Source organism: Symphalangus syndactylus, chromosome 5, assembly GCF_028878055.3.
Source record: "Symphalangus syndactylus isolate Jambi chromosome 5, NHGRI_mSymSyn1-v2.1_pri, whole genome shotgun sequence".
Lineage (NCBI taxonomy): Eukaryota > Metazoa > Chordata > Mammalia > Primates > Hylobatidae > Symphalangus > Symphalangus syndactylus.
This window is the reverse complement of record NC_072427.2, coordinates 120773131-120896253: the sequence shown is the minus strand read 5'-3', so window position 1 is coordinate 120896253 and position 123123 is coordinate 120773131. Positions and strand designations below refer to the sequence as shown.

Genomic DNA, 123123 nt, shown 5'->3' with positions numbered 1-123123 from the left:
GGCTTTCTGTATCCTAGGTTCTTGCCTTGGTGTGCTGGAAGAATTGGATCACACGTGGGCTTGGAGAATGACTGCAAACTTCTATTGAGTGGAAGTAGCTCTCCACAAATGGGGGAGCCAGAGGGAGATGGTTTTCCCTTGGAGTTCTGGCTGCTCGGCCGGCTCCCCTCGGACTGCCCTGGCCAAACTCCGCCTCATCCCACTGGTGGATGGCCGCATGGCCTGCCAAGTGCATCTGTCAGTGTATTCTTCCACCGATGTGCTCTCCTCAGTGGCCTAGCTACAGCCAGCTGCCTGTGTCTTCTTCCACCGACCCTCTCCTAAGTCCAGCCGCCTGTGTCTCCGCCTTGCCAGTGTCTCAGGTTTTTATAGGCCCAGGATGGGGGCGTGGCGGGCCAGGGTGGTCTTGGGAAATGCAACATTTGGGCGGGAAGGCAGGAGTGGCTGTCCTCACCTAGGTCCGTGGGGGTGGAGCCCTAGCCAGAGACCACACCACCCTCTGCCCAGCGCTTCCCTAATCCTGTTCCGTATCATTTAAAGGGACTACACTCTTCCCTTCCCAGCACTCCTGTATCACATGGATATTAACGCCAACAAAGTTCTCCATTTTATGCCAACAATATCAAGAATTTAAACAGGATTGAGTGCATCTTACTCATTTTTAAATTTCTCCTGGCCATTCCCTTCTAGGACACAGGCCCTCCCCCATCACTCCAAGAACTGAATACAAATAAGAGAACTGATGCAGGCGTTACTCCTGACCCACCTTCTCATTAGCTCAGCACTTGTGATTTCCCTCATGTTTCCCTTGTTTAGGCTTGCTCTGCCTTGTGGGTATCCTCTTTTGGATTTGCCCATTTGGCTTCTGGAGCGACTCCTGGAATGGACTAAACTCCCCAGTAAAAACACATACTATCTTTTTATTGGGCTGAATAACATTTTTAAAAAAGACTGACTGATCTGTTGCATACAGGTAAGGCTTTACCTTTAAAGATACACATAGGCTGAAAATGAAGGGATGGAAAAAGATATTTCATGCTAATGGAAACCAAAAAAGAACAGAAGTCACTATACTTATATCAGACAAAATAGAGTTCATGACAAAACTGTAAGAAGAGACAAAGAAGGTCATTATATAATGATAAAGGGGTCAATTCAGCAAGAGGATATAACAATTTTAAATACATGTGCCCCCAATACTGGAGCATCCAGATATATAAAGCAAATATTATTAGAACTAAAGAGAAAGAGAGAGAGAGAGATCTCAATGCAATAATAGCTGGGGACTTCAACACCCCACTTTCAGCATTGGACCCATCTTCCAGACAGAAAATCAACAAAGAAACATTGGACTTAATCTACAAACAAAGAAACATTGGACTTAAACTATAGGCCACATGGACCTAAGAGATATTTACAGAACGTTTTATCCAAGAACTGCAGAATACACATTCTTGGCAGCATATGGATCATTCTCAGGTATAGACGCTTTGTCACAAAACAAGTCTTAATATATTTTTTAAAATTGTGATAATATCAGGCATCTTCTCTGACCACAATGGAATAAAACTTAAAATCAATAGCAAGAGGAATTTTAGAAACTATACGAATACACGGAAGTTAAACAATATGCTGCTGAATGACCAGTGGGTCAATAAAGAAATCAGAAAGAAAATTGAAAAATTTTCTTGAAACAAATGATGATGGAAACAGAACATACCAAAACCTATGGGATACAGTGAAAGCATTACCATGAAGGAAGTTTATAGTGTCTACATCAAAACAAAGAAGAAAAACTTCAAATAAATAATGAGGCATCTTAAAGGACTAGAAAAGCAAGAGCAAGCCAAACCCAAAATTAGTAGAAGAAAAGAAATAATAAAGATCAGAGCACAAATAAATGAAACTGAAATGAAGAAAATAACATAAAAGATCAATGAAACAAAAAGTCGGTGTTTTGAAAAGATTAGGAAAATTGACAAACCATTACCCAGACTAAGAAAAAAAAAAAAAGACCCAAATAAAATCAGAAATGGAAAGGGAGACGATACAACTTATACTACAAAAATTCAAAGCATCATTAGTAGCTACTATGAGCAACTATATGCAAATAAATTGGGAACCTAGAGGAAATGAATAAATTCCTAGACACATAAACCTATCAAGATTGTATCATGAAGAAATCCAAAGTGTGACCAGACCAATAACAAGTAACAAGATTGAAGACATAATAAAAAGTCTCCCAGTAAAGAAAAGCCCAAGAGGCCGGGCACAGTGGCTCAAGCCTGTAATCCCAGCACTTTGGGAGGCCAAGGTGGGCGGATCATGAGGTCAGGAGTTCGAGACCATCCTAGCCAACATAGTGAAACCCTGTCTCTACTAAAAATACAAAAAAAATTAGCAGGGCATGGTGGCGGGCGCCTGTAGTCCCAGCTACTCGGGAGGCTGAGGCAGGAGAATCGCGTGAACCCAGGAGGCGGAGCTTGCAGTGAGCCGAGATGGTGCCACTGCACTCCAGCCAGACTGGGGGGACAGAGCCAGGCTCTGTCTCAAAAAAAAAAAAAAAAAAAAAAGAAAAGCCCAAGACCTGATGGCTTCACTGCTGAATTCCACCAAACATTCAAAGAAGAACTAATACCAATTCTACTCAAACTACTCCAAAAAAAATAGAAGAGAAGGGAATACAAACTCATTCTACAAGTCCAGTATTACCCTGAGACCAAAACTAGACAAAGACACATCAAAAAAAGAAAATTACAGACCAATGTCTCTGAAGAATATTGGTGCAAAAATCCTCAACAAATACTAGCAAACTGCATTCAACAAGACATTTAAAAATCATTCTTCATGACCAAGTAGAATTTATCCCTGGAATGCAAGGATGGTTCAACATACACAAATCAGGCCAAGAGTGGTGGCTCACGCCTGTAATCCCAGCACTTTGGGAGCCTGGGCAACAAGGTGAAACCCTGTCTCTACCAAAAAACAAAAAATTAGCCAGGTATGGTTGTGTGCACCCGTGGTCTCAGCTATTAAGAAGGCTGAGGTGAAAGAATCGCTTGAGCCTAGGAGGTAGAAGTTCCAATGAGCCAAGATTGTAGTACTGCATTCCAACCTGGGTGACTGAGCAAGAACCTTACTCAAACAAAAAAACAACCAAAAAAAACCCACCAGAAATCAATCAATGTGACACACCATATCAACAAAGTGAAGGACATAAACCATACGATCATTTCAATTGATGCTAAAAAAAAATTGATAAAATTCAATGTCCCTCCATAATAAAAACCCTCAAAAAACTGGGTATGCTTTGGGAGGCCGAGGTGGGCGGATCACAAGGTCAGGAGATTGAGACCATCCTGGCTAACACAGTGAAACCCCATCTCTACTAAAAAATACAAAAAAATTAGGTGTGGTGGCAGGCACCTGTAGTCCCAGCTACTCGGGAGGCTGAGACAGGAGAATGGTGTGAACCTGGGAGGCGGAGCTTGCAGTGAGCTGAGATTGCACCACTGTACTCCAGCCTGGGTGACAGAGCAAGACTCCATCTCAAAAAAAAACAAAACTGGGTATAAAAGGAACATACCTCAACATAATAAAAACCATATGCGACAGACCCACAGATAGTTTCATACTGAATGGGAAAAAATTAACTCTTTCCTCTAAGATCTGGAACAAGACAAGGATGCCCACTTTCACCACTGTTATTCAACATAGTACTGGAAGTTCTAGCTAGAGCAATCAGACAAGAGAAATAAATAAAGAGCATCCAAATTAGAATAGAAGAAATCAAATTATCCTTGTTTGCAGATGACATAATCTTACATTTGGAAACACCTATAGATGCCATCAAACAACTATTAGAACTGATAAAAAAAATTCCGTAAAGTTGCAGGAAACAAAGTCAACATATAAAAATCAGTAGCATTTCTATATGCCAACAATGAACAACCTGAAAAAGAAATTTAAAAAGTAATCCCCGATGGTGCTTTTCATGTTCTAGTAATGCACACATTTTGGCCCTGGCTCCCGATACCACAAGTTTCTTTTGTGTACTTAGGCTCACTTATGGATGCATCACTTTAAAAGCCAGGAATTTGGGAAAGGTTCGTAACATTTTTATAGAACCTTAAACTTTTTGAAGGGTAAACAGTTGTAAAACTTCTCTAAAGAACTGGTCGGGTGCGATGGCTCAAATATGTAATCCTAGCACTTTGGGAGGTCATGGTGGGCGGATCACTTGAAGTCAGTAGTTTGAGATCAGCCTGACCAACATGGTGAAACCCTGTGTCTACTAAAAATACAAAAAAATTAGCTGGGAGTGGTGGTGCACGCCTGTAGTCCCAGCTACTCAGGAGGCTGAGGCAGGAGAATCACTTGAACCCAGGAGGCGGAGGTTGCAGTGAGTCAAGATCGCGCCACTGCACTCTAGCCTGGGCAACAGAGTGAGATTTCATCTAAAAACAAACAAACAAAAAAAAAAAGTTAAAAACTTAAGGAGGGTAAAAATGAAGAGAGTTTAGCTAATGGGTACAAAAATACACTTGTTATAAGTTTTAGTGGTTCAACAGCACAGTAGGGTGTCTGTAGTTGTCAGTAATGTATTGCATATTTCAAAATAGCTGGAAGAGATTTGAAATGTTCTCAACACAAAGAAATAATCAATGTTTGAGATGATGACCAATTACCCTGATTTGATTATTACACATTGTATCATGTATCAAAATATCACATGTACTCCCATGCATATGTACAATTATAATGTATCAATAAGAATTTAGTAAAAGACAAAAAGAAACAATTATTTAAGACTTTTAAGCAAATAGGAAAATAAGCTGACAATTACTACAAATATCAAGAAGGAATCCATTGGCTAGATAACTTAGAAAAAACAATATATTGTTTTTGAGCCAATAAATGTTTATAAAAAATTTAAATAATACAAGGAGGTCAGGTGCAGTGGCTCACACCTGTAATCCCAGCACTTTGGGAGGCTGAGGCTGGAGGATCACTTGAGGTCAGGAGTTTGAGATCAGCCTGGCCAACATGGTGAAACCCTGTCTCTACTAAAAATACAAAAATAAGTCAGGTGTGGTGGTGCATGTCTGTAGTCCCAGCTACTCAGGAGGCTGAGGCAGGAGAATCGCTTGAACCCAGGAGGTGGAGGTTGCAGTGAGCTGAGATCGTGCCATTGCACTCCAGCCTGGGCGACAGAGTGAGAGTCTGTCTCAAAAACAAATAATAATAATAAATAAAAACAAGGAAAAGTAAGCAGAAGTTACATCATATCACAACTCCGGTCTTGGTAGAAGGGTTTGGGGTATCTAGCATTTATCATTTGAAGACCTGAAGTTAATTCTTATTTAATTCCATTTATGACATGGATCATATTCATTCACTCACCTGAGCTGAAATTTGGTTTTCTGTTGTGACTGTAGGAGAGTCTAACAATGGACAGCACTGGGAAATTATTGCTTCTATAGTAAATGTTAAACTGAACAGTTTTAGCACTAACATTTTTAATATTATTAAAATAATATTAAAATTGGGGGATAATATTTTAGGTTTATGTGTACATCCCAGAAGTTTATTCTTTAATAATGATGTTTGTCATCAATTTCGGCTTCAGCTGAAGAGTGACTTATTTTTTGGCCCTTTTGGCATTTGGCTGAAATGTGTATTCAGTGCACTTCTAATGCAGGCATAATGGGGTATGAAAATATGGGAAAGGCAAAATTAATTCCAGCTGGTGGCATTAGTGAAGGTTGAGTGGGGAACAGACATTTGAGATGGACAATGAAACATGAGGAGGCTTCTAACAGGCAGAGATGGGTGATAGAAAAAGGGCATTTGAGACCAAAAAGTGTGCTTGAATCTTTCCTGTAAAACTGTATGCACACAGGCGTGGTGGCTCATGCCTGTAATCCCAGCACTTTGGGAGGTCAAGGTAGGCAGATCACCTGAGGTCACAAGTTTGAGGCCAGCCTGGCCAACATGGTGATACCCCGTCTCTCCTAAAAATAAAAAAATTAGCCAGGCATGGTTGTGCACACCTGGAATCCCAGCTACTCGGGAGGCTGAGGCAGGAGAATGGTGTGAACCCGGGAGGCGGAGCTTGCAGTGAGCCAAGATCACGCCACTGCACTCCAGCCTGGGTGACAGAGAGAGACTCCATCTCAGAAAAAAAAAAAAAAAAACAGTATGCACCCAGCCATGATATTTGTCTTCTGTGATTCCTACCTCCCACTGCTTCCATAGGATTCCTACCTCCAAGCTTCCATAATGAAATCCTTACCTTTTCGTTTCAAATTTATGTTTTAGTTTTTCTCAGCTCTCCTATAAATACACGTTTTTACATACACACAAAATATGCTTACATATACCAAAGTAACTATTTCCTAAAGGAACTCTTTGATAACAAGAAAAGTGCTGCTGTTATTAATTAGCATGTGATGATTCAGTGTGACATGCTTTCTGAGTTACTCTGGCTGGAAGTTTAGAGATAACACTAATTAGAGCTTGTAATATTAACATGTAAAGTAGAGTTGGAGTGTCATTTTATCAATCACTTTCACTCTAAGCAAACCCTGAACACTAATGGGAACCAAACTCTGTCCCTTGTTCAAATATTTTACCCGAAGGCCTCAGATTTGTTCTCTGTAGTGTGTTAGCGTGTTGAACTTCAACTGTTTTCCATTACTTGAAGTGGATTAAATGCAGAAGGTTGGGGGTGCCACTTCTAGTTCAGATCATTATGTTTCTCTGATTAGGCACTGTAGTAGTCAGCTTTTGCTAAGTAAGTCTATAGTAACAAACGAACCTAAACCTCAGTTTCCTCTTCGCTCACATTGTATGTTATGTCAGCTAGCGGCTGAGGCTCTGATCCATGTAATTTCTTATTCTAGAACCCAGGCAGAAGGACCAGCCTCTATTCAGAACTTGCCTTTCTCTTGGTGGAGGGAAAGAGCAGGCACACTAGTAGAGAAAGGCAGTGACTCTTAAAGCTTCCACCCAGAACTGTCGGATTGTCCCTTCCAATTATATTTTATTGACCAAAGCAAGATTCATGTTTGCAAACTTTGTGATTACAGTATGACATTTAACCGAAGAGAGGAGGAAAATCCCATCATGAGATCATAGCCAAGCCTGAATGCCTTCGGGGCAGCACTGGAAGTCACATAGTAGTGGGCAAGCCTGTCTATTCCTCTAAAGGAGAGCAAACATTTGGGAACGATATTTCAATCTACCACAGGCATTTAGTGGACTTACCTTTTCACTTATTTATGTGAATATAATTTTCATGTTTTTCCGGTTTGTTTTCCTCCAAGAATTATGTTTCCAACTCTAAGGGAATAGTGGTAACCCTAAATTATGGCCTTTTTAAAAGAGAGCTCTGTCTCTATTTCAGGACTTTCACAGGACCTTATTCTCCTGTGTCGTCAACCCTCTTGCAGCTGGTGTTTACGTCCGAATCAGGTCACTGGCTGGCATTTACAGGTGAACCTTCTGGTTCTGTGTCCCAAGAGGAGAGTAGGAGAGAGAGGGGGAAGAACCCAACATTCATTTATTTACAAATATTTATTGAATACTTGCTGTGTGCAGGCAGTATTGTAGATGCTAGGGATGGAGGAGTAAACAAAGCAAAGCTTGTTGAGCTTCCACTAAGGAAACAAGCAATATAATGCTATGTGGCAAAAGTGCTATGACGACAAGTAAAGAAAGGAGAGAATGACAGGGTAAGGTGATAAGAGGAAGACTTTCAGAGGTAACATTTGAGCAGAACCTTCATTAAAATGAGGGCATGAGCTAGAAGCATCTGGGAGGAAAATCATTCTCCTGCATAGCATAAAGACTCTGAGATAGGGAGAAACTTGGCAGGATTAAGAAACCTCAGGGAGGCCAGTATGACTAGAGCAGTGTCAGAGAGAATATCTGGTAGGAAACAAAACAATCATATACAGATTTGTAGAGGTGTTAATTTTGGATTTTATTCTAACTGTGATGGAAGCCATGAATGGTTTGGAGCAAGATGGTGATATGATCTGATTTGTTTTTAAAAGATCATTCTGGGCTGGGAGTGGTGGCTCACGTGTGTAATCCCAGCACTTTGGGAGACCAAAGTGGGCAGATCACCTGAGGTCAAGAGTTCAAGACCAGCCTAGCCAACATGGCGAAACCCCGTCTCTACTAAAAAAATACAAAAATTAGCCGGGTGTGGTGGGGTGGGGGGCCTGTAATCTCAGCTACTAGGGAGGCTGAGGCACGTAGAAATGCTTGAACCCCGGAGGCAGAGGTTGCAGTGAGCAGAGATCACGCCACTGCACTCCAGCCTGGGCGACAGACAGAGACTCTGTCTCAAAAAAAAAAGTCATTCTGGCTGCTAATATAGAGAATGTGTTATAGCAAAGGGGTGGAAGAAGTGAGGAAGGTTCTACCTCTTCAGTGCTATCCAATACTAAGGTATTATTCTTAACATCTCTGGCCCCATATGTGGCATTTAATGTACATGGATTTAAGAGATTCATGTTTATAAGCTTTGTGATTAAAATATGATAATGTATGCCTGAAGAAAGGAAAAAATCCACCATCAAATTGCATTATTTTAGAAAAAGGAACTAAAATAAGATTTATACATTCGTTAGGAAAAATTTGAAATGAATAGCGAAAATATATTTAATATTTGCCTAACAGCCCATATTGGAAGGTGAGAGAGGAAAACTGTAATAGATTAAGTCAGTCAGACACTGAATTAAAAAATCTCTGTGACCAAAGCAAAAGAAGCCATATTGCAGAGGAAAGTCCTTCTTAAAATAAACCATATCAGCTGGGTATGGTGTTGCATGTCTATAATTTCAGTACTTTGGGAGGCCATGGTGGGAGGGTCCGTTGAGCCCAGGAGTTCAAGACTAGCCTGGGCAACATAGAGATACCTTGTCTCTACAAAAAATAAATTTAAAAAAATTAGCTGGGTGTGGTGGCATACGCTTGTAGTCCCAGCTGCTCAGGCTACTCAGGAGGCTGAGGTTGGAGGATTGCTTGAGCCCAGGAGGTCAAGGCTGCAGCGAGCCATGATAGTGCCACTTCACTACAGCCTGGGTGACAGAATGAGATTGTCTCAAAAAAAAAATTGATGAGATTTAGGAGACACATCAATCTGATCAGCAGTGGAAAGCACATTAGAACTTGACTCAAGAGAACTGTGTCTCATCTCTGGATCTCCAATTACTGGCTGGGGGACCTTGTACAAATTACTTAACTTTTCTGAGTCTTCATTTTCTTATCTATAGAAATGGAGGATACCAGTTTATTCTTTATAGAGTTTTGAAGACTAGATTAGTTTTGAGGATTAGATGAGATATTACAAATGAAGTGCTGGCCCAGTGGTTGGTATGTATTATAAGTATAAACATTCTTATGAACCTGAATTCTGTAGGAAATTGCTCTCAGAAAGCTGTGATCTCCAAGAGATTGACCCAAAGATGGTATAGAAAATAAAATGCAATGGCCACAAGATTGTTGACTGTCCTCTAAGTATTTGCAATTGAGAAGGGTTTTTTCCTGGCCAGGCACAGTGGCTCACGCCTGTAATCCCAGCACTTTGGGAGGCCAAGGTGGGCAGATCACGAGGTCAAGAGTTCAAGACCAGAATGGCCAACATGGTGAAAACCCATCTCTACTAGGAATACAAAAATTAGCCAGGTGTGGTGGCACATGCCTGTAATCCCAGCTACTCGGGAGGCTGAGACAAGAGAATCACTGAAACCCGGGAGGCAGAGGTTGCAGTGAGCCGAGATCACACCACTACACTTTGGCCTGGGTGACAGAACAAGACTCTGTCTTGGAAAAAAAAAAAAAAAAAAAGAAGGGTTTTTTTCCCTTAAAAACCCAAACCATCAGTGATCTCCATTGCTGAAATTAGTGGGTGCCAGTTGCATGAAATTCTAGGATGTTTATCTAACCTAGGGTGCTCCTTCCTCTGAGGGGAAGAAGTAGATGCCAGGAGAGGTTTAAACCATTAAGTGGCTTGCACACTGGGTGTAGCTGGAATGTACCTCAAGCAGGCACGTCAGTCTACTTCTTTGGCTGCATTTTTGAAAGGTGTGTCAAAGTTTAGCATTACTCCTGGGGATGGTCTACTCCTGAAGAGCAGGCCAGGAAAATTCCCAGTAAGTGACTAAATGAATAAACGGAAAAATGTCGCAGTTCCCTCTCCTCAGAGCCTCGCACAAAAGGTAGCCATTACATAGGCCACTGTCAAACAGTCCTCTGAGAGATTCCCACACTCTTCCTCTTCCCTCTAGACTACCCATCTGCCCCAATCCCCACCTTGAGCAGCCTCTTCTGTTTTTTCTCCCACTACAGCAGCCAGCCCCACCGCCTGGTGCAGAGCTTGAAGATGGAATGGGAAGATAGGATGGGCAGAAACTGCCCTGCAGTAGCTATATCATCCCTGGTTGCATACCTAAGAAAACCACTAAGGTCACCACACCCTGGAGGTGACATTCGCATGATTTATGCCTCTCTTGGGCTTTAGATTTGATTCCTTTACTTTGCTATAACTCTGTCATGACCAGTTTAAAGGCCCCAATGTCATGTCCTCGCATTAACAACCAAGGCTACAACGCAAGCCCTGCCGTGTGCGCTTCTTTACAAAAGGTCAAAGTAAAAAGGAAATCTATACCAAAGAGCCTCTGGATACTATTTCCAGCTTCGGGGAAGTCCATAGTAGGTACTTCCACGAGTAGAGAACATTGTCTTAGACTGGGATAAGGGTTGGTATTCGCAGTCCCCTTCCTGTGTTTTGCCCATTGTAAAGATCAGGGTCAGCGTTGAGCCTCGCCCTCCTTGCTAGAACTACAACTCCCAGGATGCACCGCGGCACGGGAGTGCGCACGCGCGTCGGAGGCGAAGGAGGAACGCGCCGCATCGACAGGGCGGTCGAGTGAGGGAGCTGCTGGCGGGTGGGTCAGGCAACTCCTTGGGAGGCCAACGCGGGCGGACCGGCGAGTGCTGGGAACCGAGCCTCGGCTGGCGGCCGGCAGTTTCCGTGGGTCTGTGAAGAGGTCAGCGGCCCCTGCGGGCGCCATTCAGGTAAGCCCAGCCCGGTGCTTTCCAGGAAGTCCGTCTGCGGGCGCGGGTAGGGAGTCGCACCGGCCATGGTGGCTGAGGAGGGAGAGGTTGCTGCCCGCCGGCCGCCCGACTCCGGGCTCCTTCCCGACGGGTCCGTCTCGGGGAGCAGGGGCGCGCGGGGGCTGCTTCTGCGCGAACGGCCCGGGCAGGGGAGGTGGGGCGCGCTGGGCGTCGCCCGCCGGTCGAGGCGCGCGAACCCGGCGTTCCCGGTGAATCACCCGCGGCCCGGGCGCCGGGGTTCGGGACCGGCCCCCTCCCCTCCGGCTGAGCCGCGGCCGAGCTGGCTCCCTGCGCCCCACCCGGCATCGCCGGGATACGATCGCCCCGAGATGGCACCGAGCCTCCTTCAAAGGCTTCGGCTTGTTGAAAGTTGGGCGGCGGAGTGGGGGAGCCAATACTTAGGGCACACCCTTTTTGTGATTGAAATGTGGCTGCCCTTGCGTTCACCGGTTTGATCTGTCTGCTGTTAGAATTAAGCTCCTAGCTCCCAGGCAGCACAGCTGGATCCGGCTGGGAAGTTTGTGTGTTAGTTTGTTTTTGAGGACGTGACTGGGTCGTTATATTTTTGCTTGCGGGGGGTGGTGTGTTTCCTCCGCAAGCCTGCATTCTGATTACAAACAGAAATGGGAAACAGCCAGTTTCTTTCTTTCTTTTTAATGTTTAGTTAAGAATCGCATTTCCAACTTGCCCTTGGCCTCTGTTAAAACCAAAAGTCATCTGGCAATGAACACTGCGGTAAAACTTACCCCAGGAGGCCATACTTCAACAGGAAATAAGCCTGTGGAGATTTAAGTTAGTTATGTGCAGCCTCCCTTGGTTTGTAACATTTTCATGCAGCTCATGTCTCCTCTCCTTTTCTGAGAAACCTTCAGATTAATTTTTTTGGCAGATTAAATTGATTAATTGGCCCGCCAAAAATATATTAGGCTTGGAAAAATAGCTTTGCCAAGGCTCATTTACTCTTGCTAGTTTCTTCTTCCTAGGCACCTGTTCACCTTTAAGAGTCAGCAATCATAATAGTTACAGTCCCCTTTCTTACACATTCCTATGAAAGGAACAAAACGAATTAAAATGTCCCAATATATTTTAATTCTTTGAGCTTTCTTTGCTTTTGCAACTCTGAGAAATTGTAGTTTGCTAATCTTTAAAATTAGATTGTTGGACCAGATGACCCCCAAGATTATTCCGCCCCTAAATCTCTGGTTTTTAAAAGTTCATTTATTTTGCTCATTCAGGAAACACTGGCGATATGAATTCCAAGTCCTGTGCTAGACATGAGAAAGAGCAAACATGAGTTCTTGAGAATGCTGTAGACCTACTGCTCAATTTTATTTATTTATTTATTTCTTTGAGACGGAGTCTCGCTCTGTCGCCCAGGCTGGAGTGCAGTGGCGCAATCTCGGCTCACTGCAAGCTCCGCCTCCCAGGTTCACGCCATTCTCCTGCCTCAGCCTCTCCGAGTAGCTGCGACTACAGGCGCCCGCCACCACGCCCGGCTAATTTTTTGTATTTTTAGTAGAGGCGGGGTTTCACCGTGGTCTGGATCTCCTGACCTCGTGATTCGCCCGCCTTGGCCTCCCAAGTGCTGGGATTACAAGCGTGAGCCACCGCGCCCGGCTTCAATTTTATTTAATCATATTTTTTATGACTAATTCCTAAATTTTGTGGTATATCCAATATGCCAACCTACATTGTGATTAATAACTTCATCTGAAGTTAAATAGGTACAGGTCAAATCCCAAAGAGTTTTCATGTCTTAATTACTGGCCCGTTGAAACAAAACAGGTTTGGTACAACAGAAAGGCCCTGAATGGTGGAGGGCAGTCTTTTCAAACTTTAGCATGCATAATTCATTCAGGATATTGTAGGTTTGAAGTAGAGTCCAAAGTCTATATGTCTGATAGGTGGTGCTGTCGGAGACCACACTTTGAATGTCAAGTGTGGGGAGGTAATTGTAGAGATATTTTCAGGTGTTTTTAATGGCAATTTAAATACTGATACTGATAACTGATATTAGATACATAATTGATGGCTTTTTCAACTCTCAGTTTTTTTAAATACTGTAATCCTATTAACTCTAACAAGAACAATTGTCTTCATAAGTTTTTCTCTTTCTTTCCTTTTCCTTTCTCTTTGCTAGTTTTTCTTTTTTCTCTTTGCTTTTTTTTCTCTCCTCCTCTTCCTTCCTTAACTGTTTTCATTCACATTAATTTGGCAATTCATGAATTCAAGTATGTGTCTTACCCCATTCTGTACAAAGCAGTGTTTCAGGCTCCTGGTGAATATGTATAAGACATGAGGCCAGGGCCGGGCCTGGTGGCTCACACCTGTAATCCTAGCACTTTGGGAGGCCAAGGTAGGAGGATTGCTTGAACCCAGGTGTTTGAAATCAGCCTGGGCAACATAGCAAGACCCTGTCTCTACACAATAAAATAAATTAGCCAGGTGTAGTGGTGATGCCTGTAGTCCTAGCTACTCGGGAGGCTGAGGCAGGAGGATTGCTTGAGCCCAGGAGTTTGAGGTTACAGTGAGAGACAATGATTGTGCCACTGCATTCCAGCCTGCGTGACAGAGTAAGACCCTGTCTCTCTAAAAAAAGAAAAAAAAATTTATATATAAATGACATGGTTCCTGTCTAGGACCTTATTCTCTTTGGGATTAGGCAGATGTATGTATAGTCCACAGCACTTGTAAGAGCCACCTGTAGGGAATAAAAACGTGGTAGATATTCAGGAGAGATCTTTTCCAGTTGCAGGAGTGGGGAACAACTAAAGTCAGTATTTTTTTCCATTCACTGGTCATCTCTTTCCCCAGGCTATACTGTCTATACTGTTGGAGTGTATGTGACATATCTACATAGAGTATAGTGCAATTCTGTACATTTATTTTATTTGGAACCTGAGATGAGCCAGATACGTGAACATAATTAGAACCGGATGTGGTGGCATGCTTCTGTAGTACCAGCCACTTGGGAGGCTGAGGCAGGAGTATCACTTGAGCCCAAAAGTTCCAGGACAGCCTGGGCAACATAGCAAGACCCTGTCTCAAAAACTAAAACAAAAGAAAAAATCAGTTATATCTGAGCAATATCATAGGGAGGATGAGAGGCTGTGGGGATAAAAATATACCTGGATAGAGGGAGGGAGAAAGATAAAGAGGATCCAGTAAACAGTAGAGGAAAAAAAGGCTTTTAGTAAGGTTTTCTGGTATCAGTCTGATGTATACTGATATTTAGGCTGTATTGTAGCCAGCAAACTATTCTTCACACTTTTCAGTTGCTCTTAAATTTAATATGCATGTTGTAGCTGGCAGACTATTCTTCATGCTTTTCAGTTGCTCTTAAATTTAATGTGCATGAGCTCTCTCAATTAGAATAGATGAGGAGGGCATTATTCTTCAGGCCGTATGGCTAAAGCACTATCATCCCTTGGTCATTGATAGTCCTTGCTGACATTCGATTTACATGCAGTTTTATGTCAGATCCTTTAAAATCACAAATATATGGAGAGAAAAATGGTATAGACAATAGAAAATTCTACTGGGCCTATAACTGGTCCATTAAGTGCTTATTTAAATTGTAAACAATCAAATTTAATTTGGTGTTTATAAAAAATTATGTATGTGAACATACATTCTTGTATCTATATGTGTCTGTAATCCATTAGCTTATTTACAATGATCAAAGAATGGAAGTGTGAATAAATCAGAATGGCACATGATTGAAAATGCTGTGTAACTGAACATGCATTTGTGTAGTCTTGAGGAATTTCATTTGAAACAAAATTGTTAGTCTATATCTTGAGGCACAATGCTACTTTGTATTTTTATTGATGTATAATTAACATTCAATAAAATGCACATAATATCCAGTTCAGGGAGTTCTGACAATTGTATGCACTGTAACTTCTACCAAAGCTTGTAATCCCAGCACTTTGGGAGGCCGAGGCAGGTGGATCACGAGGTCAGGAGATCGAGACCACGGTGAAACCCCGTCTCTACTAAAAATACAAAAAATTAGCCGGGCGTGGTGGCGGGCGCCTGTAGTCCCAGCTACTCGGAGAGGCTGAGGCAGGAGAATGGCGTGAACCCGGGAGGCGGAGCTTGCAGTGAGCGGAGAGCGCGCCACTGCACTCCAGCCTGGGCGAGAGAGCGAGACTCCGTCTCAAAAAAAAAAAAAAAAAAAAAAATCAGATAGAAAACATTTTTTTTAAGTCACCCTAGAAACTTCCCTCACCTACCTTCCTCCAAAGGCAATCACTTCCTGACTCCATAGATTTCTGACACCACAGAGTTTTTTTGACTGGTCTTGGACTTCACATAAATGGAGTCATACAGCATGTGCTTTTTTTGTGTTTGGCTTCTTTCATATAAGAAAGATTCATCTATGTTGTTGGCAAGTATCAGTGGTTTGTCCATTTAAGTTGTTGAATAGTATTCCATTGTACGAATATACCCCGATTTATATTTTCTCCTTGATGGATATTTGGAGTAAGGTTGTTATGAACATTCTTTTACAAGTTTCTTGATAAATACCTAGGAGCAGAGTTACTGAGTCATAGGGTATGTGTATGTTTAACTTTATTAAAAATCTGCCAAACAGTTCTCCAAAGTGGTTTATACTGAGTTCTACTTGCACCATATTTTTAGTATTGCCAATGTTTAGTGTTGTCAGCCTTTTCAATTTTAGTCACACTACAGGATGTACAGTTGTACCTCATTATGGTTTTAATTTACATTTTTCTGATGATTAAGAATGTTGAGTGCTTTATCATATGTTAATTGGCAATACAGTATCTTTTTTTGTGAATTGTTTCTTCAGGTCTTACCTAGTGTTTCATTGGGTCATCATCTTTTTATTGTTTGTAGGAGCTCTTTATATATTCAAGGTACAAGTTCTTTGTCACATATATAGATAGATGTGTTGACAGTTTTTTTTACACAGTCTATCCCTTGTCTACTTTCTCAATGATATTGTGATGAGCAGAAATTTTTAATTTTTATAAAGTCTGTTTTATCAATTTTTTGTATTATGGCTATTGTTTTTTGTCCCGACCAGTAAATTTTTACCAGTGCCCAGGATTACGAAGAAAGCTTTTTCTTCTAGAAACTTTATTTTTCTAAGTTTTTCATTTGGGTCTGTGATTGATCTCAAAGTAATTATTATTGTGTTATGATATAAGATAGGGGTTTGGGTTCATTTCCCCCCTATATAGATATCTAGTTGTTCCAGCAACATAGGTTTAAGAAAAACTTTCCTTTCTCGGCCAGGCACAGTGGCTCACACCTGTAATCCTAGCACTTTGGGAGACCAAGGCACGCAGATCATTTGAGCCCAGGAGTTTGAGACCAGTCTGGTCAACATGACAAAACCCCATTTCTACTAAAAATACAAAAATTAGCCGGAAGTACTGGCATGCACCTATAGTCCCAGCTACCTGGGGGCTGAGGCAGGAGGATCATCTGAGGGAGGTGGAGGCGCAGTGAGCTGTTATCGTGCCGCTGCACTCCAGCCTAAGTGACAGAGTAAGACCCTGTCTCAAGACAAAACAAAACACACCTCTTTTTTGTTTCTTTGTTTTTTTCCATAAGATTGACTTGGCATCTTAGCTGTCAGCTGAGCTACTTTGCATTTTAGTTGTGCTTATATTGTCAGTTTCTTAAGCACGGACCCTGACCTTAAAAATAAAATGTTTATGCTCCTCTTCCAGATTGGGACTTGACTGAGATTGATCCAGGGCTAGTTACCATGTATTTCCTGATGGAAGAATGTTAAGTATGAATTTGAATTTTAAATGGCTTTTCTGTGGGTCGAGTTAATGGAGACAACCTCATTTTAGAAGCAATTGCATCTTCCTTATAAAATAGGCAGATGTTTAGAATGAAGGAGATGTAAGCCCGGAGAGATCACCTAGGACTCGAACATAGCAAGCTATAGGGAGCTTAATATTTTCTTGTTTATTGGCTTGATCTAAATAGATGCAATTATATATAAGCCATGTGTTTTACTTTCCATCTTTTTCTGTTTTGTTTTGTTTTGAGACAAGGTCTCAATTTGTCACCCAGTTTGGAGTGCAGTAGTGTGATCTCGGCTCACTGCAGCCTCGACCTCCTGGGCTCAAGCAATCTATCAGCCTCAGCCTCCCAAGTATTAATAGCTGGGACTACAGGCATGCACCACCATACCTGGCTAATTTTTGTATATTTAGTAGAGATGGAGTTTCATCATGTTTCCCAGGCTGTCCTTGAACTCCAGAGCTCAAGCAGTCTGCTCACCTTGGCCTCCCAAAGTGCTGGGATTACAGGTGTGAGCCACCACACCCAGCCCTAGTTTCCATGTTTCTACTCCATTGTCTGTTCCAATCCTTTGTGATGCAATTTCTGAATTTGCCTTGGAACAATTTTTAGGGAGACAGTTTGGTTATTTTTTTCTTCTAAGTTTATGTGCTGATAATACAATAAGTTGATAACATTATTTTACAAACAATGTCACCCCAACCTCATTATTCTTATATAGCTATTTTTACTTTTCCTCATTTCTTTCCAGGCCTTATTCATCCTCATACATATTTTTATATGATGGTAATCATAGTGTGCATGTTGTTTTTTGTTCAGAGATTGAGTTATAACTAGTGAATGCTGTCTCCCTTAGGTAGATCACCCTTGTTAATAAAGACAAAGATTAGAGGTGGAGAGAAGACAACTGGGGACTTACCAGTGAGGAGTCTTGAATCCTAAAGCTTGACTAAAATAGAAGTAGAAAAAAGCTAAAATTTTCAAAGACAGGATTACCTTTCTGTGGAAATGCAGGACAACTTTGGTTTCTTTATTTATTCCTTCCCCCTTTCTGTAATATATAAGAGCTTTAGTGAGATATAATTCACACGCCATACAATTCACCCATTTAAAGTGTACAATTCAGTGGATTTTGGTACATTCAGAATTGCAGAACCATCACCACCATTTTAGAACACTTTCATCACACCAGAAATAAACCCCTTACCATTAGCAGTTACTACCTAATTCCTCCCAATTCCCCCCGGTCTCCCTCACCCAGCCCTAGGCAACCACTAATCTACTCTCTTAAGATTTGCCTATTCTGGACATCTCATATAAATTGAATCATATAATATGTCATATTTTGTGACTGGCTTCTTTCACCCTTATACCACTCTTAAGAGTTTGTTTTCACGCTTATAATCCCAGCACTTTGGGAGGCTGAGGCAGGTGGATCACGAGGTCAGGAGATCGAGACCATCCTGGCCAACATGGTGAAACCCCATTTCTACTAAAAATACAAAAATTAGCCAGGCATGTTGGCGCACACCTGTAGTCCCAGCTACCCGGGAGGCTGAGGCAGGAGAATCGCTTGAATCTGGGAGGTGGAGGTTGCAGTGAGCCGAGATCACGCCACTGCACTCCAGCCTGGTGACAGAGTGAGACTCTGTCTCAAAAAAAAAGAAAGAAAAATACTGAAATACAGTCAAGGTTCCTCCTCAGATGTGCACCCTTTTTGAGCTATAAAGATATCCACTCCCTCAGGTATATATGTTCAACACCTGCACCCACTCACTAAGGAAGGAACACAAACACATTAAGACAAACTTACAAACTAAGGCAACATATACAGTGATGATAACCCACTACAAATAAACAGTTTCATATCTGGGCATAACTAAGCATGAACATCATTATGAGTACATACAAGTGAACACAGTTCCTGAAGTGTCTGTGAGAAAGTGAATAAAAATATGGTAAACTAGAAGAAAATGAGGGCTGGGTGTTACATATATATATATATAGAGAGAGAGAGAGAGAGAGAGAGAGACTTGTAGATAAGAAGATTGTTGTATTTCCTTAACCATAGCATAGCAATTCTTTTGAGCAGGATATTATTAGTCATACTTATACAGTAGGGGATTTCCATCCATGTGGAAAATTACAACCAACAAAATATTTTCATTCCCTGGGTGTGGTGTTAAAACTTTGATGAGGAGTTAAGGAATATTCAGAGGAAGCCCCTCAAATGTATGAGTCTGGCTTATAGTCAGGCAGCCCTTACCCTGAGGCAAACATGACAAGACATGATACAACCGCCAAGATTTATTTTCATTCATGGTGGGCTATAATTAACCCAGGTAATACTCTTAGGGAACTATTCTTTTTTTTTTTTTTTTTTCTTTTTTCCTCTTTAATATGCCCACTTGAGTGCTAGACCAGCTGAGGAGTTGGGGGTCTAATTTCACTGGAAATACCAATAAATATGTGATGATTTCAAAGTCACGCCCACCCCCCTTTTGTTCTTCTCCTGTTGTCCCTAAGATTTACAGTTTCTTGGCGAAAAATTACAGAACCCTACACAGAAATGGACCAAGGCAGATGTGTAGGATTTCACCTCTGCAAGGCCTTCTGGGCAGGTGGGCTCTTCTGTTAGTCCTCAGCACACCCTCTATGCTTGCCTTTCCTCTGCCACTTTTCTTGAACCCCCATTATTATTCCTTGTCAACTCATCTCACTTTCTGCTTTCCTTAGACATTGGCCAGCATTCCAAGTGATACGGTGTGCCCTCCACCAGAGAATAGCTGGCACTGCTTTAAGCCCCTTAGCCTTCCCTCCTACCTCAGAAGAAACTGTTTCCTCTTTTCTTCTCCCACTGCCTGAATCTGGTCTAGCCCACAAGGGGAGCCTCTGCAGAAATGTTATTTGAACTGGCCCCTGAAAGATGTGAAAGGATTTGAACATGAGAAAGAGTGCAAAAGGACATTTCCTGTGTAATGAACGGTGTGATGTAAGGGCTGCAGGCAGAAGAGCGTGGAGGCGTACTTCTGTGTAACACAGAGTGTGTGAAGATCACTCCTTTCCCTTTACTTTTCTTCTTCTTGCCCTGGCTTCCCTCCCAGCTCCAACCTTTTTCAGCCTGTGCTTTGATCTCCTTGCTTAGTATATACTTCTCCACCCCTCTCTGTCTAGCTAATTCTGTCCCTCCCTGACTACCCACAGTGATCTCTGAATTTCTGTACACTAATAGCCAGTACCATTCTTTTGGCAGTTAATTATATATTTTCTTGAAAAAAAAAAAAAGCACTTTGTGTGCATGTCTGATTTTCCCAAATACAGTATATTAGTCAAGGTGTTTAGGTCTCAGGGAACACAAACCCACTTAAGCTATCTTGCTAGATGGTATGGTGGCAGAGCTGGGAGTTGTACTGCATTACTATTGTAAGGGCACTGAGGTCCCTGAAATGACCTACAGCTGGAACCCAGAGCAGACACTTTGAAAGTCTCTGTCCTCTCTCTGCTTGTAGGGCTCTCTTTGGCTTCTTTCTGTGCCTCTGCTCCATTTTAGGACATTAATTTTGATCATTACTGTGTAATTTATCTTGATTGCTGAGCTTTTTTGCACCCTATTAAATCTTGTGCCTGAGGCAGGTGCCTCCTTTCCTTCTTCCCTCTAGCCCCAGCCCTGCTTCATTCTCTTCCCTACAGACTGACCTTCTGTGCTTTCCCCTTGGCTTCAGCTTCAAGGTGACTGGCTTGTTATGATAGTGCCTCCAGACTTGGTGATACCTTATGTCTCAACTTGAGTTTTGTCTCCCAGCTTTCCAGATTTCTGGAGAAGAATTGAATTTGATCCGTCCTGGTTAGATTGAGAGTGGTGACCCCTGTACCAAACAGCTGTGAAAGATGGGGCATTGTTATGTTGTTTCTTTGGCTGTATATTTCACAGGGACTGGGGTAAGGGGTGGGTCCCCCCACACAAGGAGGTTTGGGGTTGTTCATCTCAAAACATGCTTATTTTGATGTCAGAAGGAAGTGACCATGCCTTCTCTTTTTTGGTATGTTTCCTGCATCTGGCAGATTGACAGCTAAGAAATAAGTGTATCTCTTTTTTTTTTTTTATTTTGTTTGAGACTGGGTCTCACTCTATTGTCTAGGCTGGAGTGCAGGTGCGATCATAGCTCCCTGCAACCTCCGCCTCCCAGGTTCAAGCAATCCTCCCACCTTAGCTCCCCAAGTAGCTGGAACTAAAGGCACGTGCCACCATGCCTGGCTGATTTTTTGTAGGTTTTTATAGAGATGGGGTCTCTTTATGTTGCCCAGACTAGTCTCACACTCCTGGGCTCAAGCAATCCTCCTGCCTCGGCCTCCCAAATTGCTGGGATTACAGAGGTGAGCCACCACACTCAGTCTTCTCTTATTTAGTGTCTGTTTATTCCTATGACTTACCATTTGACCATTAGGATTAACGTTTAGGTATAATAGTCAATTCAGAGCAATTTTTTTTTTCCGAGACAGGCTTTCGCTGTCATCCAGGCTGGAGTGCAGGTGTGATCATAGCTCACTGCAGCCTTGAACTCCTGAGCTCAAACGATCCTCCTGCCTTAGTCTCCCAAGTAGCTGGGACTACAATTTGTACACCAGCACACCTGGCTAATTTTTCTAGTGAGCAATATTTTTAATACTTAAAATGAATTACTAAAATTTGTGTTATCATTTGGAAATTTTCTAATTTTATAGCAGATTAAATATTTTTTAAACATTGCTTTTTGAAATTTGTTTCTCAGTTCAGAAAGAAAAGGGGAGTAGAATATTGATAATCAAAGAGTGACAATACAGTACAACTTTACTGACTCTGCTCCCAGCCCCATTAGGATATGATAAAACCAAGTTGTCACATCATTGATCTCAATGCTTACTGAGTCCCCTTATATTACTTTATTTTATGTTAACTTAGTGTCTACCATGTTGCAGGCATCATATTAGGAGCTGATAATGTAAAAATAGGTCCTTGCCCTCAAAGTGCTCACAGTCTATGGTGGAGATAGATGGTGGTCCGTCTCTGTCAAAGACATGGAGACTGATTATGGTCTGGTGAGATAAATGTTGATAAAAGTGTGGGCAAAGATAGAGGTGGCCAGCACCTCTCTTCTATTATTTTCTTTGTGTACATAGATCTCTCACTCTTCTATATTCTCTTTAGTCTCCAACTCTCTCATTCAGTCTCTGCACTTAATTGCTTATATTATGTGGATCAGAGTATGGTATGAATAATATCTCATTTACTTAACGTGAACTAATGAAGTGTTCCTTAAAAATGAAGACAATATTTAATGAAGATAATGACTATTAGCTAACATTGATCACATGCTCTGTATTAGGTACGTTCTAAGTGATGTATATATGTTATCCTCATTTAACAAATTAACGTATCAATCCCAGGAGATACTTACTCTTTTTTTTTTTTTTTTTTTTTTTTTTGAGATGGAGTCTCGCTCTGTCGCCCAGGCTGGAGTGCAGTGGTGCGATCTCGGCTTACTGCAAGGTCCACCTCCCAGGTTCATGCCATTCTCCTGCCTCAGCCTCCTGAGTAGCTGGGACTACAGGCACCTGCCACCACGCCCGGCTAATTTTTTGTATTTTTAGTAGAGACGGGGTTTCACCGTGGTCTCGAACTCCTGACCTCGTGATCTGCCCGCCTCGGCCTCCCAAAGTGCTGGGATTACAGGCGTGAGCCACCGTGCCCAGCTGAGATACTTACTCTTATTATTCTCATTTTACGGATGAGAAAACAGAGGGACAAAACAGTAGTTCAATATCTTGCCCAAGGTTATAAAGTTAGCAAGAAGTTGAAATCTTTTTTGTAAGTTATTTTAAATGTCATTTTTAAAATAAGATGTATTATAGTAATTGGAATCCCTGATGCTTAATTTAGCCAAAATGATGTGGGAAATATTGACTTTAGAATTCATTTTTTTGCATCATTTATTGTACCGTGCTATGGAATTGCCTTCTGAGATCGTTGACGTTTATAGGCTCTTAGAAACTGCATTAAATTGTCCCACACTTTTGTGTTTTGGTTACTTGGTAGCTTTTCCTTTTCTTTTATCTCCAGCTGTGGCTTTTTGCTATCACCTAATATCACTTAATTTGCTTCTGTTAATGTGTAGTGTCTAGTATTATAAAACTAAAAACATGGCAAAAATTGAGTATTTTTTAGAGGAAGTGTGATATTGTGTAAAACGTATGGCTTTTAGGGTCAGGTTCAAATCTCACATCCACTACTGAAAAGTATATACCCTTGAGCAGGCTCTTAGCCTTTCTGAGCTTCAGTTTCTTCATCTGTAAATTGGAGATAGAGCTATTTTGCAAGGTTATTATGAGGGGATGTGTATGATAAAGTGCCTGGCATATAACAGGTATACAAACAAAAATTGATTCCTTTCTTTTTCACTTCATTATAATATGATATGGGACATGATCCCTTTATTCTGAGAGACTAAAGTAAAAAATGAAAGAAATGTTTTGGTGGGTGGAGCCAAGATGGCCGAATAGGAACAGCTCCCGTCTCCAGCTCCCAGCCCCAGCGACACAGAAGACGGGTGATTTCTGCAATTCTGCTTGAGGTACCAGTTTCATTTCACTAGGGAGTGCCTAACAGTGGGTGCAGGACAGTCGGTGAAGCGCACTGTGCGCGAGCCGAAGCAGGGCGAGGCATTGCCTCACTCGGGAAGCGCAAGGGGTCAGGGAGTTCCCTTTCCTAGTCAAAGAAAGGGGAAACAGACGGCACCTGGAATATCGGGTCAGTCCCATCCTAATACTGCGCTTTTCCAACGGGCCTGGAAAACGGCACACTAGGAGATTGTGTCCCGCACCTGGCTCGGAGGGTCCTATGCCCACGGAGTCTCGCTGATTGCTAGCACAGCAGTCTGAGATCAAGCTGCAAGGCGGCAGCGAGGCTGGGGGAGGGGCGCCTGCCATTGCCCAGGCTTGCTTAGGTAAACAAAGCAGCCAGGAAGCTCGAACTGGGTGGAGCCCACCACAGCTCAAGGAGGCCTGCCTGCCTCTGTAGGCTCCACCTCTGGGGGCAGGGCACAGACAAACAAAAACTCAGCAAGAACCTCCACAGACTTAAATGTCCCTGTTTGACTGACAGCTTTGAAGAGAGTAGTGGTTCCCCCAGCATGCAGCTGGAGATCTGAGAACGGACAGACTGCCTCCTAAAGTGGGTCCCTCACCCCTGAGCAGCCTAACTGGGAGGCACCCCCCCAGTAGGGACAGACTGACACCTCATTCAACCGGGTACTCCTCTGAGACAAAACTTTCAGAGGAACTATCAGACAGCTGAATTTGTGGTCTCACGAAAATCCGCTGCTTTGCAGCCACCGCTGCTGACACCCAGCCAAACAGGGTCTGGAGTGGACCTCTAGTAAACTCCAACAGACCTGCAGCTGAGGGTCCTGTCTGGTAGAAGGAAAACTAACAAACAGAAAGGACATCCACACCAAAAACCCATCTGTACATCACCATCATCAAAGACAAAAAGTAGATAAAACCACAAAGATGGGGAAAAAACAGAGCACAAAAACTGGAAACTCTAAAAAACAGAGCACCTCTCGTCCTCCAAAAGAACGCAGTTCCTCACCAGCAACGGAACAAAGCTGGATGGAGGATGACTTTGATGAGTTGAGAGAAGAAGGCTTCAGACGATCAAACTACTCTGAGCTACGAGAGGAAATTCAAAACAATAGCAAAGAAGTTAAAAACTTTGAAAAAAAATTAGAAGAATGGATAACTAGAATAACCAATGGAGAGAAGGGCTTCAAGGAGCTGATGGAGCTGCAAGCCAAGTTTCGAGAACTACGCGAAGATTGCAGAAGCCTCAGTAGCAGATGCGATCAACTGGAAGAAAGGGTATCGCTGATGGAAGATGAAATGAATGAAATGAAGAGAGAAGGGAAGTTTAGAGAAAAAAGAATAAAAAGAAATGAACAAAGCCTCCAAGAAATTTGGGACTATGTGAAAAGACCAAACCTACGTCTGATTGGTGTACCTGAAAATGATGGGGAGAATGGAACCAAGTTGGAAAACACTCTGCAAGATATTATCCAGGAGAACTTCCCCAATCTAGCAAGGCAGGCCAGCATTCAGATTCAGGAAATACAGAGAACGCCACAAAGATACTCCTCGAGAAGGGCAACTCCAAGACACATAATTGTCAGATTCACCAAAGTTGAAATGAAGGAAAAAATGTTAAGGGCAGCCAGAGAGAAAGGTCGGGTTACCCACAAAGGGAAGCCCATCAGACTAACAGCTGATCTCTCAGCAGAAACTCTACAAGCCAGAAGAGAGTGGGGGCCGATATTCACCATTCTTAAAGAAAAGAATTTTCAACCCAGAATCTCCTATCCCGCCAAACTAAGCTTCATAAGTGAAGGAGAAATAAAATACTTTACAGACAAGCAAACGCTGAGTGATTTTGTTACCACCAGGCCTGCCCTAAAAGAGCTCCTGAAGGAAGCACTAAACATGGAAAGGAACAACCGGTACCAGCCACTGCAAAAACATGCTAAATTGGAAAGACCATCAAGGCTAGGAAGAAACTATAGCAACTAACGAGCAAAATAACCAACTAACATCATAATGACAGGATCAGATTCACACATAACAATATTAACGTTAAATGTAAATGGGCTAAATGCTCCAATCAAAAGACACAGACTGGCAAACTGGATAAGGAGTCAGGACCCATCAGTGTGCTGTATTCAGGAAACCCATCTCACGTGCAGAGACACACATAGACTCAAAATAAAGGGATGGAGGAAGATCTATCAAGCAACTGGAAATCAAAAAAAGGCAGGGGTTGCAATCCTAGTCTCTGATAAAATAGACTTTAAACCAACAAAGATCAAAAGAGACAAAGAAGGCCATTACATAATGGTAAAGGGATCAATTCAACAAGAAGAGCTAACTATCCTAAATATATATGCACCCAACACAGGAGCACCCAGATTCATAAAGCAAGTCCTCAGTGACCTACAAAGGGACTTAAACCCCACACAATAATAATGGGAGATTTTAACACCCCACTGTCAGCATTAGACAGATCAACGAGACAGAAAGTTAACAAGGATATCCAGGAATTGAACTCAGCTCTACATAAAGTGGACCTAATAGACATCTACAGAACTCTCCACCCCAAGTCAACAGAATATACATTTTTTTCAGCACCACACCACACCTATTCCAAAATTGACCACATAGTTGGAAGTAAAGCTCTCCTCAGGAAATGTAAAAGAACAGAAATTATAACAAACTCTCTCTCAGACCACAGTGCAATCAAACGAGAACTCAGGATTAAGAAACTCACTCAAAACCGCTCATCTACATGGAAACTGAACAACCTGCTCCTGAATGACTATTGGGTACATAATGAAATGAAGGCAGAAATAAAGATGTTCTTTGAAACCAACGAGAACAAAGACACAACATACCAGAATCTCTGGGACACGTTCAAAGCAGTGTGTAGAGGGAAACTGATAGCACTAAATGCCCACAAGAGAAAGCAGGAAAGATCCAAAATTGACACCCTAACATCACAATTAAAAGAACTAGAAAAGCAAGAGCAAACACATTCAAAAGCTAGCAGAAGGCTAGAAATAACTAAAATCAGAACAGAACTGAAGGAAATAGAGACACAAAAAACCCTTCAAAAAATTAATGAATCCAGGAGCTGGTTTTTTGAAAAGATCAACAAAATTGATGGACCGCTAGCAAGACTAATAAAGAAGAAAAGAGAGAAGAATCAAATAGATGCAATAAAAAACGAAAAAGGGGATATCACCACCGATCCCACAGAAATACAATCTACCATCAGAGAATACTACAAACACCTCTATGCAAATAAACTAGAAAATCTAGAAGAAATGGATAAATTCCTCGACAAATACACCCTCCCAAGACTAAACCAGGAAGAAGTTGAATCTCTGAATAGACCAATAACAGGTTCTGAAATTGTGGCAATAATCAATAGCTTACCAACCAAAAAGAGTCCAGGACCTGATGGATTCACAGCTGAATTCTACCAGAGGTACAAGGAGGAACTGGTACCATTCCTTCTGAAACTATTCCAATCGATAGAAAAAGAGGGAATCCTCCCTAACACATTTTACGAAGCCAGCATCGTCCTGATACCAAAACCTGGCAGAGACATAACCAAAAAAGAGAATTTCAGACCAATATCCTTGATGAACATTGATGCAAAAATCCTCAATAAAATACTGGCAAACCGAATCCAGCAACACATCAAAAAGCTTATCCACCATGATCAAGTGGGCTTCATCCCTGGGATGCAAGGCTGGTTCAACATACGCAAATCAATAAATGTAATCCAGCATATAAACAGAACCAAAGACAAAAACCACATGATTATCTCAATAGATGCAGAAAAGGCCTTTGACAAAATTCAACAACCCTTCATGCTAAAAACTCTCAATAAATTAGGTATTGATGGGACGTATCTCAAAATAATAAGAGCTATCTACAACAAACCCACAGCCAATATCATACTGAATGGGCAAAAACTGGAAGCATTCCCTCTGAAAACTGGCACAAGACAGGGATGCCCTCTCTCACCGCTACTATTCAACATAGTGCTGGAAGTTCTGGCCAGAGCAATCAGGCAGGAGAAGGAAATAAAGGGTATTCAATTAGGAAAAGAGGAAGTCAAATTGTCCCTGTTTGCAGATGACATGATTGTATATCTAGAAAACCCCATTGTCTCAGCCCAAAATCTCCTTAAGCTGATTAGCAACTTCAGCAAAGTTTCAGGATACAAAATTAATGTACAAAAATCACAAGTATTCTTGTACACCAATAACAAACAGAGAGCCAAATCATGAGTGAACTCCCATTCACAATTGCTTCAAAGAGAATAAAATACCTAGGAATCCAACTTACAAGGGATGTGAAAGACCTCTTCAAGGAGAACTACAAACCACTGCTCAATGAAATAAAAGAGGATACAAACAAATGGAAGAACATTCCATGCTCATGGGTTAGAAGAATCAATATCGTGAAAATGGCCATACTGCCCAAGGTAATTTATAGATTCAATGCCATCCCCATCAAGCTACCAATGACTTTCTTCACAGAATTGGAAAAAACTACTTTAAAGTTCATATGGAACCAAAAAAGAGCCCGCATCGCCAAGTCAATCCTAAGCCAAAAGAACAAAGCTGGAGGCATCACTCTACCTGACTTTAAACTCTACTACAAGGCTACAGTAACCAAAACAGCATGGTACTGGTACCACAACAGAGACATAGATCAATGGAACAGAACAGAGCCCTCAGAAATGATGCCGCATAGCTACAACTATCTGATCTTTGACAAACCTGACAAAAACAAGAAATGGGGAAAGGATTCCCTATTTAATAAATGGTGCTGGGAAAACTGGCTAGCCATATGTAGAAAGCTGCAACTGGATCCCTTCCTTACACCTTATACAAAAATTAATTCAAGATGGATTAAAGACTTATATGTTAGACCTAAAACCATTAAAATCCTACAAGAAAACCTAGGCAATACCATTCAGGACATAGGCGTGGGCAAGGACTTCATGTCTAAAACACCAAAAGCAATGGCAACAAAAGCCAAAATCGACAAATGGGATCTCATTAAACTAAAGAGCTTCTGCACAGCAAAAGAAACTATCATCAGAGTGAACAGGCAACCTACACAATGGGAGAAAATTTTTGCAACCTACTCATCTGACAAAGGGCTAATATCCAGAATCTACAATGAACTCAAACAAATTTACAAGAAAAAAACAACCCCATCAAAAAGTGGGCAGAGGACATGAACAGACACTTCTCAAAAGAAGACATTTATGCAGCCAAAAAACACATGAAGAAATGCTCATCATCACTGGCCATCAGAGAAATGCAAATGAAAACCACAGTAAGATACCATCTCACACCAGTTAGAATGGCCATCATTAAAAAATCAGGAAACAACAGGTGCTGGAGAGGATGTGGAGAAATAGGAACACTTTTACACTGTTGGTGGGACTGTAAACTAGTTCAACCATTGTGGAAGGCAGTGTGGCGATTCCTCAGGGATCTCGAACTAGAAATACCATTTGACCCAGCCATCCCATTACTGGGTATATACCCAAAGGACTATAAATCATGCTGCTATAAAGACACATGCACACGTATGTTTATTGCGGCACTATTCACAATAGCAAAGAGTTGGAACCAACCCAAATGTCCAACAACGATAGACTGGATTAAGAAAATGTGGCACATATACACCATGGAATACTATGCAGCCATAAAAAATGATGAGTTCGTGTCCTTTGTAGGGACATGGATGAAACTGGAAACCATCATTCTCAGTAAACTATCGCAAGGACAAAAAACCAAACACCGCATGTTCTCACTCATAGGTGGGAATTGAACAATGAGAACTCATGGACACAGGAAGGGGAACATCACACTCCGGGGACTGTTGTGGGGTGGGGGGAGGGGGAGGGACAGCATTAGGAGATACACCTAATGCTAAATGACGAGTTAATGGGTACAGGAAATCAACATGGCACATGGATACATATGTAACAAACCTGCACATTGTGCACATGTACCCTAAAACCCTAAAGTATAATTAAAAAAAAATAAAATAAAATAAAAAAATTAAAAAAAAAGAAAAAAAGAAATGTTTTCCTATGATGTAATTAAGATATAACCAGTTTTATTCTATCACTAAAGATAATAATTGATAGTTATTGTCATAAGTGTTAATTTTAGATATATTATCCTGAACTCCTGTTTTGGGTCCTTCTAAGCTCTCAGCAACCTCCTCTCTTTTCCTGCATTACTTTCTTTTACTTGTATGAGGCTCCCTTGATTTCCGTCATTTGATATTAAAGGAAAAGTGTCCTTTAGCCCCCTTCTAAAGAACCTATCCCAAAGCAGACCCTCTGTCCTGGAGACTGTGAACCAAGCTTCTTGGCCAATAGCAATGATTTCTAAGACTTCCCTTCTTTCTCAGTTCTGCTTTCTTCAGTTATCAGCAGTCTTAAGTATTAATTTGTTTTTCTTTCTGCCTCCACCCCCTCCCATTTCTCCTTTCTCTGAAACTGTCCCCAATCCCCACTAGCTGTATGGTTCTCATTATTTCAGTAGTTTTTTATGGTTTGGAGTTTTTTAAATTATTATTTTGAGATGGAGTCTTGTTCTATCACACAGGCTGGAGTGCGGTGGCACGATCTTGGCTCACTGCAACCTCCACCTCCCGTGTTCAAGCGATTCTCCTACCCCAGCCTCCCGAGTTGCTGGGATTACAGGCATGGGCCACCACGCCTGGCTAATTTTTTTGTGTGTACTTGTAGTAGAGACGGGGTTTCACCATGTTGGCCAGGCCGGTCTCGAACTCCTGACCTCAAGTGATCCACCCACCTTGGCCTCCCAAAGTGCTGGGATTACAGGCGTGAGTCACTATGCCCGGCCTGATTTGGCTTTTTATTATATGTTTGTGTGTATTTTTCAAAGGCTATATTGTGGTAGTTCTTATCATTTATAGTGAACTCTCCTATCTTAACATCATGAGGCATTTCTGCTTCTGTGCCAGAGGTTTTGTGCCTTCTATCTTGAAACTGCCAATGAAAACCTAGTGAATACCCCTCTCCCCTCACTTTACTGGACTGCATGCTGCTTCTCCGTAGCTTATGTCACCAGATTACTTTTTTAAAAAACAATTTTATCAAGGCATAATGTATATATCATCAACCTTACGTATACAGCTTGATGATACCAAATTACTTTTCCTAGCAAGCCCTCTTCAGTGCTGTCTGTGTTGTGTAAGTCATCTTGCCCTTTCTCTTTGTGTTCCAAAAATTGCTTATGGTGGGTTGTGTGGATGTTGATTGTGGCTGCTGTGTGGTTACTTACAAGTGCCCTGTGTGTTCGTTATTTTTCAGCTATTCATTCTGAATATCATAGTACTTCATTAGGCATGAGGTTTTCTACATTTAGGGCCTAAGGTCAAGGTAGTGGGGCAGTGTCATTTTCTTGAAGAATTAACTCTCTGTTGCACTACTATTGACTGAGTTCATGCTTTTATCCCACCTCATGAGAATTATACCCTAACTCCAAGAGTTACCAAATCTCTTTCTGAGTGGTATTATATTCCCCACCTCCCTCATGAAGTACAAAATACATTATGCAAATTTTAGCCTTGTGCCTCTTGAAAAACCTATTGTAACTACTACTCCCTTTCAATCTGAAAATTAATTGTGATAATAAAGCTTGATGTATCTCTAGGCCCCTGAAGTTGATTAGAATAATACCAGTGGTATCTCTAAGTCAGAAGTGTGCCGTGTCTCTGAAGGTGCATATGAATGCCTTCACCATGTAAGAGTGAGGCATGCTCCATTGAGGGGCATTCATTCTTACCAGCTGGGGCACCGTACTCATGACTCAGTGGTGAGCAATGGGGCTAGATGGTATGCCACACCTGGAGCACTGCTGACCTTGAGAGGAGGAAAAAGAGTAGTCAGAGTTGGAAGAGCTAGAAAGGCTTTGGAGAGGACAGACTTCAGCTAGTCTTTGAATTGTGCAGCATGTGGATAAGATAGAGAGGTGAAATTCGGGCCTGGGGTAAAAAGGATTGTTTAAGAAGAGTGACACCATTGTGGGAAAGAAATGAGGCGGCCAGCTGAAGATGAACTTTGGATATCTGTGAGGCCCTGAGGAATCTAGCCTGATTAAAGCAGAGGATTCCTAGTGATTCTTAGAGCAAGTAGGAAGGGGGGTTTTATCAAAATCACCTGAGAAACTGTCAAACTACAAACACCTAACAAGAAACATTTCTAAATAAAGGAGTAAAGTGTTAAAAGCAGTGTTTTAGGTGACTATAGGCAAGATGCAGATGTTAGAGCAGGAAAACAGGAGCTTAGAGTCAGTTTGCTTGTCTAGAGCCTGGTCTGACAGAGGGCTTAGTAAAGCAGTATTTTTTACTTCCTCTCTTTATGAGGTTCCAGAAATTTCTCTAGGTCCTAGAACCTTTCCTGGGAAGGGGCAGGGCTCAAAGACATAGGGCTTTGAAGAGCCTGCATAGGACTTTAGAAAGTTGTTTCTCTTGATGTTTCCTTAGGGAGAAGGTTTTGAGAAAACATACCCCAAAACTGGCCTCAATCCCAGTTTCAGGATTTCAATTAAATAGGGCCTTTGGTCCAAAGCTGTGGAACTTGGGGGAATATATAATTACATATTTCTTAAAATGAGCTTTGCTATTGGTTTCGCAGATTGCTAGTTTTTTTTTTTTTAATAGCATTCTGAAATTCTAATAAGACTGTATGATGGCCGATGGTTATTTTGTTTTTTCTACCAAAGCACTCCTTGCTGTTGTTACCTGAGTGTGGCATGCATAATTCTGAAGTCAGGAATAATATTTGTTATTTTTTCATGCACAGCATCAAAATGCAACAAATTATTGAATTGTCCTTTAAATCAAAAATAAAATTAATAAATGCACATGGTACAAAACTCCTGGGGTCCTCCTGCATATATAGCAAACACCGAGTGAACCCTCTCCTTTGTATCCTCAGCTAACTAGTTTGTCTCTGGTTCTTGTAGATCCTTCCAGAGTTATTCTCAAGCACTTATTTTTAAAAGTTGATTGTTTAGATTTGGAAGGACCTTGGAGCTCTTTTGTTAACCAGTAGACTTTCTTGAGGTACTAGAAAAAAGTGGGTCACATTTGAGGAATAGATGTAAATGAATGATGGGGGGAGGAGAACCCTCTGAAACTCCTTAAAATATCACCTTCTGCGGTTAAAGCCTTTATGAAACCTGTTTCCCAAAGGCCTCTTTCCTAAATTCCAAGTCCATTTTTCTAACCTATTTTTTCTTATTCTGAAGTCTTTTTTCTAATATCTTTCAGTACTATTCTCCTCTTGAGAGTCTTGGTTATAAAATTTAATGAAAATAAAGAGAGGCAGTAGTTAAATACTTTTAAATTTATTTTAATAAGAGAAAAGGAAATAAAGACTAAGGCAGAAATGAATGTACTACTTTAGTATTCTTACTACATTGACAGAATGTATATTTAATTTTGTGATTGAAACTTCTTTGCATTAATTCCTATGATTTATGATTTGTAGGGAATTCATGTTTTCATGGAAACATGTCTAACTTTATTATGGAAATCAATGTGAAAATAGAAAATTAGCTGTATAAGTTTGCTTTATTTGGTGAGTTTTCAGGAAAGCATTTATTAATATGGTCATACTACTGTAACTTTTTTTTCCCCTCTACTACTTAACAACATTGGCTCATGCTTGACTTCATTATTTACTTTGTTCATGTTTTAAGTCTGTCTGGTTCTGGTTTTTCAAGTCACTTTCCTGAAGTATTTCAGCTTTTGTATGTGCATATCTAGCATGATTCAGCTTTCATATTTTTCCTTTTTACTTATACATTGTTCACCTTGGCAGTGATGAGGGCAAGTCGGTATTTTTTCCCCCAAGATTGGGTTAAATGGTGTTTCCTTAAAATCATAGACAATTAGAATTAGAAGAGACCTGAGTCCATCAGTCTCAGGGATGAAATGACTAGGTTTCAACCTTTGCCAAGTCTCATCTACTGGTGGTAGCTGCCTAAGGACTGAGGGAGGATCTGTGCTCAGAGAAGAAAAATGCTGTTTGATTTGCTGTGTTTGTCATGGACGTGGAAGAGTCACCTGTCAGAACTAGGACTATATTTTAGCTATTCTTCATCTAGCCCAGGAAACTAAGAAGAGATTAAAGTCAGAACCCCTAAATCCATAGATCTGCTCACCCTCAGTCTGATGCTGGGAGCTAACTAAGTGCAAGACTTTTTCTCCTGAAGAATTTTGGTTCCAGCCAGGCACTGTGGCTCAGATGTGTAATTCCGTACTTTGGGAGGCTGAGGTGGGAGCATCGCTTGAGCTCAGGATTTTAGACCAGCCTGGGCAACATAGTGAGACCTCATCTCTACAAAAAATTTAAAAATTAGCTGGGCATGGTTGGCACACACTTGTTGTCCCAGCTACTCAGTAAGCTAAGGTGGGAGAATCGCTTGAGCCCAGAAGGTCAAGGCTGCAGTGAGCTGTCATCACTCCAGCCTGGGTGACAGTGGGAGACTCTGTCTCAAAAAATAAAACAAGAAAAGAATTTTGGTTTCCTCTGGGTTTTGTTTGTTTTTCCTCCTCTGGTGATAATTGAATCCTATTAATTACATAGGTTTGTCACAGTTTGTTATAGAGCTTGGAGAAGGACTTCAGAGTAATCAATCAAGGAGTCAGAAGGTACAGAAAATTCTCCTTATTCTAGCAAAGAAAGGGAGCTTGAGTTATGTAATCTAGCTAAAATTAAAAACTTTTAAAAATCTATTTTTATGACTGAAGATTTTTCCATTAAAATTTAAAAGTGCACTACTGGCTGAGCACAGTGGCTCACACCTGTAATCCCAGCACTTTGGGAGGCCAAGGCAGATGGATTACTTGAGCCCAGGAGTTTGAGACCAGCCTGGGCAACATGGTAAAACCCCGTTTCTACAAAAAAAAAAAAATACAAAAATAAAAATTAGCCAGACATAGTGGCACGCACCTGTTGTCCTAGCTACTCGAGAGGCTGAAGTGGGAGGATTGCTTGAGCCTGGGAGTTTGAGGCTGCCGTGAGCCATGATCGTGCCACTACACTTTAGCCTGGGTAACAGAGTGAGACCTTGTCTCAGAAAAAAAAAACAAATCTAGTTTGAAGCCCAGGAAATTTTGAAGGATTGAAACTGAGGAAAAATAATACCTTTTGTTCACTGCGTAACATTCAACTTGCTCTCAGCATGATTTCTTTTAGACCTGGCCTAGTTTATTTTAGGTTTTATGTGTTCTTCAATGCTTACTAACTTGGTGGATTAAGAAAATTCTTGCAAGAGGAAGAATGAGTCATGCTGATACTTCCCGTTGGGGGAGAGAAAGAAAACTCTCAGATTAATCTCACCATTATGCACTTGGCATGGATTCAGCATTTTGATTGATGGCTGAGCATTGATAAATCTTTCCCTGTAAGCCACTTCATATCATATTTGGTTTTGTTCACAGTAGGACTGGTAGAAGTCTCTTTTTCAGTTAACCAGCAGAGATAAAGAACTCTGTAACCTTATTACCGTCAGAGACTTGTTCGTGTGATGTCATTTCTTTTTAAAGATATTTTGAGTTTGCAACAACTGGGAAAAAACATTTCCCAGTCTACCCAGTCTATTAAACAAACAAACCAAAAAAATTAAAAACTGAAAAACATTTGGTACTGGGAAACTGGGTATGCTAAGGGTGTGGCTATTTTGGCATCCGTCTGGTATGCACAGAGTGGGTTCCTCTTTGACCTTGCCCTGTGTCTCTGATGCTGCAGCTCCACTAAGAAGAGAAAGGGGGAGTGGGACAGAACTGGGAGCTGGTTTGCTGCTATTCGTCAGAAAAGGAAGTGGGGCACCTACAAGAGTGCCACAAAGTCTCTCAGCAGGGTCTTATTGAAAGATTGTTTTTGAAGTGGTATGAATAACCTGTCAAGTATTTTCTTGTAATAATCATGGAACTGATCTGGCTACTTTCTGCTTTAAGGTAGTCCTCCGTGTTGTGCTTCTAATTACATCTCTTCTTTATTCTAGCCCTAACAAGTTTTTCTGCACTGCCTTCAGATTTCAAACTATTTTCTCTGCGATCTATAAATTTCATTTTTTAAAATGCAAGATGGCATTAGTAGCAATGGCAGGAAAGACAGGGCTACGTAGTTGATTAGTTTCCATGGGACTTTTACACAGAATAATCAACCACTATTTTTTCAAACTACTGTGTGCAAAGCAGCTATCTCACTGAGCTGTGCTAATATATGAGTCAACAAACCGTAGCCTCCCCAAAACGCCACAAAAATCATTAAAATACTGTCTTTTAGGCTTCATTGTATAGGGGAGTCAGTGAACCAAACAAAAGGATAAATTTAGCATCCAGTGTATTTCCTTTAAAAAAGTCTTAGCCAGGCATGGTGGCTCATGTTTATAATTCCAGCACTTTGAGGATCTGAAGCAGGAGGATCACTTGAAGCCAAGAGACCATTTACTATCAAAGTAATATACGTTATATACAACTAAAATAAAATGGGCATTTTTTAGAAGGTAAATATGTGTGCCAATACAGTGCTTTGAACGTGGTGGGCGCTGCTACGGTTTGAATGTCTGTACCTTCCTAAAATTCATATGCTGAAACCTAATCACCAATATGATGGTATTAGGAGGTGGGGCCTTTGAGAGGTGAGTAGGTCATGAGGACAGAGCCTTCATGAGTAGGATTCATGCCTTTATAAAAGAGGCCCTAGAGAGCTGCCTTGCATTTCCATCATTTCAGAACACAGCTGGAAGGCTCCATCTGTGAATCAGAAAGTGGGCTCGCACCTGACTCTGAATCTGCTGGCATCTTACTGGACTTCTCAGCCTCTGGAAATTGTGAGAAATAGATTGCTGTGGTTTACAAGCTACCCAGTTTATGGTATTTTGTTAGAGCAGCCCAAATGGGCTAAGACAGACACTGAATATATTCTGTTTATAATTAGTGTTGTTTAGAATTATAAGCTATAAAAAGGAAATGACCTTATGAGAGTCTTGAAACTCCCTTGCCTTTGAGGCATCTGCCACGTTGTCCCTGACAGATACTCATACTCAGCCTCAACAATCCCAAGAATACATAGGTGACTGTCTTTACCTCAGCCTTCTCCATCAAAGAGAATGTTCCTCAAACCAGCAGAGGTGAAACTCAACCTTAACATTAAATAGAAGAGTATTTTGATGTTTTGAATGTTAAAATCTCCAGCCAGAGATAACTTATTGTTACATTATTTCCAGATTAATTTTGAACCATGTCCAAACAAAAAAGAAAAGGGAATGTGAATTCGAATTTTTTTAATTGAAGTAAATTGAAGCAGATACTTGGGAAATTGTTGGCTAGTGAACCGTACCTACTTCAAAAGATTACATGGATATTCATCCAAAGGGAAATTTTGATCCGAACTAGTATTATCTAATATGTGTCAACACTGAAATAGTTTTATTTAAAAGTAAACATATATAATCACCAAAAGTTTTCTTCAGCATGAAAGGATATGACTGCCAGTCAATATCTGAAACAAAGGCAAAGCTGAATTTAATGCTTACTATAATAAGGGAGAGCAATGCTGGCTAGACACAGTTTCTCTAAGAAGAGCAGGCCAATTTCTTATTTTGGGGAATTGTGGAATTCAGGGATTGGCAAACTTTCTGAGGCCATAGTGGGTTAACATAATCTGTAGAAGTATGACTATGATTGGCTGGCACCCAGAGGAGTGTTTATTGGAGTATGTTCCCAATCAGATGCTTTCAGAAGTTGGGAAGCTATTGCAATAGCCCAGATAAGAGGAGATAATGGCTTGGACCAGAGTGGAAGGAAGCAGTGGAGATGGTAAAGACATGACTTTTAAAGGTAAAACCAGCAAGATTTGCTGGGTGGATCATATGTGGAGTGTGAGAGAAATCAAAGTTGACTCCAAGATTTTTGGCCTGAGCAACTAAAGAATGGTGTTGCTGTTTATTACATGGGGAAAGCATGGCAAGAGCAGGTATGGGGGAGAAAACTAGGAGTCTGTTTTGTATGTTTACATTTGAGAACTACCTGTTAGCCATCCAAGTGGAGATTTTACATGGATAGTTATTTGCAAGTATGGAATTCAGGAGAGAGGTCCAGATTGGAGATATCAATTTAAAATGTGTCAGTGTATGAAATCACCAAGGCAGTGAGTATAGAAAGAGAAGCTGTCCAAGGAACTAAGTACTGGGGGCACTCCAACATTTGAAGATGAGGAAGTTGAGGAGGAACCAACAGAGGAGAATGAGATGGGGCAGTCAGGGAGGAAGGACCAAGAAAAAATGATGTCCCCAAAGTCAAGTGAGGAAAGTGTTTTATGGCCAGATACGGTGTCTAATAGGTCTCGTAAGATGTGGACTAAGGTGGCTCCTGCCTGTAATCCCAGCACTTTGGGAGATCAAGGCAAGTGGATCACCTGAGGTCAGGAGTTCAAGGACAGCCTGGCCAACATGGTGAAACCTCATCTCTTCTAAAAATACAAAAAAAATTAGCCAGGCATGGTGGCTTACACCTGTAATCCCAGCTACTCAGGAAGCTGAAGAAGGAAAATCGCTTGAACTCAGGAGGCAGAGGTTGCAGTGAGCCGAGATCACACCACTGCATGTTAGCCTGGGTGACAAAACGAGAGTCTGTCTCAAAAAAAAAAAAAAAAAAAAAAAAAAGATGAGAACTAAAAATTGATAGTTGGATTTAGCACTGTGCTGGCAAGATCAGTTTGGGTGGAGTGAGTGGTGGAGATGAAAGCCAGATGGGAGAATATTTGAGACAATAAGAGGGAGAGGACTCGGGGTACCAAATATAAGTTTGGCTGTAAAGTGGAGCCAAGAAGTAGGGTAGTGTCTGGAGAGGGATGTGAAGTAGAAGGAGAGTTTATATGTTTTTTATTTGAGGTATGTATTACAGTCTGTGTGCTAATGGGCATGGTCCAGTAGAAAAAGAGCACAATTACTGGATAATTGTGCTCTTGTATAAATGTATACTGGAACCCTTGTATAAATGAGCAGGAATGGGATCTGGTTCCAAGAGGCAGGATTGGCCTTAGGTAAGAGACTGGACAGTTTATCCATAACAGCAAGAGGGAAGGCAGAGTGTATGGGTACAGGTGTGGTAGGTTTGTCGATATGATGGGAACTCAGATGTCATTTTATGATTGCTTCTATATTCTCAGTGAAATATTAAGGTCATCAGAGAGTGAGGAGTAGGCAGTATTGAAGGTTTGAGAAAAAAGAAGTAGAAAAAAGTCATCTAAGAGAGTAGGAGAGTGACTGGACTAGGATTTGAAATACTAGAATATTAGAATTATTAGGCAGTACTCTTTGACATTAGTGGTGATACATTTTAAATGTAGCCAGTCAGTTCATGTGTTTTTTCTCCAGCTTCATCTGCCACCCTAGTGCTGGTGAGGAGTAGGAAGAGTTAGGTTTTTTGTTTGTTTGTTTGTTTGTTTGAGACGGAGTATCGCTCTGTCACCCAGGCTGGAGTGCAGTGGTGCGATCTCAGCTCACTGTAACCTCTGCCTCCTGGGTTCAAGCGATTCTCCTGCCTCAGCCTCCTCAGCTGGGATTATAGGCATGCGCCACCACGCTCAGCTAATTTTTGTATTTTTAGGAGAGACAGGGGTTTCACCATGTTGGTCAAGCTGGTCTCGAACTCTTGGCCTCGTAATTCGCCAACCTTGGCCTCCCAAAGTACTGGGATTACAGGCATGAGCCACTGCACCCGGCCAGAAGAGTTAGTTTTAACCAGATGTGGAGTTTTGCCAGAGGAGTTCCAGAGAGACAGGGTCAAAGATGTTGAGAGTTATGGAGGGGCACACTTATTGGTAAGGATAAGGACTGCTGGGGGGTGATGTGGAGCTGAGGTAAGCTGAGGACTGGGCTGTGAGAAGAAAGAAGGTCAGGGAACTCAGAGTAAGGGGATCATCACTACAGTTCCTGGGTGCCAGATTCATGACTTCAGCAGTTTGACCAGTAAGCATTGAAAATATTGGAAAGAAAATAAGAAACAGCAATTGCGTAAAAATTTTTTTAAGGCATGACAGGTTATTTGCTTGTTTCACTTTTTAGACTCAATCTTTTGCAAAAAATGATACCAGAAATGGCATTAACAAAAAGACATGTTCTTTGGTTTAGACTGTGAATATGTTTAAGGACAGCCAGCAAATGTTTTATTTCGTAACTTTTGATTGGTTGATTTTGTTTAGTTAGTTGATTATCATTATTATGGGTTTGTTCATAAACTGTCATATTAGGACCATTCACAATGTGGATCTCAAAACAGACTACGATGAAAATATCAACCAAGAAACTCTTTTTTAAAGCAGGCTTAGAAATATAGGTGGCATAGGGCAATGTTCAGCTCCTCAGGAAAAAAAAAACAGGTGTGGAATAAGAAATATTATTAAATACTAACTGAAATTGACTTAGAAGTCATCCTTCGTGCAGCTCTGTTTTTATCCCCTACAGCCAACCGCTGTGTTTCCAAAACATACCATGTTTATCTACTTCTCTCCATCTCCACAGCCACAACTCTAGGCAAAGCTGCCATCATTTGTCACCTAGATTGCAGCTATTAGCATAGTCCTAGGCTGAGAGAGCTGCTTAGAGAATGTAGGTCCTAGCTCAAAAGTCATCTTTCAGAACAGTCTCTCTGAACCACTTAAGTTAGCCTTCCTGATCCTCCCCACCTCCTTTGCTTTAAGTTTTCTTCCTTATAGTACTTATTGCTGTCTCATATTACCTTCTTCCTTTATTAATTGGTTTTTGTCTGTGTGCCACCTTTAAAATAGGGCGGGGAACTTGTCTGTCTTGTATACTGCTTATGCCGGTTGTCTAGAACAAGTAATTCATGGCGTAGGAAATGTTCAAAAATATATGTCAAAAGAACAGTAAGTATATTGAAAAACAAATATTCATCTGGGAATCTTGAGATCAAAAAAATTCTCTGAACTGGTGGGTTGTGGAGATTCAGCACCCAGGGGTCCTAGGAGAAGCCAGTGAGGAAAAGACAACATAACAGTCTTAAGCCTAGCGCAACTGAAGAGAAGGCCTCCAGCATCTGAAGTGGAGTTAACCTGAGGCCTGGTGTCTCCTGAAGATGAAACTCATTTGGTTACCTAAAAAAAAAAAAAAAATCAAATTTTCATTTAATTTCAGAGGTGACTGATGATCAGATATTTTTATTTTGTTTTCAACTGGGGGAGATTAGACAGCAGAGAACTCTGAATACTAAGCTCAAATGAGTTGATAGGGAAGAAAAGGTGAAGAAGGGGCTGCAAAGGATCAACAGAAGTATCAAAAACTCATTTTCAGCCCCCCCTTTAGTTGTGTTAAGGGGATTAGAGTTTGGGAGCGAGAGGATACTAGGTAGCTGGAGGAGGAAGAGGGAACTACCAAAGAAGGGAAAGCAGAGATTGTTGTGTGATCCAAGTATATCAAATTTGTGTTAGCTATGTACTGTACCTGGCGATGGCAACCCAGTGAGGAATGAGATCTGGGAGAGATTCTCTGCCCTTCAAGAGCTTTACAGTGTCTAGTGAGAGAGACAGGTGAAAAACTAACTCCAATACAGTATAATTGTTGGTTTGATGTAAGTTTGAGGGGTGTCTTTATGGAGTAGCTGGCCAGCCAGCTCTGGAATAGGATTTCAGGTGATGGTCCACAGCTTTATCTTTACAGAGACACAATTTCAGTGAACTGATAGGTGTCTAATCTCTTAAAAACTGGCCTGTAGCAACCATACTCATAAAAAAGACTTATACGTAAGCCAAAATATCAATTTATTAATATCTAGTGAGGAAAGCTACATGAATAGCTGAATTTTAATTAGAAGATACCTTGGTGAACATTGAGAAGAATAAGAGGAAATAATTGGATGATGAAATATTGCCTTCTTTATTGTTTATTTTTAAGACAGAGTCTCACTCTGTCACCCAGGCTGGAGTGCAGTGGTGCAATCATGGCTGACTGCAGCCTGGACCTCTTGGGTTCAAGTGATCCTCCCACCTCAGCCTCCTACTAGCTGGGCCTACAGACGTGGGCCATCATGCCTGGCTAATTTTTTATATTTTGTAGAGATAGGGGTCTCACTATGTTGCCCAGGCTCATCTCAAACTCCTGGACTTAAGTGATCCTCCCTCCTTGGCTTCCCAAAGTGCTGGGATGACAGGCGTGAGCCACTGCACCTGGACTTTCTTTAGTTATGGTACTGTCATTTTATATATCTGATTTTCTAGGAAACACTCAACATTTTATGTCAGTATTTTCCGTTACACCCTTAAGTTTTGAAGTTACCGATGTACAATACAACCTGTGGTTATAATGGATGTATATATAAAGATAATAGCAACAACAGTTTGGGCCCGATGTGTTATGCCTTTAGTCCTACCTACTCAGGAGGCTGAGGAGGAGGGATCACTTGAATCTAAGAGTTTGAGGCTGTGCCACTGCACTCTGGCCTGACAGAGCGAGTCCCTGTCTCTTAAAAAAAAAAAAAAAAAAAAAAAAAAGATAATGGCAACATCATTAAGGAAATCATTTATTTTGCCTGGGCGTGAGAATGGAGACCAGGGAAATTTTCAGGGAAGATACGACATTTTCAGCTAGGTATTGAAGAATATGTGAGATTCAGTTGAGGATATAAGTAGATGGGAATGAATGCATTTTTTCTAGAGAGAGGGAACATAATAAGCAAAGCAATAGAGAGGCCTAAAGTTTGTGGCCTGTTTGGAGTATAGGCTATGTGATGGAGAGCAGTCTGAGATAATATAGGAAAGCTAGCTAGTCAGGACCAGCTTCTGAACTGTGTATCTTATGCTGAGGAGATTGGACTTTCTCTTATAGGTCAGGGATGGGCAAACTTTTTCTGTAAAGGGCTAAATAGTAAATATTTTAGCTTTGCAAGCCATCTGGTCTCTGTTGCAATCACTCAACTCTGTCACTGTAGCACAAAAGCAGCCATAGGCAATACATAAATGAATGAACGTGAATGTGTTCAAATAAAACATTTACAAAGACTGGCAGCAGGCCGAATTTGGCCACCTGTAGTTTGCCTAACCCTGTTGTGGGTAATATGAGTTATATAAGGCTTTTGGACCAGAGAGCAATATGCTCACATGTATGTAATAGAGAACGGATAAGAATCTGAAAACTCTGAGCCCACCCTACGGAAATGGTGGTGAAATGGAGGTTAACAACTCATAGAGTATCTCTCTGAATCATATGATTCTGCATTTTAACAAATATAGTCAGTGTCGATACCTTACTCCCTGTACAAATATAAAGCTTGAGGAAAATAAGTGGAGATTGGTTGAACAGAGTAGAACATTGCTTCCCCAAACTTATATATAGATCCCTTTTAAAGGAAAAAAGCTGTCGGGCCTCCTAGTGTTAACTGACGATCAAAACAAAGCAGTTCTCCCAGGTGCTGGTGCAATGATAAATATAAATGTAAATATGGCAACTGAAATCCCACAGCATTGCTCTTTTTAAGTGATCCAGAGGATCTAGAATATGGCTATTAATTTTTAGAAATTATTCTTATAGAAAGCTAAAATTTAAAACTCTTAGCAAAATGAGATTGCTGAGATTCCATTAAAAAATTAGCACGGTCCTGGAAGTCCAGTGTGAAAAATAAGGATTCTAGAAATAAGTGATAAATGAAAAGGAAGATGGTAAATGGAAGAAGACTTTTGGCCAAAAATATACCAGGAGATTCTTGATGTCCTTAAGTATTGCCTCCACTAGCTGAAGTTCAGTGAAGCAGTGGGTGAGTGGAAAGAAGAAAAGCAACAGCACCCATAGACTTTGGGGAATATTTAAACAAAGTTCTTCAGCCTTCGAAGAATTTTGAGTTAAACAAAATACACCCTGCCACACAGTATGAGATGTAGTTGTCAGAACTGATGAGGGGAGCACCTCTAGGGCAGTAGATCTCAAAGCATAGTTCCTGACCAGCAGCATCAGCACCACCTGGCAGCTTATTAGAAATGCAGATTATCTGCCCACCCTAGACCTACTCTATCAAGAAACACTGGGGGTGGGCCCAGGAATCTGTGTTTTAACAAGCCCACCAGGAGATTATGATACACTCAAAAGCAGGAGAAACACTGCTGTAAAAAGTGAGTTAAGAAGGAAAATAGTCTGAACATAACAGAATTCCAGATTAAAAATTCTTAAGCTTTGCCTAACTTACCTGGCAGAACTTGCTTATTTACAAAAAGTTGTGTTTTTCTTAAATGATCGTGAGAATGTTATGCTTTGAAAACCAATTCCCATATTCTTGTGCAATGCAAATTGTTTTTTACTTTTATATGAAATACATTTTACATTAGCTTAGAGATTAAAAGGAAAGTTTCTGTAGACAAAGTGTAGATTTGAAGTACTTTTCTAGCACACTGGTTTCACCTCTTCATCGTTCAGTTGTTCCTCTTCTAGAAGACAGATGTCAAAGGACAAGCAAGAGAGACATGTCATCCCAGAACAGAAAGAAAAGCAAAGCACTCCTTCCAGAACTTCCCTTCCTAAGCAGTTTCTGAGCTCCTGCTGGCACTTGGAACGTTGTCAGTATACAAATGTTCCTCAGTAAAGGATGAGAGTTGAGAGGGAAGGTAAAATCAAGTTAGAGAATCTGATAATGGGAACATCTGAGGAAAGAATGCTAGTAGTGGCCAGGTGTGGTGGGTAGCTCACGCCTGTAATCCCAGCACTTTAGGAGGTCAAGGCAGGCAGATCACTTGATTCTAGGAGTTTAAGACCAGCCTGGGCGACATGGTGAAACACTGTCTCTACAAAAAATACAAAAATTAGTTGGGTGTGGTGGCACATGCCTGCAGTCCCAGCTACCTGGTAGGCTGAGGTGGGAGGATAGCTTGAGCCCAGGAGGCAGAGGCTGCAGTGAGCTGTCATTGCGCCACTGTACTCCAGCCTGGGTAACAGAATGAGACCTTGTCTTAAAAAACAAAAACAAACAAACAAAAAGTGATAAGTTTTGAGCATCATTAGATAGGATGAGCAACAGTTATTTGCTTTTTATTGAAGCAGAATTGAAGCTTTGAACTTTGGTGTATTACCCAGAAGTTCTTGCCTCATGGCAAAATTCAATAATCTGAATCTGAAGGAAATTGATTTTCCATTGCTTTGGAAAGGAAAACCTAGCTAAAGAAGTAAACTTTTTTAAAAATGAAAAATACTTAGAAACGTTTTCCCCTAGGATATACCATGATAAACTTCATAAGACTTGAAAAAAAAAAATGGAAGAGATTTGTTACATATAACCAACAAAGAATATATTAAGGACATTTTTTTTTTTAATGGGCAAAAGATTCTTCACACAGTAAGGAACACACTGGCCAATGAGCATATGAAAAGATGCTCAACCTCATCATAATTCAGCGAAATGCAAATTAAAACCACGGTGAAATACCACCAGAATGGCCAAAAATAAATACTCTGATAATACCAACAACGAGCAAGGATGAGGAGCAATGTCAGTTGTCAAGTGCCGAATCTGCTGGGAACGTTAATTCATGCAATCACTTTGAAAATAGTTTGGCATTACCTAATCAAGTTCAGTATAAGCATACCCTTTTCCCAGCAATTCCATTTCTAGATTTGGACATCAGAGAAACTCTCTCACGTGTGTGTACCAGGAAATAGGTAACAAGATTGTTTATAGCAGAGAAATAGAGGGGAGAAACTATAAGCAACTTAAATGTTCATTTATATGATAGAATACTATATAGAAATGAAAAGAAAGTAGAGCTCTAAACATCAACTCAAAACAATGAACAACATTAAATGAAAAAAGCAAGTCACAGAAGAGTGCATACTCTGTGAGTCTGTTTACATAACATGCAAGAAAAGGGGCAGATCTAAAACTGTTGAGGGTATGTACAAATAAGGCAAAACTCTGAAGGAAAGCAAGAGAATGATTAATTCAAAATCTGGTAGGTGGCTACTTTTGGAGGAGGAGATGCAACTAGAGAAGTGAACATGAGGGTATTAGTAATGTTTTCTGTGCTGGGCAGGGTGTTCATGGCTGTTCATTTTATTCTTTAAGCAATACTGTAAACAAGCTTTGTGTAGTAGATTTTACTTTGGGATTAGGGGAAGCAATGTACTGGAGTAAGCTATTTAGTCTGTCCGTGGAATGTAGAATGTCATGTATCCAACTTCACAGAACTTGGGTGGCATATAGCATTGCCTGCCTTTGCCCCGATATCTCATTCCTATCGTATTGCCTATTAGAGTGCCCTGTTAGAATGATCATTGAATTTATGACCCATACTAGGACATTCTTGAAAGTAAAGTAAGGGATGCATAAAATAATTAAACTTATATCTATGTATATTTTAAAATATTATTGAGAAAATTGGCTTATATACTGAAAATTTCAAAAATATGTTAAAGCACATTAAAAACTTTTAAAATAGTAATTATCCAAACATTTAAAAAAAAGCATGAACTAAATTATTCTTGGCACATATTTATATACTTTTATCAGTTTCTTACCCTTATCTGTCTGAAATACCATGTCATTGGTATTTTTATAAAGGGAAAATTTTTTTAAGTGGTGTTATTTTTAATTTTTGTCCCTTAAAATTTTTACCTTCTTCAAAATTACATTTTATGGCTAATATATTGGAAAGTGATGATATCTTCCATTGAATCTTCTCTGCAGACTATATTATCTTTAATGGAGAAAATATACTGTAAATATACTTCTAAGCTTGCTTATTTATTTATTTTTAGAGACAATATCTCACCTTGTTACCTAGGCTGGAGTGCAGTGATGCAACCATAGCTCACTGCAGCCTCAAACTCCTGGGCTCAAGCGATCCTCCTACCCCACCCTCCCAAGTAGTTAGGACTACAGGTGTGTGCCGCCATGCCAAGCTATTTTTTTAAAGTTTATATAGAGATGAGGTCTCACTATGTTGCACAGGCTAGTTTCAAACTCCTGGGCTCAAGTGATCCTCCTACCTCAGCCTCCCAAAGTGTTGGGATTACAGGCATGAGCCACTGTGCCTGGCCAAACTTGCTATCTTAAAGTTGGAAGTACAAAATGGAGGCTTAACAAACAGTAATGACAATGATAATAATTTGCTAAAAAAAAAAAAAAAAAAAAAAAAAAAATTCAAGATAACCAGTAAACCAGAAGACGTGCCAATAAAACAGGTAGGTATAAACCAGTCCTGTCTTAGGCAGTTACACAGGTTGCCTGCAATGTAGTATCTGCATAAGCAAATTCTGTTCATTTGCTTGTTTTTTTTTTCTTATGATTACAGGATGTTTTTATTTTTTTCGACACACTATTCTATTTCCTCCATATTTTCCAGGACAAATGCATACTGTGTATCTTTTATAATGAGAATAAACCAACAAAACTGTACTTTCTTCTTCGTTTTAACTGGCTCCTAGCTAGATTAGAGATACTCATACTTGAACTGGGATAATAAGTAAAACCCAGTCGTATGCTTTCCATATATTCTGGAAAACATTTAGGACCTATGGTAGGTCTGGCCTCAACATCTCAACATTAAATCAGCAGTTCTCTTTCCTGGAATTAGAGATTTGTGCATCAAGCTGAGCATGGTGTCCTGCGCCTATAATCCCAGCTACTCGGGAGTCTGAGGCAGGAGGGTCAGTTGAATCCAGGAGTTCAAGACCAGCCAGGACAAGACCCTGTCTCAATCATAAAATCTTTTTTTAAATTTTTTTAAAAATTAACAAGTTAATATAAAATTAAAGTGTGTCTTGAAATCAGACAGCCATCTTGTCTGCCATCGCTGAACAAATTACAAAAATGGACTCATAATACATATTTGCCCACAGGGCTTGCAATACTGTATGGCTGTATTCTTCCTCTTCACAAATGATGGCTGTATTCTTCCTCTTCACAAATGGCCAGTCTGATGCATAGCATGTTTAGCTACAGACGCCTCTGCTGACTCTCCCTGCAACATTTCCATTGCTTGCCAGTAGATCTGTCTGCAGTTTTCAGGTCTACCAAGGGGGTGGTTCAGTGGTTCCTTGATATAATCCATCCAAAGATCAGAATCTACAGATCCAAACTCTCTCAAAGCCCTCTCATAATATTCTCTTATGTTCACCATCTTGCAGGATTCTTGCTGTTTTTAAACTGAATCATTTTGCTGAAAAAGTCAACTGAAAATGGATGGCTGTTCTGTAAACTTTTATACACAGCTCTGGCTTTTTTGTAGCCATCATGTTGATAAGCCCAATCCAGGTACTTATCCTTCAGGGTTACTGAGTTGGCACCTGTGACAGCTAAGAGAACTGTCTTAAAGATTGCCTCAGTGTCGTCTTGGCTTTTGGCACCTTCACTCCACTCTGCCAAGAAGTCCACAATGGTAGACAAACCTGGAGTTTCAGGTGCACAAAGTCTTCTTCAAAAAGCATGGCTATGTCAGGGCTCTTTGAGTCAATCAGCACATGCACCTTCATCTGCCACATTGTCCCAGAGTCTCTAAACAATTCAGTCCCAGCTACTGCTACCTCCAGAGCTTTCCTCAGGAAGTTATGGCACAGCAACAACTCAAGTCAACTGCTTGTATTGGAATTCTGGCAGAAGCTTGAGTTCATGTGCCCTTCTGAATGCAGTCATGGTTCTTTCCAACTTCTTCCCTCTGAGGAACCCACTATTTGTCTTCTTAGTAAATCTTTCCAAGCAAAAGGTGATGTAACACTTCCACATGGCCTCCCTTGACAGAGTCTTCACTGCCTCTTCATATATGGTACAGTATCTCTCCTCCTTCTGGCCCTCCTCTGCTTTGTCTTATTTCATTGTAGGCTGCTCTTCTCCCGTCTGTGACTCGATCTCTAATTCTCACCTTGCCACATAATCCCAAGTGAGAAGATCATCTGTGTGTAGAGCCTGAGGGTCATCATAAATTTCTTTTTGTAGACCTTTGGCAAAGTCAAATCGCTGTGCAGTTGAAAGCAGTGACACATGAAATTCCGCACCTTTAATTACGCTTACAGAATTTTCGTAGATGATCTGTGCCAACTCGCCCTTAAGGATTTTTTCAGAATAATCAGGATTCTCCACATCCATGTTGGCTTTTTCAAATTCTTGCTTTTCCTTCCTCATTTTTTCAGCATGCATCAGCCCCATCCTAAAGTAGTCTTGATAAAGTTTTGGGCCCTCTGGATGAAAGTGCAGTGCCCAAAGAAATAGTTGCCTTGCGCTTTCTGAAGACAAGCAGTCTTCCATTTCCCATTTGGCTGCTGTAATCCACAAAGCTGGCTTGTTGGAATGAATGGCCAACATGGCAGAGAATACCTTGCTAAGTTGAGTTTTAGTAGCCCATTTTTTACAAAGAACTACATAGGAGGCCAGGCACGGTGGCTCATGCCTGTAATCCCAGCACTTTGGGAGGCCGACACGGGTGGATCACCTGAGGCCAGGAGTTGGAGACCAGCCTGACCAACAAGGTGAAACCCTATCTCTACTAAAAATACAAAAATTAGCCGGGCTTGGTGGCAGGCACCTGTATTCCCAGCCACTCAGGAGGCTGAGACAGGAGAATTGCTTGAACCAAGGAGGCAGAGGTTCCTGTGAGCCGAGGTCATGCCACTGCACTCCAGCCTAGGCGACAGAGCAAGACTCCGTCTCAAAAAACAAACAAAAAACTACATAGGAGAGCCAAAGTTGAACATCATCTTTCCTCTTTGCTGAGGCACTTCGGAAAACACCTTGTACCCGGTGTACAATAGAATTCTCAATCTCATCCTTCTTAAATGAATATCCAATGTGTGTTCTTCTCTGGATCTGTTCCAAAAGATTAATTTCATGTTGAACATAATTGATAAAGTTGTCCTTGAAAAGGGCTTTTCCCTGGATTCTGTACTCTAGATCAGAAGCCTTCTTAATGATAGCCTTAATCTCTGCATGGCTGAACAGTCCAGTGTGCTCCAGCTGTTCCCATTCGGGGAGCTGATCTTCTTTGTGTTCCTGAATTGTCTCTGCCATGATGTCCAAACTCTGCAACCCCATGGGAGCTTCTCAACCACGAACACATGCAGGAAGCTCCCCCATTTGCTTGTTGTTGGACCTAAGGTGGTTGCTAGTCAAGTTGCTGTCAGACTCCTGTGGTGAGCCTGCCTTTCTAAACAGTTTGAACACTTCCATTCATGGGAAATGGAAACACATCAAAGGAGCCTTAAAACGTTACTGGTTTGCAGAAAAAACATACTAAAATATTAAGTTGAGAAAACTTGAGGGAAGGGGTAGTAAAGGAAATATATCAAACTGAAGTACTGAGCATTTTGCAGTCAAGAAAAACTTAACCAAATCACTAAGTCTAAAGTGTATTTATTTCTGTTTATTTCCATAGGTACTAGGTAGTTTTTTTTTTTTTTCTTTTTTTTTGAGACAAGGTCTTGCTATGTTACCCAGGCTAGAGTGTAAAGGCACAATCTTGGCTCACTGCAACCTCTGCCTCCTGGGCTGAAGCCATCCTCCCATCTCAGCCTCCTGAGTAGCTGGGACCACAGGTTATACCACCACACCTGGCTGATGTTTCGTATTTTTCACCATGTTGCACAGGCTGCTCTTAAACTCCTGAGCTCAAGCGATTCACCTGCCTCAGCCTCCCAACGTTCTGGGGTTACAGATGTGAGCCACTGCATCTGGCCCAGTACTAGGTATATTTTGTGAGACAGACAGTTCGTACATATGGCTGGAATATACAGAAATCCTTGGTTTCGCCTTTCCTATAGAACAATCCTGCTGAATCAGCAGATGATTAGCTCTTTGATATATGCCAACTTCTGTGTCTCTAGAGCTACTATTAACCTGCTTGTTGATTAACCTCATGGCTGCCTGGGAGAGATCGCACAGTAAGGAAATGATGGTGGTCCCTTCCCACAGTCAGACCCTCCCACCAACCTTGTCAGTCAGTGGATGACATATCCCAGCATGATTTTGAGTATTTTACTCAAACATCTTCAGAATGCTATGTTTTTTTCCTTTAAAAACACCTCAGAAAAATATTTTCAAATGCATCTTTTCAAAAGAATATTTCTCCTGTCATTTGGAATATATTGATATCCCCCCATATTAATATTGAGTCATATTGTTCTCCTAAACAATATATAGTAAAACAAATGTGCCTTAAACATATTGTGCTGAAGCAAAGTACTCTGGTAAAATAATTTGAAAGCCATTGATGGAAAATCTTTTATTTTGGCACATAATTTCTTTCCCCCTAAAATTTAATTATTAGACATTTTAAATTCTATCAAGTGGCTGCCTTAATGGATTTGAATTTTATCTTTTCCCTCTTTTTTCCTGGTTGATTTTTTTTTCTCAACACAAGGCAAAAGGCATTGAATGATTCATAAACAAGAATAGTATGTGATATATGATCAAAGAATATGTGACACATGGAAATTACATTTCACTTAACCTGAGAATTAGATCGAAGTAGGTGGAGATGACTTACTATTTAAAATGTTTTTGTTTCTTCTCTCCATAGCTTTAAGAAAAAGTAGAGATCACTTCTGACTGTACTGAACAGCATAAATTAAGTGACTTGCTACATTGCAAATCATGGCACTGCCATTCCGTAAGGACTTAGAAAAGTACAAAGACCTTGATGAAGATGAGCTCCTTGGGAATCTGTCAGAAACAGAACTGAAACAACTGGAAACAGTTTTGGATGATCTTGACCCCGAGGTAGGTGCTAGCTGATGAAGAGAAATGAAATAACTTTTCAAATTCTTTGAAACTCAGTAGCTGCCTTTGAGCTTTTTCATGACTTTTCTCTGGCACCTTCCACCCTCTCCTCCTCTTTATCCAGATCAAGTTGCTTTTGGCTTCCTTTCCAGTTCCCCACTTCTGCCTGCATATGTTTACTGACATGACTGTCCTAAACTACTTCAGTATCCTTATTTTCAAACATTTCCTGAAATTTTTCCTCCTCTGAGAAATTTTTCTCCTCTGTGCAGGAAGGGATGTTTTTAGTACAATGCAGCAGATGATTGCCTTTTTGATACACTCCAACCTCTGTCTCTTCAGAGCTTCTATGCCAGGTGGCTCCAGTGTAGAATGCCTCTAAAAGATTCTTCATGATCCTAAATCTAATTGTTCCCTTTCTGAAAGATGCTGACCAAATTGATTACATTTCCAGTCACTGGTAGAATAGATCTAAGTAACTTCTTGGCAATACAGCAGTTCACTGTGGAGCAGACATATGTATATAAGCTTTAACTTGTAAGGTGGATGTTACTTGTCTTATAAATTACACAAGGTTAAGATAGACACCCATGACCCTTGAATTGTTATTCCCTGATATGTTGGGGGATGGGCAGTGAGGGAAGAGCCTGAAGGTCCTGAAGGTAATGGTTGTTTGCTAGGCTTCTTTTCTTTACCACATTTCTTTATGCCAAGACGTTGATTTTAAGTATCCTCTAAGGACTGAGATGGAGTTCATTTTATAACATTGTTCTTGTTACTGGATGATGTGTCTATACCATAGGTCAAATCCCTTAACCATAATTACTATTATAAGGAAAAGTTCCCAGTACATCTAATTGGAGGGGGATTACTCAGGATAACAATGCTGTTTTTATCACATCACAGCAATATCTTCTGTAGGCAGTTCAATCTGTTAGAGCTATTTGAATCAAATGGTTTTAGAACTGGAAAAAGTGGCTGGGTGCTCTTGCCTATAATTGCAGCACTTTGGGAGGCCGAGGCAGGTGGATCACTTGAGGCCAGGAGTTCGAGACCAGCCTGGCCAACATAGTGAACCCCGTCTGTACTAAATATACAAAAATTGGCTGGGCATGGTGGTGTGCGCATGTAGCCCCAGGCTACTTGGGAAGCGGAGGTATGAGAATTGCTTGAGTCAGAGAGGTGGAAGTTGCAGTGAGCCAAAATTGCACCACCGTACTCCAGCTTGGGTGACAGAGCAAGACTATCTCAAAAAAAAAAAAAAAAAGGAACTGGAAAAGGCATAAGACTCTATCTAGTCCCTAGTCCAGATTTCTCAATCTTGACAGTATTTACTTTTGAGGTTGGATAATTTGTTGTAGGGGGGCCGTCCTGTGCCTTGGAGGGATGTTTAACAACATCCCTGACCAGTAGCACACTCCTCCTGTTTTAAAATGTTCCTAGGATGTTGTTTTAATCAGGTTTGGTAATGGATGACAGACACTGAAACTACTGCCTTGAAAGAAGAGTTTATTACTTACAGTTCCAAGAGTAGGAGGCACACCATGCCACACAGAGGCACATGGGGAAGCACCCAGATTGGTCAGGAGGCAGAAGGAACAAGCATGGTCCAGAGCCTTTATTGTGGTTCAGTGGGAATGAATGGGTGAGTCAGGATAGGCAAGTTTGAACAAGTTTAGGACTAGATAGTTCGAATAATTTTAACAGGCTCAGGGCTATGTAACTAGTCTCTAGTTGTCCAGTATCTGGCTCTGGGTGATTTAGGGGGAGGGGAAATACTGGCTTGGTAAGTGAGCGTTAGATAAAAAAGAGGTGGTTAGGAGAATTGGTTGGTTTGCGTATGAAAGGTGTGCTCTGGGGGAGGTTGGTGGGGAGTAGTGCCCTCTCTAACTAGCCCTGGAAGGAGTGGTCTCCAGGATTAGCAAGGCCCCAAGATGTCAAAGCATCATAAAACTCAGAAAATAAAAAACATGACTTTTTTTAGAGCCCAGTTCTCACTCCGTTCCTCAGGCAAGAGTGAAGTGATGCAATGATAGCTCACTGCAGCCTCGAACTTCTGGGCTCAAGCGATCCTCCCACCTCAGCCTCCTATGTAGCTAGGACTACAGGCAAGCACCACTATACCCAGCTAATTACTTTTTAAAATTTTTTGTAGAGACAGGGTCTTGTTATGTTACCCAGACTGAAAAACATAATACCCTCCCCCTGAGTTGACAACCAAAAATGTCTCCAGACATTGTCAAATGTCCTCTAGGGGACAAAAACACTACTGGTTCAGAAACATTGCTCTAGTTCATGCCCTCTCTTTTACAGATGGAAAACAGAAATTAGGTAACTTGCCTCAGTTATTACAATTAGGGAAAGAGCTGGGACTAGATCCCTCACTGCCTGATTGATACCTGGCAGTCTAGCAGTCTTTCTGTTAAACCACATTGAGTCTCCTCCCAACTCGATGCACTATGGTATCAGTCTGAAATCTGATGGCTAATTTTTTATTTGTAAATCCATGGCCTGCTTCTTGTGTGGGGAGGCTTGAGTAACCTCTGAATGTATTTTGCAAACTCCCCAACCCCAGTCGTAACTCCCCTAATCTCAATACTGTTAGTTGAGACTAGGAGAACAGTGATGTTTATTGACAGCATCTGTTTGTTGGGTGACATGTTTTTGGAAAGCGTTCTGGTAAAGGACCAGGTAAGAAAAGAGGTCAAGGGTAGTAGCAGCTACTTCAGCCAAAGAAACACCACTGTAACTTACAAAGTCTCAAGAAGTAGGTTGAAGGTGTGTGTGGTACCTTATTATATTTTGGAGGACTGTTTTACTGTCCTTCTGCTGTATTCAGTGTACATGTTTGCTAACTCACTGAGTTTTTGCCAAAAAAAAAAAAAAAATACATATATATCTCTATATATCTATATATCTCCAGAAGACGGCCAGCCTAGCAAAAGCTTTTTCCCCCCAAGGCTAGGAATATATTTTACAGCAAAATTGCACTGCAAGAGAGAAACGTGTCATTTTTAGTGACAATCATATTAAAGAAAATTTTTATCTGAAAAGTAATTATGATCTGTTAGCTTACTTGATTAGAATATATTTCTAATGAAGCTTGGTTCATGGGTTTATAGTCTCTAAAACCAGCTAGCTTCATTTAGATTGTGGTTAGACTGTTTTTGGCCGCGTATAGTGGCTCATACCTGTAATCCTAGCATTTGGGGAGGCCAAGGAGGGAGATTTGCTTAAGAGCAGGAGTTCCAGACCATCCTGGGCAACATAGCAAGACCTTGCCTCTACAAAAAATTTTAAAAATTAGCCGGGGGCATGGTGGTGCACACCTGTAGTTCCAGTTACTCCAGAGGCCTAGGCAGGAAGATTGCTTAAGCCCAGGAGTTCAAGGTTGTAGCAAGCAAGCTATGATGCACGACTGCACTCTAGCCTGAGCAATAGAGCAAGACCCTGTCTCCCAAAAAAAAAAAAAAAAAAAAGAAAGAAAGAAAGAAAGAAAAGGCTTTCTCAGGAGCCAGACCAAAAAAGAAAAAAAGACTTTCTAGGGAGACAGGATTTCAGCTATCATATTTAAGACTGTGTGTGTCACATGGGCTTGAGCAGGCAGGTAGAGTAGTGCAACTTCCATTACCACCACCATGAAATAGCAATATATACATCTATGCATTATTGATGGAGAAGGAAAGTAACTTTTTATTAATTTGCCTTAATGAGAATCTTTCTTTAAAAGCATTCTAACACCTTTATTCAGTAAATATTTGGGGGCAACTTGTAGATCCCAGTTACTATGCTAGGCTCAGGAATATAGGAATGAGCAAAACAAATGTGGTCTTTGCCCTCATGACGCAGGCTGGTAGGAATAGGAGCAGTTCGACATTAATCAAATAATCATACCATGTTAAAAGAATGGTAAGTGCTACACACTGTAAGAGCTCGTGATGAGAGGTTAAGAAAAGCTTCCCTGGGGGAATGGAGCGACAGTCTGAAAAATGAGTTGCAAAAAGGGATAGGCAGAGCATTCCAGGGAAGGGAGACCACACACATAGAGGCCTGGTGGTAGAAGGAAGTATATGGCAAGTACAAGAGAGAAAAAAAGTCCAGTGTGACTGGAATGGAGAGGGTGAGTGAGATGAGGCTAGGGTGACAGACGGAGGTGCTGGTGGTGAAGGATAAGAAATATCAGGCAACTGATCCAGTTGGGAAGCTAATGTAACAGTCTCAGCAAGCTTGGATCATAGTTTGGACCAAAGTAATAATATTGGAGATGGGAAAAAGATGAATGAGTTCTTCAGGAAGTAAAAATGAGTAGGACTTGCAGGTCAATTGGAAATGGATTCTTCATGTGTAGTTCCTCTCTTGATTTCTAAGTCTAAAGGTAGAAATCTTACGTTTGTTTTTGTGTTTCCATAAACAATTTTGTATTACAGAAACATACTTGGTACAAAGTTAGGAATGTTTCTTCCTTACAGTTCAGCTTTCTGTGTAGTAGTTACCATTACATAAAGGGTAACACAGAGGTGAATTTTATGAAAATTATTATGTATCTCAACAAATGACCACAGTTGAAGTGCTGTATTTCCTAGTTACAAGCTGAATATTTTCTATTACTATTACCCATATAAGATTACCCTTTATAATGAAAAATGGTCTTATACCACCCATGAAATTCAGCATCACTGCCAATATTGGGAGGTTTTGCAAAAGAGAGCTGGCCGTTTTATGTGATTTCTCTGGCTGCCTCCCATTTTCAAAGCAAAGATATACCCAGAAATATGAGACAAGGCAGTATCACCTCTTTGGCTTTTGACAAGCAAAAGGACGGTGCTCAGTTTGTCTAGTCAGCCCTTGTGTTTACTGGGCTTAGTGAAAATTAAGGGACTACAGGAGACAACTTTAATCCATCACCTTCCACTCCACCTCCCTCAACTCTAAGTCCGTGCACTCAAAAAGGCTGTACCCATGTGGAAACCCAGGAACATAGCTCTTGCTATGAGTATGTCAGGGGTCCCTTGGGGCATGTGAAACAATGATAGTGATTGTTGCAAGTACATCCTAGTGCTCATGTATATACGTATGCATACACACACAAGTGGAACATCTCACATTGTGTTTAAACTGAAGTAAACATTAATCTGATATTCTACTGTATGGTATATATGTTTTAATCCTGAAAAAGTCTGTACAATGAAATGGAAGTCACGAAGGAATATCTTGTACAGAGTCATTTAACACTCTTTTGTAATAGAATTATTCTCTGTACATATATATACACTGAGCAGTTATTAAGCATTAATAAAACTTTTTAAAAAAACTTTTAAGTTCAGGGATACATGTGCAGGTTTGATTACATAGGTAAACTTGTGTCATGGGGGTTTGTTGTACAGATTATTTCATCACTAATACCTGTTAGTTACTTTTCCTGATTCTCTACCTCCTCCCACCCTCCACCCTCCTCTATGCTCCAGTGTGTGTGCTTTATATGTCTGTGTGTTCTCATCACTTAGCTCTATATGTGTGCTTTATATGTCCGTGTGTTCTCTTCATTAACTCCCACTTATGTAAGTAAGAAGATGTGGTATGTGGTTAATAAAACTTTTTTATTAGTATCCCGGAACACTTAAAAACTAAAGATTGTTTCCTGCTAGTAGAATCCTCTCTGAAGAAAATGTTCTATTAGAAAACGTATGCTGGGTGCGGTGGCTCACGCCTGTAATCCCAACACTTTGGGAGGCCGAGGAGGGCAGATCATCTGAGGTCAGGGATTCTAGACTAGCCTGGCCAACATGGCAGAACGCCGTCTCTACCCAAAACGCAAAAATTAACTGGGCGTGGTGGCATGCGCCTGTAATCCCAGCTACTTGGGAGTCTGAGGCATGATAATCACTTGAACCCAGGAGGCAGAGGTTGCAGTGAGCTGAGACCGTGCCACTGCATTCCAGCTTTGGGGATAGAAGGAGACTGTCTCCAAAAAGAAAAGAAACTGTACTAATGTATTTGCCTGTTTTAATAATAATGTAAGCGAATTCTACCTAATAAAAAAGAAGTTTCATGTTTGGAGCAGTTGTACATTGCTGTCCTAAAATCCTGCAATGAAGTGTTTAGTGCCTGTGTCACATTCCAGTCTATAATTCTTTTTTATATGGGTAATCTTCGGAAGCATATAGCATTAGCATTCTTATTGGTCATACTGGCTGATTCATTCTCTCTGGCAGAATGCCCTTCTGCCTGCAGGGTTCCGGCAGAAGAACCAGACATCAAAGTCCACCACAGGGCCATTTGATAGAGAGCATCTCCTTACATATCTGGAGAAAGAAGCATTGGAGCATAAAGACAGGGAAGACTATGTGCCCTACACTGGAGAAAAAAAAGGTAAGCCCCAGAATTTTAAAGTCATTATGTGGTAACACTTGATTTTTCTTTTTATAGGTGGGTATGGAGAAAATCATATTTTTAGAGGTACGTCATTGGTAGGTAGCCTTAAATATGTGATACCGTTGACTTAAACATTTATTAGTTTAGATACTTTATTTACATTTTTCATCAACTTGGTCAATAAGTTTCTTCTTAATGATGTTAATGAGGTTTTATTACACAATGATTTTGAATAACATTCTTTAATTCTCTACTATAACAGATCTAAAAGTGTATTGAAGGAAACTTAAAATTCAGTGGTAGATTACAGAGTACAAATAATGTTAAGGCATCTATTCTAACTGCATTCTTTCAAGTAGAATGCCATAAAACAATTCATGCCATATTTTCAAAGACCCTTTTAACAAGCTATTCTGTAGCCATCATTATTAATTCATGGTTATGATTGCTATGCTTCGTAATCAGTAGTTTTAGGAAATTTTTCTAGTCCAAGTCTCCCCCATTTAAGTGTTTGAGCTTATGTATCCTCAGTGGAGCCTGAATACAGCTGTGGTTGTTTTTTTGTTTGTTTGTGTGTTTGAGACGGAGTCTTGCTCTGTTGCCCAGGCAGCAGTACAATGGTGCAGCCTCGCCTCACTGCAACCTCTGCCTCCCAGGTTCGAGTGATTCTCCTGCCTCAGCCTCCTGAGTAGCTGGGATTACAGGTGCGCACTACCACGTCTGGCTAATTTTTGTGGTTTTAGTAGAGATGGAGTTTCACAGTGTTGGCCAGGCTGGTCTCAAACTCCTGACCTCAAGTGATCCACCCACTTTGGCCTCCTAAAGTGCTGAGATTACAGGCGTGAGCCACTGCACCCAGCCACAGCTATGTTTTTAAAAGTTCTATATATAATAATACTTAAATGAAACAGGATAAGTTTTTCAGCTTTCCAAACAGGTCAGAATACAGATTGGCCTAAAAAACCAAATTCTATGTTCACTCTTATTTGGAATACTGTGTATAGAATACTGGGGAATGGTGGCAGCAGTAGCAGAGCTGAAGATCAGCTCTTGCAGGCATCATTTTTTTTTTTTTGAGACGGAGTCTCGCTCTTTCACCCAGGCTGGAATGCAGTGGCGCGATCTCGGCTCACTGCAGGCTCCGCCCCCTGGGGTTCACACCATTCTCCTGCCTCAGCCTCCCGCGTAGCTGGGACTACAGGCACCTGCCACCTCGCCTGGCTAATTTTTTGTATTTTTTTTTTTTAGTAGAGACAGGGTTTCACCGTGTTAGCCAGGATGGTCTCGATCTCCTGACCTCGTGATCCGCCCGCCTCGGCCTCCCAAAGTGCTGGGATTACAGGCGTGAGCCACCGCGCCCAGCCGCAGGCATCATTTTTATGTCTGAATTCATATTAGTCCAGGCAGGAAGAATGAGACTTGGGCTTTTTATTTGAGAAAGAGGCCCTTCTTAATCATTTTGGCCAGAACTGTGTCACATGGCCACCCCTTAGCTGCAAGGGAAGCAAGAAAGTTCATTTTAGCACTCCAGCTTCTATAGTAGAGGAATGCTTGTGAATGGCTATTGAGTAGGTAAGCTGTAAGCTCTGCACCTGACTTTTCCAAAATTATCCATCACCCCAGCCCCTGTGCTTTTTCTTTAGAGTCCTCTTCCCCTTCATCTCTTGTTAAGGATCACTATCTTTGTTATTTGAGTTAGTCATGCTTCTCCAGAGAGACAGAACCAACAGGATGTGAGAGGAGAGAAAAGTTTATTTTAAGGAGCCTTTTTAAATTCAAAATCTAGCAGGCTGGAGACCCAGGGAAGATTTACACTATTCTTGTCCAAAGGCAGTCTAGTGGCAGAATTTCTTCCTACTTTGGGGAGATAAATCTTTGTTCTTTTAAGGCCTTCAACTGATTAAATGAGGCCCAGCCACATTATGGAAGTTAATTGGCTTTACTTAGAGTCCACTGATTTAAATTTTAATCTCATCCAAAAAAAAAGCCAAAAACAAAAAAACTTCATGAAAACATTTAGAACAATGTTTGAGAAAATAACTGGGCACCACAGCCCAGCCAAATTGACACATAAAACTAACCATCACACTACTGTTACAGGTGGGAATGTCATGTCCCTCAGGTGTTTGGGGCCAGAAAAAGAGTTCAAAACCAATACAGAGTTTTGAAGTGTGGAGAATCATAAAGACAGGCAGAGGCATCTCTTCCTTTTTATTTGTCAAAGAAAACTACTGGTTGTATTTTCTCTGTGCAGCCATACATATGTCAGTGTTTATGGCTTTAATCCTGCTTAAATAGAAGAACATAATTTTATGGGAAAAAATACTGGTTGATCACCTTCTGTTATTCTGCGTGTTTCAGGTGGACCCTGGGGGTATAATTCGGAAAGGAATGGAGGTAGAAACAAAGGGAGAGATGTGAGAAAAAGAGATGGCAGAAAAAAACTATGAAATTTGAGGATAAGAAGGAGAAAAAATAAGAGACCTGAAAGAAAGCTGCATTTGTCCCAGGCTAACCCAGGAAGCTTCCTAATATGCCCTTGTTTCATAATCTCCAGTTACCTAGGAAAATATCTTGGAGGATTAGAGGAAACAGGAAAGAAAGCAGAGAAGAATTATGGAAAATAAGAAAATACAAGAGGGGGAAAAGGATAGAGGTGAGGAATATGGGTGACATAGGAAAAAGTGCTATATCCTCAACTATGGTAGAATATCTTTGTCCTCCTATGTATCTTAAAATTTTTACTTCTTACTTTGGGTTTTAGATGGGTAAGAATAAATGGAAGTAGTTGAACAAGTAATTTTACATTCACAATCAGTGGTTTCTCTTTGTAATACATTCAGTATTTTTACTGCCTCTTTTAGCTACATATGTCTATTAAATATTGTTTATGGGCAGCTCTGATGCAGTGATTAAGATGATAGCATTTTTTCAATAATGAACTTTTTGTTACTCACAGAAAATGCACAGATCATCTGTATGTAGCTCAATGAATTATAAAGTAAACACACCATGTAATTACCACTCAGGTAACGATAACATCAGCAGTCAGATGTGGTAGCTCAACGCCTGTAATCCCAGCATTTTGGGAGGCCAAGGCAGGCAGATCTCTTGAGGTCAGGAGCTCGAGACCAGCCTGGCCAACATGGTGAAACCCCGTCTCTACTAAAAATACAAAATAGCTGGGCGTGGTGGCACATGCCTATAATCCCAGCTACTCAGGAGGCCTAGGTAGGGGAATCCGTTGAACTCAGGAGGCAGAGGTTGCAGTGAGCCAAGATCGCTATACTGGTGAATGTTTTACTTTTTACCTCTTCCTCCTTAAAATTTTGCAGAATATATAACTGAGACATAGGCCAGCGCAAGAGTGAAAGAGAGTATTCATCCAGCTCGTTCTCGTTTGGAGAATGGTGAAAATTCTCAGTGCCGATTATTAGTTCCCATCATATTTTTACGTAGCATGCATATTCTGTCTCAAAGATAGATAAGGCATAGAACCTTGCCATGAGGCCGGGCGCAGTGGCTCACGCTTGTAATCCCAGCACTTTGGGAGGCCGAGGCGGGCGGATCACGAGGTCAGGAGATCGAGACCACGGTGAAACCCCGTCTCTACTAAAAATACAAAAAATTAGCCGGGCGTGGTGGCGGGCGCCTGTAGTCCCAGCTACTTGGAGAGGCTGAGGCAGGAGAATGGCGCGAACCTGGGAGGCGGAGCTTGCAGTGAGCCGAGATCGCACCACTGCACTCTAGCCTGGGCAACAGAGCAAGACTCCGTCTCAAAAAAAAAAAAAGAACCTTGCCATGAATTTATCACTTGGAGGAATACCGTGTCCCAGTCTTCAGTATTTTTTACTGCCTGTCATTTTGTTTTGTTTTGCTGGGGACTCCTCCTCTCTATTGCTGGTATCATGCTCCACCCTTACCTAGACTAAGATTTTTTTTTCCCTTTGTTATTTCACGGATGGACCAGAGCCATGGCTGCACCTTACATCCCATACAGAGATGTGCATTCTGATTCTGTTTGAGCTGCTGACTCACCCGGTATGTGCTCCTCCCAGCCTTGCACCGCACTCCTTTTCTTCCTGCTGGGCCTTGGGGTACAGCCATTTATGCTTTTTGGTTGTTGTTTTCTCTTTTCCTATCCTGAGAATGGAATGCCCTTGTGTTCTTTCCCAAGAACTCCACATGCCCCTCCCTGCTTTTCTAAAGGTAAATTTAACCCAGTTGCCTTAAACTAAGGACTTCCCATATGCTGTCCAAGTTATTTATTCATGGTTATGTTAGCTTTCCAGAAAACCTCCTCTTTCTCACCTTTCTGAGTATGTGATTTCTCTGGAGGAAAGACAGACCTGATCCCTTAGTAAACCAGAAAGATCATGGTTATAAACCTGCCTACATCAAGAGGATTACATAACCACCACTGGGCAATTGGTTTCCGCTAAGTCCAAAGATAAAAACTGGCTCTTATTTTTGTAATCATATTGTATGAATCCTAAATGTCCCTTGTAGACCTCTGAAAAGTGGTCTTCCCAGGCACTGAAGCTGATATTTGAAATGGGCTATTTACATTAGTCATGCAGATGCTGGCATCTCCTTTTCAGACCAGTCATGCAATGTCATTTGAATGATTCACTGTTAACTCCTTTGGGAGGAGTGAGGAGTTAGCCAGATGGATGGCTTGTTACTCATGTTAACTGGTTTTATGGGGAACCTTTCCTGGATAACTACACCCACTCTGGATAGTTCCTTTCCTCCAGCATTTCTCCATATGATTTACATACCATAAAGTACTGCCTTTTTTTTTTTTTTTTTTTGAAACAGAGTCTTGCTCTGTCGCTCAGGCTGGAGTGCAGTGGCGTGATCTCGGTTCACTGCAAGTTCTGCCTCCTGGGTTCACGCCATTCACCTGCCTCAGCCTCCCAAGTAACTGGGACGACAGGGGCCCGCCACCATGCCCGGCTAATTTTTTGTGTGTTTTTAGTAGAAACGGGGTTTCGCCATGTTAGCCAGGATGTTCTCCATCTCCTGACCTCGTGATCCACCCACCTCGGCCTCCCAAAGTACTGGGATTACAGGTGTGAGCCACCCCGCCCGGCCTAAAGTACTGCTTTTAGTTGTTTCAGAATCTTGTACTATGAGGCTTTGTTGCTACTTGTTTTTAGGATTGTTATGTCCCCTTGCTGAATTGTCCCTTTTGTTATAATGAAATGACCTTTATCTCTGGTAATATTCTTTGCCATAAAACCTACTTTGCCTGATGTTAATAGAGCCTGTCTTTCTTTCTTTTGATTGGTTGTCATGGTATATCTTTTCTATTTGTCCTATCTATTCTTTGATGTTGTTGTTGTTGTTGTTTGTAAGAGACAGAGTCTTGCTCTGTTGCCCAGACTGGAGAGCGGTGGCATGATCACAGCTCACTGCAGCCTCAAACTCTTGGGCTCAAGTGATCCTTCTGCCTCACCCTCCTAAGTAGTTGAGACTACAGGCATGTGCTACCACACCTGGCTAATTTTTAAAATTCTTTTTAGAGGCGGGTCTTGCTATGTTGTTCTCAAATGCTTGGCCTCAGGCAATCCTCCCACTCACCTCAGCCTCCTGAGTAGCTGGGATTACAGGTGTGAGACAGTGCACCCAGCGCTTTTTTTTTTTTGAGATGGAGTCTTGCTCTGTTTCCCAGGCTGGAGTGCAGTGGCGCGATCTCAGCTCACTGCAGGCTCCACCCCCCGGGTTCACGCCATTCTCCTGCCTCAGCCTCCCGAGTAGCTGGGACTACCGGTGCCTGCCACCTCGCCTGGCTGATTTTTTGTATGTTTAATAGAGATGGGGTTTCACTGTGTTAGCCAGGATGGTCTCGATCTCCTGACCTCGTGATCCACCTGCCTCAGCCTCCCAAAGTGCTGGGATTACAGGCGTGAGCCACCATGCCCAGCCCCAGCACTTTAAAAAAAAAAAAAAATCTTCCGGCCAGGCATGATGGTTCACACCTGTAATTGTAGCACTGCGGGAGGATCACTTGAGGTCAGGAGTTGTAGACCAGCTTGGGCAACACAGTGAGACCTTGCCTCTACTAAAAATGAAAAAAAGTTAGCTGGATGCAGTGGTGTGTGCCTGTAGTTCCAGTTACTCCAGAGGCTGAAGTGGGAGGATGGCTTGAGCCTAGGAGTTCAGTGCTGCAGTGATCCATGCTCATGCCACTGCACTCCACCCTGGGCAACAGAGCGAGACTCTGTCTCAAAAAAAATAAAGAAAAAGTCTTCCGTGCCTCTACTTCACTTTTTCAACATATATAATATAGTAACTATTTTAATGTCCTTATTTGCCAATTTTATCATCTATCATTGTTAAGTCAATTTTGATAGACTGATTTTTTTTCTTCTTCTGGATCAGATTTTCCTGTTTCTTTGCATGTTCGTAATTGTTTATTGGATATCAAACATATTAACTTTCTAGTGCTGGATGTATTGATATACCTATAAATATTCTTGAGTTTCATTCTGGGGTGCAATTAAGTTACTTGGAAGCAATTTGATTCCTTAGAGTCTTGCTTTTAAGATTTGTTGGGTGGGCCGGGTGCGGTGGCTCACGCCTGTAATCCCAACACTTTGGGAGGCCGGCGTGGGTGGATCACAAGGTCAGCAGTTCGAGACCAGCCTGACCAACATGGTGAAACCCCGTCTCTACTAAAAATACAAAAAAATTAGCTGGGTGTGGTGGCGGGCACCTGTAATCCCAGCTACCAGGGAGGCTGAGGCAGGAGAATCTCTTGAAACCGGGTGGCACCACTGCACTCTAACCTGGGCAACGAGAGCAAAACTCTGTCTTAAAAAAAAAAAAAAAGATTTGTTAGATGGGACTAGAGCAGTGTTCAGTCTAGGGCTAATTATTTCCCCAGTACTGAGGCAAGACCCTTCTGAGTTCCCTACCCAATTGTGAGCCTTGTGAATTGTGAGCTTTTCCAGTCTGGCTGGTGGGAACAGGTTCTGTTCCCAGCTCTGCATGAACATAGGCATTATTACCACCAAACATTTGGTGACCATATTGCAGCATCAAGCAGGTGTTGTGTGTATCATTGGATCAAAACAAAAACGTCTTTCTAGGCTCTGTCCCCTCATCCTTTAGTTTGATTGGTTTGAGGTTTTTGTGCTGCTTGTCAAACAACATATCGTAAAGCCTCTTGGAGATTATAGTGGAGTAGTGTCCTTCAGTCTTTTCTGGAGCAAGGCAGTTTATAAACAAACAGTAAAGTTAGCTAGGGCCTTTCAACTCTGTAGGAATGAAGTAACCAAGAGCCATCTCTGTTTCTTGTTATTGTATTTTTTATATACTCAGCAAGGGTGGGAGCTATGACTAAGATAATACTTAACATTTGTTGCAGCTATAACTTGGTATCAGAGCGAAAGAGATGAGGACTAGTAAAGAAAGGTCCTGGCAATGGAATTGTTAACATGGATCACAGTATTTCTTACTGATTTTGTGACAATAACAAGGATCTTGGCACAGGATATTTCTTTTTTCTTGGAACAAACATGGGTTTAGATAAGTGCCATACATTTAAATTACTGTTATGTGAATTCTTATCTCAATGTCTTCCATTTCCTTAGCTGCTGTTTTGTAGTTGCAGAAACATTACTAAACTGTTTCAACACTCTTAGCAACCAAGGGTCAGCCTTATTTTTGTTTGTTTTGTGTAACTCGGGGGTGGGGGATGTATCATTTCATACTTATCTGAGAGTTTTTTCCTGATCTAATCATTGTTTATTTTTATAGTTTCCTACTAGGTAAAGAATTATAATTTCAATTTTTAAAAATTTGAGTTTTGGATTTTGCTATCTTAAATAAGGAAATTACAGTCATTTAGATAGAATGCTGTCTACTGAAAGGTAAAAATGTTTTCTCAGACATTATGTTATTTTAAAAAATGAAAGTAGTAAAAGTCATAAATCTGGATTTTTTATTTTTGACCATATTTCAAGCAGAAGAAAAAATTAGATCAACTCAGGATAGCTCATCTTCATCTTTTAGGGACTGACATTAGATTAGTGGTTACCAACCTAAATGAGTAAGAATTAGAAGCACCTCTGGAGCTTTTTCAAAAATACTCATGACTAACCAGTCTTCATTCTCTGAGTTTAAGAAACACTGACAGAGATACTTGGAACTATGTGGTCTTTGGTCTTCCTAGGTTGCTAGTTTGTTTTGGCAATCTCTTTCTCTCTCTCTCTCTCTCTCTCTCTCACACACACACACACACACACACACACACACACACGCAGAAGAAATTCTAGGAGCAACAAGAATAAGGAATTAATGTGTGTCTATTATGTTTCTCATCGTGCAAGACATTGAGAGTACAAACCAAACTAACCATTATAAGGGAGATCTATTGAATTTATCAACATCTCATAGTCACTAAGATTTTAAAATCTAATTGATATTGATATGAGACTAATTTAAATTAATACATGTTTAGAAAGGTATTTTATGTCATATGAAACTATTCCAGCAGTTTGCTAGTTACGTGTTTCTCAGGAAACAGCTGATTTTGATTAAGAAGTACAAATATACTGTATCTGGCTCAATTTGTCTCAGAAAATTATCTTTTTTTAATCTTCACATTTCAGGGAACCAAATATAAATTTACTGAAGACCAAAAAACCCATACTAATAAGTCAGCTCCTTAGTGGTTTTTGTAAACATCTTTATTAGTAAAGGTGATACAATTCCCATATCATAAAATTTATCCATTTAAGGCATATAATTCAATATTCATTAGTACATTGATAGAATTATGCAACCATCACCACAATCTTAAGTTTAGAACATTTTCAGAACCCCAGAAAGAAACCCTGTGCACATTAGCAGTAAGCCTCCATCCCCATTCCATTCCCTAGCCCTAGACAACCACTAAGCAACTTTCTTTCTTTCTGGATTTGCCTAGTCTGGATATTTCTTAAAAACAGAATCATACAATATGTATTTGTGGCTGGCTTCTTTCACTTAGCGTAAGGTTTTGGAGTTTCAACTTGTTAGAGTGTGTGTCAATACTTCATTCTTTTTTGTGGCTGAATAATATATTTTATTGTATGGATACCACATTTGGTTTATCTGTTTCTCAGTTAATGGACATTTGGGTTGTTGCCACTTTTTAGCTCTTGTGAATACGCTGCTATGAACATTTTTATACAAGTTGTTATATAAACATATGTATTTCTGTTGGGTATGTGCCTGCTAGAATTGCTGGATCATAAGGTAACTATTTTTTAACAAATTGAGAAACTGCCAAACTGTTTTCCAAAGTAGCTGCAGTATTTTACCTTCTCACCAGTGATGCACCAGGGTTGAAATTTCTCCACATGCTTGCCAACACTTGTCTGTTTTATTATAGCCACCTTAGTGGGTATGAAGTAATATCACTTTGTGGTTTTGATTTGCATTTCCCTAATAACTAATGATACTGAGTATTTTTTCATGTATTGTTAGACTACTGTATATTTGTTTGCTTTTTGGAAATGGAGTCTTGCTATGCAGCCCAGGCTGGACTCAAACTTCTGGGCTCAAACAATCCTCCTACCTCAACCAACCGAGTAGCTGAGATTACAAATGTGCACCACCATGCCCAGCTATACATATTCTTTGTAGAAATGTCTCTTCAAATCCGCTTACCTTTAAACTGGGTTGTCGTTTTATTATTGATTGGCAAGCATTCCTTATATATTCTAAATAAAAATTTCTTGCCAGATATATGGCTCGAAAATGTTTCTCCTATTCAACAGATTGTCTTTTCACTTTCTTGATGGTATAATTTGTCCCACAAAAGTTTTTAATTTTGATGTAGTACAATTTATCTATGTTTCTTTTGTTACTTATACTTTTGGTGTCATATCTAAAAACCGTTGCCTAACTCAAGGTCACAGAGATATAATCTTTTTTTTTTTTTTTTTTTTTTTTTTTGAGACAGAGTTTTGCTCTTGTTGCCCAGGCTGGAGTGCAATGGCACAATCTCGGCTCACTGCAACCTCCACCTCCTGGGTTCAAGCGATTCTCCTGCCTCAGCCTCCCGAGTAGCTGGGATTACAGGCATGTGCCACCACGCCTGGCTAATTTTTTTTGTATTTCTGGTAGAGGCAGGGTTTCTCCATGTTGGTCAGGCTGGCCTTGAACTCCTGACCTTAGCTGATCCGCCCACCTTGGCCTCCCAAGAAGATATAATCTTATGTTTTTTCCTAAGAGTTTTATAGTTTAGCCCTTACATTTAGGTTTTTGTTTTTATTTTTTTATTTATTTTATTTATTTATTTATTTTGAGACGGAGTCTTGCTCTGTTGCCCATGATGGAGTACAATGGCATGATCTCGGCTCACTGCAACCTCCACCTCCCAGGTTCAAGCGATTCTCCTGCCTCAGCCTCCGGAGTAGCTGGGATTACAGGCATGTGCCACCACATCTGGCTAATTTTTGTATATTTAGTAGAGGCGGGGTGTCACCTTGTTGGCCAGGCTGGTCTCAATCTCCTAACCTCAGATGATCCATCCGCCTCCGCCTCCCAACGTGCTGGGATTACAGGCATGAGTCGCCATGCCCAGCCCATTTGGGTTTATAATCTATTTTGAGTATGATATGAGGTAAGGATTCAGCTTTGCATATGAGGGCCAGGAGTGGTGGCTCACACCTGTAATCCCAGCACTTTGGGAGGCCGAGGCAGGTGGATCACTTGAGGTCAGGAGTTTAAGACCAGCCTGACCAACATGGCAAAACTCTGTCTACTAGTAGTCCCAGCTACTTGGGAGGCTGATGAGGTACGAGAATCGCTTGAACCCAGGAGGCAGAGGTTGCCTTGAGCTGAGATTGTACCACCCCACTCCAGCCTGGGTGACCGAGTGAGAGACTGTCTCAAAAGAAAAAAACCAAAAACAAAAAACTTTGCATGTGACTGTGCAGTTGTCTTAGTACCATTTGTTGAAACACTGTTCTTTCTCCATTGAATTGTTTTGATATTCCCGTAGAAAATCAGTTGACCATAAGTATAAGAGTTTATTTCTGGATTTTTGGTTATATTCTATTGATCTAAATGTCTTTCTAGTACACCAACACCGTTTTGATTATAGTAGCTTTGCATTAAATTTTAACATTGGGAAGTGTAAGTCTTACAACTGTGTTCTTGGCTATTCTGGGTTTCCGTATGAATTTTAGGATCAGCTTGTCACTTTCTATAAAAAAAAAAAAACAACAGATTTTGAAAGGGATTGTATAAATCTATAAATTAATTTGCTGAGAGCCCCTTAAGTTTTGTATTCATAATACTAAACTGAGGTCCTCCTAGTTTATCCTTTCTTACAAAATTAATTTCTTCCACTTTTCTATAACTAAGCTTTGTATATATGCATTAAAAGATAATTTATTACAGTGTATTAGTGTTCGACTAACCTGGAAGAAAATATGAAGTAATTACTTTTTGTATTTTAAAAAACACAATATTGTACAAGCTAAATACCTCTATAGCAAAAATCTCTACAGACAGAAAAATTATATAAAGAGGAGTGCCAGAAGAGGTGCCAAGCTATGTCAGAACTCTGTGAAATCAAGCAAAATTCTATATGACAGAAAAATTTTACTAGGTCCTTGGGAGTTTTGTTTTGCCTTACTGATTTTTCTACTGAGATTCATTTTGTATTTATAAGCATTAGCAAAAATTTATATATGGGGGGAAATTAGATACGAATAATGCCTCTTAAGGAATGTGGATAAGGATTATAAAAAATAAGCATCTTAGATTTTTATAATGCTTTAGATTCCATCGGTCCCTCAAATAAGACATGGGCAGCTATTTGATAGCTTGTGTAGTTTTTTTTTTAGTTAGCAAGTAAAAATTGTGTTGTTTATAGTGTGTAACTTTTTTTTACATGTACACATTGTGGAATAGCTAAATTAAATTTGGCATACATATTACCTCACATACTGATCATTTTGTGGCGAGTAGCTCGTATAGTTTTGTTTAGTCAGTGAATACCATAATCCAGTTGCTGTCAACCTTGGCTGCTATGCATCAAAATCCCTGGAGAGCTTTAAAAAATTCAGCTGCCCATGCAGCATACAAGATTAACTAAACCAGCATCTCTGGAGTGGGGCTTGGACATGAGAATTTTTTAAAGCTCTCACAGTGAAGCCACTGTGCATATAACATTTAGAACTACTGCCATACACAGTTGGAAATACTGGTAGATTGAGCTCAGGAAAATGTAAGTATCCTGAAATGGCAATTAAAATTATGCCCCCCCTGAAATGTATACCACTTTAATTGAAATCTCAACCACTATGAAAAGTATGGAATTATCAGGACATAATGATTTGGATTTCTCTTTACTTGTGAACCAATAATAAAAGATTAATCACCAGAATTCCAAAATTTGATACTAAGATCAGTTATACATACCACCATATAGGTGGGCATTTGTTTGAGGGGAAAAAGTCTGTTGCTAAAAAAAAAATCAAGTTTGTAAGCCACCAGTTAATTGGAAAAAGCACTGAAGCCCTGGCCTTAAGAGTTTGGCAACCTGTGTTCTAGTATTAGCTCTGCTGTGTGACTTTGAGCCCATGTATTTAAATTACACTTTATGAAATGGGGCCATTGGACTGAAGGTGATCACCAAATTGTTTATTCAGCAAATTGGATTGCCTGTTGTGTTCTAGGCAAGGATGCAGGGATGAACAGAACATAGAGCATCCCCTTGAAAAGCAAGCAAAAGGCAAACACATGTGCAGAATGTCTAAGTGTAGCTATAGTGAAATGTTCAGGGAATTAAGGGAATACAGAAGTACTTTATTTGATTTCAGTTTGGGACAGACACTATAGTTGCCCATTGAACAACCGTTCACAGATGCTTGCTTTCCTAGCCACCCTTGCCGCTGGGGCATAGACCAGAGGAAAAATCTACAGGGCAGGATTTCTTGCAAAAGTTGACAGTTGAGGCTGGTCCAAGTGCAGTGGTGTTTACAGCTAATTGATCACAACCAGTTACAGATTTCTTTGTTCCATCTCTACTCCCACTGCTTCATTTGACTAGCCTTAAAAAAAAAAAAAAAGTTGGCAATTGAGAAAGTACTCCTTCCTGTTCTGGCTTTATTGTGTGGGGACATAATACTTGGTGCTATAAAGGTCATCTTGAGACTGTGAAGGCCTAAGAACAAAGGCCTCCACACTGAGAATGGCCAAAGAGAAAAACAAAGGAACCTGGATCCTTGATGTCAACAGTGAGCTGCTAAACCAACCCTAGAACCACCTTCCTGTGGGCTTATTAAGTGAGATAATAAAACTTCATGTTGTTTGAACTCTTACTGCTTTAAGAGTGGTCTGTGGATCAGCATCATCTGGAAGTCTGGGTAGAAATGCAGAAACTCAGACCCCAGTCAGACCTGCTGCATCAGCATCTACACTTTAATAAGATCCCCTGGTGACTAACATGCACATCAGAGCTTTTGAAGCACCAGTTTAAACCAACTTTAATTGGGTATTCTGTTCTATGCAAGCTTAGTAACCCAAGTTGTGTGAGTACATCTTGTTTGGTCAGCTAGTGCTGCAGTTACAATTATTAATCATTTTTCCATTCCCTTCATATTTTCAATCTTGCATGGAACATATGGTCATAAACATGATTTTTCATATGACAAAGTCTTTAGGTTTCTAGAGTAACTAGTTTCTTAACAGCTAACCTTGTTTGTGTACATTGAGGCTTAGAGGAATAGTGACCAAAAATTTCAGAATACCACTCAGGACATAGAAATTTGTTTGCAATCAGAATTTGAGTTTCTAGAATCATAATTGTGTCTGCTATCCCCCATGTGACAATAACAGTTTGTTGCTTAATAATAAGAAATTGGGGCCAGGTGCGGTGGCTCACGTCTGTAATCCTAGCACTTTGGAAGGCCAAGGCGGGTGGATCACCTCAGGTCAGGAGTTTGAGACCAGCCTGGCCAACATGGCAAAACCCCGTCTCTACTAAAAATACAAAAATTAGCTGGGTGTGGTGGTGCACGCCTATAGTCCCAGCTACTCAGGAGGCTGAGAGGCAGAAGAATCACTTGAACCCGGGAGGCGGAGGTTGCAATGAGCCGAGATCACGCCACTACACTCCAGCCTGGGCGACAGAGTGAGACTCCATCTCAAAAAAAGGAAATTGGATTCTTTTTTTTTTTTAAATCTCTTTAAAGTTTTATAGGTTTTTCGTTTATTCCTTCATTTATTGATTGATTCAGTATTCGTAAAGCAACTCGCAATTACTCTAAAAAGAGCCCATTTTTATTTCCACAGATGAAAAATTTCTCAGTTGACCTTTTCTTTCCAACTTTTACAGCCAAAATATTACACTGGAAACTTAAAAATCTATGTCAGAGATAAAACAAAATTACTGTCGATGTTAATCTTTTCCTTCAGGTTCAGTTGTACATGCTTTGGTTACAAGGATAAAATGGTAATGAGTTAATAGCAGTAGTAGTGGAATTAACAAAGTGCTTTATTTTACAGGGAAAATATTTATCCCCAAACAGAAACCTGTACAGACTTTTACAGAAGAAAAAGTGTCTCTTGATCCAGAATTAGAAGAAGCTTTGACAAGTGCTTCTGATACAGAATTGTGTGACCTCGCAGGTATCACCTAAAACAAGTTAATTTGTGAATAAGTGTGGGGTGGAGTGGGAAATACCAGCACATACCTATATACATTATACAAATGTTTGCTTTACCTAGCAAGTACTGTTGAATCAGTAACCACATATTTGGCTTTATATTTTACACGATAAAGCTGACATAGAGTTTCATTTCTCTAAATACTCTCAATAGCGAAATGTTTATATTAAGAGAATGTATTGTGTTGTTCGACATCTTTTCCCATGTTGTCATATTTGAAAGTCTTTCTAAAAATCTTTCATCAGCTGGTGCTCAGCTAGAAGCTGTCCCATCTGAACACCGAAAAAGAGTCTTCAGGGTCAACTGCTGACCTGCTTTATCAGAAGACCGAGAGATGAGTAACTAGAAAGTAGATTGAAACAGTCAGTCCTGAGCTATACTCACCACCTTCCCAACTTTTCTGAAGTGTATATGAAACACTCCAAACCTCTCTATTATTTTCATTATTGCCAACTTCTTATCTAGACCAGTATCTTCCCCTCCCTACCCATGTACAATCTACTTTCCTAGATAGAAAAGTGTGATGCATGGGGAGTTCTTCAAACCAAATAACCCCAAGAACTAATAAATTTGAATGTAGCACTGATGGTTCTTTGGGAAGGACCTTGGAAAGGGACAAGTCAAAGTGTGATGCCACAGCCAGAGCAGGAGTCTTATGGGTTGAGGGACTGAGGACTGACAGATCTGTAAACAGTACATTCATCAGAGTGGAATGAGCCAAGGACATCCTCTGACTTCTGCCTTATTTGTGCAAAAGGGCATCAAAAACTAAAACCAAATTTGTTTTTCCTCCTAAGTGTCATTTTTGAAGGGTGTTCATATTCTTACATACGAGAACCTAATACTTTAGTATTCTACTCTTAACTACAGTCCAAATGTAAATTAATGACATGAGATTAGCACACATTAAAATATGAAGGTTAAGTTGCAAATCTGCTTTTTGTCATATTATGTTCCTAGAAACCTTGTAAAATTAATGAACGGCAAAAATAGATCATTCCCATTTTCTCTCTTAGCCACTAGATGGAGCTAAGCATAGATTTATGTTCAGGATTTGGCTGCCTCCAACTCTGAATTTGGAAATGTGGGGAAATGTAAATTTAGAAATGTGGGGGAAAATAATAAGAGTATTGAGGAAAATGAGATTATAGGTGATTTTTAATCATTTTGTTCTTCTGTGTGGGTATGTGATCTGTAATTTATAGGAAAAGGTCCAGAGAATATTAAAATTATTGATAGAAATTTTTGGTTGTAAAACTCTTCGTGTTTAAAACAATAAAAACTTTCTTTTTCTACATAGCAATTCTTGGGATGCACAATTTGATAACGAATACACAGTTCTGTAATATAATGGGAAGCAGTAATGGTGTTGACCAAGAACATTTTTCAAGTGAGTACTTAAAATGCTTTGTGAATTCTAATCCTTTATTAAATATATTTTGTTTTTGCCTTGTTTCAGCTTAAGTATTCACATACTAGATGTTATATATATGTACTTGAAACCTGACATTTCAGTTTGGTGGTATTAACCAAGAAAGCCATTGAAAATAGAATATTAAATATTTTGTACTTAATGGGTCAGCAAATGTAATAAGAACCACTCTACCTCACTAAATAATGCTAAACAGTATAAAAGCTAGTCAAACTTGGTTTTGTTGACATTTTATTATCACTACTACTAATTTTCAAGAAATACATAACAATACTTACAAAGAAATTAGATTATAAAATCAGATTCAGGAGATACCACAAAACTGTTCAGCCCCTAAACCTTTCAGTCTGATGTGAAGTATTATATAGCCTAAAGCAAAGCTTTTCAGAAATTCATTTATAGGGGCCAGGTGTGGTGGGTCATGCCTGTAATTTCATTTTCTGAGGCTGAGGCAGGAGGATCGCTTGAGTCCAGGAGTTCAAGACCAGCATTGGAAACGTAGACCATCTCTAAAAAATTTTAAAAATTAGCTGGGCATGGTGGCACATGTCTCTAGTCTCAGCTACTTGGGAGGCTGAGGGGAGGATGGCTTGAGCCCAGGAGCTTGAGGCTGCAGCCGAGCTGTGATCACACCACTGCACTTGAGCCTGGGCAACAGTGCAAGACCCTATCTCAAAAAATAAATTCATGTGTAGGGTGTTCTTAAATTAGCAAGGTGATACATGCCTTTGTAGCACATTTAAACAGTACATAAGTATTTATGGGAAGAAGTAAAAGTGTCTCTGTCTCCAGCTGTCATGCCCTCTACTTCCCCAAACACCACCCACCCTGTTAACAATTTTGTATATACCCTTCCAGACTTTGCACTGTTTATACTAATGTATACATGTTACACATACTCTCTTGTTTTTTTTACAAAAAATGGGATTATATTGTAAATATTTATTGCAACTTAATTTTTCAATAATAATTCTATTAGCTAATTTTTTTTTTTTTTTTTTGGAAACGGAGTCTTGCTCTGTCACCCAGGCTGGAGTGCAGTGGCACCATCTTGGCTCACTGCAACCTCCGCCTCTCAGGTTCAAGCGCTTCTCCTGCATTAGCCACCTGAGTATCTAGGATTACAGGTGCGCGCCACCTTGTCCAGATAATTTTTTTTTTTCAGTAGAGATGGGGTTTTGCCATGTTGGCCAGGCTGGTCTCGAACTCCTGACCTCAAGTGATCTGCCCACCTCAGCCTCCCAAAGTGCTGGGATTACAGGCGTGAGCCACTGTGCCTGGCCAGCTGTTTTTGAATGCTTACTGTGGGCCATGTTGTGTGCACAGCTCTTGGACGTGGAGTACTCTCATTAGCCTTCACAACAGTTCTATGAAATAGATATTATTATTTTTAATTTGCATGTGAGAAAGCTGACATTTTAAAATAATTGAGTAACCTCAACATTTTACACAAAGTCAGTGGTAAGGTTTTTAACCCGTGTTATATAGTGTATCACTTAGCAGTGGACCATGTTTTCTAGTTAATATGTATACATCTACATCATTCAGACATGTGTATAACATTCCTTTCTACAATGTTTTGTAATTTGACCATCCCCCTTCTCATTTTTAAGTTTTTATTGTAGAAATGTTCAAACACACATAAAAGAAGAGAGAATAATATATTCATTACCCAGCTTCAGCTGTTTTTAACATTTGCCAGCCTTGTTTTATAAATCTTCTGTCTCCCTTCCTAATCCTTCTACTTTTTTTCCTGAAGTATTTTAAAGCTAACCCTGTTCATTTGTATTACATCACCTATAAATATTTCCATATGTGTGTCTCACAAATAAAGGCTTTTCTTTTAATGTAATCATGATGCCATCATCAAACTTAAAAATTAACAGTACTTTCTTCATATCATGTAATACCCAGTCTGTGTCCAGATTTCCTCTATTCTCTCCAAAATGTCGTTTCATGATTGGCTCAAAAAAGGTTACACACTGCATTTCGTTGTTTGTCCTTTTAGTCTCCCTTAATTTCTTAACAGTTCTCCTCCCCAACCTCTTTCCTTTTTTTTTTTTTTTTTTTTCCGTGCCATTTATTTTTTAAGAAACTGGGTTATTTTTCGTAGAATTTTCCACATTCTGGATTTGGCTGATTTCAACCTTATGGTATCATGTTATGTTTTTCTATCACCTATGTTTCTGTAAACTGTTAGTTCTAGTGGCTTGATGAGATGCAGGTGCAGGTCCCTTTTGGCAAGAATGCTTCATGGGTGGTGACTGAATCATATTAAGAAGCTTATGAAGTCTAATCCTTCCTCTTTGGGGGAATGAGATTGATCACAGGGTTCAAATGTAGGCAGCCTGATCCATCCTTTTTAAGTTTCCCGTGAAACTTTTGCTTAATAATTCCTGCATCCCATTGACTGGATTCATTATTTCATTAAGGGGCAAGGCTCTTAAGATTTCTCTCCCCATTCCATCTTTCCCCACTACACAGGATGTGTGGAACGGGGAAAGAAATCTTTTGGTTTTATAAAATTAGAACTATTCAATTTTCCATTCGTTGAGGAAGTTCTTCCCTAGGTATCTTGAAGACTACCTTGCTGAACTTAAGTGAGACGGAGCCCACTCTCTGTTGTTTAGCAGAGCTCCATTAGGAAGCTTTTCCTTGTCTTGAACCAAGTTCTGCTTCTTGGCAATCTATACTTGTTCTAACCCAGCCTTTCAGAACAGCACTAAATTTGTCTCTTCTCAACTTCTACAGGATAAATCTGAAAACAGCTAGCATAACTTCTTTTAATAGGTACTTCTCCAGACTAAATATATTCAGATTTTTCACCTGACCTCAGGAAAGTAATTTTCAAACCTTCATCTAAGTTGATCTCCTCAAGATGCTGTGTGTGTGTGTGATATTTGAAAGTAACAAGATAGATGGAATTTATTGGATAATCAGTGCACCCTGTCTCAAGATGAGTTTTGCTCCTAAAATCTAGAGGAAGGCAGGAATGAAAAAAGCCAGATAGTAGTCCATTTTGAACCCCATCAGTCTTTCCATGTCAGTTGCTCTTACTCTTTTGTGGTCATTCATTAGTTTGTGAGCCTTTTGTGGTCTTTGACTTGAATGACCACAGAAAAATAATGTTTTCCCCAGAAAATGTATCCATAAAAGTTTACCTATTATAGGTGTTCATAGACCTCCACACACATGCATCAGAGCACAGTGATCTCTTTAAAGGGCTCAAGGATTTCAGGTCTTCTATCATTCACATCTGAAGCATCATATTCCTGTCGTGTGTGGGTAGCTGAGGTAAAGATTAGGGAGTGAGAGGGAGGGCAGTAAATTTTGGAGCCTCTGTCTCAGTAGCTCTTCTGTATACCTTTACCTCCTCTCCCTCTCTGCTCCTTATTCCTACCCTCCTTCCTATTCCTTCTTTCTCGCAGAAAGTTCTGCCCACTTTCCCACTGCAGAGTACTCCTCATGGGAGGAAGAGGTAATGTGCCCTCCCATCACCTTATTTTTCTCATTTAGGCTATATTTCTTTAAGTCTGTGATTCTTACTGCCTTTATGCCAACTATCAGTCAAATTTCAGAGAAACGATGAGATGCTAGATTTTATCATACTATTATTTTATCTTAAATTTTGCCAGAAACAAATGGCATCATCAACTTGTGGTATCAAATATATTTGAGTGGTAAAAATATCTTGTAAGATACTAAGACAATGAAAATATTCATTTTTGAAGACTGATACATGGCAAACAAATTAAATGTTGAATATGTTTGGTATTTATATTCAGTAAAATTTTATTTGGGTGCTTTAAATATGTGTCAAGGCCAGGCGCAGTGGCTCATGCCTGTAATCCCAGCACTTTGGGAGGCCAAGGCAGGCGGAGCAGTTGAGGCCAGGAGTTCAAGACCAGCCTGGCCAACATGATGAAACCTATCTCTACTAAAAATACAAAAATTAGCCAGGCATGTTGACACACGCCTGTAGTCCCAGCTACTCGGGAGGCTGAGGCAGGAGAGTTGCTTGAACGTGGGAGGAGGAGGTCACAGTAAGCCAAGATCGCGCCACTGCACTCCAGCCTGGGTGACAGAGTAAGACTCCATCTCAAACAAAAAAAAAAAAAAAAAAAAAAAAAATTAAATAAATATGTGTCAACACATAAAGGATCTTTTCGGAATTGTGGGGATGGAACTTTTAAATCTGTCCCCTTGAATAAATATGCGTGTATGAGAGAGAGAGAAAGAGATGTTACCAAGTCAATTATCTGCATCCACTGTAATAGTATCAACTCCAGGCTGAGCACGGTGGCTCATGCCTGTAATCCCAGCACTTTGGGAGGTTGAGGCAGGTGGATCACGGGGTCAGGAGATAGAGACCATCCTGGTTAACAAGGTGAAACCCCATCTCTACTAAAAATACAAAAAATTAGCTGGGCGTGGTGGCGGGCGCCTGTAGTCCCAGCTACTCGGGAGGCTGAGACGGGAGAATGGCGTGAACCCGGGAGGTGGAGGAGCTTGCAGTGAGCCAAGATCGTGCCACTGCACTCCAGCCTGGGCGAAAGTGCGAGACTCCGTCTCAAAAAAAAAAAAAAGGTATCAACTCCTGCTCTTTTCATTTATCACTGCAGATGTGGTCAAAGGTGAAAAGATTCTTCCGGTATTTGATGAGCCACCAAATCCAACCAACGTAGAAGAGAGTTTGAAGAGAATTAAAGAAAATGATGCTCATCTTGTTGAAGTTAATTTGAATAATATAAAGGTAAGTGTGCTAATCAGAGTGGTTTTATATTGCTTTGAGTCAGTTGAACCTAGGATGAAGCTGGGCAATTGATAAAACAGTCTAATTCTTTCTACTTTAAGGTAAAGTTTTTGCTCTTACCAGTATGCTAACATAGGTTTCTTCATATTTTAGATATTGAGGTATTATGGTATAGTATTTTCTAACTTGCTTTTTGAAGAGTTTATCATCTAAAAATGTAAACCCTACAAACTGTCAGAATAAATCTCTCAGGTTTTCTAAATACTGCCCACTTCTAAGAACATTTAGCCTCTTGGGTCTTGCTTTTTTAAAATTTGGTTCCTTAGCTATGTATGGTGGTGCATGCCTGTAATCCCAGCTACTTGGGAGACTGAGGCTGGAGGATGCCTTGAGCCCAAAAGTTTGAGACCAGCCTGGGCAACATAGTGAGACCTGCCACTGTCCCATCTCAAAAAATAAAATAAAACCTGGTTTTTTTGAGGTAAAATTTAAATATGGTAAAATTCTCCCTTTTAGTGTCTAGTTCTATGAATTTTGACAGGTGCATACAATTTTGTACAACCACCATTACACTCAAGATATAGAATATATCTGTCACCGCAAAAATTCTCTCATACCCCTTTGTAGTCATTCTCTGACCCCCAGCTCTAGCCCCTGACAACCACTGACCTATTTTCTTTCCCTATTATTTTGCCTTCTCCAGAATGTCATATAAATGGAATCCTATAGTATGTAGCCTTTTGGGTCTGGCTTCTTAGCATAATGCATTTGAGATTCATTCATGGTGAGTGTGTCAGATACGCTGCAGTTTGTTTATCTGTTCATCAGTTGGTAGACATACGGGTTCCTTCCAGTTTGGGATGTTTATTAATACAGCCACTGTATACTTTCACACACAGGTTTTTGTGTGAACATGTTTTAAATTCTCTTGAGTAAACACCTAGGAATAAGCTTTCTGGGATCTTATTTTGAGTTTTAAACAATGCAACTCTTCCTTGGAGTAAGGAAAGAAGAAATTAGGAGGGCATGGAGTAATTAATTACCAAAAAGTAAATTCAAATTATCTAGATATTAGCCATTGTGTAATGGCTTCATTATAAATTCCTCATTTTAAAACTTGATTTTTTTGAAGTCGAGGACAAGGGGAGGAGAGCATCTGGAAATCTCGAGCCTGGAGAAGGAAGCTTCTGTGCTCCTCTAGGGGGTGATCCTTCCTGTGAGTAGAGGAAGGAAAGCCTCAGAGAAAGCTTATATTCATAGTTGATTACTAACTTTTTTTTTTTTTTTTTTTTTTTGAGACAGAGTCTCGCTCTGTTGCCCAGGCTGGAGTGCAGTGGTGCGATCTTGGCTCACTGCAACCTCTGCCCCGCCCCAGGTTCAAGTGATTCTTGTGTCTCAGCCTCCTGAATACCTGGGATTACAGGCACCCACCACCACACCTGGCTAATTTTTGTATTTTTAGTAGAGATGGGGTTTCACCATGTTGGCCAGGCTGGTTTTGAACTCCTGACCTCAAGTGATTCGCCCACCTTGGCCTCCCAAATGCTGAGATTACCGGTGTGAGCCACTGCGCCCGGCCTATTTTTATTTTTTTAATTTGGTCCCTGTGTATCCCTTTCTCTAAATAAACAGTAATCATCTGAAAATAACCAGGCTAGGGGGAATTGAAGTCTCAAGATACTACTGAGAGAAACCAGCATCTTCAATATTTTATTTTCTCTCCTTCAAGTAGTGTAGGGTTAATCTCTCTCAGGGCTTTGTAGCTTAAACTAAGTGACTGAGAACAGTCTGTCTGCCTCAGGAATCATACTCATCAGAGATGAACTCCTTCATTTCTCTCCTTGTAGAAAAGTAAATCCACTTTTATTTTCATATAAAAAGAATAATGAAGGCTGGGCACGGTGACTCACGCCTGTAATCCCAGCACTTTGGGAGGCCGAGGAGGGTGGATCACCTGAGGTCAGGAGTTCGGGACCAGCCTGACCAACATGATGAAACCCCGTCTCTCCTAAAAATACAAAATTAGCTGGATCTGGTGGCGCATGCCTGTAATCTCAGCTACTTGGGAGGCTGAGGCAGGAGGATTGCTTAAACCCGGGAGATAGAGGTTGCAGTGAGCTGAGATTGCGCCGTTGCACTCCAGCCTGGGCAACAAGAGCGAAACTCTGTCTCAAAATAAATAAATAAATAAATAAATAAAATAAAATAATGAAAGGTGAGAATAGTGAGAATTTTTTTTAACCTAAGTGCTAGAGAAATGGTGATATGTGCTCTGCTCTGAGTCAGTAGTTTATGCAAATGCTCCATCATAGATAAGTCAGATAATTATGGAGGAAGCTGCATTATTTGTTTTCATTTGTAGACGAATTCTTAGGTGTTTGTATAATTTCTGAATACATTTTAAAGCAAAAAAAACATATATTTGATTAATGGAAACTAAATATAATGAAAATTGAAATGTAATGATGTTTTATATTATTGTCTTTCAAGAATATCCCAATTCCAACCTTAAAAGATTTTGCAAAGGCTTTGGAAACCAACACACATGTGAAATGTTTCAGTCTTGCAGCCACCCGGAGCAATGACCCTGTTGCTACTGTAAGTAAGCTACTTGAGAATATCAAAATTATGACATACCCAGGGTGTGTTACAGTGGTGATTTTTATGAACAAGATTTACCCCTTTTTTATAGTTAATGTTTTAGCTCACTATTAGGCAGTATGTTACTTACTAGCTTTTTGTATTTATTTTTTTCCTGTATTTCCTTCCTATGAATTTTTCCCCCTCCCAGCTTCCCCCTCCTTCCTATGAATTTTTTAAAACATAAATGGAATCATGTAGTATAAGCTGTTCTCAACTTGATTTTTCACTCTGCAGTTTATCTTTAAAGTTTTGTTGTATCAGTACATAGGGATCTATCACATTATTTTAACATCTTCAGAGGATTCCATTTATAGATCCTTAGTGGTGGATTTTTGTTAAATGCTTTTGCTGTGTCTGTTGAGATGCTCATAGGGTTTTTGTCCTTTATTCTGTCAATGTGGTGTATTGATTGACTTTTATATGTTGAACCAACCTTTCATTCCTGAGATAAATCCCACTTGATCATGGTATAAACCTTTTGTTTCACTTGGCTTTGAGAATATCACTCACTCCCTTGGGGACTCCCCTTACCTCAGTGGACATTCCTTCTCAAAGCCCTGTACTGGTTTCTCCATAGCTCTTCAACTTCTAAATATTGGAATGGCCCAGAACGTGGTCCTTCTTTTCTCAGTCTGCACTGACTTTCTGGGTAATCTCAGAAATATATATATATTATCTTTATACACTTGCTGATGACTCCCAGTGTTATTATCTACAGTTTGTATCTCTCTCCTGAACTCCGTATTCATGTCCAGCTACCTCCTCAGCAGCTTTACTTGAATGTCTGATGGACATCTTACATGTAAGTCCTCAAACTCCTGACTTCCATCCTGTGCCTGATTTTCTCTGCTGTTTTCTATCTTACTAAATGCGATTTCAATCTTTCATTGCTCAGGCAAACAAAAAAAAAAAATTTTTTTTTTTTTTTGAGACAGCATCTCACTCTGTTGCCCTGGCTAGAGTGCAATGGCGCAATCTCAGCTCACTGCAACCTCCGCCACCAGCGTTCAAGTGATTCTTGTGCCTCAGCCTCCTGAGTAGCTGGGACTACAGGCACGCGCCACCACGCCCGGCTAATTTTTGTATTTATAGTAGAGGTATGGTTTCACCATGTTGGCCAGGCTGGTCTCAAGGTCCTGACCTTGTGATCCGCCCACCTCGGCCTCCCAAAGTGCTGCGATTACAGGCGTGAGCCACCGCACCCAGCAAAAAAAAAAAAAAAAAAAAAAAAATTTAATGGAATCATTCTCGACATCCCTTTCTTGCAACTTAAACATACCTTTGGCCCTATCTTCAAAATATTTCAGAATCCAACCACTTCTCACCATTTTCACAACTACCACCTTGACCCAAGCCACCATCTTTTCCCACCTGGATTATTGTAACAGCCTCCTAATTGGGTTACCTTCATCTATTTTACCTACCCCGAAGTCAGTTCTTTACATAGCACCAAGAGTGATTCTTTTAAAACTTAAGTTAAATGATCTCATCCCTATTCGGAGAACCCTCTAGCAGCTTCCCATCTCATTAAGAGTAAAAATCAAAATCTTTCAGTGGCCTTATAAGGCTTCACATGAGTGGACCTCATCTCATTTACTTGCCCTTTCTTTCATTCTACTCTACCATTACAGCCTTCTTCAACATGCCATGTGGACTCCCAAATCAGGGCCTGTACATTTGTTCCTTCTGCCTTGAACTTTCTTCCTAAAATAATCCACATAGCTTCATCTTATCACTTTGACTCTTTGCTCAAATGTCACCTTCTAGGTGAGGCTTTTCCTGACCATGCTATATAAAATACCAACCCCATTCCCACCCCCAGTATTCCCCATCTACCCTATTGTGCCTTTTTTCTTTTTACCCTCTAACATTGCACTTTGCTTACTTTTATTATCTGTGTCCCTCCCCAGCTAGAATGAACATTCTGCCAGGCAGGGACCAATATGTTTTATCTCTGAATCTCTAGAACAGTGCTAATCAAATAATAGACCATCAGTAATATTTGAATACATGTATGGATAAGGGATTTGTTCCAGGTCACATAGCTAGTTGTTGCTAATAGAAAGGACAAGTATGTAGATATCAGCCGCAGTTTTTTTAGTATCTCTACCCCCTATTGCCTTTCCTTTAACTTTAAGCTTGGTGTTACCCATATTTTCTGTAGTTTAACCTTGCTTTTGATCCCTCTAAGGGGCTGTTTTATATAAACTCATGATCATTCTTCTTTTTTCTCTCTCTTTCCTTCCCCTCCTTCCTTCCCTTCTTCTCTCTTCTTACCTCTGTCTCTTTTTCTTTCCTTCCCAGTCTCCCTCTGCTTTCTTTTTTCACTTGTAGGCTTCTGTTAATTAATCAATATGGTACTTATTAAGCACTGAGTCAAATGTCTAACACTGTACTGTATCTTATGAGAAATGAAACAGAAGCAGATTGAAGACATACCATTACCTAAGGAATTTAATATTTTGTTAGCCCCTCCCTCTCAATGGCCTTTGTGCTCTTCTGGTTCTGGTTATCAGTGTTCTTTTCTGGCCTTCTGCCTTGACCATTTCTTTTGGCCCCTGCCTTGGAAATTAGTACATAATTTACCCTCATTTTGGCTTCACATGATCCAGCTACAGCAAGGCCCAAATAAGAAAAGATGTTCCAGGGACATTGATTAAGTTGGTCTAACACAGAAACTGAAAGTGTGAGAGAGACAGAAGAAAGAAGCATGAAGTAGGGAATGAGGAGTAGAGAATGTCACCAACGGGGAATTACATGTGACCAAAAAACCTAAAGATTATGACAGGGTACATATGAAAAATAGGTACAGGCCAGGTGTAGTGGCTCACACCTGTAATCGCAGCACTTTGGGAAGCCGAGGTGGGTTGATTGCTGGAGCCCAGGAGTTTGAGACCAGCCTGGGCAACATGGTGAAACCCCATCTCTACAAAAAATACAAAAATTAGCTGGGCATGGTGGCACACAACTGTAATCTCAGCTACTCAGGAGGCTGAGGTGAGAGGATCAATTGAGCCCAGGAGGCAGAGGTTGCAGTGAGCTGTGATCATGCCACTGCACTCCAGCCTGGGTGACAGGGCAAGACCCTGTCTCAAAAAAAAAAAAAAAAAAAAAAAAAAAAAAAGAAAAGTAGATACAGTCATCCATGGGTTCAACCAACTTCAGATCAAAAATATTTGGAAAAAAATTTTATGAATTTCCAAAAGCAAAATCTGAATTTGCTGTATGCCGGGTACTATGTTGAATCCACAAAAATGAAGTGATGTGTAGGCATTGTATTAGGTATATTAAGTAACCTAGAGATAATGAAAAGTATACAAGAGGATGTGTGCAGGTTATATGCAAATACTATGCCATTTTATATAAGGCACTTGAGCATCTGAAGATTTTGGTATCTGCAGATGGTCCTGGAACCAACCCCCAACAAATACTGAGGGACAACTGTACATGTGAGAGCTATGGGCTATTGTGTCAAACTGAAACAACTAATGACAAACATTAAGGCAGTTATGTTAATTAATATATTTATTTATGGCATGTACAATATGTAGTAGGTACTGTATCAAATTTTAATCTCTTAATATTTTCTCTGATTTCTAGGCTTTTGCAGAAATGCTGAAAGTGAACAAAACTTTGAAGAGCTTAAATGTGGAGTCCAACTTTATCACAGGAGTTGGGATTCTGGCACTGATTGATGCATTAAGAGATAATGAAACCCTGGCGGAGCTCAAGATTGACAATCAGGTCAATGTTCTACAATAATAACGTCGAGGAAGCTACAGCCCACACTGCTGTGTGGGGCTTGGCGACTCAGGATCGGGATGGGAGGAGGGCTGTCAGGGATCCCTGTTGGAAGATGCTGGGCTGAAAGGAGAGCTGACATTTGGGGTATCTAGAATATTAACTTAATGTATATAACAGTGTATACAATGTAAAGGTGTATACTCTCCCTAGATCATTTTAAGAGAATTTAGGTGGCTATCTAGTTTGAACTGAGAGGACTCTTACATGTGACCCAGTCCACCTTCCAGTTTTTCAGCTCTGTGCTGGCAAGGTCCACATTGCAGAGTTTTTGTAAAAGGCAGAGAGATACATGTTAGAAATGTTTCCATCCAGAGTAGCTATTAATTTTTTTATTTGAAAAAATATTTGTTAAATGTCTCCTTCAGTCCTTCAAAGTAAATACATTTTGTAAACTATGAAGGTAGAAAAGAGGATTATGTCTTAAAATTTAACCCAGTGCTTCTTAATCCATGTTTTTAATTTTTTATTGAGATATAATTACATACAGTAAAATTCATTTTCTTAAAGTATACAGCTAAATGGTTTTTAGTATATTTGTAGAGTTTTGCAGCCATTACCACTAATTCCAGAACATTTTCATTACCCCAAAAAGAAACCCCATACCCATTAGCAGTCACTCCCCATTCACCCCTCTCACCAGGCTCTGGCAATCACTCATCCACTTTCTGTTTCTTAGGATTTGCCTATTCTGGACAGCTTATATCTGTGGAATCAAACACTATGTGATCTTTTTGTGACTGGCTTCTTTCACCTAGCATAATGTTCTGGAGGTTCTGTATTGTAGCATACATCAGGACCTCATTCTTTTATGGCTGAATAATATTCTATTCCATTTGGGGTGTGTCCACATATGGGCCACTAGAAATAATACTGCTGTGAACATTCATTACAGATTCTTACATGGACATAGATTTTCATTTCTCTTCAGTATATAGCTAGGAGTGTAATTGCTGGGTCATGTGGTAACTCTATGTTTAACTTTTTGAGCAGCAGCCAAACAGTTTTCCGCAGTAGCTGTACCATTTTACATTCCTCCCAGCAATGTCCCCATTTTTCCACATTCTTGCCAACACTTGTTATTATCTATCTTTTTTATTATACTTATCCTAGTGGGTATGAAGTGATATCTCATTATAGTAATTCACACTTTTTTGATGTCTATATGATCATATTACTGAACTTTAAAAAGTTTATTTTGTGTGTGTGTGTGTGTGTAAAGTTCCAGTGAGGCTGTGGTGATGATTGGGTCAATGGGTAAAATCACCTTCCTGTGACAAACATTTCATAGCTTTAAGTGACCAGTTTTCTACAACAATTTGTTCTCAGTTACAAATCAGTCCTTGGAACTGCTGAACTATGTATATGTTGTAGGAATTGGGAACATTTAAAGAGATCAAAGAATCAGCATGTGCCTGAATGTCTTAATTTACCTTGAAAAGTATTTTGATCTAGTTTATTAATATTGTTCTTTTTTTCTAATTACTCCAGAGGCAGCAGTTGGGGACAGCTGTAGAATTGGAAATGGCCAAGATGCTTGAGGAAAATACAAATATCCTTAAATTTGGATATCAGTTTACACAGCAGGGACCACGAACCAGGGCAGCTAATGCTATAACAAAAAACAATGACTTAGGTAAGACATAGACAGTATCGATCAAGTTTCTGAGTTCTATCACAAGCTAACGTATTGGGGGAGCTTCTCTCCCTCTTAAGAGTAAGTTCTAACAGAGAAGTTATTTGGCCTTTGTTTCTAAAATCTGCATGGTCCTTTATATGCTGATTGAATTCAAGTTCAATTAAAGTGAGGTTGTTGTGATGATTGGGTCAATGGGTAAAATCAGCTTCCTGTGACAAGCATATTTCATAGTTTTAAGTGACCAGTTTTCTACAACAAACAATTTGTTCTCAGTTACAGATCAGTCCTTGGAACTATTGAAACAAAGATTTCAACATTACCGGAAAGTTTTTTGCCCTTTTAATCAAACGGACCCAGATAGAAATTCAATTTTATATGATAGAATATGGAATCTAGAAATATATAAAATAGAGAATAATTATATTTCTCACCCAGGTTTTTTGTTGTTGATGTTGTTTTTGTTTTGAGACGGAGCCTCTGTTGCGAGGCAGGAGTGCAGTGGCGCCATCTCGGCTCACTGCAACCTCCGCCTCCCAGGTTCAAGTGATTCTCCTCCCTCAGCCTCCCGAGTAGCTGGGACTACAGGCATGCGCACCGTGCCCAGCTAATTTTTTTGTTTTTTTTGGTTTTTTTTGGGTTTTTTTGAGACAGAGTCTTGCTCAGTCGCCCAGGCTGGAGTGCAGTGGTGCGATCTCGGCTCACTGCAAGCTCCGCCTCCCGGGTTCATGCCATTCTCCTGCCTCAGCCTCCTGAGTAGCTGGGACTACAGGCGCCCACCACCTCGCCCGGCTAGTTTTTTTTTGTATTTTTAGTAGAGACAGGGTTTCATCATGTTAGCCAGGATGGTCTCGATCTCCTGACCTCGTGATCCACCCGCCTCGGCCTCCCAAAGTGCTGGGATTACAAGCGTGAGCCACCGTGCCCGGCCAGTTTTTGTATTTTTAGTAGAAATGGCATTTCACCATGTTGGCCAGGATGGTCTCAATCTCTTGACCTCCTGATCCACCCGCCTCAGCCTCCCAAAGTGCTGGGATGACAGGCGTGAGCCACCGCACCTGGGCCCTCACCCAGGTTTTATAGTCTGGTACGTAGGTGTTTGCTCGTCTTGCTAAAAGGACTGTTGTGGAACTGTCTTCTCACTGCATACATCTAGGTCAGTAATCTCTCATTCTCCTATGGTTCCTATTTAATTGCTTGAGGCTTGTGGCTTCTGTTTGAAATAGACTTTCCAGCCAAGGCTCAATTAAAGAATACGGTACTTAGAATTTTATTTCTACATGTTTCCAAAAGTTGACTCTTTTAAATTAGGATGTTTGCCATTGAAGTATTTTTAAAGATGCCTCTTAGACAAGAAGTAAAACAAGACTTCTCAAAAGGAGTGACATTTCAACGTGTTGCCATTCTCTTAAGCTTCAGCCGTATTTGAGTTTGCATTCTGTAAAAGTTTCTGGAGCAGGAAAAAAACAGCACTTCATTTCTTTAATCCAGATCACTGTGGAAAATATTAGCTTATACTCTTTCTGTCCTTTGTATGACTGTGGTTTCCCAGAGGAGATGTTAGCTGCTTGCTTTTGAAAATAGAAAATTGGTGTGTTTTGGTGTATTGTTGATTCCAAATGTAGTTTGCAAAGTAACGCTAGTTGTTTTAGTATTGCTTCACTAGTTAGCTTCTATTTTTTCCTTCAGGCATTTAGTTTTGCTTCTTAGAGCAGTGTTTTAAGAGAACTTCATAAAGAAGTTCTAGCTGGACTTCATAAATAATTGGAAAGCTTTAAAAACACATAGATTATTAGCCGAAAATGGCTTTCTTCACCCCAAAAAGGTGGTTGACCAGGGCCTCACGACCATCACATAACCCTACTTTGATGAATAATGAAGCCAAGTGCTCTATTGAATGTTTACTATGTTCTCATTAGTGCGCTACACAGCCATGAGGTACAGATACTGTTGTTCTCCTGTTATGCAGGATAAGTTGAGGCTCAAAGAAGTTAACTAACTTGCCAAAAAACACTACAGAAAAGTGACACAGCGAGTTTCCTTAGAGGTTCTGATTTAGTCTGTGATGGGATTTGGGTTGTAGGCATTTCACACTCAGAAACCCTGGCTTGTTTCTCCAGTGTTGAGTGGATATTTGAGTTTCTGAGTTCATCATTGTTATACATCTTAAGCAGGTGTGCCCCATATGTCCTCTACTTATCACAGCATTTGTCCCATTTTTTAAATTGTCTTTTACTGAGAAAACTAATTATATGTAATAGTCTTACTTCCAAAGACTATATGCTTTTTGAGGGCAGGGACTATGTTGTTGGCAGGGGCCATGTCTGACTATTGAATCCCAACTCTTCTAAAACCATGCCTGACACACAATAGGTACTTATGAAAACTGGATTAAGTGAATAAAGAAGTGGTAGAATTTGAACTCTCTCAAAGTTACAATTTTCTGGTACCTAAATAGCCATAAACTAAGCCAGAAGTATCCTCCATTTTTCCTCTCCTTGGAAACTACCTTAACAAGCCCCAACCAGCTCTGTTACTTACCTCCCTCCAGGAGGCAGGTGATTCCAGCAGCTGTCCCTCCAGGAGCTGTACAGTGAATGTCTATAAATGTCACGGCAGGGGTGCTGATCTTTGTAAGGCTTCAGCAGTTGTGCTTTTTTGTGAAGCCTGTTTTGGTAGACACTTTGCCTGCATTTCTGTAAGAAAAGAAATGTCCAGTGTTTGAGGGAGATTTGGGCAAATGCAAGATGGGGGGTGGGGGGTGCAAATGAAAACCATTTCCTAGGCTGCTTTATGTTGTCTCTGAGCAATTGAATAGCTGTGCACAGTGGTGTGTAATAGAGGAAGAGAAGGCCATGTTGAAGAAGCTGTGTTCTGACCCAAAGCAGAATCGAGAGAAAGCAAGCAGCTTTGTGCCAGGAACTCTCTAGACTCCCACTTACACTGTTTCATTCTGATCCAAACTAGATTTTCAAACGTGGGTCTCATGCATGAAATGACAATAAGCACATTCCTGGATAGGGCAATTATAGATAAAAGCTCAAATTTGAGAGCAAGCAATTTATTTATATGCTGATGGCAGCCTGTGGATTTTAAGAACTGACCCTTATATCATGATGCTGGCTCCAGAATAAACTTTCAATGAGTACTTGTTGTTTAAAGCTAACATTTAAAAAGTGATATCAGCAGGTTGAGGCCGGGTGCAGTGGCTTACGCCTGTAATCCAAGCACTTTGAGAGACCCAGGTAGGTGGATCACCTGAAGTCAGGAGTTTGAGACCAGCCTGGCCAACATGATGAAACTAAAAATACAAAAATTAGCCTGGTGTGGTGGCAGGTGCCTGTAATCCTAGCTACTCGGGAGGGTGAGGCATGAGAATTGTTTGAACCCAGGAGGCGGAGGTTGCAGTGAGCCGAGATTGCACCACTGTACTCCAGCCTGGGCGACAGAGTGAGACTGTCTAAAAAAAAAAAAAAAAAAAGTGATATCAATAGATTTAAGAGGGAGTGTTGGTAGAATACACTGAAATTACATGGTTAAAGAACTTTGATTTATTTGGATTTTATGCAGAAGGCATTAGAGAGCCATTAGAGGCCACCAAATACATGATTAAGATACTTCAAAAACAAAAACTGCCCTTATTGCTCTTTTAGAGTTAGAAAATGAGGTTAGTTAGGACATTCGCAATTAACTAATGGTGGTGCATTGACAACTTGTATCAGTGGAGTGTGTTTTGGTAAGAAATTGGACCAGATCCAAAGAATTGTTAATAGGGCAAAATTTATAAGCCTGCCATCTAGAGGATGAGCTGAGAAATTGCTGGAAGGTAACAAGTGAGCACTAGGTGAGAAAGAGGAGTCAGAAATGGCCTGTTGCCGCATTGTCCTCTGTTGTGCACACAGCGGCAGCAACCTCTCATTCTTCTGCTCAGCTTAACTTTTTTTCAGCTGTATACTCTGACCTCTGCCTAACAGATAAAAATGGAAAGCCTGAAGACCATGTTTTCTGACATACTGGTCTCAGCAGCCTGATATGTACTAACTCAAAAGAGATAATCAAAGAACAAGACTTGAAACTTGTACAGAATCTCCTGGGCATATAGTTCTTTTTCACTTTGTAGATGGGGCTTTATCAGATCTTTGAGTTCTGGTTTTGATAATATCGTTCCCTCTCTCATTGTTTTTCTTAGTCTCAGCTATTCATTGAAATAATTCTACCTTTTCTTTTCTAAGTTAGCAAGGCTCACTTGCTTGCTTTCTTGCCTCCCTTGCCTCCATCTCTCCAGCTAAGAAGTGTCACAGCTTTAACAGCAAAGAGATTCTGTGGTATACATGCAATATTCTATTTACCTTTGAGTCTCACATTACTATCTTTACACTAGTTAACTGCATATTCCATTTTCTAGACCTTTTTTGTTTGCTGCACTCTGTCCTGTAGATCTTTTCTATAACATGCATTTTAGCATCTGAAGTGGTATGCCAGTAACAATTCAAAATTTTCTTTGAAATGTTCTACCCTAAAGAATTATCTGGGCTGGGCGCGGTGGCTCACGCCTGTAATCCCAGCACTTTGGGAGGCCGAGGCGGGCAGATCACCTGAGGTCAGGAGTTCAAGACCAGCCTCAACATGGAGAAACCCCATCTCTACTTAAAAAAATACAAAATTAGCCAGGTGTGGTGGTGCATGCCTGTAATCCCAGCTACTCGGGAGGCTGAGGCAGGAGAATTGCTTGAACCTGGGAGGTGGAGGTTGCAGTGAGCCGAGATTGCACCACTGTACTCCAGCCTGGGCGACAGAGTGAGACTGTCTAAAAAAAAAAAAAAAAAAAGTGATATCAATAGATTTAAGAGGGAGTGTTGGTAGAATACACTGAAATTACATGGTTAAAGAACTTTGATTTATTTGGATTTTATGCAGAAGGCATTAGAGAGCCATTAGAGGCCACCAAATACATGATTAAGATACTTCAAAAACAAAAACTGCCCTTATTGCTCTTTTAGAGTTAGAAAATGAGGTTAGTTAGGACATTCGCAATTAACTAATGGTGGTGCATTGACAACTTGTATCAGTGGAGTGTGTTTTGGTAAGAAATTGGACCAGATCCAAAGAATTGTTAATAGGGCAAAATTTATAAGCCTGCCATCTAGAGGATGAGCTGAGAAATTGCTGGAAGGTAACAAGTGAGCACTAGGTGAGAAAGAGGAGTCAGAAATGGCCTGTTGCCGCATTGTCCTCTGTTGTGCACACAGCGGCAGCAACCTCTCATTCTTCTGCTCAGCTTAACTTTTTTTCAGCTGTATACTCTGACCTCTGCCTAACAGATAAAAATGGAAAGCCTGAAGACCATGTTTTCTGACATACTGGTCTCAGCAGCCTGATATGTACTAACTCAAAAGAGATAATCAAAGAACAAGACTTGAAACTTGTACAGAATCTCCTGGGCATATAGTTCTTTTTCACTTTGTAGATGGGGCTTTATCAGATCTTTGAGTTCTGGTTTTGATAATATCGTTCCCTCTCTCATTGTTTTTCTTAGTCTCAGCTATTCATTGAAATAATTCTACCTTTTCTTTTCTAAGTTAGCAAGGCTCACTTGCTTGCTTTCTTGCCTCCCTTGCCTCCATCTCTCCAGCTAAGAAGTGTCACAGCTTTAACAGCAAAGAGATTCTGTGGTATACATGCAATATTCTATTTACCTTTGAGTCTCACATTACTATCTTTACACTAGTTAACTGCATATTCCATTTTCTAGACCTTTTTTGTTTGCTGCACTCTGTCCTGTAGATCTTTTCTATAACATGCATTTTAGCATCTGAAGTGGTATGCCAGTAACAATTCAAAATTTTCTTTGAAATGTTCTACCCTAAAGAATTATCTGGGCTGGGCGCGGTGGCTCACGCCTGTAATCCCAGCACTTTGGGAGGCCGAGGCGGGCAGATCACCTGAGGTCAGGAGTTCAAGACCAGCCTCAACATGGAGAAACCCCATCTCTACTTAAAAAAATACAAAATTAGCCAGGTGTGGTGGTGCATGCCTGTAATCCCAGCTACTCGGGAGGCTGAGGCAGGAGAATTGCTTGAACCTGGGAGGTGGAGGTTGCGGTGAGCCGAGATTGCACCATTGCACTCCAGCCTGGGCAACGAGCGAAACTCCATCTCAAAAAAAAAAAAAAAAAAGAATTATCTGAAGTTTGCCTTTCAGACATTTCTATATTTTTCAGAGATCTAATATACATGATTTGATATTTGAGGGCTCAAGTCTCCATTTAATTTTTTTTCTTAATACTTCAGTGAACACATGAAATTTGTCTTTGTTAGCATGGATTAAAATTAGAGGCAGTTGCTTGCTTTGACAGCACATACACTAAAATTGGAATGATACAGAGAAGATGAGCATGGCCCCTTGCAAGGATGACACACACATTCATGAAGCAATCCCTATTTTTATTGAGTTTTGGCAAAAAATAAATAAAATAAACTTAAGAGTCAGGCAAACTTAATTAGATAAGTATAAAAATGTTCGTGAGAACCTGATACTTTAGTCCTTCTGGTTTTATTTTCAAGCAAGCACCCAGCCTGTGGCTGAACAAGATTTTATATACGTCATCTGAACGTATGGTCTTATCTATTAAAGGCCGACAAACAGAAGCCAGCAGTCAGAATAGCACAAGAGCAGAGTGACTGTGGCCTGGCCAGGACACCAGGTGCACCTGTTGGCTTCTAGTTCCTCTGTCAAACAGCCAATTTAGGCCAAAATACACACTACAGAAGTGACAGAGCCATGATTCACTCTGTTTGTCACCAACTGTGGAACCTGTGGTTTTTGTCCTCTCTAGGAGCCAGCCACAATGCTGAGAGCCCTGAATTGGTGGCACTCAGTGAATGCTTTCTAGTGGCTGATAGGTGAGAGTTCAGGTAGCAAGATCTGAAGTTGAAGACCTTGTTCTGCTACTAGAGAACACCCCTGAGTAGTTTGGCATCACCAGTCCAGGAAGAGGCTGGTAGTCTCAGATACATAACATGTACCGTTCTTTGCTGCAAAAGCTGAGCTAGTTGACTGGCCACTTGGGCAGCCAAAGTTTATGGTAGCCAGAAGTGACCGCACCATATTACCAGGTTCTGAGATTTTCTTCACTTTGCATTTGTTGTTTTATCAGACCCTGAACTGGTTTATTTTACAGGAGACAAGAGAAGGAAAATTCAGAAAGCAGTAGCAAATCACTTACCTATAAAAATGACAAAAATGTTTTTGGTATATTCTTTTACAGCCTAAGGAAATACATTGTAGTGTCTAATCAGGAGAGCATGCAAATAGTTACTTTTAATATGTTCTAACCCCAGCTGCCTGAATGTCACTTCAAAATTTAACACACTAATTTATTAGCTGTTTTTTAAAACCTGAGTATGTACTTTTCCAGTAAACAAATGACTTGGGCTGGGTGCAGTGGCTCACACCTGTAATCCCAGCACTTTGGGATGCTGAGGTGGGCAGATCACTTGAGCCCAGGAGTCCGAGACCAGCCTTGGCAAGATAGTGAGACCTAATCTCTGTTTTATTAATAAATTACAAAGTTAAAAATAAACAAAAACAAATGACTTGTAGATGATTGCTGACCATTCCGTTTTAGATTTCTAGTGCTGCTGCTGTGTAAGCACAGCTATGAGTCATTGAGCTTAGGGCATGTAGTTCTTCTTTTGTTGAAGCCCCTTGGTTCTCAACAAGTAAATGACAGTGGTGAATGATGGGAAGTAGGTTTTTTTTTTTTTAGTTAGTGGTCATGTGAACTGGAAGTGGACATTTCAATTTTGTAAAACTTATAACTGGATTATGCAGAAACTTGCTTGTTATAAGCAAGTTACCATTGTAAAAACTAATAGGGATTTCTAACATAGTTTCTTTTATTTTTCTCATAGTGCGTAAGAGACGAGTTGAAGGAGATCACCAGTAAGTCTGCCAAGGTGTAATCTTTGGAAGACTTCAGAAGATCACCAAGGGCTCATGTTGGTGACATCATGTAAAATTTTCCTGGGTAGAAGGGAAAAGACTGGAAAAATTTTTTTAGTGACATGCATTTTTTTTTTTTTTTTAGTTTAAGTTGTTATCAAATTGTAAAATCAGTAATGTGATATTTTATATTCTGAAACATTTCTACTTTCTGCTAAAATCAATTTTAATTTAGTTTAATTGAATGATTTATGATGAATCTTGGGTAAAAAAATACAATTGTAAAAAATTTCACAGGTCATTTGTGTAGAATAATTTGAACATTGTGAGGACCAATCTTTTTTAAATCAAAAGGGATATTGCTGGTATAGAATTGTTATTGCTTCATTTAGTCATAAAACACTTAAGTGTTTTCTTCACTCCATGACCTGGAGAATTTTCCATTTTTTAAAATACATGAACTTGGCAAGGGTGTGATTTTTCTTTATCAAGAGAACAAAATGCGAGAATGTTAAAATAGTTAACTCAAAATCTGGTCATCTGTGCAGGAGCTAAAGCAGGTCTCCAGGGAGAGAGGGTGGTTGTCTGTACATTCCAGGTTACTGCACTTGTCTGATGTGACGTAGCAACACCCAGGTTTTCTTAAAACAAAGTCATCCACTTTGCCAGGTTACATACTTTATTTAAAAGTATAGTGAGGTCGAAGTTCATTCCAGTGTTTCATTTTAATAATGTGGGCATTATTAAATTTTTGTGGAAGCTAATAGTAAAAAATAAAAGCTGTTTTCACCACCTCCCTCCCCGCCCTCCAAAAAAGGCATACAGCCAACTCTTAGTTATTTAGGGTAAGAGAAAAAAGAAAACTGTTAAACAATGAAATGAAAGATAATAAATATGATAGAGTTCCAGTACGAGGCACTTGCAAAACAGTCGTTTAAACTGATGGTTACTGTAAGTCAGTTGGAAGCTGGCATGTATATAAATTACTTGGTGTTACACCATATCCTAAGAAGTTCCTATGTGCAGTGCAGAATTGCATAAACAGTATTTAATCACTGCTGCAAATCTTCCAACGAAGAAGGAAAACTGCTATTCTTCATAAATCTGATTTTTAGTACCTGCTTCCTTTCATCTTATACTTTTATCCATATTTATAAAAGTCATTTCTATAATAAAAGCAGTCTTTCTTGCTCAAAGTATTAAAGTGAACAATTAAATAGAGTACTGTGGTCGGGAGACTGATTTGAGACTGCAGAGCTGATGCTGGGTAGAGGGTCTGGATTTGTATTCATGTTCTGTCTCAGGGCAGCCCCTGGAGCAGGAGATGGCAGAGGCATTTACAGCTGCAGAAAACAGGGAGGAATGGAATCTGAGGTAACCCTGGCCTCAAAATTCAAGCCTGGCTGTATCATTTACAGAGATTTTTCTGAAGGGAGAAGTCTCATTTCTGAGGAAGGCAAGGTGGCTTATCATTATTAATTTTTTTTAAACTTTTTGGGCCGGTCTTGGTGGCTCATGCCTGTAATCCCAGCACTTTGGGAAGCCAAAGTGGGTGGATCACTTAAGGTCAGGAGTTCGAGACCAGTCTGGCCAACATGGTGAAACCCTGTCTCTACTAAAAATCAAAAAATTAGCCGGGTGTGGTGGTGCACACCTGTAATCCCAGCTACTCGGGAGGCTGAGGCAGGAGAATTCTTTGAACCTGGGAGATGGAGGTTGCAGTGAGCCGAGATCGTACCACTGCACTGCAGTCTGGGTGACAAAGCAAGACTCTGTCTCAAAAAAAAAAAAACAAAAAAACTTTTTGAAATTGAATTGCAGTATGTCTGCTACTTTGGCTTGGGCTGGACAGTTTATCTAATAAGCAAGGCAGCTTCTTGTGTGCTATGGTAATAAGCCTTCTTAATAGGCTATGCTTCCCTCATAAGAACTGTGGTGTTTGTTTTTTTTGTTTTGGTTTGTTTTGGTTTTTTGGTTTTGTTTTGTTTTTTAAATCAGTATCCAATGTTTTATAGGAGCCAAAGATTAACTTTGCACTATTCCCTGTCAGTTAAAGGCCACTGATATTTTTCTAAGTTAGCAAGGCTCGCTTGCTTTCTTGCCTCCCTTGCCTCCATCCCTCTCCCTTCCTACCTTCTCTATTTCCCTATTTCTCTCCCTCCCTTTCTTCTTCTCCTCTCTTTTTTTTTCCCCCCACATATGCAGCTTTTTGATTGTACTTGATTTTATAGAGACTGCACAGTTCCAGCAAGATTGGGAGTCAGGCATGGAGCAGACATCTCAGGCTACCAGAAAGAATTGGTCACCTAGACTTTCAGTCAGGCATCCTCGTTTGCATTGTCCTGTAAGTCAATCACTTGATAAATAGTTCCCCCTTCATCCCTTAAGTTTTGTTTTTGTTTTTGTTTTTAATATAGGTAAGTGGGACTCTACCTAGAATTTTGCATCATACTTATGGGTAATATCTTTTTTATGTATTATTTATCAAAGTATGAAGTTGAGTATTTTGCTTGTACCATTTCAATTCTGTATTATAATAGTTCATTGTATAACTGAAAGAAATGATTTTTTTTTTTTTTTTTTTTTATACTTTAGGGTTTTAGGGTACATGTGCACAATGTGCAGGTTTGTTACATATGTATCCATGTGCCATGTTGATTTCCTGCACCCATTGAAATGATTTCTTCATAAGTAACATTAAATATGAACATTCATCCAATTGAATTTAGAAAATCTTTCCAAAATTATAAGGGAGAAAAATCAGGTTTACTTCAGTCTTTAAAAATCTGGCACCTCTTAGTAACTTTCAGTATTTCTAAATTGCTCTAAAATTTTATAATAAATAGATTAGGGTTTTGCAATAGTCTTAATTTTTAAGCCAAAGGTTTTCTGAGACCTTAGGTTTTGTAGTCTAACCAGCTTATCTGGTTATTTAAAAGACTATTCTTTGCGTTTTTAAATTGCTATTTTTAAAAAAGCTTTTTATTACCCATTTTATAAAATGTTATACTCATATTTGTCTGAATTTTTCCAGTATTCCTACATGAAATTGTGTGTATTAAAAACTCAATATTAGTGGCAAATATTAATACTATTAAAATGGATTTTGGTGCTATATTCTTGTAGCTAAAGCCTAGTAGACTTCTCAAGAACAGGTGAAATACACTTTCAAAGGTTGCGTGTCATTTAAAAGACCAAATAAGCATTTTGTATTAAATAAATTAGCAGATGGTTAGAGACTTCGAGGAGTTAGCTTGGTCATTTAATTGCAACTTCATGTTATTTGAATGAAATAACCCACATCCTTGCTTTGTATAAGAGATGCACTCTGGAGAAGTTACATGTATATAGAACTCTATAAATTGTTTTCCAGTTGACCGAGTATCTGTTGTGTTTTCATTTAAAAAGAGGATTCCATGACATAATAAAAATTATTTTAAAAAATGTTTTGGGCCAGGTGCAGTGGCTCACACCTGTAATCCTAGCACTTTGGGAGGCCTTGGTGGGTGGATCACCTGAGGTCAGGAGGTCGAGACCAGCCTGACCAACATGGAGAAACCCTGTCTCTACTAAAAATACAAAATTAGCCAGGCATGGTGGCGCACACCTGTGATCTCAGCTACTCGGGAGGCTGAGGCAGGAGAATCGCTAGAACCTGGGAGGCGGAGGTTGCAGTTAGCTGAGGTCACGCCATTGCACTCCAGCATGGGCAACAAGAGTGAAACTCCGTCTCAAAAAAAAAAAAATTTTTTTTTGATAAAATGTTACTCATATCATATTGTACATTATATTTAACTCTTGCTGTCATTAAAATAAGATGACAACATTTATGAAGTTTTATAAAATCTTACATTTTCAGGTCTATGTTCCCAGGGCTGCCCCACTTTTTCCCTAAAAAACCAGGAACCACTGTTAACCTCCCAGCAGATGCAAGGATCATGCTTTCTCTGGAGTCCTTAGTCACTTCCATTCTTTGCAAGTTTAGTACTGCCCAAATTTACTCATTCTGCAGTGTTACTGCACTTTGAATGTATTGACCCGTGTCACCCAAGAGAAGCAAACATATGGATGCACTAGAGACAACTCAGGTTGCTGCTCTCAGTTAAGGGCCGTGAGTTCTTGGGGTCTAAGTATCTGTAGAATTATCCTCTCCATCAGCTCTCACTGATCATTAATGTTTCTGGATATTTCTTACCCTAAGATTTGCTTACCAACAAATCAAAGAAACTCTTCACTAATTATTTTTAAATTGAGAAAATAGTATTCAGAGGCAAAGATTTTTATATTCTTTTTTGAGACCGAGTCTCACTCTGTCACCCAGGCTGGAGTGCAGTGGCGCGATCTCGGCTCACTGCAGCTTCCACCTCCCAGATTCAAGTGATTCTCCTGCCTCAGCCTCCCAAGTAGCTGGGATTACAGGTGTCTGCCACCACGCCCGGATAATTTTTTGTATGTTTAGTAGAGACGGGGTTTCACCATGTTGGCTGGGCTGTTCTCAGACTGACCTCAGGTGATCCACTCGCCTCGGCCTCCCAAAGCACTGGGATTACAGGCTTGAGCCACCACACTCAGCCTTATTCTTATGTTTTAATTTGGTCATTCTTTCTCAGATCTACAGATTGAACATCCCTAACTGAAAACTTTTTGAGTACTAACAGTGCTCAAAGGAAATGCTTATTGGAGCATTTACAATTTCAGATTTTCAGATTAGGGATGCTGAACTTGGTGTAATGCCCAGTATTCCAAAATCCAAAATAATTCGAAATCCGAAACACTTAATGGTCCCAGCATGTTGGATAAGGGATACTCAACCTGTATTGATTTTTCTCCAGTATAATTCAGTTCTATAAGTTCTTCCCTATAAAAAATGAATAAATTAGAAATTTGATAATAAAACAATATATTTTATTAATTTTAAACTCTGTCTTGCAGTCTGATCATTCAGAAAGGTCAACCTAGAAAAAAGACATGGCTAAGTAAACTATTGTAAGCCATAACTAAGTATTTTGGAAAGCCTTCATTAACACATAAAGAATTTTGGTCAAGCACTGTGGCTTATGCCTATAATCCTAGCACTTTGGAAAGCCGAGGCCGACGGGTCACTTGAGCTCAGGAGTTTGAGACCAACCTGGGTAACATGGTGAAACCCCATATCTACAAAAAGTACAAAAATTAGCTGGGTGCGGTGGCGCATGCCTGTAGTCCCATCTACTCGGAAGACTGAGGCAGCAGAACCGCTTGAGCCTGGGAGGTGGAGGTTGCAGTAAGATGAGATCATGCTGCTGTACTCCAGCCTGGGCGATAAGAGTGAAACTCTATCTCCCTGCTTTGGGAGACCAAGCAGGGAGGATTACTTGAGCCCAGGAGTTTGAGACCACCATGGACAACATAGCAAGACCCCATCTTTAAAAAAAATTTTAAAATTAGCCAGACACCTATAGTACCAGCTCCTTAGGAGTCTAAAGTGGGAGAATTGCTTGAGCCTAGGGGGTTGAAGCTGCAGTGAGCTTTGATCATGCCACTGCATTCCAGCCTGGGTAACAGAGTGAGACTCTGTCTCAAAAAACAGAACAAAACAAAAAAAAAAAAACGGGTTTTTTTTTTGTTGTTTCTATCTTTTACTTAGGACACCTGCTCTAGAGGCTAGATAAAAATAGACTGTAATGGCCAGGTGCAGTGGCTCACACTTGTAATCCCAGCACTGTGGAGGCTGAGGTGGGTGGATCACTTGAGGTCAGGAGTTTGAGACCAGTCTGGCCAACATGGTGAAACCCCATCTCTACTAAAAATACAAAAAATTAGTTGGGCATGGTGGTGCGCACCTGTAATTCTAGCTACTCGGGAGCCTGAGGCAGGAGAATCGCTTGAACCTGGGACGCAGAGGTTGCAAAACACTGCCATTGCACTCCAGCCTGGGTGACAGAGTGAGACTCCATCTCAAAAAAATATATGTATTAAGAAATACCACCAGCAGTGTTTTGCTAACATAGCTGTAACAAATTATTACATTCTTTTTTTTTTTTTCACTCTTGTCGCCCAGGCTGGAGTGCAATGGCGCAATCTCGGCTCACTGCAACCTCCGCCTCCTGGGTTCAAATGATTCTCCTGCCTCAGCCTCCTGGGTAGCTGGGACTACAGGCGCCCGCCACCACGCCTGACTAATTTTTGTATTTTCAGTAGAGACGGAGTTTCACCATCTTGGCCAGGCTGGTCTCGAACTCCTGACCTCGTCATCCACCTGCCTCGGCCTCCCAAAGTGCTGATATTACAGGTGTGAGCCACTGCACCCAGCCCAAATTATTACATTCTTAAGACAGACACCTCTTAGAGTCTATATATATGAGGTTTTACTCCCTTTTCTACACTCAGTATGTGTTAATTGATGCAAAGCAATTAATTGGCCTAAAACGTTTCAAATATTATGGTCTATACATTCAGAGAGTAAGGTTTAAGAATGAATTATTGGTGCTTCTTGGTGGGTGTATATAGCAGTTTTTAGAAGTTTAAATTTCACCTCAGAAAGATAAGCTTTTGATTCAGTGGTTTCAAATTTTTAGATCCATCCATTTAAGAATTGTTTTTTTCAAATGTATATACACGTATAACATAAAAATTTTTGTAATTTCAAATGTCTTTTTTCAGTTTTTTGAATGAATTATTATATTTGGTTTTAGTTACATTTAAAAGCTTGAAAATTACCTTTGTAACAATCATTTGAGTATCATTCATTGTCACATGAAATCAGGTATTTACATTTTTTTCTAATGCTAAAATATCCAACATTGTAATTGCCTTATTTTTCCATTTTTATAAGTATAAAAGCAATGAATTTTAACACTGGTATTTAAATAATACAAAATATTATCCAAATTCATAACAGCACAGTGAAGTTTCTTTTGAAGACTATGTACTAGAAGCATTTAGAACTTACCAATATATACTGGGATAAATCGTTTCAATAAAGTTTATCAAATATTCTGTAAACTTGGACTTTTTGAAAAAGCACATAATCCCTTCAGTTCCTAAGTTCTAAAATTCATTCCTTACATCCTTCTTCAAGAAAAAGTTTATCAGTTTCCCTGAGTTATTTGGACTGAATGTTTGTATCCACACCCGCCCCCCACCCCAAATTCACGTGTTGAAGCCCTAACCTCCAATATGATGGTATTTGGAGATGGGGCCTTTGGAAGGTAATTAAGGCTAGATAGGGTCACAAGGTTGGTCCCCTTATGATGGCATTTGTGTTCTTATACAAAGAGACAGGAGACTCTCTCCATCATGTGAAGATACAGCAAAACAGCAGCTGTCTGCAAGCCAGGAAGGGAACCCTCACCAGGAACCAAACCATGATCTCGGACTTCCCAGCCTCTAGGAACGTAAGCAATAAATTTCTGTTATTTAAGCCACCCAGTCTATGGTATCTTGTTAGGACAATCTGACCTGACTAAATACCACCATATTAAGTTGAATCGTAAAATTAGTTACAATAGTTGAACACTTTTACTCATAAAAATAGTAATTTCCTAAGGTTCAACCTAATATCAGTACTAGGCCCTGTCTGTTCATAAAATTGAATTGAGTTGACAAATACGAAAGAGCAGGGTCAGACAGGTGCGGTGGCTCATGCCTGTAATCCCAGCACTTTGGGAGGCCGAGGCAGGCGGATCACCTGAGGTGAGGAGTTCAAGACCAGCCTGGCCAACATGGTGAAACTCTCTCTACTAAAAATACAAAAGTTAGCCAGGCATGGTGGCACATGCCTGTAGTCCCAGCTACTCAGGAGGTTGAGGCAGGAGAATAGCTTGAACCCAGGATGTGAAGGTTACAGTGAGCCAAAATTGCACCACTGCACTCCAGCCTGGGCAATAGAGTGAGAGTCTGTCTCAAAAAAGAAAAGATCAGGGTCCTGTGATACAGTACACTCTGAACCTGATGGGAACTAGTCCTTCTAATAAACTAGAGATGGCTTTTACAGTAAAGCAAAGACATCTCTTATCAATCACCTATATCCATGAATCAAAAAAGACAACCAGGTCAGGTATGATGGCTCACACCTGTAATCATAGCATTTTGGGAGGCTGAGGTGGGCAGATCACCTGAGGTCAGGAATTTGAGACCAGCCTGGCCAACATGGCAAAACCCTGTCTCTAATAAAAATACAAAAATTAGCCGGATGTGATGGCACACGCCTGTAATCCCAGCTACTCAGGAGGCTAAGGCACGAGAATCGCTTGAACCCAGGAGGCAGAGCTACAATGAACTGAGATCACCACTGTACTCCAGCCTGGGCAACAGAGCAAGACTCCTTCTCAAAAAAAAAAAAAAAAAAAAAAAAAAAAATGCTGGGCGCAGAGGCTCACGCCTGTAACACTTTGGGAGGCCAAGGTGGGCGGATCACCTGAGGTCAGGAGTTCAAGACCAGCCTGGCCAACATGGCGAAACCCCGTCTCTACTAAAACTACAAAAATTAGGTGCATTGGCGGGTGTCCATAATTCCAGCTACTCAGGAGGCTGAGACAGGAGAATCGCTTGAGCCCAGGAGGCAGAGTTTGCAGTGAGCTGAGATCGCGCCACTGTACTCCAGCCTTGGTGACAGGGTGAGACTCCGTCTCAAAAAAAAAAAAAAGAAAACCAAGGAAACATGTAATGGGTTTGAGGAAACTTAAGGATAAAGGTTAAATAATTTAAAGTTTTCAGAGTTTTCCTAACTTAGGGGAATAAAGAAACTGACCTGGAATCTTTAATGTTGTTCTGCCTTCTGAGAATGGCTGTTGAGCTTCACATTCATGTACAGGAAGCCTCAATGCATATTCTCTTTGGTGAGTCAGGGAGACTCAGGTGCTTGAGTTGTGAGCTACTACCCTGAGTTCAAGGGGACTTGAGTGCCAGGGACTGGCTGTGAGGCAACAGTGCCCTTACCATGTCCTCCAAAGCAGTCCAACTAAAAATGCTCAGCCTGGTGCTACCACTGCTCTTATAGGTACCAAATGGGAGTGGCTTGAAAATTTGTGAGTCCAAAATTTCCAAACATTTTTTTCCTTCAACTTTAAGCTTTCCTGCATGGTCTGCAAAGGTTGAGGGTTTGTAGATCCCAACCCAGTCCCCCAGCTCCTGTCCTGTTCACAGACATACCAGATCCTCAAGGCCAGCCCCTTAGAAAGAATACCTGATGTTACAATTAAGTTGTGCTAGTACCCTTCATTGTTCTGAATGAGTCTCCCAATTCTCCTTTAGAAGCTAGTGCTAATTATGAATGTGTTTAATATACAAGCACGAAATTATGCTGTAAAAGTATAAAAGGGAAGGAAATAGAATTGTAAAATGGGGTTTTCGGCATGGTGAAATGGGCTATTTTTTTTCCCTTTGATCATTTCTACTTAACAAAACATTTTAAAATATTTATCTAGTATTCAACTCTCAGAGGTAGAGAAATATAAACATTGAATTGAAGGATTTGTGTGGTCAAATCTAAAGCACACCTAGTTCAAGAAACTTAATGTCAGAGAAGGGACTGCCCAACATAACAGCATTTGTTTGTTCATTCAGTAAATAGTTTTTAAGTTCTATTATATTCCAGCTATTTTAGCAATCACAAAACTAGAAATCAAGTCCGGTATTTTGTTTCCCATTGCCCTTTTCCCTAAACCTAATGATGCCTGTTTATCTCAGGTAGATATTTTGGGTATCTGTCTCCATAAGGTCACTAAAGTATTAGCCCAGCATTGTGATGACTGTGCATGGAAGATCCTAACCCTTGTCTCAGAAAAGCTTACTTGTTTACTTAAGTAAAAGCTTCGTACAGCGGTCTTAAGCTCTTTAAACCTCAGCTTCCACATCTGTAAAAGGCACCTGCCCTAAGGATTAGAAGTGGGCAGGCCCACACAGCTCTGGTAAGTACCAGGTATCCAGTGAGCTCTCCCTGCTGTACCTGCTCTTCCAAGAGCACAGTGCCATATGGGAAATGGAATTAATGCCATTCTAAGGGGACTACAGAGCACAGAAAGGCCCCAAACCCAGCCAGGCAGGCCAGAGGACATCCTGGAGGAGGCCACAACTGAGCCAAACTTAACAGCAGGAATGCACTAAAACCTAAGATCCACCCATAGTAAACAGTTAACAAAATCCTCCTGTTTGGGAAAAAATGGATTTTCTAACGTCGTGGACTTGCTTTTGAAAACTTTTTATTCACAACTGGATTATGCAAAAGCAACTCAACTTCAATTAAAACAAGTCATTTCATAATTGTTTTAAAACAAACTATTGAATACAATGAGTGCACATTTTAGGGCTTTATATCATCTTCTTCCTCTTCATGCTCTGCTTTCCTCTTTCTGGAAGGTTTACCTGAATAAATATGAGAGGTAAGACATAAAATTCAATATAAAATGTTTCTGGAAATTTTATCTAAAATGGTTCTGATCTGACAGTGAGGGAGCCAGCCCTTCACGTTAGAGCTCAGTTTCTCCACCCTTGGTAGCCAGTGTGTGTCCCCATGGACACTGTCTACATCAGGCAACTGAACCTAGGTTTCCCCTGGGCAGTGGTCAGGGCTGAAGAGACACTTACTTTTTTTTTTTTTTTTTTGAGACAGAGTTTTGCTCATTTCCCAGATTGGAGTGCAGTGGCGCGATCTCGGCGCACTGCAACCTCCATGTCCTGGGTTTGAGCAGTTCTCCTGCCTCAGCCTCCCAAATAGCTGGGATTCTAGGCATGCACCACCATGCCCGGCTAATTTTTGTATTTTTAGTAGAGATGGGTTTTCACCATGTTGGCCAGGCTGGTCTCGAACTCCTGACCTCAGGTTATCTGCCCGCCTCAGCCTCCCAGAGTGCTGGGATTACAGGCATGAACCACTGCACCCGGCCTACATAGCATTTATATTGTATTATAAGTAATCTAGAGATAATTTTTTGTTTTCAGACAGGGTGTTGCTCTGTTGCCCATGCTGGAATGCAGTGACATGATTACAGCTCACTGCAGCCTCGACCTCCTGGATTCCATTGATCCTCCTGCCTAAGCTTCCTAAGTAGCTGGGACCACTTGTGCTCAGCTAATTTTTTATTGTTTTTTATTTTTATTTTTTGTTGTTGTAGAGATGGGGGTCTAATCTTGGTCTCGGGCTGGGCTCAAACGATCCGCCCGCCTCAGCCTCCCAAAGTTCTGGGCTCCCAAAGCACCCAGCCTACAGATGATTTAAAGCATAGCTTATATGCAAATGTTAAACTATCTTATATAAGCAACTTGAGCACTTGTGGATTTTGGTATCCTCTGAGTCCTGGAACCAATCTACCATGGATACTGAGGGACAACTTGTGTGTTGTGTAGAGAGAGGAAAAAGTAAATGAACACACAGTGACCAATGTTGTCACTGCAGTGTTTTTCCTGTCTGTATCTCCAGAACCTAGAACACAGCATGTGTTCAGAAAACATTGAATGAATTAATATGGCCAATGGGCAATACCATAGTGATTCTCTTATATAATTAATACTTAAGGCCAGGCACGGTGGCTCATGCCTGTAATCCCCACACTTTGGGAGGCCGAGACAGGCAGATCACTTGAGGCCCAGGAGTTCAAGACCAGCCTGGCCAACATGGCAAAACCCCATCTCTACTAAAGATACAAAAAAAAAAAAAAAAAAATTAGCCGGGCATGGTGGTGCATGCCTATAATTTCAGTTACTCAAGTGGTTGAGGCACAAGAATTGCTTGAACCTGGGAGTTGGAGGTTGCAGTGAGCCAAGACTGTGCCACTGACTCTAGCCTGGGCAACATAGCAAGACTGTCTCAAAATAAAATAAAATAAATAAATAAATAAATACATAAATAAATGACGTAAAATGTATTTGTACCTGTGATCTTATAAAAGGAAAAGAAAACAAAGGAAAATATTTTTATAACAAATGAGATAACCCCTCAACTATTACATTGAAATAAAGACATCCAGTTTTAAGCCAGGCACCATAGCTCACACCTGTAATCCCAGCACTTTGGGAGGCCAAGGTGGAAGGATTGCTAGAGGCCAGGAGTTCGAGACCAGCCTGAGCAACGTAGTGAGACCCCTATCTCTACAAACCATTTTAAAAATTAGCCAAGCATGGTGGTGCATGCCTGTCATTACAGCTACTCAGAAGGCTTTGGCAGGAGGATCACTTGAACCCAAGAGATCGAGGGTGCAGTGAGCCATGATCATGCCACTGCATTCCAGCCTGGGCAACAGAGCAAGACCCTGTCTTAAAAATAAAATAAAATTGAAGGCTGGGCGTGGTGGTGTCTCATGCCTGTAATCCCAGTACTTTGGGAGGCTGAGGCGGGAGGATCACTTGAGGTCGGGAGTTCGAGGCCAGCCTGGCCAACATAGTGAAACCCCATCGCTACTAAAAAATACCAAAATAGCCAGCCTTGATGGCAGGCACCTGTAATCCCAGCTACTTGGGAGGCTGAGGCAGGAGAATCACATGAACCTGGGAGGTGGAGGTTGCAGTGAGCCGAGATTGTGCCACGGTACTCCACCCTGGGCAACAGAGTGAGACTCCATCTCAAAAAAAAAAAAAAATTTTAAAAGACACCCCGTTTCCCACAATTAACATGATAGACCACCCCTTGCTCTACCCACATGAAACACTTTGTAGTTCTGTAGCCGAGACTTGGTATCTCAGGCCCTGCACCTTTCTTTACAGGCCTTTCCATCTTCCTAGAGTGCCTAACCTGGCCTGTGTGCTTGCAAGCTTCTGCTCATTCTTCAATACCCAGCAGAGACTTCCTCCTCCATGCAGCCTTCCAAGACCCACCCGAGTACAGGTATCAGACCTTTGGGCCACTCCTAGTCCTACTGCTGCATTTGTCTTACTGGATTTCAGTCAAGTGTGTAGACAGCTAATTTGTATATGCCTGGTCTGTGAGCTGTATTCCCAGCAGTTGGCTCCTGAGTACAGGGTAAACTCAGAATTGAATACATTTGGTCTTCATCATTACTGAGTTTTTTTGCTCTCACTAATCTTTGAGACTTGTCTTCTGACCCCTGATCAGTGTCTGAGGAATAGATGCTGGCTTGTTCCTCTGAAAGCAAAGGAATTTTAGACATGGGATTCACCTTCAAAGATGGTTTATTCCTCAGTGTTTCTTCTGCCAAATATTGTTACTTCCCACTGTACATTTTTCCTGAAGGAGTCAACTTTCTTTAAAAGTTTCAGCGGGAAGGTAAATAGAACTTTCAGACATGCTGAAATGACTAGATTTGAGAGATTTTGTTCTCAGAGAGGTTATTTGATCACTTTTAAATACGCACACATCAGTTTTAAGAACTGTGAAGCTTAAATATTGGGTCTTTAATTATACAAGCAGAGGAACTGCCTTATATACATTTCCCTCCACAAGGACATAAATTGTTTAATTGATTTTATTTGGAGGATGCCATGTTTTCCTTTTTCTTTTTTTTTTTTTTGAGACGAAGTTTGCTCTTGTTGCCCAGGTTGGAGTGCAGTGGTGCAATCTTGGCCCACTGCAACCTCCACCTCCTGGGTACAAGCGATTCTCCTGTCTCAGCCTCCCGAGTAGCTGGGATTACAGGCATCCACCACCATGCCTGGCTAATTTTTTGTGTTTTTAGTAGAGACGGGGTTTCACCATGTTGGCCAGGCTGGTCTTGAGCTCCTGACCTCAGGTGATCCGCCTGCCTTGGCCTCCCAAAGTGCTGGGATTACAGGCGTGAGCCACTGTGCCTGGCCAGATGCCACATTTTCACAGCTAATCTTTTCTGTGGGAGAGTAGCCCTAAGAAAAACAAAAACAAAAAGGCCTTCGTACTTTTGTCCTCAGTAAATAGTAGGACAAGGAGTAAGAGCTCGCCAGAGCAAAAGCAGGCACTGCCACCCTGAAATGATGAAATGTGACCTCCATACCTGACTCACCTTGGAGTTCACCTTGATAATAATTTTTAATAGCAGCCAGGCTGAAGCTGTCCTTGCCTTCCTCCTCCGCACTGTCACTGCCAGGGTCCTGGTAGGAGACACTTGACCCCTCCTTGTAGTGCTTCTCCCGCAGATGGATTGCCTGAGACTCCCGATGAGTGGAAGCCCTCAAGCGTTCTTCTTTCTGTAAAAAAGCAAATAACCTCTTCAGCCTAAAACAGAAACTTGTGCCCTCTTGCATCTACTTTTACCATAAAGAACACATAATGCCTAGTCCAGGATAACAGCTGTCCCATGTGTCTTTGGGGTACCATCTTCCCCATCACACCTCTGTTACTCCACGTGGATCCTTTGGTTTGCAGGTGTGAAGGCAATGCAAGGGTGAAGAGGCAGAAGGGGCCAGGTGTGGTGGCTCACGCCTGTAATCCCAGCACTCTGGGAGGCCAAGGCAGGCAGATCACTTGAGGTCAGAAGTTCGAGACCAGCCTGGGCAACATGGCAAAACCCCGTCTCCAACAAAAAATGCAAAAATTAGACAGAGGTGGTGGTGCACGCCTGTAGTCCTCAGCTACTTGGGCGGCTGAGGCAGGAGAATCACTTGAACTTGGGAGGCAGAGGTTGCAGTGAGCCAGGATCATGCCACTGTAGTCCAGCCTGGGCAACAGAGCGAGACTCCATCTCAAAAAAAAGCAGAAGGGTGCCCTGACACTAACCGGCTCGATTGGCATTGGCACAGGCCTGTTCTCCAGAGCCTTGCTGGTGTTCTGTTGGCACAGGTCTGTCCTCCAGAGCTGTGCTGCTGTTCTGTGCTGCCACTCGGCCCAGAGAGAAGCGACCCACCTGAATTGACCTCCTGGAGCAGCAGAGGGTGTTTCTGTTCATACCTGAGCCACAACCACCTGACCTGCCCAGGCTCCACCAAACTCCCATGGCTCCCAGATATTCCTGTCCTGACCCCTCAACCCAGAGCTCCCCATAGCTCCAATGACAGAATGGGGAGGCCTTACTAGGGGACAGTTCTTGAGCCACAAGGTAGACTTCATTTTTTTAAATCTGCCTGGCATTTCACACACTGGGGTTCACAATGTATGTTTGTGAAAGGTTACGTTTTTTTAAGTCATCGGTTTTCTAGATTTCAGAGTCCTTTGTTTGGTAGTCTCACCAGCAGCCATTGACATTACTGTGGTTAACTACACACTTAGAAGGTTAAGCTGGTTCCCTAATAACTGCAAGAAATAAAACAGCAGTGGCAATAAGAAATGGTGAATTAATGTTCTGGAAAACATTGTTCTTACTACCCTAAATGTCCCAGGATAAAGCTTAGCAAACATACCTTCTTCATCACTTCTGTGTGTTGGCCTTCAGGATCACGACCCGCCATTGGTAAGATTCTAATTTTCTGTGTCTTTGAACTTCTGTTAGCAAGTGGCAGGGTCATCTTTCTGTATGTGGCACTGTCTCTAGAGTGAGGTCTGCCAGGAAGTGGACAAAAATGTCTCACTGGTTACTAAGAACACTGGGAGGCAATCATACCGATAGCAAACACACCTGGGGACGAGGACCTCACACTCAGCAGACAGAGGAGGCAGGATCACAGTTCTTCCTTCTCCAGCCTCCTGACAAGCTCCTCCCTCTGCCCCACCTCCTGGGGAAAGCTGACTGGGCTAAAGTGGGAGTGCAGTGGAAGTGAGGAGAGGCAGGTGGCAACGTCAAAGTCTTTTACAAAGAATATCCCTGATTGCAGTCAGAGAGAGGAGAAGAGAAGGAATATGAAATCTCAGTTCCCGGAGAAAGATGCAGATGCCAGAAGGGACAATTAGAGAACTAACAATGAGTCTCTTCATCTGGAAAAAATTGGCAGTCAAAGCAAGGAGGCAGGTCACAGTAGCAACAGGGGCCTCATAACAGCCCGGGGGGATGATACAGCTAGACCAGGAGTCCTGGGGCGGAAAGAAATATCTTCCTGACTACAGGAAGGCAGCTTTTAATTACATGTATCAGAGGGGAGGAGAATGATCCTTAGGGACGTCTCTGGAAGAGAGAGCATGGCTACAGAGAGATGGGACGTCCAGAATGAGATGGTGCCAGGCAGTCAAATATCGCAGTGTGGCGCACAGGGGACAGTGAAAAAAAGCAAGCTCAGAATCATGCATCTTTTAGGATGCTATTCTAGGAGAGAGGATTAAGAGACTGGATTGAGCACCACTCACCACTTGTGCCAGGTCTCTGTGTGATGTTCTGTGTGTTATTTGAATTCATTGATACAACATCCGTGTGCAGTAGATGTTATTGCCATTTTATAGATAAGGAAGCTAGAAATTAGTGCGATTGCAACCCTTCCTCAAGATTACATAACCTCAGAGCTGTCCCTGTTTATAGTCTATAAAAAGACCAACAGATTTACTGAATATGATTTACATACTATAACATCCATTCATTGAGGTATACAACTAAACAGTTTTACAACCATGACCCCTATCTGATTTTAGAAAACTTCCATGTCCCCCAAAAGAGCGCTTGTCTTTTAAGTACTCCACCTCTGGAGGAAAGCCTACTCCTAATCAACAGTACTGTGTCCTTCAGAGGGAAGGCAGGGAGAAGGGGCCACAACGGTGAGCTTAGGTGGCCCCATATCTGACTGCTTAGGCACAGGCTGCATCAGCCTCAGGCAAGGGGAGAGCCCAGCCTGCCGGGTCTGTTGCCGGCACACACCAACACCATTCTGATGATGGCCTAGCTTCCCAGGTCAATTTCACTCCGGGGAAAGGACCTGCTGAGCAGCAGAGCTGCAAGGACAAATCCTGCAGGCTTCTTTCCAAGTATACTGATCAATGTAGATTAACATACCTACATTCAGGGTTATAATCACTCTCCTGGGAATTCTGATAGGATGAACTGGCTCCCTGACAAATAGCAGCTTGGAGTAAACTTGAAAAAGGTGTATGAGAACCAGACCATGGTCCAGGGGTGAGTTGTCCTATCCCTACTTTGTTGCTCCTTAAATGCAAGTAATCATGTCTGTGTGAATAGTTACCTAAAGGTAAGTTTGGATTTAAAGATGGCTTGTCCCTGTAGACCAGTGTCTTCTCTTATAAACAGGTGGATGTAATTGCCCAGCAGCGGGGCCTTGTACACATCAAACACTTCATTGCCTAAATGCAGGGACATGCTGGAAATGAGACAGTTCAAATATTAGGGTGGATATTTAATGAGTCCTACGGCCTCCATTCTGCCCTGTGAACTTTGCTTAAAATAGTGTGGAACTGCTAGATCCTGTCCTCATACTGAATTCACAGGAAAAGCAGAAAAGATGATGTAAATAACCTGTCTCCTTTCAAAGTAAAAAGTGGTAAAAATCTATCCTCTTTTTAACTTGAAATATAATTGTTTTGTAATTTTACAAATCTCTACCACTTCATTAGCAAAGCAGAAACAAGTTTTCAAAAATATCAATTTGTCATGTCTGATATCTCACCAATGGGAGCTACCTTTAGTCTTTCACATCAGTAAGGTAGACACAATGGCTTTTGTCACATCTTCAGTTCATTTCTGAAGTCTCCACCAGCACAGCTATAAGACCTCCACCCTATTTACTTCTCTCAGGTTTCCTAGGTAATTCCAGAGACCTAGATTTTTGTAAATCCTTTAGTGAAAATGACCCCAGGCTAGGCGCAGTGGCTCACTCCTGTAATCCCAGCACTTTGGGAGGCCGAGGAAGGCGGATCACCTGAGGTTAGGAGTTCGAGACCAGCATAGCCAACATGGTGAAACCCCATCTCTACTGAAAATGCAAAAATTAGCTGGGCATGGTGGCACATGCCTGTAATCCCAGCTACTCATGAGGCTGAGGCAGAATAATTGCTTGAGCCCAGGAGACGGAGGTTGCAGTGAGCCAGGATTGCGCCACTGCACTCTAGCACTCCAGCCTGACAGAGCAAGAGTCTGTCTCAAAAAAAAGAAAAAAGAAAATGATCCCAAAAGAAGTTTCTACAAAGAAAACCTCACTCATCCCAGGCCTGCCTCTTGGTATGTCAGTATTTTTCAGGCATTTTATGCTCACCTTCTATCTGACCACTTGACCATCCGAGCATTGCTTTCTTTAATTTTATTTCCTTCTTTATCCCGGCGTATCCTCCATCTTATGGTATTTTCTACCTGGTTAAAAACCCAGAGGCATTGGTTAGTTAAACCAGTTTAGCTAACTAAATGTTCTTCTTTCTTCAAGTGATTTATAATCATGTGTAAAGACTTGATAGGTAATGATAGAAGAAGCTTACAAAAACTAATTGATTCAGCAAAACTGAAACCTACCTGCTACAAATACCTAGAGATGTTGGTTAAACTAACCAGACATTTTCTTTAAATCTTTTCTGAGCTCCAGTTCATAGCAGTGGAAGCAGGAGCTAAGTAGGACGCAGGCCAGAGGTGTTCTCAAACAAAACACATGAAGAACTCCAAAGGAGCGAGCATGAGGCTTTGAAAGAAGCCAGCGAAAGAAGGGCTAAAAAGTGCCTCATTCGCCTAGTGAGACAGGGAAGCTCTGGGCATGAAATTACAATTTTTTAAAAAGAATAAACAACTAATTAACAAAAAATTAAAACATGAGATCGGTGCTTTGCCCTGTTTTTGAGTCTAAATTTATTCTACCCATCTGGTGAACTCCAAGTCACAAAAGTAACGACAACAACAATTTCCCCTGCCCAATGATACCACTGGGGCCCCTGGTAGAAACTCATAGGAAATCCTGTAGCCAGGTGTGGTGGTGTGCACCTGTAGTCCCAGCTACTCAGGAGGCTGAGGTGGGAAGATCACTTGAGCCCAGGAGTTTGAGACCATTCTGGGCAAAACAGCGAGGCCCGTCTCAAAAAAAAAAAAGTTTTAAATTAAAAAAAAAAACATTGTTTTAAAGGAAACCCCCTTAAGGAAGAACAACATGCCTGTGAAAGCAGTTGGTAGTGCTTTGCCGTCCCACCCCTTCAAGAGGGAACCACCTAATGACAAGGTCTCTTTTGTGCATGGTTTGAATATCCATGAAGAGTCGAGACATTTCTGTTGTGGGAAATTGCCAGGATCTACCCACTGTAAAATGTGGAGGCAATTCCATATACCTTATTATCCTGAAGGAAGTAGCTAACAATTTTCAAAAATTTTTATCTTATGTCAAAAAAAGCATAACTGCAACCAAAAGAAGGAAGTGACAATTCTACAGGGATAAAAAAGGGCACATACCTCCTCCTGTAAAAATATTCTGAAAAGGTGTTTAATTCCTAGGTCTAAAGAGCTATTGAATAAGAAACATAAGAGGATTTCCCAAGCTCAAGTCTCAAGTTGTCATCCCTGCTTTACTTTATTAAAGGAAAAACTTAAAAAAGGAATAAAGTGTGGGATGGTACCTTTAATTTTAACCTGATTCTGTCTTCCTCGTCAAGCACTTTCTCATCTTCAAATTCATCTTCATAAAACTGAGGATCAAAAGGTCTAAAAATTGTATTTTTAACATCATGTTAGCCATATTTAGTAAGGAATATGATTAATATTATATTTAATCATCCCTACAATGTGCCCTCATGTGTTTCCAAAAATCACAGTAGACAAATAACTTCATGTAAACTTTCAAAGAAGTATGCAAATTATCATGCTTTCTGAAATTTGTTCCTAAAACATATTGCGTGAAATGAAATTCAAATGCAACTAACAATTCAAAATGTTATTTGATGAAGTATGTCTTCCAAAGTGTAGGCAACACATGGTCTTCCCTTATTTTTTAAGAAAATGTGTTAAGCACAAGAGCTTGTATGCATGTACCTTAGTGAATCATACCCACTGGCACTATTTTGTAGTACAAAATAATTGTCTTTTCTAGATTCGCAATGGCTTTTGCATTAAACATTTGTAATTTTTTTTTTTTTAGACAGAGTCTCACTCTGTTACCCAGTCTGGAGTGCAGTGGCACAATCTCGGCTCACTGCAACCTCCATCTGCTGGATTTAAGAGATTCTCACGCCTCAGCCTCCCAAGTAGTTGGGATTACAGGTGTGCGCCACCACGCCTGGCTAATTTTTGTATTTTTAGTAGAGACGGGGTTTCACCATTTTGCCCAGGCTGGTCTCAAACTTCTGACCTCAAGTGATCTGCCCGCCTCAGCCTCCCAAAGTGGTGGGATTACAGGCATGAGCCACCGCACCTGGCCAGAATATTTGTGATTTCTCTAGCAGACTTTCTCACTCTTACTTTCTGATTTGTCAACTCTATACTAGTGAAAAACACCTTCATCCATTGTGACCTGTTTATGTAAAAGAAAGTGCCAAAATGCTAGAAAAATTATTAGCATTAAAATTCTTTCTCACCAGTGATTCATTTTTCTACCACAGCACATCCTAGATTTATTTTTTTCAAAGTTATATGAGAAATCTCCCATCTTTGTGATTAGTCAACTCATGATAAATAAGAAAAAATATTCTATGCATTTTTTTAATATCTTGAAAATTTTAATCAGTCCTCTTACTTGGGTTCTATACTGAGAAACTTGGGTAGTTTAACAAAATACAATTCATTTCCTAAATCAGAGTTGATACTGGGAATTTCTTCTTCTATTATGGTTTCAGAAATTGGCTCTTCCTCCTGCTGGTCCTGAGGCACTCCATGTTCATCCTAAGAAAGGTATCAGAAGGTGAGAGCTTGAAGACATTAGACATGTGCTAGCTTTACTCATTCTGCACTAGGCAGATGCAGGTTTGATAGGAAGTAAATTTTTTTTTTTTTTGATATGGAGTTTTCACTCTGTCGCCCAGGCTGGAGTGCAGTGGCATGATCTTGGCTCGCTGCAACCTCCATCTCCCGGGTTCAAACGATTCTCCTGCCTCAGCCTCCTGAGTAGCTGGGATTACAGGCCTGTGCCACCACGCCTGGTTAATTTTTGTATTTTTAGTAGAGATGGGGTTTCACCATGTTAGTCAAGCTGGTCTTGAACTCCTGACCTCAGGTGATGTGCCCACCTTGGCCTCCCAAAGTGCTGGGATTATAGGCGTGAGCTACCGCGCCTGGTGGGGAACTAAATTTACACTCCACTTTAGGGATAAAACAGCAACTCTTACAAGCTTCTCCCTAAAACCTCACCTCATGCCTACAAAAAAGCAAAACAGGCTGGGCACGGTGGCTTACACCTGTAATCTTTGAGACTTCGTCTCAAAAAAAAAAAAAAAAAAAAGACAAAACAAAACAGAAATAAAACACAGGAAAACAAGATCTGTTAGCCAACATTAATAGAAAAAAGTATATTTTATTGACTTTTTTGCATAACATATTCAGCAACAGAAGTATGAAATTATTCACCCCATCAATACTAGGCAACTACTAAAATCAAAGAATATCAGCAGAGCTCATGCTTCTTGTCATAGGCTTGAATAAGAAAAACCTTTAAATCAAAGGTTTTTATATATTATATTTTTATATTATTTTATATTAGTCTAGCCCCTAAAGTTTGGCATCACCCTTATTCTCAGTAGTTCCTTCTGTGCCTTCTTATATCCAGAAATTCCCAATATAGCTAAGAAAGTCACCTATTCATCAGATGTTCAGCTATCCACGTCCTCTCTCAACATGAGAGAGAGAGACTCATCAGCCTCTGAAGCTTTCTTTTTTAGCTTTGAATAATGGGATTGGTTGATATTGGTGATTGTACTTACAACCAGCTGTCCTGGAATAGGTGGTTGATTGCCCTCATCACTCTCAGAAGAAATGTCATCTATATCTCCAAACAGATCCATGGTCCCACTAGGATCTTCGGTGTTGGGGGGAAATGCACAGTATTAATTTTTCCAACTAAAGTTCTTTACACAGTTAGTTCTTGGTCCACCACTTCAACATAGTCCAAAGATTCATAAGCCAAATCTCCATTAAACCAACCTCAAACTGGCTCCCTAAGCCAGGTTCTCAGAAGCTTAACTAACTAGCGTGTCTTTGGAGAAAGGAGGAGGCAGAGTTGGTGGGTGAAAGGTAATCACTGTGGCAGCCAGCTTTCAAGGCTCCTGCCCATCCTAGTGATTCCTGCCTCTGGTTTCCATGCCCTTGTGTGGTCTCCTCCAACACTGTGTCATGATTGATCTATGTGATCAATAGAATACAACCTCTATTCGAGATGAGGCTAGGAAAGACACTGGCTTTTCTGTCTTGCTCTTTCTGTCTTAGGTCACTCACTCTGGGGAAAGCCACCTGCCGTGCTGTGAGGACATTCAAACTGCCTATGAAGAGGCCCACATAGTGAAAAACTAAGGCCCCTGCCAAAACCCACGTGAGCCATCTTGGAAACAGATCCTTCAGCCCTAGGCAAGCCCTTCAGTAATGTAGTGCCAGCCAACATCTTGACAGCAGCCTGCAAGAGACTCTGAGTTAGAAACACCCAGCGAAGCCATTCCTGAATTCCTAATCCTCAGAATCAGCATAATAGAAAATGCTTATTGTAAGTGCTCAGTTTGAGAGTGATTTGTTTTTATGTTTTTTGTTTGTTTTTGTTTTTGTTTTTGAGACAGAGTCTCACTCTGTCAACCAGGCTAGAGTACAGTGGTGCGATCTCGGCTCGCTGCAACCTCCGCCTCCCAGGTTCAAGCAATTCTTCTGCCTCAGCCTCCTGAGTAGCTGGGACTATAGGCACACACCACCACGGCCAGCTAATTTTTGAATTTTTAGTAGAGACAGAATTTCACCATGTTGGTCAGGCTGATCTCAAACTACTGACTTCAAGTGATCCACCCGCCATGGCCTCCCAAAGTGCTGGGATTACAGGTTTGAGCCACCGTGCCCGACCAGTTCTTTAGAGAAGTTTTACTAGTGTTTACCCTTTAAAAAGTTTAAAGTTCTATAAAAATGTTACGAACCTTTCCTAAATTCCTGGCTTTTAAAAGTGATGCATCCATAAGTGAGCCTAAGTACACAAAAGAAACTTGTGGTATCAGGAGCCAGGGCCAAAATGTGTGCATTACTAGAACATGAAAAGCACCATTGCTTAGGGCTGTCTTCCTAGTTACAATGTCTGAGTCATGGCCAGATGTGGTGGCTCATGCCTGTAATCCCAGTACTCTGGGAGGCTGAGGCGGGTGTATCACCTGAGGTCAGGAGTTGAGACCAGGCTGGTCAACATGGCGAAACCCTATCTTTACCAAACTTACAAAAATTAGGCAGGTGTAGTGGCACATGCCTGTAATCCCAGCTACTCAGGAGGCTGAGGCACGAGAATTGCTTGAACCCAGGAGGTGGAGGTTGCAGTGAGCTGAGATGCAGAGCGAGACTCCGTCTCGAAAAAAAAAAAAAAAATTGCAAGTTAGTGAATAGCTAGATGCATAATTTGTACAATTTTATAAAGTTTAAGAAAAAGACATTTGCAATGGAGTTATGCTGACTCTTTTCCCTTGTTTTAATCCCCCAAGCTGTCACAAAGTATATTTGATGGTAGCTTTGATTGTGATTGTGGCTCTCTAACAAAGACATCTGTTAACCAGCACCTGCCAGGGCTGCCAGCTGAAATATGTAGCAAAAAAGGAGCAAAATTCTGAACCAAAACAGAAAGAGTGCGTAACAGCATTTGACAACAGTGCTGCTCAGGACCAGCCCAACACTGAATGTATCTGCACTGTGCAAGAATGTTCATAGAAGCCTATGTTGTCCATATTTATCCACATTTGTGTCAAATCTTTTTTTTTTTTTTTTTTTTTTTTTGAGATGGTGTCTCACTTGGTCGCCCAGGCTGGAGTGCAGTGGCACAATCTTGGCTCACTGCAAGCTCCACCTCCTGGATTCAAGCGATTCTCCTGCCTCAGCCTCCATAGCAGCTGGGATTACAGGCACCTGCCACCACACCCAGCTAATTTTTGTGTTTTTAGTAGAGACGGGGTTTCACCATGTTGGCCAGGCTGGTCCTGAACTGCTGGCCTCAAGTAATCCACCTTCCTCGGCCTCCCAAAGTGCTGGGATTACAGGTGTGAGCCACTACACCCAGCCTAATTTGTGTCCAATCTTAAATCATTTGGCAAAGTACACATGAGCATATAGTATTTCATTCAGTTGGAGTTTCTCGGGTGTTTTCTTTAAGGTATTTGCAGTTGCTGCCCCTTTCTTGAACTCTGAGTACTAGACTCTTTTTAATTCTCAATATGAGTAGAGCTTTTTGAGCTATAAATTAAATGGGAACTTGGCCTGCATGGCCACTGTGTATGGCCCAGAGCTGAGCAGATAGCCATAATCATTTTAGCATATTGGGGACTAAACAAAAGAGTAAATAAATTGAGGATATTTGAAACCAGGCTTTTTGCTTTTGGAGAAGGCGATAGAAGAGGCAATTCAGTAAGAGTCTGTATTAAGGGAGCCTGAGCCACCTAAACAAGAAACCTTCTCATGCCTTCTGGACCTCATTGGGCCGAGATGATAGATTGGTAAAAGACTGCCATACATATGCCCAATCTTAACGGCTTCCTGGGACAGAAAATGCCCAGTTCATTCTGAGAATCTCAGCCTATGTAGTTACTTGATGTTCCATGATTAAGTGTTAAAAGGGCCTGTCTAGGCCGGGTGCGGTGGCTCACGCCTGTAATCCCAGCACTTTGGGAAGCCGCGGCGGGCGGATCACAAGCTCAGGAGATTGAGACCATCCTGGCTAACATGGTGAAACCCCGTCTCTACTAAAAAAATACAAAAAAATTAGCCAGTCATAGTGGCAGGCGCCTGTAGTCCCAGCTACTCGGCAGGCTGAGGCAAAAGAATGGCGTCAACCCGGGAGGCAGAGCTTGCAGTGAGCCGAGATCGCACCACTGCCCTCCAGCCTGAGGGATAGAGCAAGACTCCGTGTCAAAAAAAACAAAAACAAACAAAAAAAAAAACGGACTGTCTACAAAAGAGGACATGGATGTTTCAAATCCCTAGAGACCTGTACTCAGTTCTCGTCCTGATTCTAACCACAGGGTTCAGACAGCAGTGATATTTGCCACAGACACACTGAGCATTATCAGATATGCTGGGTTATTAGGCCAAAGTGGAAGAGCAGTTTGCCCTGTAGCCTGGAATTACTGCAGAACAGTCTCTTATTCTGGTCCTCACTTAAAACAGGTAGCATCTCTGCCTTACTTGGTAAAAGGTCAAAGTCGCATAATGAAATAAAGTGTATGTTGGCTCCTAAATCCAGAAAGATCCACCAAGCATTCTTTTGCACTGGTAGGTGGTTTAAGGTACAGCACCTTATCCTTCATTTTGGAGGGGCTAGCCAGACATGCTCCAGACCATTAGTTCCCCAGAAACTTCACTGAGGTGGCATGCCCCTAAATTTTGATGGGGATTATCTCCCACTCTCTGGTTTGCACGCTGATTACTAAGGCATCTAAAGTACAGTTATTTCCTACTCATCAGATCAGATACCATCAGCATAATGTCATCGATGCAGTGGACCAGTGTGACATGGGGAACATAAAGATGGTCACGATTTTTGCAGACTCCATATGCAAAGTATTATAGGTAAGTCCATGTAGCTGTGAGGCAAGATTGTTGCCTCAGACCAAAGGGGCTTCATTGGTCTAATAAGGGGTACCATTGGTCTAATGAGGGGTGCCATTGGTCTAAAAAGTAGAAGCAAACTGTTTCTATTTGTCCTTACCTATTAATAATTTTTTGCCCAGGCTGGTCTTGAACTCCTGACCTCAGGTGATCCACCCACCTCGGCCTCCCAAAGTGCTGCGATTATAGGCGTGAGCCACCACACCTGGCCCTGCCTACAGCTTTTGAAGGATACATGTCCTCCTCTGCTTAATAATATATTTCTCACAATCCTAGTGACCCAGCCTGGATGACAGAGTGAGACTGTCTCAAAAAAAAAAAAAGCAGCTGCTAGTGTAGTCATTATTTGATTCGGTGTAAGATAACCAGTCATTTCCAAGATCAATCCGCCAATAGGCCATACAGGTGAGCTAAATTAGGGATGTGGCCAGGTGCAGTGGCTCATGCCTGTAATCCCAGCACTTTGGGAGGCTGAGGCAGGCAAGTCACCTGAGGTCAGGAGTTCTAGAGCAGCTTGGCCAACGTGGTGAAACCCTATCTCTACTAAAAATATAAAAAAACTAGCCAAGCATGGTGGTGTGTGTCTGTAATCCCAGCTACTCGGGGAGCTGAGCCAGGAGAATCACTTGAACCTGGGAGGCGGAAGTTGCAGTGGGCTGAGATTGCACCACTGCACTCCAGGCTGGGTGATGGAGCGAGACTCCGTCTCAAAAATAAGTAAATAAGGAGCGAGACTCTGTCTCATAAATAAATAAATCAAATCAAATAATGAATAAGTAAATGGGGGATGTAAGAGGTATCATCACCTCTGCTTCTTTCAAGTCTTTGATGGTATCATTCATCTTTGCAATTCCCCCAAGCATGCAGTGCTGTTTTTGGTTTATTATCCTGGTGAGAAAAATAAGTTCCAGGGGCTTCCACTTGGTCCTTTCTACTTTAATGGTGCTTCATGGATCAGAAGACAATGTGGGGAATCTCTCAGTTGACAAAATATATCTACTCCAATCATATATTTAAGAACTGGGGAAACAACAAGGTGGGTCAGTAAATCTGGAGGGCATACTGTGAGTTGAACTTGGGCTAAAACTCCACCACTGTCAGTCTCCACTTTGTATTTAGTGGAGTGTTTTAGGTTCTAGGAGTGAGCATCAACTGAGCCAGTATCTAGTAATCCCCCAATTCTGGGTATTTCCTTTCCCTAGTTTGTAGTCTACTCTAGTAAATGAGATAATCTGACTCATTGTGATACCAATGGACACCATGGGCTACCAGCATCCCCCTTCTCATTGGTGGGGAGCTCAGAACTGCACTCAAACCCACACTAACCCCTAAACTCCATCTTTGAGGATTCGTTTCCTTGACCACCTAGTCAGGTTCTAGTCAGGAAACAGAAAACACACCAGTTGTCTGTACAGATCGAAAATTTTAAAGTTGCAATTGGGTTTAAAGTTGTGGACTAGGTTACTGAAAGTATAAAAAGAGGAACTCTAAGGGTTCACAGAGATAGCAGATGGAAAGAACAGCTTCCACCTGTGGGGCTGAGGGAACATAGGGATGAGCAGGGATTATAAAAACTTAAACACTTACATAAAGGGCCCCCTGAAGCTTAACTCATACCTGAGGAAAAGCTGCTGCCCAGCTGGTCCGGATGTCTCTCAGGGGAGAAAATGAAGCTGGCTCTCCAAGTGCTGGCAAAACTGCAAACTGGACTCCGCAGCTGCAGAAAGGCTCTGCCTCTGCTGAGGTGAAGAAGTGTTGGTGGGTCCTCTCACAGAAAATGCAAGTCAACAGGAAGCCCCCAGAAAGTTCCATAAGCAAACAGGAAGGAGCAATCCCTTCTTAGTTCTCCAGGCTTCCAGTCTTCCTTTGGCGCCCCCTAATAGGGGGCAGCTGGCTAAGCTCAAATCTGGTTTGTGGACTCCTGACCCCAGCACCACCATGCTAGGTACAGAAGAGTAGGTTTGGAGATGAGACAAGAGCTTAACAACTGACACAGGTGTCTACTGGCAAAATATTTAACACAAACACACAAAATTGTGTTGCTTGGAGAGACTGGAGTCAGAATGAAGGCTCTTAAAAACCAGGTAGAGGACTTTCCATTTGATAAGCCAGGAAATAGCTGGCACTGAAGATTTCTGAGTTAGGAAAGTGACACGATGATGACTTAGGCCTCCCCTCTCTTGATGTCACTTTTCTTTCTCTATAACCAGGCTTCAGGGTAAGCCTCCCACAACTACCACTCCCAGTTTGGACTAATAGCACCAGGAAGAAAGAAGAGTAAAAGTACAGGCTGCCAGTAAGGACAAGATTAGTGGATGTAGAAGAGCTCCACAGAGAAGGCAAATATGTGTGTGGTGGATTTCAAACATACCTGCAAATCCTTTGCCATTCTTCCCATCAAGAGGAATCAAATTCCACTCCCTTTGTATTTTTTTGTTTGTTTTTTAAGACAGAGTCTCACTCTTGTCGCCCAGGCTGGAGTGCAGTGGCAGGATCTCAGCTCACTGCAACCTCCGCCTCCCAGGTTCAAACAATTCTGCCTCAGCCTCCCGAGTAGCTAGGATCACAGCCACGTGCCACCATGCCTGGCTAATTTTGTATTTTTAGTAGAGACAGGGTTTCACCGTGTTAGCCAGGATGGTCTCGCTCTCCTGACCTCAGGTGATGTCCACCTTGGCATCCCAAAGTGCTAGGATTACAGGCATGAGCCACCGCGCCTGGCCCAGATCCCGTGTTTATTTAAAATTTTGACATTTTGTTCATCATGGATTTTTTGACATTAATTTTGAATACAATATTTTAAAAATTATATTACAACAGTATTTATCATGGTTATCATTGTGGATCGAATAGTGATCTACCCCCCCCCCACCCCCTGCCGAATCCATATCTACCCACAACTTCAGTATGTGACCTTATTTGGAAAGAGAGAATTTTGCACATGTAATTAGTTCAGATGATATCATACCAGATTAGAGTTGATCCTAAATCCAATGAATGGTGTCCTTATGAACAGAGGGAGATCTGGAGATACTGAGACCCGGAACAGAGACACAAGGAAGGTCATGTGAAGACAGAGGCAGAGACTGAAGTCATACTGTCAAAAGCCAGATTACCAGGAACTACT

General features: G+C 40.9%; 2 protein-coding genes, 1 non-coding gene and 1 pseudogene across 4 annotated transcripts; 2 read left to right on the top strand and 2 right to left on the bottom strand.

The window, feature by feature from the left end:
• The first annotated feature begins 10870 nt into the window (after positions 1-10870).
• On the top strand, positions 10871-97931 carry TMOD3 (tropomodulin 3). 2 transcript variants are annotated; one of them, XM_055279160.2, is made up of 10 exons: positions 10871-11091; positions 51095-51294; positions 57507-57663; positions 72184-72306; positions 73646-73735; positions 78400-78530; positions 81021-81128; positions 84774-84917; positions 86466-86610; positions 94524-97931. In XM_055279160.2, exons 2-10 carry the CDS (start codon positions 51169-51171, stop codon positions 94556-94558), a joined length of 1059 nt encoding a protein of 352 aa, XP_055135135.1. In that variant the 5' UTR covers positions 10871-11091; positions 51095-51168; the 3' UTR covers positions 94559-97931. The 2 variants fall into 2 exon arrangements, with proteins under 2 accessions (XP_055135135.1, XP_063496759.1); XM_063640689.1 differs by lacking the exon at positions 81021-81128 and having other exon boundaries at positions 10883-11091.
• LOC129482780 (U3 small nucleolar RNA-associated protein 6 homolog) lies at positions 47489-49587 on the bottom strand (annotated as a pseudogene).
• On the top strand, positions 92954-93055 carry LOC129483589 (U6 spliceosomal RNA). The gene has a single exon (XR_008658112.1). It is a non-coding gene; the product is annotated as a U6 spliceosomal RNA (small nuclear RNA).
• A 6787-nt stretch (positions 97932-104718) lies between the features above and the next one.
• On the bottom strand, positions 104719-121783 carry LOC129482782 (RNA polymerase-associated protein LEO1-like). Its single transcript, XM_063640690.1, has 9 exons — positions 121614-121783; positions 116147-116241; positions 114967-115112; positions 113855-113939; positions 112522-112616; positions 111496-111630; positions 109795-109933; positions 108462-108645; positions 104719-104898 (listed from the first exon to the last, which is right to left on the bottom strand). The coding sequence occupies exons 2-9, from the start codon at positions 116225-116227 to the stop codon at positions 104837-104839; spliced, it is 927 nt and encodes a 308-aa protein (XP_063496760.1). The 5' UTR covers positions 116228-116241; positions 121614-121783; the 3' UTR covers positions 104719-104836.
• Positions 121784-123123: the final 1340 nt, after the last annotated feature.

What these genes read in the sequence shown, in the direction of transcription:
- TMOD3 (XM_055279160.2), top strand. Translation starts at nt 51,169, where the DNA reads ATGGCACTGCCATTCCGTAAGGACTTAGAAAAGTACAAAGACCTTGAT. An exon ending in GCAATGACCCTGTTGCTACT is followed by an intron (nt 81,129 to 84,773) that starts GTAAGTAAGCTA and finishes TCTGATTTCTAG; the next exon opens with GCTTTTGCAGAAATGCTGAA. An exon ending in AGCTCAAGATTGACAATCAG is followed by an intron (nt 84,918 to 86,465) that starts GTCAATGTTCTA and finishes TAATTACTCCAG; the next exon opens with AGGCAGCAGTTGGGGACAGC.
- LOC129482782 (XM_063640690.1), bottom strand. Translation starts at nt 116,227, where the DNA reads ATGGATCTGTTTGGAGATATAGATGACATTTCTTCTGAGAGTGATGAG. An exon ending in CTATTCCAGGACAGCTGGTT is followed by an intron (nt 115,113 to 116,146) that starts GTAAGTACAATC and finishes TACCTTTCTTAG; the next exon opens with GATGAACATGGAGTGCCTCA. An exon ending in TTTCTCAGTATAGAACCCAA is followed by an intron (nt 113,940 to 114,966) that starts GTAAGAGGACTG and finishes TACAATTTTTAG; the next exon opens with ACCTTTTGATCCTCAGTTTT.